A 122591-nucleotide genomic window follows, 5' to 3' on the forward strand; every position below is an offset into this window, starting at 1 on the left:
TTTTCAGTTTCCCCCCCCCTGAGGGATTGCCACCTTATTATGGTCTGGGGGTTTACGTGCCTCAGTGACCTTAAGAGCTAAACCTGCAGGAGCTTAGTCTTAAGGTGGGACACCCAAGTTGGACAGGTCTGAAGGTAGAGGCCTGACAAAGTGCAATCCACTTCTCCAGATTGGGGTTGGATACATAGACCCATTTCTATGAAGAAAGCATCGTTACTATAAGCACAGAAAAAAAAGTGCTGGAGCATGATGTGTACACATGATGCGCCCTTCACAAATTCCTGACTGCCCCCTCATATATGCTGCCTAGAACTGGCCCTGATCTATGAAAGCATTGCTTGCATTGTTTTTGACTGTGTGTGTGTGTGTCATCATTGAAAAACATGGTTGGGAACTTCCACAGGAGTGGTTTTGAATACTTTGCCATATTTGTGTCCGTGGACAGATTTTGTCACTGTGATATTGTTACAATCGTAAATGATGTAGTCATGAAACTACACTTAACTTGACTACAATTTTTGGGGCTCTACCGTAAAAAAACTATTATGGCTGTAACGTCCCGTGACTTAGCAGAAGTAGCAGTAGGCTAGTTATTCCCAGTGGCTAACCATGGTGGCTAACTGCCAACGACGAAAGTAATTCGCCTACAATTGGGCAAATATTACTTTGTCTTTGAAACAGATATATTGAGGGAAAGCTCGAGTTTTTAATTTAGGGCTGTAGAACACATTTAAGGAAAAAGGACCACCTAATAAAATCAAGATCAGATTAAGTGTACACTATATTTAGAATATTTTCTCTGCTTTACCTTGTAGTGGGTGTGACAGCCCTTTCGGATTAGAAACTGAAGCTGTTGTATGCATCTATGCTCTTTTCAAACTCTCCTGACTCCTTCAGTAATTTTACCTCACATTACACAAGAGTTTGACTGGTGATTTAAAATGGTTAGGAACAAGCAAAATCAAACAAAAAAAGAACTGATCGAGGCAGCAGTAAACCAGCAAAACCCATGCTCTGCAAGGTCAAATGAATGTGTTTGTCTATGGAGTCTGGTCGCTTTGAAGATAATGGTTTCAGTTCCCCGTCCGAAAGCTCCATAACGGCAAGGAGATAATAATAAAATATTTAACAAAATCGTGAACACTGAAACTGATTTTTTTTCAAACTAGCCTTTATTTAGGTGTTAGCAACTGAGTCAATTATTAGCTAAATAAGCTTGTGTATCAGTTACTTGAGGCCACTAATTTAGGCTGGCCTCTCATCCCTGGACACAAGACTGGACATCAGCCGTCAAAAATACCAGGTCCTCGATGTTGTGTATAAACCTCTTTTGTAAAACTAGTTGCACATTATAGAGCCATTGACCCCGAGAGGCAACAAAAGTAGTTAAAATGTCCTTGTTGTTTGTTTTTTGAGGCCACACATTAATAGTTTGAGGATGTGACCAACCCATCACTTCGTGGTGTAAAGTTCTGTAGCAGACAACTATTTACTTCTGCATTCAAAAATAAGGTGGATAGTTAAGAAAAAAAATGAAGGCAGAGTTTGAAGATAGGTGTGGTCCGAACAAAGATGGGGTAGGAAGGTAGGGTACAGGAAAAGTTCGGAAGTAGGAGAGGGGGCTATTTGACCCCCCAGCTTTATGCCCCTGGCACGATTTGTTGTTTCACCTGATGTGATAGCATCACAAGTATGTTATTGCATGGTGGTGATTATCCTCCACTGATCCAAACTGTATTTCCTCTTTCAGTTCTGGATGCATCTAAATCAGCATTTTGTTCATTATTCACATTAATGTTTTTGAGAAGTAGAAGTTGTGTCAAACTGTGTACAGCAGGGGTCTGAAAAACTAATTAAAGAATAAACTAGCAAAAGACAGAAGTTATTTATTTCCATATATCTTTATTGTCTGTTATTTCCCATATATTTATATATCTTTATTCTATACAGGTGTATTTCTCAATACAGTCTTTTATTGACATACATAGATCTTACATAAGCTTGAGAGGTACTAGAGAGAGAGAGAGGCAAGAGGGAGTTTACTTTCCTTCATAAGATATTTTGGCAGTTAACAAGACAACAGGAGATCACATTACAGACACACACACACACACATTTGAAGTACGATGTACACACACACTTCACGGCATGCACACACAAAAGGAGCTGAACACCTCTAATCCTTTTTGCACAACCACCCTGCGTGCACCGTCACACTAATCAAGGTGCACACGCACAACACTCGAGCACACACGAGAACTGAATGCACACACACACACACACACTCACACACACACACACTCACATACACATCCATGGAGAGAGGAAACAGGTATTCACAGGATAGATTACACCAATACCAGACTGACTAGTAAATACACAGGTAGATGTACAGTACTCGCCATATTTTAACTCCTGCTCCTACATACACTCTGAAACACACACACAGCCACATGTGCATACACACACACACTTTTTTTTGGTAGAAAGTAAAGAGCAGTAACGCTGATTTTCAGACGATGTCATTGATAATGTTATTAGCTCTGATCCATATTTGGTTTCTATTACTGACAGTTATGCAGTATGACAACAGAGTGCTGGATGTCACTGTGATTAAACAGCACGATGTCATGAAATGTCACATGTAATGTTCGTCATACTGAAGTGTGGGACGTCAAAATGACAGCAATGGTACATTATAAAATAAATACACAGTTTATATTGCAGTTATAGAATGAATACACTTTGATGGTTCTGTCTGTGATCCATTATTTCCACTTGACATTATAACAGTCTTTTTCTGACACACTGACACACACACACACACACACACACACACACACACACACTCATGTCACTACTAGGCAGTGCTTCACAGTGTAGGGAACTCATCGCAAAATCCGTCGCTCGTCCGAGATGCCACCAAATGAACACAGGCTGACAGTCAACACAACAGAACGACAGCTACAATATTGAAACATCTTTAGAAACATGAACAGAACAGATATCATATATTTGGCTTCAGTAACAGATACCTGAATTTTGCTACATATTGGAATGCATAACTTAACAGCATAATGTGAAAATGGGAGACTGAAATGTAACGATCTGGCCTTCTGTGTAGCTTCTCCAGTATATTGTCTGCATGAACAGAGACAGTTTCATACTTTTTATAGTTGTATAAAATATATTTGTTTGTCTATATAACCTGAAGAAAGGTCGGTCACTAAATAACTTAGATGACACCTACAAGAAAACTCCTTCAGTTTAACTGGCATAAAAAAACAAACAAAAAAGCTAAATAAACTACTGCAGCCTGGCTCCGGCTAACGGCACCATTACTTGTAGATGTTGGTGTGATAAAGCTAAAAACAAGTGAAGGAGATGTATGAAAAAGAGGCAAAAACGGTGAAAGGTAGCCCCCTTGTCCTGTAGTTTTGCAGTTTGTCCAGAAGAGGGCGCTCTATATGGTTAGAGAGGCACCTTCTCTTGGTCAGGGTTTGGTCAGACTGCATTGGTAACAATGAAGTCTCTGTGTTGCTCACTGCTGGGCTCTGGAGTGATACTCTTTAACAGACGCTGTGAACGCAGAGAAGGAGACAGACAGGGGAAAATGAGGGACAGAAAAAGAAAAAGAGTGAATTAAACTGATATACACTGGAAACAGGCAAAGGCGTAATGTTAATCAAGGTTACAGTCGATTTAATTTGGTCGCCTCTCAGAAGCAGAACATTTATTTACCATAAAAAGATTAAGTACAGTAAAGTGGAGTGTCTTGCTCCCTCCAAGTGTGTTTTAATCTAAGCTTCTCTGTGCTTTGTTGACAACAAAGAAACAATAACAAACTGTTGTGGTATCTGGTTAGTGTCCCTCTCACCAATGCTATCCAAATCCAAACTGTTCGAACTGATCTTTGAACAGCGGTTATCGTTGATAACGTCTTCACAAACAATGATGTAGCCGAAGCATATTGGCCACCTGCCAGTTCCCCCTCAGGTGACATTGTTACTGTTTTTTAGGACTGTTTCTGGTGGCATTAACACTTAGCATAGCTATCAGCCCAGCCACAACCATGTTAAGAGCTCTGTGCAGGCAATCGATATGTTGAATAATTCTATGTACTGCCACTTTAAGCCACATTTTTATAATAAACTTTTTCGATTTCAGTAGTTTTTAAGTTGTTAAATGTTGTAACTGGGTGAAGTATTTTATTCATCAGGTGTCTGGATCTTAAGTTATCAGAGAAATAAGCATTGGAAAAACACTGCTTTTTAACATAAAACTGCTTTATTCTGTATTTTTACAGGTTGTAATTACTGGATCTGTTTGTTTTGGAGAGCAGGAGACCTCTGCGGATAATTTAGCTTAAGGAATTCTAACTGAAGCTGATTGCAGAAAACATAACTATGTTTTTTTTACATTTTTAAATGACATTCAGTCAGACACCATTTCAAAACTGTGGCAGACTATCCTCAAACACATACGACTTGACTCAGAAACATTACAAATTCGGGAAGAACAAGAATGGTATCCACAGTGAACAAACATTACAGATGACAAACACACAACCCAGGTCTCACTACAAAGAGACGTTTTGACCTCGCTTGGCCTCATCTGTCCCCATGAGTTACATTGAAAAAAACACTCCGTCTTCTTTCACACTCACATACACAAAAACATGTCTCCCTGTGTGTTGACAGTGTGTGTCAGTGTCATTGTGTAGCCTGGCAGCAGTGTCAATACTGGACAACCGCCAGAGACGTCTGTCTACCAGCCTCTTTGATGTCCCCCTACCTTCTGTCAACTCTAACAAAGATAATAATAATTATAATGATGATTATGAGGAAGACATTTCGTATTTGTATGTAATATGTAAGTCACCAGCTCAAAATATAGAACAAAGAGTAAATACACACCTAAATACACAGAGTCATTTTATCAATGATGCTGAATTGGCTACACTTAAGGTTTGCATGCAGGGTGTTCTGATGCTAAAGCGCTGTTGAGGACAAAAGCCTGGCCTGCTTCTGAGCTGCCTACGTGACAGCCTTACACGTGTTGCAGAATGTGATTGATGTGCAATAAGTGTTAGGAGTGTGTCCCCAGGTAATGCCCTACGTGTATGCATGTGCATGTAACATCTATGGAGCCTGGGAGTTGTCATGGCTTTGCTTTAATCTCTGGCCTGAGCCTCCTCCGTGCTCCTTTGATCCTGATCTCCAGACATGTGTTTCACTGCAGAGGGGAGACCCTGACAGTGCATGGAAAAGAAAGAAAGGAGGCAGTCCCTGTTGTTGGAGAGGTGTCAGTAGAAGAACAAAGGTCAGGGGAAGTAAGAAGGAAAGAGGAAGAGGATAAGGGAAACCATCTAGCAGAAAACACTGGAAAACAAAGGAAATGCTGTACCTGTTTGAATGTTCCCTTGGCATTGAGCAAGTGGTAGACCATATAAGTAGGCACACAGATGAATGAAGACACCCCGATGCAGTAGCCCAGGACAGTGGTCCATTGCGGGTAGTGGTAGTGGAACAACCTGACCTCTGGAGGGAAGGCCAGGAAACTGAAGATGATGAACTGCACACAGGAATAAAAGCAGAAGTCAGATATAACAGGGATCAAACATCAGGATATATGTAAAAAAAAAAAAAATAATAATAATTAAAAGCTAAACCTGTAGTATAAATACTGTACACAAGCCTCACCAGAAGAAAGCAGGGGCAGATGGCCACCCAGCAGATCCTCCAGAAACAACCCGGGTAGAAACCAAGCATGAGCTGGATGTCGTTACAAAAACGGTTGGTACCTGGAACCCACACACACAATCACTACAAAGTCCCAAATATCCGGAGAATCTTTATCCCTTTTCTCTCACGTGTCTGCAACTGAAACTACACACGCACACACACTAGACAAAGAGCTGAGGAGATCACAGTATGGTAATAAATCAGTACCACAAGTTCTCAATCTGTGTTTGAAAACAAACGTCAGTGCAGTGTTGTGTTACCTTTTCCGACCAACTTTTGCTGTCATTTACAACTCATCAACACCATCATCACAATCACTCAAACTTGCCATAGAACCAGGAAACAGCGATGACTTCAAGCAGGACCACAGTGATGACTGCAGGCCCTGTAGCGTACTCCTCAAACAGCTTCACCACAAACGCTCCTCCCTGACACACCAGACAAGATGAGAGAGAGAGAGAGAAAGAGAAAGAGAGAGAGAGAGAGAGAGAGATAAAGAGAGGAGAACTTTCTGTAATGTGACTCTTATGCAAGAGGCTTCACCTGACAAGTCTAAGGGAATGATTAGGCAACTTTTAGGGTTTAGGGTTGCTCAAATCTGATTTCAGATAATCGTTAACTGTAATCAATCACATTACTTAAAATACAGCAGCAACATTTAAGATACCTTTGATCAATATGAGCTACTTTATTGCTATATAACTTATATGAATGGGAGTTGGATGTGTGAGAAATATTAGGAATTATATGTGGTCTTGAAATGCAGAACTAGCAGGATGAAAAACAGCTTCTTTCCCTGGGCTGTCAGAACATTCAACACCCACAATATAAATCTTAAAAAATCAGGATACAAAAACTGCATTCTAAATGCCCATTGTGCAATATAACTGATATGTGCAATACACACTATCTACCTCGTCCATACCTTTTGTAGTATTTTCAGTGGTCATTTACTTATTCTTATATTTATTTATGACATCACACATGCTTGTTTTTGTCCTTGTTTTTAAATGTTTTACTCATGTTTGTTTTGTTGTTAAGATTGCTTTAACTATGCACCTTAAGCAGTGGCACTCCCAATTCCGTTGTATAGTTGACTATACAATGATAATAAAGGCTATTTGATTTGATCTGAATTAAAGGGATACCCCCACGTTGATCTCAGCCCATGTTACAGTGATTTTGCGAAGAAAAATGTTTTTCTGGTATACTTCCATGGGAAATAAAGAATTAAAACACTTCAGCGTAAACAATCTTTGCTTTATAGATTACATTGAAGCCTTTGTTTACTTCAACTCAAAGAATTTATTCATCCTCTGTTCACTGCTGAAGTTTTCATCAAGAATTTAAGAATTTAAGGTTTGGGGCGTTGGTATTTCCTTTGTTCCTAAAGTTTTTATTTTATTTTTGTTTTAATTGTTGTTCCTAAAGTTTTTATTTTATTTTGTTTTAATTGTAAATACTTTTTATATTTCTACTTATATTGTAAATTGTTAATACAATATTATATTTTTATTTGTTTATTTGCTAATACCTTTCTTATATTTCTAGTTTATACTGGTGTTTACTGTTTGTGTTGTGGGGCTAATAGAGGAAATCTTAATCTTAATGTTTCTTATTCGTAGCAAATTATCAAAATACACCTCCCACCTGACTGTCCACATGTACATGTGGATAGTCAGGTGGGATACATTATAGAATTATCTGTGATATAAATTTCATCAATAAGTTAAGGTGCCGCTTTTATTATAGGTGCTTCTTTGATAGTAAGTTGTGTGTAATGTGGTTATTTAACTTACATATGTGAGTGTGGAGAGAGCCCCGAGGTAACAGACACACACCAGGCCAAAGACAAACCACTCTCGTCTCTTTGCCAGGAGATGAGGGAACTCATCGAGCATAGCTGTGATGACCCCCTCCAACCCTGCAAACTGCAGAGGAGTCCACCACCGAGGTGAGGGAGACAGAAAAAAGCAGAGAAGAAGTTATCAAAGGATGAAGAATGAAAAAAAAAGATTCAAGGTGGGATGAAAAGAGAAGAAAATTTATCCAAGAAACATGATACCCCCTAGGCTGAGAGATTTAAGAATCTAAATGTTACTAATCAACTGTTTGATCTAATCACTTCACCGGTAGTATCACACTCTTTTAATAATCTCCAGTACTGAAAAACAGCCAAAGATGCCAAAAAAACAAAAAAAGACAAAGAGACAAAAGTTAAGCCATGAGTCCAAGAACAGTGGCACGTTTTTCAGTAATATCCTCAGTCATAAAATGGAGAAGCATAGCAACCCCAATGCTGATTCCACACAGATTATCAGTACATGATAAGAGCCTCGCGGGTCTCTCCAGCTGGCTGCCTCAGAGCAGATAAAGACACGCTTATGGAGACAAGATCGCCACACAACAGTGATATGAAAGTCCTATCATATTGTTTTCGCTGACTGTTATCCAAAATGGAATGAGCAAGGACAAATAATACCCGACACCTTTATGGAGCAATGAGTACAACAGGCAAATACAAGTCAAACAGAACAAGGCATTTGTCTATATAACAAGGCAAATATGAAACCCGAGAGCACACAGGAGACTCACACTGGGCAACAAAATAATCAGGTAGATTACAACAAGGGGAGAGGAACATGTGAAGACAAAGGAAACATCAATTTGAGCATCTTAACTTTTGCACTGAAATAATCAGCAAACTAACCGTGCTGTCCAGACCCAACATAATGATCATGAGGAAGAAGATGATGGCAAAGAAAGTAGCAGCAGGCATGTTTGCTATGGCTTCTGCGTAAATGATGAACAGCAGACTGGGACCTGGAGGAAAGACAGAGAGGCAGGTTAAAAGGGTTCATCTGAATTCATCCTTCACCTGCACTTTCTCCAGAACTACAAATGTGTGGTGCTTCATTCAACATGACATGAAATGAACAGTCATATAATGCCAAAGAGTGCCCTATGTTTTTTTCCTATGATGTGTGACTTAGTAAAGAATGATGCATTTAGGATTGTTTTTCTACCAGCATCCTTGGCTACAGCAGATACATCCTGCTGCCTCATCTCAGCCATGTAGCCCAGCACGGTAAAGATGACAAAGCCAGAGAGAAAGCTAGTCAGACAGTTGACAGAGCTGGTGACCAAAGCGTCCCTGAGATGGAGAAAGGAGAGGTTTGTGGGCTCAGGAACAAAAAAAACTTTGAGAGAAAGCATTTGAGATATATATTTAGACTACTGGAACCTATGAGCAGGCTATTGTTCTACCTGTATAGATGGATGCTGACATATATTTATAAAATGAACATTTCTGATAATTGCATTAGAATATTTAAATGATTTCTGCAGAATTCTACTTTTTGGATTGGTAAGCAGGTTTCACTGGCGTGCGAAATATACAACAAAATGTGTGTTTAACAGAAGTTCTCACTTGTAGCAGTTGTTGTGAAACGGGTTATAGCTGGCAAAGGCGAGGAGCACACCAAACCCTGGACCCAGTGAGAAGAAGATCTGAGCTGCTGCATCAATCCACACCTGAGAGAGTGTTGAACGTTAAACAGTGTATGTTTAAGGTATGGTTCACAGATTGTGGTGTTGTATGAGGTACTTATCCATAGTCAGTGTATTGCCTACAGTGGCTGGTAGTTAGCACACCCCTGGCATGGAGAAGCAGGCAGGAGTACCGACATGGGAGGTAGGCATTGTACAATTGTGGCCGGGTTTTTTAACCATCCACATGCCTGCTTCTACAAACTGGGGGCATGTTGACGGTTTCTACTGTAGGGACAACATTGACTCTGTGCCTCATACAATGCCACTTACCTTTAAGACAAGATTTGCGCAAAAATTTAACACCAACACAAACATTTCAGACCAATAGATCAGAGACAGCCTAGACTGCTCCAATTGACTCACTGTAGTGCTAAGCAGTTTCTCCCAATCAGGTTTAAGATAGAAGACCACGCCCCTCCAGGCCCCTGGCAGAGTGGCCCCACGGACGAGCAACACCAGGAGGACCAGGTAGGGAAAGGTAGCAGTCACCCAAACTACCTAATGCAGAAAAAAGACAAAAACAATTCACTTTCTGTTCACAAACTCTTATGTGTAGTAAGTCATAGCAGCTGATATCCGGTCATACTCAATAATCACTTTCTGACTGCCTTTCTAACCAACTTTTCCTTCCCACGATGATGAATGACCATCCTTTTTCTCTGCCTCTCTGGCTCCATCAATCCATCCATCCATCCACTCTAAACTGACACCCCCATTAGCCATGCAGGCGCCCCTTCGGTTACCTTTCCAGACGTCTTGACTCCTTTCCAGATGCTGAAGTAGACGATGGTGAAGATGAAGAGCAGGCAGAGGGCCAGCTGCCAGCTGACAGAGCCCAGCTGGTGCAGTCCTGGGGAGCGGTGGACCTGCAACACCTGGCGACTGGAAGGAGGGAAAACGAGGCAGTGAGGGATGTTGGCGTTGATGGGTGAGGTCGGAGGGGGTCCAAAGAGGGAGACAAGTCAAGTGCATATAAGAAGATGACATAAGAGGAAATAGAGGGTCATGAATATCAATGAAAAGTGGTGGACAGGGGAAGGAAGAAGGTACAAGGAATGTGGAGAATCATAGGAAGTGAAGATAGGGTGGACAGACGGGAAGTTGGGAGATTTGGTGAGTAGAGGAAAGGGAGAGAGCATAAAGGAAGGAGATGTGATAGAGAAAGGAACAGCAAAATAAAAAAAATGTGAGAAAACAGAAAAGAGGAGAATGATAAAGTTGTGCGGAGGAAAGGGGTTAATAAACCGGACAGAAGGGAAAAATAGAAGGGTATAAACTTTTCAGCAATGAAAGTTTACATAAGGGAGATGATAAGGAGACCAGATAAAAACCATGCTAGAAAGCCTCGATTGACTTTATATCAGTTTAAAGAAGCCAATGTGAAAAAAACATATTGCAGGGCAAAAAAGGAGAAGTCTGAAATGAACAGCGAGGTTACCATCTGGTCACAGGTTAAGCACACAGAGCTCGGACGATAAAACAGAGACGTGATTTATGTTGAAAACAGGAAATTCTGGCGCCAGACTGAGTTGCGGAATTTGTTACTTTAAAACCTGTATTAGGAAAAGTCAACTACGGATAAACGCTGGATCTTTCTCAGCGGAGAGACACAGGCACGGTTGAGTGAGCAGCTGATAAAACTGAGCCAGTATAGACTGTAGAGTCCCAGAGCAGGCGAGGATAAGAAAGACACAGCTCGGGTTTTATGTTACACTAAAATAAATACCAAATTGACTGAGTTGAGAGAGTTAATTACAGTGAAAGCCTCATGCCGAAGATTGTTTAACACTTAGAATATTGTAAATATGAGTTTAAATTTTCCTGTCAGAAATGTTTTTATTAAATAAAAGTTCATATTTGTCTCTGGGTGATTTAAGGAAAAAAAAATTTCAATTCTGCTTCCTCGCTATGTTCTCTCCTCATCTCCTCTTGTCCTCCACCTGCTTCTTTAACTAACGAGCTAGTTCATATTTTTGACAAACTGATTTACAGTGTACTGAGAGCATAATAGTTTGTTGTAATATCTATATGAGCACAATAATCTGTTAGGCAACAGAAGTGAAAAGGGAATCACTATTGGCAACTCATGTTAATAGAAGAGAATTTCATGGATTACTTTATGAATTCAATTTATCACACACACACGCCATGGGCTAAGTGACTCAACACTTGATTATCTGCACATTAATGTTGATATATTCTAAACCATTTAGCTTTCTCTAAAATGAGATATAACTATATATTTTAAACCACATTTATGCAGCTTTGTAATAAAGACATCATCCAGTGATCATCCAGTCATTATCTTAGCTGAAGAATATTTACACCATGTTATCGGGTTAATCTATTTGCTGTCATTTGAGTCTATAGAGCTTCTTAGCTTTGCTCCTCCACCACCACCTCTGTCAAGTCCCTGTTTATGGTTCCCTCAGATGAACTCCAATTGAGTGCTATTTATAGAGCTCTACCCCCATAAATCTAATCAACAGTCAATGCAGAAGTCCATCAGAGAAGTCAATCAAATTAAACCTTTCATTCTTCTGCAATTTGGACTGATTGTACAAATGCTTTGGATTTCATGTGTATCTTTAATTCACTGTCACAGATCAAATAGTATGTGTGAGAGCAGACTTACACAGGAAACAAAACAGGAACAGCTCCCTCTAATTTTTGTTTGTATCCATGATTGGCCTTATTTGGCACCCATTCATTCCTGGGATATGCCAATATTGTTTTATTTGCATTCTTTTCTTACGTTTGTTTTTACAAATAGCTGGCAGTACTTCTACCAAGATAAGTAAAAACACATAGTTTTCAGAGTCCACAAATTGTTTGTCTAATGAAAGGAGACGTATGTTTTAAATTTAAGAAATATACATTTTTAAAAAAGTGAATATGTGCTATGTATCTCATATGAGTTGTGTCATAAATAAAGTAGGAATTAAATTTAACTGAATATCATTGAATTGAGATTATTATATATTATACATTATTATATTAATATATAGATTAATATATGTTTTAGCTGGGGTTTGTTTAATTTTCCTGTAACGTCAGTACTGATGATCGTGTTAACTCTGTTTATTTATTAAAACCATACATCAGTTTCCCTGATGAAGAACTGAAGTTCTTTTCCTTTCAGCTTTTTGTGGTGGCATGCTGATAGACAATTGATCAAGTGATAATTATCATTCGGCCTCCGGTAAATTTGGAGTTGACTTAACTTCCTCTTGATAGAAAATTAAGAGAAAATATGAGATTTTTGTTTAAGAAAATGTTAATGCATGAGGCCTGACATATTATATACTTTGTTCTTGGCATAGTAAATAGCTCCTTTATCACCCTTGTACTGCTAACCAATCCAAGCTGAGATCAGTGATTGTTATTATGAAATTCCGATAGCTTATTCCTGTTATGTCTTCACAACCTGTAATCCGAGTGGATTTTGAAGAGAGGGATGGTGATAAATCTGTCAGTGCCCTTAAACACCTGAACCAACCCTGTAATAGCTCTCTGCAACTCCCTCCTTCACTTGTTGTCTCCCTTCTATGCTAGCTCTCCCCCTACGCCTCTACATCCGACTTACATGCACTTACGTATAGAACTCCTCGGCGGGGGAGGTGGAGGAGTTGGACCACGTCACATTGCTGTCGGTAGACATGTAACGGTTGCAGTTGATTGTGTTCCAGCTATTGCTGCAGGTGGTCCAGGGCAGGGTGGTCCGAAAAGACGATAGTAGATAGTACAAGGCCCAGGCCATGATGGTGTTGTAGTAGAAGGCTATGTAGAGGGCAATGATGCAGATGGCAAAGCCAATCCCTAAATGAGTGGGAAAAATGACGGTTAGCACAAAAATAAGTGAGTGATCATAAACTTCCAGTCAAGGTTTTTATTAACCGTCCTGTTATGTTAGTTTTTCAGGAATAGCAATAACATGTTCAATTATCCAAAAGTGTCAGAAACTAAAAAATCCCAAGAAACATTGTTTATATTTCTTTAATAACTAAGCAATTTACCTCTCAAAGATCATGGTTCGACAAGGATAATTCACTCTTTTTTCATTAAAACTATTTTCTATGTACATTAGAAAGACCTACATATAAGTACAATAGTTTTACATTACATTATTTTTATTTATTTATGTATTTTTCTTTCTATGAAAAAATACTTTTACCTATTTTTCTTAGATTTTTAAACTTTCAAATGGGTCAATTTGACCCGCAACATTAAGGAGGGTTAAGAGAATATTTTGTTTATTATCAGGTACCAGTCAGTCACTCCTTGAAGAGACATCAGTGGTGTTTTCAAGCTAATTCAAGTTACTATTGGCTAAGTGGATGACATTTCCAAACAACAACAACCAACACACTATCACATTTCTGAGCATCTGGCATTTGGCATCGAAATGTGACAATTTCCATAACAGAGAGTCAGTATATCTCATTAGACGAACAAGACGCAAGGGATGCTCTTCAAGGGAACTGTACTGAGGGGAACAAGGAGGTTAAATGAGCTGTCTCTCAGGCTCTGATGGCTTATGGTCTTTTTTTGTTCTTCTGCTGCCAATTTTCCTGCGAGTAAGCGCTGTTCTCTCATGCTTTCTATTCCAAGATATCACTATGAAGTCATTCCTCCATATGTTCTGGTTTCTCTCCACTCTCCCTGTTACCTTTGAAGATGGGGCAGATGTATTTCCAGATGGAGATGCAGCCGCTGCGGTGGAACTGGCCAAGAGCCAGTTCCATGTAGAAGAGAGGGACACCTCCGAACACCGCCATCAACAGGTAGGGCAGCAAAAAGGCACCTGGACAGAGACATAAGGACAGAGGAAAAGTGGGGGTGAGAGAGGGATTTTTAGGGTTGGAAACAAAAATGTGGGGATTAATGTGGAGAGGGTAAAAACAGCGGGGAAAGTGAGAGGAGAATAAATTATGGACGAACAGTAAAAAGTCAATTACACTCCTGAGAATTGTTATGCGTTCACACTCTCTCTGAATAGCTCCCAATATACAAGAACATTAAAAAGCACTCTGTAAAAATCATTAAATATTGCAAGTACCCTATCATTTACATAACCCTAGTCCATTCAAAAACAACAGAGTGTGCTTACCCAGTTTCATATAACTCTCCACTAAATATGAGGAAAAACACAATAAAAGAGTCATCGTGTTTAAATTCTACAATGACAAATTAGGATGACTGCGATGTTGGCTGCTAAGTTAGGAAAATATAAAAGTGATGAAGGGAGAATTAAATGGCCAAACAGAGAGGAAGCGAGCTGACAGCCAGATCTCTGAACTCTCCAACCTATCGTGCAGAGTTCGATAACACATTTCGCTCTCCATCTTTCTTTCTATCTGTTTATCAACTTATTTCTATGTGCATGTGTGCATTTGTATATGCAGGGCGGCCGACGTGTGTGTCTCGTGCCTTTGTGACACCAAAGCAAAGATAAGGGTTGATTGAGCAGCTGCCTGGGAGACAGGTTATTAAGCAAGGAGAAAGAGACTGAAGGCGTTCTCATAAAAACCACAATTAATACTGTTGCCTCTATCAAGTCTCTCCCAGTCGCCATCTCTACCTCGCTCCGTGAGACACACACAGAACACAGGAAATTGCAAAGATTTTATTATTGCAAATTCAATAAAAGTAGAAAAGGGAGGCCCTTGTTTGCCGCTAGGTGAGGATTGTGTTGTAACAGAGAGCAAAAGCAGACCACACAAACATCAGCTTTTGTATCTTAGATTGTGCAAGAAATTAGCTAAATCAAGTGCTATTCATAAACAAGTTTGTTAACTGCAGCATTCCTTAAACAGTAAATCTACACCCTGTTAAATTTAGCTGTTTTTTTTTTTTTTAAAAGAAATGATGGCCTATTAGAGACATACCTCCAACTTTAATGATGTTAAAGGTTACTGGCAGTAAACTGACTTACTTCAGCTGCTACATATATTTTGAAAAATATGCTGCAGTGCAGTTTATACCACTAAAGAGGCTTTTCTTATTTCTAATCCTTGAAATCCCTTTCACTCTATCATAGGATCTCCTGTACGCTGATCTCCACCCCACTCCTTATCTCCCTCTTCCCTTTCAAACATCTTTCGCCCTTCTCACCTCCTCCATTTTGGTAGCAGATGTAGGGGAAGCGCCAGACATTTCCCAGGTCTACAGCGTAGCCAATCACAGAGAGCAAGAAGTCCATCTTCTTGCTCCAGGTTTCTCTGGGCCTCTCTAAGCTGGTTTGTTGGACTACCAGAGTCCTGAGGCCTCCCAGCGGTGCTGACGACCCGGTGCCTCCACCAGGCCCGGAGGCTGTCCCTCCAGAGTAAGCTGCACTCCCCGCTCCCTCTCTGGGGCTCTGAGGGGTGGATGTGGTAAAGCCATTGGACACCTGCTGTCCAGAGCCAGAGTTCAGGCTCTTGGGTCCTCTCTCTGAGAGACCATCAGCCAGCATCAGTTTACCATTTTCCTGCTGTGTCCCCTCCTCTTCTCCCCCCACATCCTCTCTCCCTTTCTCCTTCTCTCCCTCATTCTCCCCTTTGTCCGTTGTCAACATGCTCGTCAGCATCATATCTTTTGTCTCCATTGGGTCGTGTTGATGTTGGTGTTGGTGAGGCGGTTAGGGGTGGAGAGAGGTTCTCAGTGGCGTTGAAGGCAATGTGGCGCTGCTGGCTGATATGGCGCCCATTAGGGGGACAGAGGGGTTAGGAGAGCGACGTACTTGTGCAGTGGCGGTGTTGTGACAAGAAAAAACAAATTGATTTTCTTGGACAGGTAAAGGAGATGGGGAATGGGAGAGGGGAGCTTGACAAAAAAGCGAGAGAGAGTTGGGGCCAGAACAGGGGGTGGTGTGCGGACTGAGATGTGTAAGAGTCTGTTGAGCAAGAAGGAATAAGAGAAGACAGAGGAGGGTATAAGTGAGGAGCAATGTGTTTGAACAGGATGTGGCCAGAAGAAAAGTTACAAGAATCTTGGATCTTCTCCACAAACTGCTCGTCCTCTGAGACACTCAGTGATGGAGCAAACTGCAACACACAGGGAGAAAATCCACAGATAAGTCATAGGAAAAAACGTATTCAGCTTAAAATTATTTTTGAGTGAACCCATGATGTAGAATATTAAAAATAAATCTCAATGTTTGTGTGTAAAGCAAGATGTGAAAAATATTTGAATGTCATAAAAAGGTATGGCAAAAACTGACGGGATTGTACTGGGACACGCTGATTGTCTAAGCTTTTCTCATGTTTCTCATTTCACGCTGTCTCTCAGTTGCATAACCTATTTGGATGCTTATCTGATCTGAGCCGTATAATGGGGGAAATTAGAGAATATACACAGCAGCGCTTTTGTAGGCAGGAATCAAGAGAGAAAACCTTGTATGGCAGAAAACTAAAGTAAAGATGCTAACATGTGATACCGGTAAAGAAGTTGTCTAGTTTTTAGTTGTTACCAACGGCAATAAAATAATTAAGCAACAGATTCAACATCAGTGAAATTTGGAGAGATTTATCTTAGTTATTTTGGGTGTGAGAGGTTAAAAATATTATTGCAACTTATGGTTTGAAAACTAGTATACTACCTTATATTCAATGTGTTTGAGTACAATCAGATTTAGTTGGTATTTTGCCTGCAATTTCTATTTCAGGTGTTTTAGATGACAGACTTTCAAATAAATGGTGTAAGATGAATGCAACATATTTAACTCATTTATTTCTTAAATACATGCTAAATTCAAATTACTTTATATCAGAAATGTAATTAAAACATAAGTGAATATGTAGTTTTTGACTGTTTTGTACATGACGTAAATGAGCCAAAGCAAAGTATTAAGTGGGTTTAAAACATGTTCATACAAATTATTCTACAGCTGCTTCGCAAAAAAAACAAAAAAACTCTAAGGGAGACACTGCAGATGAATATGGTAAAAACCGTGAACAAATAGATATCATAATGAAAGTTGTTTACTTACATTATGGCAACAATTTTTTGTATTAAAAGTTTTCAAAAATGTTATATGCAAATGCAGCATTATCTAACTTTTGGAAAATGTGTATTTTGGTTTTCTTCCCACTGGTCTAAAAGATCAAGTTATGGAAACAAAAAGCCCCGGATCTTAAAAGCTGACCAATGTATAAAAAACTTTTTCTGCCTTGAAAAAGGAGGAAGACGGCTGTGTATGGATAAAAATTTGCCAACAAACTACACATTAAGTACAGTTCAAATTCACACACACTCAACATACAATGCTCTCACATGAGTAATGGCTCAAAGTGAAAGAGGTATTTAAAAGGGGATTTGATTGTTTATGGTGTTAGCTCAATTAGTAATGAATGCCAGAATGTAGGAAGACTCAATTTACATGGAACGCCTTTATCTTAATTAAGAACGAGTGTCCTGCAGTGTTTCACGGCACGACATTGACTGTTCACCAACATCTGACGACCACACAGCAAAGATACAGTCATGTACCTGGACTCTGGGGAGGGAAAGAAACACTGGCTAACCTTCCACTCAACACAAACATTATTCTCATACAAAAACACACTTTAATTTCCTGATGAAAGCAATCATAAGTTCAACAATGATTTAATTTCCATAAAAACTGACTTTCTTATTTTGGTCTGTTTCAGATTTTTTTATGAGCTTAAATTTGAAAAAATTCCACTGGATAGTTAGTAACTTAAAAGAAATATAAAAAATGTAACTAGGTTTTTTTCTTTCTTATCCACTCGACCACACTTTATAAAGCGTTCCTCTATAAAGCGCAAGCTGTATCGGCTGTCACACTGCCTCACAATAGAAGGTCAAGAAAAACAAACAATGATAAATGATAATACTAAATCTGACCTGGATGTGTCGAAACACAACACAAATACACTAGGAATTTACATTTATAATTCAAATAAAGTTCAAAAACAGTTTTTTCTATGTTGCTTTAATCAAAAAACAAACTCTATATAATGATACTGTATTATAAACTTGAAAGTCTACTGATTACCGGATACCAAAAATGATTTGTTTTTCTTATCTTGTAGCGTTCGACAAAGAAGACTTTAATAAAGAAGGGCAAAGTAAGACGATAACATCAAGAAAGATAAAACTGAAAGAACCCATTAAAAAACAACTCAATTAAAACCTAGACACTATTTTGAGCCATTTCTTATCTTTGTGAACTCTATTTAAACTTTGTACAAATCAGCCGCTACGCTGACACTGTGGAAGTAATTACATTAAAATGAACAGGAAAGTAAAAACACCAATAGTATTTTTATCCCAACTTGCATGCATCCCATACATTACCTTAAGAGATGGTAAAAGAGGATAAGTAGTAGAACCTGTGGTGGCTACAAGATACACAAACAGCAGCAGCAGCAGCAGCAACTTCTACTCAAAACTTAAGAATCCTACGGCGTTGCAAAAACTTGCCAGAGAAACAGCGTGCACTAGCACATCAGGACACACTGTTTGCCCATTGAGCTCTCAAACCTCTCTCATTTCTTTCTCTCCCTCTCTCTCGCCCTCCCTTGTTGTCCCTCTCTCCCTGACTCTCTCAACCACACACACACATACACACATGTTGCGTTCAAAGACGCACAGCCAGACACGCAGACTTACGCGGAGATTGATGCATAGATGCATGCGCTCAGACAGAAGATACTAGAGAAACATTATGCAAGCACGGACATGCATGCTTTGAAGCTTGGTTTGATACATACAATTACAAAACAAACAGCAGTAACTTTAGTGCAGCTCTGACACAGTATGATCATCTCTCACTCACACACACACACACACACACACACACACACACACACACACATACACACACAAACACGCACACACACACACACACACACAGGGAAGTCCTACCCATGAGTAGCTGTGTGCCAATGTGGGGCTCTGTGTCAGGGTGCTACTCCATACCATCTGTTTCTCACACACACACAGACACGCACACGCGCACACACACGCACATGCGCGCACACACACTCACACACACACAGACACGCACACGCACGCACACACTGAAGCCCTGCTGGAGTTCTCACACTCCCTCTTTCTCCATTTTACTCCCTAGTTCATTATGCTTTTACATCCCTCTCATCCGTCAATCTTTGATCCCCTCTTTACATTTTTTTGTCTTCGTGCCATCATACACACCTGCTATGGGGAGAGTAGGCTCTTGGTGCTTTGACCCCTGTTACCCAGCATTTGAGTGTAAAATATTTGGTCAAATTATGTTTAAAAAGCAGCAGCTAAAGAAGTAGTCAGATCCTTCACTTCAGTAAAACAATTTTAAAGGTATTCATTGTGCAGTAAAATGTTCCCTGGTTTTGGATTAATATTACCTCTGCATTTTACTGCTCTGTGAAGATGCATTTCCAGCTGATCAAAGAGATTTTTCTCAAGACAAAAAGAAACACTTCACCTCATTTTTTGACTTGAGGAAATGTACTTTCCAACTTAATTCTCTGATAGGAAAATGAGCATAATTTGCAATTTCCAAGCTGATTTTTTATGTTTAAAAATGTTTTACAGATCACTAGTAACAAAACTTAGTTCCTCTCCACTGAACATAACCCACATGCTGAACACTGAGCTTGCTGCTGGTGTTACTGTAAGGTCAAACATGTGAGTCCCTGAATCATCTTGCTTACTGCACTCAGTGCAAGGCTGGTAGTGCTGGGCAGCTCCCAGGTAGCAAATCTTGCCTCTGTTACTATACTCCCCCAGGTTATTGCTGAAATTAAAGAATTTTTGCCTGCTTAAGTAAGGTTTAAATAAGTGTTTTATAGACTGATACAACTCCTCCACTATTCTTTAGTTTTATATAAACTTAAAAAATACAAAAAGAAACTTTGTAAAAACACGCATTTTGACTTCACTTCATACATCATGTGCACAGGCGGGCTTAGAAGTCCAGACAGACACATGCACAAACATGCACACACTTTCTCACACACACCCACCCAAGTTGCATAAACTATATTTGCAATCACACGGTTGAGTTAGAGCAATCCTAAATAGTAATTTATAAAATCCTAAATGAGAAATTAAACTGCATTTCATGCTGGAATTTAAAGTATCCCAATCAAGATCTGTGTATCAGCTCATGAGCATTTGCTTCTGAAATCCCCAAGAATTCCTGAAAGGCACAGGCTCAGGGTATGTTTTTCTACTCTCAAACAACTCCTAAAGCATTGGGCTCTGTGCCAGCTTTTGTAACCTAGCTGTTGTTAAACACAGACCAACACCCTATAGTCTGAGCTGTAGACATCAGGAAAGGGTGAGTGAAAATGATGTGTTGATCAGAGTCGGCTTTAGCAACTCTCAGGGGGTTTCCTGAAAAGTTTCAGACTCGTGACAGTGGTAGGTGAGAATAACAAGACCAAAAGGTCTAGTAAATATACAGTATCTATCGAAAAGATTTCTCTCCATGTCTGTTGATCTGAATTTGACCAAAGACGAGGTTGGATATTATACATTTAAAATTGAATTGTTTTAATTGAGTTTAATTTGAATTTATCAGTGCTCTCTGGTGGACAAATATGTAATGGACACACAGTTTACATCAAACTGTATTTATCACGCATTTCTATACAGCAATTCCTTGTAACCTCTGCCAGGAGTTCATGTTTTTGGCTTGGTTTATCAGTTTTTCACCAGGATTACAGAAAAACTGCTTACATAATTCAAGCTGTTTTATAACCTTAGGATCTGGAAAAAAGGCCCAGGCAGAAAGGGTGGATTAAAAACTTTCTATTCTTTCATGAAGAAGGCTTTTAAGATGGTAAGAAAGTCCATCCTTCAACTGGAGAGCTTGAACTCAAGCCTCTTTGTCAACAACCACCTGCACTGCTAAAACATCTAACGTGTGAGGAAGCACTGGAAAAATTACCTTGTTAGGGCAAGTTCAGGAAAGTATTTCTGATTGGCAACTCCATATCACTGATCAAACAATATGACTGAGTTAACTCATTGCATCATATTTATTCTTTATCCTTGAATAAATTGTAGAACAGGATATTAAATAAAGGAATTAAATTATATAGTTTTTGATGCAAGTATATTTAGTAACGCAAGGTGATCTCAACTAATTATATACAGATAACTGCATTTTAATTCTTCCAATTGATTTCAGTGATTTTTTTTTTGCATTTATGTGACAGATCGACAGATTGGGAGAACACACATGTACATGATGCATGTGCCTTAAAAAGCACTCACACTGACATTGTGTCTCACAAGAAGAGCACAGCAGCTCATTCAATGACACAAACATTTGTTTTGTACTCTTAGACATGCACACATACTGCAGGAGCAACCAAGAGACCAACCTGACAAAATAATTACTGAATTTATGAGATCCTTGTTTTATTCAATATGTTTTCTACTGTGCTCCACAAGTGTGGACTTTAGTTTGTCATGACCACCTGACTTCATGCCAGCTTGAGCCCTGGCTAATTGAAAAATAAACAGTGCAGCCAGACATGGGAGGGGGGAGATGTTTAGTGCCTTAGGTTGCTATTCTGAAAGCCTCTACACTGCTACCACATCTGCACAAACAACACTCAACTAGTCAGTGGAACTTGTAGTACTTTAAGAGGAAACTACTCCCAAGAGAAAAGAAAAACACTTTCGGCTTTTACACGTCCCAGATTGTAGGGTAGCCTGATAAGTGCACATGCAAACACATTTTAAGTGGCAAATTGTCAAGACATGCACAGTAACCTGCCCTGAAGGAGAGATTTGCTTCGATTTGCTGTGCAGCAGTTGCACAAGATGTTGGGGAAATGTGGGACATGTTAATGTGGGCATTATTCAATTACGGTCACTTTGCTTCTGTACAAAATCTGTCTGTTGACCCTGTCATGCACCCAGGACAACTCTGACATACACATCCACAAACAATAGTCATTCTCAGACAGACAGTGATTGCCATTTGCACAGTCATGCCATTGTTCCAGCTAACGGAGAGGCTCAAACACGAGTGGTCTTGCAAGCAAAATACTTCATACAGCTTGCTCAATTTTTACTTATTTAACAGATGCTGCTGCTGTGTCAAAGGTAGGAGTTATTGTGATTTATTATCATTATTTTTGTTGAACTCCTGCAGTCCTGTTCTTGCTCTATCTTACAGACTGTCCTACAGATTCATGAAACACTGCCTTGATTTGTCTAACCCTTTGTCATTTTTTCAAAATTCATTTACCTATAACTTGCAATATTACAGAAACATATTCTGTCCTCCTGGTCAGTACCGAGTCCTCATCTTTCCTTGTCTGTGTTCGAGCTTACAGATGAAACTGTAATCCAAATCATCCAATAAGGTAGTCAGAGCTGAGAGAAAATACACTGAGCTTAATACATCACACACAAACACAATGAAGAAAGCTTTCTGCAGACACATTGCTGTCGATGTCTTCAGTGACACCTTCATCAAAGTCAAATGGTCAGAATTAAAAATGTGTCACTGACAAAAACCCAGAAAGGTAAAAACTTTTTGCGGATTAAAATAAGAATTGGACTGCAGCCAAATTAATTTGACCAGAGCCACTGGACAAAAGGCTTTAAACATTTTTCTCTATAAGCAGATATCTGCTCATGAAAGAAGAATCTGTAGGCTAAGGACAACATTTTGGTATCAGAATTATGTGGCTGTTTATAGTCCAAGTATAATTGATCAATCACGCTGACGCGGGCTTTAGCTACATGCAGGTAAATAGTTTGTATGGAGAGCTAAAAAGTTAGCCGAAATATTACCTCAAATCCCATCAGCTGTCATCTGACAACAATTTCACTCCACGCAGAGAGGCAATCCTCCTATAGATATTGTCTCAACTTCAACTGAAGTACAGTGAAGTTGCTAATCAGACTGTAAACAATGCGCGAGGCACGAAAGAGGAAGTCTTGGCCCAGTTATCTATGTAATGGTCATCCACTGGACATTCACCTGAACCTCAGAAATATTGGCCCTTCAGCCCCAGAGGCTAAATTGTTATCAGACTGATAGCTAATGGATTCGATGATTGGATGCAAGGAGGGAAAAAATGTTCATAGATATATATAGAAATGATGAGTGAAAGAGAAAATGTATATGGTTTTGTGTACCAGTTTTCATGAAAATAATTAGTAGTGGTCAAATACCATTCTATGCTCGCAACGTCAAACTGGGTGTCATAAAGATTAAAAAGAAGGATGTGGGCAACTACAGACATGAGATTCAACGTGATCACAGACCGCCATACTGTAGTATGACTGCCTACCAAAACAATGAGGTGCCAGCACACCTTAGGGGCTTGATGTTTTACTGACGCCTTAATTATCAACATGAAATCTCCCTTGGATGAACCAGCATCCTCCAACATCACTATTGTGACATGCAGCCACTTAAAATAAAGACGACCCAGAGTATCCAAGAACAGATTACAGGAGGAATGACGGCAAGGGGTCAAATACTACAGGAGGACAACCAAAGCATTACATAATACTGTTACAGGAGAACTTCAACTTTAACTTTGTGTCATATCAGTGTGTGTAGTATATGAGAATAAACAGTGTTATGCTTCTCTCCATGTTGGCAGCGACCCAAGCTCGCTGCTTATTTGCCAGCAAAAGTGAATGTATTTCACGTTATTCAGCTGACTGACTGGCAACATGGAGGGAAACCAAGCACTTTAAAGAAAAAAAAAAGTAAACCAATCAATTCAGAGGCTACTCACACAAATATTGTCAGTGCTCATTACAGAACAAAAAAATATTTTTATTCCAACACTTGTATAGACACCACTTGGTTATCAAAATGTCAGAGCATCTATTTACGTAAGACATCACAGTTCTTAAAAAAACAGCATGACATGAAATGGCTTCAGGCGGAACAACAAACAATGACAATGAAAACAGTACACCTTGAGGCAAGAACAAAACATGTTATTGCTCTTTGGTGTCAGATGATGTTGAAATGCAGATGGTGTTAATGGTATTAGCATAAAGCCAAGTGCATTTTTCAAAGGCTAAACTAATGGCTTTACAGTCATGATGTGACCCCTACAGGTGGGAGTAAAGCATCTCTGACATGTTGTAGTGGAAAGATATATTCCAGGACCACCTTGTTAATTATTAGAGATATCATTATTAGGGCACAGGCTATGTGCTAGAAATATTCCCCATAGATCTAAATGAATGCTCGCAGATTTGTGAAAGGACGGAAAAAGTAAATACTGAAGTTTCATTCAACAAATGCCAGAAGCATGGCCTGTGGGTGGTTGAGGGTAACGGCTTATGTTATGTTAATTATTTTGGGATTTCTTAACTGAATGGCTCTATGTCCACATTTTTTTGCACAGTGGGACCTGACCTTAGAAACTCTTTCAGATAATATTAAATAAAACACAAAAAAATAACAGTACACAGTTCTTGCTTGAAAATGAAAAGATAGTCAGTAAAAAGCAAGCTTTCTATTGTTTTCCCTCTCTGAGCCTCTCTCTTAACGTCAGAAAAGGATTAGGGCCACATGTGAAGTCAGAATCTTGATTTTATTCTCAGAATTCTCATTTTGATTTAATTCACATGTGGCCCTAATCCTGTTTTACACTAAACAGAAGGAAATAATCATAGTGCCCATTATATTTTATCTTGCATTGAATACAAAAATAAACTTCAGATGTAATTAAGTTACTGTGTAAAATATGTGCATATTCATGGTCACATTTCAAAGTATATTCAAAGCACAAAATAATTAAATAATAATAATGAAATGGCTAACATGTGGATGTTTCTACTTTCTTTCTTTAATCTCAAAGATTACCAGACCACTTTTGAATGCCTAGAGACATTACAGAAATAATACAGATGATGAATGACAAAAAGAAAATGAATAAAAATAACTCACACTTAAGCTTACACAGAAAAAAATAAATTAAATAAACCCTCACTGGCTAAATTGTGTCACTGGTCCTTGGCTTACACACTTGCACTACATATAATTCACACAAATGGCTATCACTATACATTTGAAGCAGAGATCTGATTGGAGGACTGTGATTGTAAGCGATGAACCTTCTGGTAATAAAATTATGTAATTGTAAAGAGACTGTCAGAAAGGTCTTACCTTGATATTTTTAGCATGACAGCTTGTGTTGTCCATGGAGTGTCTGGTCATCTAGTGTCCAAGACGTCGCCCATCAACGCAGTCTAAACCCAATCACACAAATCACACATGCCTGGGCTTACAGCAGGCCGTATACTGCTCTGCCTGGCTTAAGACGCAAACACACACACTCAAGCATGCATGCACCCACTCACACATGCTCTCTCTCTCTCACACACAGACACACACACAATCACACAATCTCTCTCACACACACACACACACACACACACACACACACGCTGAGCTTTAGAAAAGGATCCCTGCCCCTAATCCAAGACTCCTTGATGCATATTTATAAGAGGGCCAAGGAGGTCTAAGAGGGGAACACTGATACATAAATTATATGACAAAATGTAGAAAACTAGTAAGGTGAAATATTTACATAATGAAATGTGTGTGAGAGAGATTAAATGAGTCCCAGCCTGTCTGAGTCATGGTCTAACTCACCCTAATGAAAGGCACCATGCCAGGTATGGTAGTACAGTCAGGCTACATAGACTTAATTAATTATGTGTATGTGTGTGTGTGAGGAGAGAGATATAAAAGAGGGCAGCATGTGTAGAGGCAGCCACCACATGCAGCGTCATGTGTCCTCTTTCTTTCTGTCTCACCCAAACACACCCACGCACACACACCGTCCAGTCTAACCTTTTTGTTAAAGCCAGTCTGTGTGCGAGTGTTGAACGTCATTCCAATCAGCATCAACTGAAGTACTAGGTTAATCCTCATTGCAACACACACAAATCCACACAGGCACATACACACAGACACACACTGAAAAGGGGGAAAAGTGGAAGAGAATAATGACACCAGGTGTGTGACTAATAGTCCTGTATGGTTCAACTGTGGGTTAATTCCTCCTGTCAAACAAAAACATGGAAACAATCTGAGGACTCAGTTTTGATATAGGCCTAAGGACTTGAAGGCAAAAGTTCAGAAGTTCACAATCCTGCTTTTCCCATACCAGAGTGAAAACATCCACAATAAGTGTTTTGCCTTCCCAGGATGCCTTCAGGAGAATAAAACTGAGGCTGTTGAAACTGTGAGACTATACTATTTAAACATACAATGTACAGACTGCACCTCAAGGGGTTAAATCTGACTCTGACGTTTACACCAGGTTACCTGGTGATTAACCTTTTCCAAATCACTTTTCAAGTCCAAATATAAACAAATATTTACTGTACATATATTAGCCCACAGCATCCTAACTCCTGTCATGACCAACTAACTACTTTTAGATTTTGTGATGCACAATCAAGTTACAACGAATAACACAATCACCTGTGCCCTGACATTACAGAGCCACCACAATAAAAGATTCCATGAAGCTTTTACAGTGAAACACCAGCAGCAGGAAGTGCCTCGCCTCTAATTAGCAGTGATCAGACACAGCCGGTGTATGGCTGTGAAAGAGCATTTTGTCGGTAAAAACGAATAAATAACCCTTCTACCTTAATTTAATCTAACAAAGTTTTTATAGTAAACAATAAAATAAAACAAATGTTTTGATTTAAGTTTTTTTTTTTGTTTGAGCTAAATTGTAGCTATTAGTTATGCTAATTTACTGAACAGTTAGCTCAGGTTAGCTAGCCTGATTGATTATCGTTAATCAAAGGCTCTGGCCTAACTGAAGTTAACCTGACAAAATAAGACCTAATTAAAAGGCCGCACATATTATAAACACAATTGTTTGAGATATTACACCAACCTTAATTAATTTCCCTTGATTTCAGAAGCCTAAATAATTGGCATAAAGTATTCAACTTCTTCACAGCTATTCATTAACGTTACCTGGCAACAGAGCCGTTGAAGCTTTTGCCTCCTCTCTCCTGATTGGCTGTCTGATATGCGCAGTTAAAACAATGAACCAATTAACAAACACATTTTCTGCTGCAAGGGATATGACAGGCGCGCACGAGGGAAAACATTGCAAATACATTATAATTATTGCAATAGAATTACTTGTATATTTTGGACTTGAAAACTTTTATAAAACAGAGTGCTTGCAATGACAATCTAGACATTTTCAGGAAAGACTAACTCTTACAAACAATTACTAAACCATGAAATGAAAGAAAAATCACTCTTCCCCAAAGTTTGACCTAAAGGCCCATAACGCATGTTCATATTTTCTTCTAATTCTAAAAGGTTTCAACCAGGTGAGCTGAGGTGAGGAAATGCTTCCTGAGGATTAGGTTGGACTCCAACAACATGCCAATGGTGTTGTTTTTTCAAATCTGACACATACTTAAATGCAACTAGTGCTTCAAATTCTTTACAGTTACTCTTGGTTGAATAACTAATATAAACCTATCAATCAATCAATCCCCACCTTTTGACCCACACCACAGAGTTCATTTCAAAATGACATATTATAATATGAAATCACCTCCCATTTCCTCTGGAACATTATGAAACCGGGGATTTGCCAGCTAAGATTTACAGCTTTACACGTTCCTCTAAATCAAACCCAGATAAAAGAAAATACCATTCCTCTGAGGGAAGACTTCTAGGAAAGGAATTGTTGGCCATGCTATCAATCAACAGTAAAATCTCACAACATCATCTATCTCGCTTCTGTAGCAAGTACATTTTTCACTGTCAGTAAATTCACATGTAAATTCTGAGTTTGTGTTTGAATCCAACGAGGAGAATGGCACACGTTCATCTCGTGGATGGGATGGGTGGAAGAAAACAGGCAAAAGGTTTTTTTTTAAATCTGAGAAAAGGTAAGAAATAAAAGAATAAAAGCCGATAATGCATGCAAAGAAATTGGAGTGCCAGAAACGGGACAGAAGATGTAATAAAGGTGAGGAAAAGTTGAGAAAAGCAAGTGAAAAGAATGCAGGTTAATGGGTGGGAGGATGTAGGAAGTTAATACAGTAGGCTGTATTGCAGGTTTTTAGGATTACTCTAATGCTGATTTGTCTTAAACACACTGCTAATGTGACAGGAAAGATGTATATCACAAACAATGGGTTAGTGAAAATAAAATAAAATAAAGCCTTTTCACCTCTGAATTACACTTAAATCCACCCAGTTCCTGTCCTGTCCAAGCTCTCCCATCTACCTTACACCCATGACACCGAATTGGAACTTCCTTCTCGTAACAACCACACTGCAGAGGGTTAATAGTAATAACTTGGCTGACAGACCAACTGCTGGGAGGTCAGAAGTCGTCCTTACCTAGACAGGAGTGTTTTAAAGCAGGAAGAGCTGAACCGTCACAGAGGAATGATTAGAGTTTGTGCAGGAAGTGCTCGGATATTTCACCTGGCACGCCAATGTGACCATTCTGTGTAGAATATGAGCGAGTAATGTAGACATAGGACCCTTTCCTGCTTTTAACATTCCTAGATACCGCAATCAGGGGGGATACAGGCAGAAGGTATGAAAACAAATACATGTATGCATGCACGTACACATGCACACCTTTGCTACTTTTCTGGTTTACATTGTGTTGCTACAGAGAGAGGAAGTTATTGGAAGTTTGTGTGTTGTTATTAATTCTCAAAGTGTTTTTTTAAGGACAGTTAATCACTGCTGTTTTTCTCATGTCCAAGAGGTGAAAAGCACAAGTGAAAAACATCAACTTTAAAATAAAACTCCTCACGAGAGTAGAATTAAACAGCAGGGTTGACTGCATTTTACATTATTGTCAGTATAAAACTGGCTGTATGTCCACAGCTCAGATTGCACTTTAACTCTTAAATCCTCTGCCTGTTTGTGACGCTGACTCGTCTCAAAATGAAAAGAGTTTATGATGCAAAAAACCCAAATCACCTTATAAATGCTTAGGCCCAGATTCGGCGCCTTGAAATCATTTACTATCCCATAAAAACAAGAAGACTAAAAAGGTGTGGCAGTGTAACCGTCCACTGTCTGGAAGCAATAAAGACAGACAAAAGACACAAGCAGTCCAGTAAAAAAAGAAAACAAAATCTTTATTATTTTGTCTAGAAGAACAGGCTGTTTTGGAAGGAGGTGTGGGGAAGAGTATTGAAGTAAAAGCAGCCGAGGAGTAGGGCGGAGTCAAACAGACCAGAGGTTGGGGCTAAAACCTGGATTTCTGTAGTTACGCCAGTGCTCCCATTGGGTCCCAGGCAGGAAGTACAATGGGCTCCTGTTGCATCACTTCCAGGACTTCGGGGGGGAGGAACTTCTTGTCTACCACCACTTCGTACACATATTCAGAGAACCAGTCGTCCGTCATAATCAGGTAACCTACAGAGACAGGCAGGAGTGACAACAACATCAGCTGTTTAAGTCAGATGGATTTTTTCAAGCAAACAACTGGGATTACAGAGAAACAAAACTTCAACAAAAAATCAATCATAATCAAGGCAAGCTGTTCGGATCACAATCTGGTGGTTCTATCATCTAAATATGCTTCATGTGGGGTGATGGTAACCTTATATAACCAGTCTAAAGTGACACATGTGATAGCAAATCAGACCTGTACTTGGCACAAATAATTCCACATACATAAACAGGAATTAATCAACCAGTAACTGTGTAGTGTATACAGTCATGGAAAAAATTATTAGACCACCCTTGTTTTCTCCTTGCTTTCTTGTTTATTTAATGCCAGGTACAACTAAAAGGTAAATTTGTTTGGACAAATATAATGACGACAAAAATAGCTTATAAGAGTTTAATTTAAGAGCTGATATCTAGCCATTTTCCATGGTTTTCTTGATAATAATTTTGGGATTGATAAAAAACTATATGACCTATCGAAACATGGATTAATACACCAATACACAAGACTTGTGTCTACTGTTTAAAGTTTAAATGGAGTCTCTAGGTGAAATTATGCCGGAGAAGTAGATTATCAATTATTGTTCTTTTTCGCTCAATTTTTTCTGGCCGTCCCATTCACTTCAATGCAAAATTTTGGGCAGTTTTTCGCGACTTTTGTTGCAAAAAATTTGTATTCCGTATAGAAAAGTGAAAGAACTCCGAGTTGCAGGACTAATAGCGGGACGAAACTGTGTCCGGAAGAGGAAGAAGAAGGAAAAAAAAATCCACAGTGTAACAATAGTGCTCAGTGCCCCATGGCTATATACCAGGGTTTTGACGGATCTGTTGATGAAATTAATTGTGTTAAAAATAGTGTCTCACTGGCTGGTGAAAAATCTTTTTTTTTTTTTTTACAACCTATAAAAGTGGAAAAATCATCTGTAAAGTACAAAAAAAAAAAGGGAAAAATATCTTCCAAAAACAAAATCCAGTAAGTCTGTATTCAACATTTCTAATTCCATGTTCTGATTGTTGACTGAAATGTAAAGCTTTGGGGGAAAAATGTGATTTAGCCACAGGAGACTTTAGTAGTGGTCTAATAGCTGGTCAGTTGGCTGACTCGCAGCACCGTATCCTCAATCAATGATCATTAGCCCTAATGGGGTGACACAGAGGCATCCTCCAAGGTTTCACAGGCCAGGCCTGCTCTTAGAGTCCCTCTCCTCAACTCTACTGGGGCCAGATGCACAAACGATGCATATGCACAAAAATCTTGCATACGCCTTTTCCATACACATACATTTGTATCTGTAAAAGAACATGTGCACCGTTTCATACAATGCTTTTAAAAGTGGTGCTTCTCCAAAAGATTCCCTCGCTCAGATTCTGTGTTGTTTTCCCACCAAAAGAGAGTAGTGAGCCTTTAAACATCTCTTTACTAAAATAGCAGGATTCAAGTAAGTTCAGAGAAAGCCTTAATCAGGACACATTCTTTTAGAGAGAAATGCTCAATTCAAGAAACCCACCATGTCACTAATTAAGCCGATTATCATTACTCCTCTTTCACTGAAAGGGAGGAGTACTGAATGCTGCTCATAACGGTTCAACAGAATGGTCAAACAATATCTGTCTATGCACGCACATTTTAATTGCTGTTAAGTGCTCTTTATCACCAAACTCTATTGTTTCAACAGGCAGAAGGGTGGAGTACCCTCATGGTTCACACTACTCCGCCCTGCAGTGCAGTACGTGTTCAACATTTCTGCTATCACCTCTGCACGCCCACCCTGATAAAACCAAAACAATGTCTGTCTGTCTCTCTCTCCCTCAATGTCTCAATGTGTGTGTGTGTGTGTGTGTGTGTGTGTGTGTGTGTGTGCGCGCAGTCAGACGAGGTCAGCGTATCCGAATTCAGGGTGGTTACGAAAGCCGACCTTGAACTTTCACTGACAGAAGACATGTTAGTATAACCCACTCTCTTTTTGGAAGAAGATGTAGCCCCATGCTGAAATGATTAATTAAAAATGAAAGACGTCTGTGTGTTTGTCTTCTGCTTAGATAACAAAGTCTAAAAGTTATGCGAAACCACAGCAGCACAGATTTGGTACTGAACTAACACATACGGAAAGCTGAATGAGAACTGGCAACCAGATCTTAGAGAGATTTCAAATAACTTGAAGTTATTTTGTTCTTCTTTCTCCCCTCGTCATGTGTTCGGAGTTGAACAAACGAGAGCATCCCTCCTACTGTCAAGTTGACTTATCGAAGACGTCAGGCTAAACCGCAAGAACGTGCCACAGTTCAAAACAATGTATCGGGGTTGGCATGTCTGGGTGTGTGTTGTGTATGTGTGTTCTTCCAAGTACGCAAATCTTAGATGGCTCATTGCCTGGTTCTCACTGTGATATCCGTGTGTGTGTTGATGTGAGCTTCCTGGAACCCGCGTGTTGGGTGGCATGGTGGTGTGTGTGTGTGTGTGTGTGTGTGTGTGTGTGTGTGGATGTTGGGTGTCCTTATTTGTTTTTAGGGATAGGCTGACTGTCCTGTCTCAGAACAGATGGATGTACTGTAAGCCAGAAGAGTGTGAAGCAGCCATCTTGCTTTCCAACTTGAGCAGCGATCTACAGCACTGTCGCTGGACAAAGTGACCATGTTTTGTGAAAAATGGTGATATACACTACCGGTCAAAAGTTTTAGATCACCCCAATTTTTCCAGTTTTTTGAAATTCAAGCAGTTCAAGTCAAATGAACAGCTTGAAAGGGTACAAAGGTAAGTGGTGAACTGCCAGAGGTAAATAAAAAAAGGTAAGGTTAACCAAAACTGAAAGATAATGTACATTTCAGAATTTTACAAGTAGGCCTTTTTCAGGGAACAAGAAATGGGTTAACAACTTAACTCTATGGAGTCTTGGGCTATTTTGTCAATTTTTGAATTCCTTTCATGTCTTTGTAAGTCATTTTGTGTCTTTTTTTGGTCATTTTGTGTCTTTTTTTAGTCCTTTAGTCCAACATAAAATGTGATTTTGAATCTTTTTTTTTTACTTTCAAAACACTATCATGCTCAATAAAGAATTTTAAATGTTGCAAATGTGCATTAATTTCAGAGTACACTGAGACATTAAACTGCATAATTTTCAATTAAATTCTGGAAAAGTTGGTGTTCTAAAACTTTTGACCAGTAGTGTATACATATATATTTATTAAAACACCTTTTCCATACTCTCTAATTAAACAACTGAATGATGAACAAAAACACTAAAGGCCTTTGCACATCAAGTCTGTTTTTTTTTTTTTAGAAACTGTTGCAAGTTTGAGAATAAATTTTACTTCACTTTGCCACAACAAAAATTTTCTCCATTGTCCCAGTTTTCGTAATAGGTTTGATTTTCTGTGGGGTTCTTTGCATTACCGTACATGTAACAGCAACAACATCGCTGTGTGTGAGTTGCTCTAGACATGGTGGACACACAAGTTGGTTAGAACGACACTACATTGTCTCCAGCAGCCTTGATCCTTTAAATTTTTCAAGACTATGTAAATAAAGTAGTTGCAAAGAAATAACTAGAAAATTTCCTCTGGGGCAATTTTGAAAGGGCCAAGGGGGCTACTGCCGGTGTGTGTACACTATGATGAGATTCTTCAGAGATTTCAAACTATGCCCTTTAACCTCAAAATGTGTGTGTGTGTGTGTGTGTGTGTGTAATTAAAATAGCATAAAGTTACTGTGTGTGTGTGTGTGTGTGTGTGTGTGTGTGTGTGTGTGTGTGCGTGTGCGTGTGTGTGCGTGCGTGCGCGTGTGTTTGAAGCATGTGTATGCATGTGTGAGGAGTGTGCGTGTTTCGCGCATGTGTGGAACTGTAATCACATCAAAGATCAAAGGCAATCAGATCAAAGCAATCAACAGAATTAACTGACACCACCTGTTAATGAAAGAGTGACAGCAGCCAGAGGTGGACTGGAATTTCTGGCCTCGAACAGAAAGCATTTTTGGCAAAACCATAATACCTATCATTGATCTGACTTCACTTTGAGCGTCCTGAGGTCTTCCTGAACGTCTACATGTGATTTTTTTTTAAGAAAAATTAAAAAATAGCTTTGTTACAGCGATCTAAAAAAACTGTTCAATCTTCCTTTTTTTCGAAATCTTCCTGCGTTTTTAATATGGGAGCCAATGAGGCTGTTGGTGCGTGTTGGTGGATCATCTCTGCGTCTTACGCCCAAACTATAACTCTGACAGCTTTACCAGAGGATTGTGAGTGAGAAGACAAATTTTCCTACATTTCTATGTATAAATTATTTCTGTAGAGTGGAATTTGCGGCCTGGAGCGCAGTTTTAAGTTTTAAGTGCTGTAGGGACCAGTGCTCGGTGCGATTGCCCCGAGGCCCTAATTACACTTGAAAATAGACCTTCACAAACTGAACAGCTAAAATTGCAAAATAGACCTGGAAATAATCTAGATAGTTCTGCTCGTTTATCAGCAGGTGAAACGGTCTTTCCTCTTGACAATTTCTCAGGATTTAAAAAACAAAGTTTTACTTTCATGGAGTAAGATGATGCTTGACAACTCACTTTTGTCTTGTATTGCACATTTGCAACAAACAGATTCATCAGATTCTGTCTAATGATTTTTTTGAGAAGATGATGGATGGAGTTGCTCTGTCAGGCTGTGTTCAGGCACAGTGGCGCTTTTTTGAGCTAAATGCTAACATAAACATACTAACATGATCATATTCGTAATGATAACATGCTTCGTTAATATGAGTCATTAAGATATATCATCATTAGTGCTGCCCCATCCAATAGTTGTTGGGAAATTTTAATCTGTGGACTGACCAACTGACGGCCATTGGTATCCCTTGAGCCAAAGGCTCAAGTTTAATGTAGATATAAGGACACAAGAACATACAAGTCAATCAAAGGTCAAAAGAAGTGGTTTTCGGATTGTGGTCATCCCTTCTTGTTTGATGTTTCCACATGAAAAAGAAAGCTGGACACTTATGTGATTTAGACTTGGAATAGACGTTGGCTGGGTCTATGATGAGAGCATGAGATGCATTTGTGAAATAATTTTGACACTTAAGGAAATACACATGAGGAAATAAAAAGAGAGCTAGCACAATAGAATAGATGGGGAACAGTCCACCCGCAGAGTTGTGGTTAAACCACAGAAAAGGCATTTTGCATTTCATGTGAAATTAAATGGGTCCTTTAAATGAGGTGAGCGGGACAGATATTTAACTGTGGTTTGGCTGCCTGCAAGACAATGGCAATGGATCAGAAGCACACTGAAAAGTTAATGAAGCTTCTCATACCAAGAATCTGTTATGACCGCTACCAAGGAAATCCTTCCATCCACATTAACATCATCTTCTTGTATTTACTTTACAATGGAATTATGTTTGTAGAAAATCATAGCTTCTCTCTCGCTACGTCAAACTCGTTCTGAGCTCAAACAAAACTCGTGACAAATGTTAAAGAGTCTTCTTCAGGGCTAATGCCCCATCAAATTGAAAAACCTCAGAGCGTGTTGCCAAACATTTGTCTGAAACAGTGTAAAAGTATGAGCTGTGGAGTGAGCAGAGCCATAACAGCGGCTGTGTGAGGGCTTAAAAATGGAGGAAACGGAAAGTTAAACCTCTCATGAGAGATTTATTCTGGGTTCAGAAGAATATGAAAAGGCTTGAAGGAAGATGTTAGGCCTTTACAAGCCTTATGATCACACTTCACTTTCTCCCTCTGCTCCACGGCTATAACCACTCTTACAATTTCTTCTCTGTCATCTTTCCAAAATCATCTTCTTGCCTTTGTTTTTCCTTGTTTCTAAAAAGGCTCTGCTCGTCGCTTCCATTTCTGTTTCAGCTCTCTCCTTTCCCCTGCATGCTTTCCTCTCCTTTTCCTCCACTTGTTACACTTTTTCCCCCCTCAGCTTTTGTCAAACAAACAAAGCCCTCGGATTCCCATGTGAACTCCACTTCTCGAACTTTTGTTCTCAAAAACTTTATTAATTTGGCTGCGGACAAGCTGGGGGCCCTGCCTATCTGCTGCTGTTTATGGAATAAGATACGCGTGAAATACATTTGATTTGACTGAGGGGTTTTCACATGTTTTCCCAACAGTCACTACGGTTTGTGGGTTCAAGCAAATATTGTGAGTATGTGTGCGTCTCTCTCTGTGTATACGCTGCACTGTACGTGTGTGTTGCCAGACGATGCATGACTGACCTGAAATACTCTCCTATAATTTGCAGTGGAATGTGGAGCCCAGAGATGGAGAAGGGAGGCAGAGCGGGTCAGAGGAAGAAACAGAGATGAAAGGATAGAGGCAATAACAACAGTAGACAGTAATGTCTGGGGCAGTGATGTGGACTACCTGCTGTGTTGTGGGGCCTGATGCATAAAGACAAACTGACCTTAGTAACTTAATGACAACATCTTCTCCAGATACATCAAAGTGACCTTTTGGTAGCCAGCCCAAGAGTGTCTTAGTTTGTTAATTTTGAATTTGTGGTTTTAACAACCCCAGCTCCGTTAGCGGACCACTAGAACATCTGGTTCAAAAGTTCACAGGGTCATTTAACAACAACAAGTCTTATGTCAGAGTGGTATCATGGACCCTGTTTACACTTGGTTTTACAATGCATGCGATTGGATCAAAAGTGGACAACGCTAGACACCAAACTGCATAGTGATGCGATCACTCAAACCACTTGCCAAGGAGGTCTGGTACAAGGATGTCGTTGTCATCATCATCATAACCCGTAGCCAAGTGGCCGTAGGTGCACTTTGATGTTTTTTTACCAGTTTGTGTTCCATTTTGATCGATCTTCTGCAGTTTTGTTGCATTATACTGTGTCATGTTTCAATTCCATCCTACAAGGTGATGGAATTTGCTTTTAACCCGGGCCACGACCGATCAGGTATGTGGTTGTCTGGCATAATCATCATAAGTGTTTCAATAGACAAAATAATCTGGTGTCGTCCAGCTTCTCTCAGGATGTGGATGGCCATTGACTCTTTATGAGCTCATCCGCACTTTGACAGGTTTTTTTTTTTTTTTGTCCTGCTGGGTGTCCACCCACACGCCTCATCAAGTTAAACCAGATGGGGTTGACGGTTCAGTCGCAGATAACTCGACAAGCTATGCAAGGTAAAGACGCTTAGTTCCTTGAGGTGTTAATCCACCCGCATATCCACAAGGATGTAACAGGAAATTATGTCGTCAGTGCAGGACTTGACAGTGGTTTTGGTGATAGTATGGATGGAGAAGGAGAATGTGTTGGATTCTGCAGAGAGCTATATCCCATAATTTAATAATTAATTGCCATATCAACAGCAGTTCATTTGGAGTTTTTTTTTTGGATGCCAAACAACAACATGCTGTTCTGCCACTTTTCCTGGGGGTACTCAAGGCGTTCGAACCTGATCAGATGCCCTAACAACCTCAACTGGCTCCCTTCGATGCAAAGCAAATAAGGATTTAATACAAGAGAATTTCAGTGACATAATCAATTTACTGATGCTGGCTTGCCAGCTTTAGTTCACCAACTAGTCCTGTAAGTAGTCACTATGTCACCAAGCCAAAATAAGCCCATTAAACCAAATATTTTGCAAAGACATTTGAAGGAATTTGGCTGTGCTACTTTCTGACCTTAAGGATTATCTCATTCTGTAACTACGTTTATGCAACTTGACCCAGAGGCACTGAGCTCAAAGAACACAATAAGGGCCGCTGTGTCTGTGTGTGAGCCTGTGAGTCTTTATGAAACAGGACACGGCCAATTACAAGTTCATAAAGCAGCAACACTGGGGAACCTCTCAGTCTAATCCTGTTCTTAATTCAATAGACACAAACAGGAAGACGATGATTTATCACGAGACACCGCTTTGTGAGAAAGAGAGATGCTGTATGATTTTGGGACCAGATACAGGTGAAACTAACTGCTGTCGCAGAGAAGTAGCGGGATGAAAATATCAAACAATCAGGTTCAAAAACATTCTGCTGGTAATTCCTTATAGGTTCAATCTAAAGGAAAGAAAAACACCCTCCAGAACTGAATGTACGAATCATTAAATGTGTTCTTACCTTTGTTCCCACGGTCATCTCCCCAGGAGTTTTCCACCCTCCACTTCTCATAGCCTTCTTTCCCATCCTGAAACAGAGAAAGAGAGTAGACGATGGGGAAGATAAGAGCGAGAAGCCGAGACTCGAGGAAAGAAAGTGTCCTAACAGCTGGGGTTACTTACAAGGGGGGAAATTGACATCACTACGAAAAACTGCAGCCGATTAAAGCGGCGTAAACACTGCAGCGAGGCTTTGATGCAATAAACCCTGGGAACCTCTAAATGTGTATATTCCTTCGGGTCTGCTTGTATACGTACTGAATGTTTACATGAGTTTACTGAACAGTCACCCACCTGTGCTGTATGTTCATATGAGCGTACCTTGTCTGTGACAGCAGTGAGGATCATAGCGTGGGTCATGAGAGAGTCTCCATATATCAGTCGCTCTGCTTTAGAGAGGTTCTTCACTGAAACTCCAAACACGAGCTCGTGATTGAACCTACAAACAAACACATGCACACAAATCACATTACACATCCTCTGGTTAAAAAAAACTCAAACTCTGGCCACGATTTCATCTTCATACTGAAGAGAAAAGGTTAAGTTTTGATAGCTTTATGGGTAATTATCCATATTAAATTCCAATAATCCCAAATATATACATGTTTTTTTATTTGTAGGAACAGAGGAAGACATGGGATGACCATAAAAACCCAGAAGCAAAACCCTCATAAGTCAGGGATTTAACAGAAAGCTTTCGATTTCATTCTTTTCTTGAGCATGACTGTAGAAATGAGGCTCCATCAAGCCCCAGCCTCATTCTAATTATAATCTACAGGCACAGAAAATATCTGTCTGTAAGATGAGCTTCAGCAGAGACGGTACCAGACATTCGGCACCACGCTGGTTTGGTTCAGTGAGCAAATTTAACCCTGGCGCCAGCGGCTCAGACACAGATTCTGCTGCACCTGAAGGGCAGAGACTAAAGTGAAGTGGAGAGACTGACACCTCATGTAGGCTGATGAAACCTGCTCTTGTCATTGGACCCTGTAGTCATGGCACAGACTGGACTGTGAAACAACAGTACCAGATAGAAGTGTGCCAATTCACTGGTAAATTGATTTTAGGATTGTTATTTCACAGTTAGGTAAATGTTGGGCTGGCTGCTGTTCAGTTTTCAAGAGTAGTAAAGTTCAGACATAGACTATTAACAAAGTGGATGTAGCTTAGAGTCTGAGATTTATATATTGCAACACCTCTTTCTTGATTGACAGCTTGCAATCGTAGCAAGGCATACCCATCTTTATCCTCTATTTTAGCCTATAGGGACCATAATACACACAATAAATCACAGTATTCAGGAAGATTTAAAACTAGTGCTTGAGACCATAAAGTCATTAGGAAAATGTTCTCATGGAGTCATCCTCTGCAGGCCAGTAGAAAGAATGCAAGTTTAAGGTTCGCTTTTAAACTTTTCAGACCCGGAGACTACATACTTTTTTTAAATACAGTATTCAGTATAGTGATAGTGGCGAAAAACAAACCTGCAACTACTTGCCCAGAAAACACAGCTCTGCTATAAAGTATGAAATCTAAACTGCATTCATATCCCTACATTTGACAAATGCCATGCTTTCAATATCTGAGAGAAACATGGTGTGGGCTTGATTCAGTTATTGCATTGCAAAGAACATCTACATGATGTACTCACACATTCATGTCATTAATGCCCAGCTTGCCGTGGAAATGTTTTCCAACGTCGCAACCAAACCACACCGCCTAAGAAAAAAAACAGCAGCAATTTTGAGATTTATGACAACACCAAAAAGTGTACAAGTGTGTGCACAGCTACGCCTGTTTGGTCCAACCTACCTCTCCGTCCTTGATGGACTCAGCCGCAGCCTTTTTAAGCAGCTGGATGGCCTGGTTGTTGTACAGAGTGCTGCGGCCACCAACCATGTTACCTAGAAACTCAACACTGTACAGCTTCCCGTATGGGTTCTGGGGTCGAGGGTCGTTCACAAGGCAGACCTGAGGATAGAGGGTCACCATAGGAAGTCAGACACAGTACATCTTCCCTTAGGGAGACAGAAACTGCTAAAGTTCTACATGGTAGCAAAATTACATGACCAATCTGTTTGCTTAATGAGTCACATACTTTATCCTGAATGTTGTATAGAGGTTTGACGTGCTCCCTGTAGAACTCCTGGGGGGTGAGGGGTCCCATGCGATGGAAGTTCTTGTCCTTGTCTCTATACTCCCAACAGATGGTCTCAGGAGGGCTGCCTAGACAAACACTGGCCACCCGGAACACCTGCAAAGCACACACAGATTAGATTGGATTAACATTCACAGAAAGAAAATAACTCAACATTAACAAGTGGACATTAAGTATCTCTATTTTAACTGAGCCAGAGACAGATTGTTTTTACTCCTGCAGAGGTGCATGAGTTCAGTTCAATTTAATTTAATCCACTTTATCTATCCCAATTTGTAGAGGCACATAGAGTACAGTACAGTAGTACATAACAGACCATAGGAAAAATTACAACAAACAACAAAAAAATGTAGAAAACGCAGGGTGAGCAGAGGGACAGGGATGTTTGGGAGTTGAGAAGGTGAACAGCCTTGAGGACAGCAAAGCCAACGTCCTAAAGGGAGCTGAACCACTAGGAGTCAAACAGAACAGGGACAGTATTGTACTTGCTTGCCCATGGGAACATTGTTGGAGAGGTTTGTACATCAAATTTAATCAGAGTTTATTGGTGCAGCACTTTTTAAAACTAGCATTTAGAGTGGCTTAAAGCAATAAAATACACAATAACTTTTGAATAATCAAGTCAAGTCAGTTTATTTATATAGCACAGTATAATAACTTGCGGTTTACAAAAGTAATGAGGCCAGCCTAAGAAAAAAAAAGAGGATTCAACTTTTTTTAAAAGGGATAATTTCAATTTACTTTATTCTTAATAAAAAGTTAAGAAAACAAATCAAGCTTAAAATTAAAGAAGAAATAAAAGGAAGCCTTTCAATAAAGATAAGTCTCCACAAGTGATTTAAAAGAAGATGATGTAGGAAGAGTTTGTGAGGTAGTTTGTTGCACAGCCGGGGACTTGAACACCCTGTCCCCTTTAGTCTGTAAGGGCTTTTATAATAGATATAGATATAACTTTATTGTCTGTTCTACACTAAAAAAAAGAAATTGTCTTCATTAAAAATTTTAACACTTACAAACACATTCCCACAAAACAACAGATAAAAAACAGTGCAGCCTCTTTTGTGCTGTTTTACGACAGTTATTGCGGAGGGGATGAATGATTTCTTGTAAACGTTTTTCCGGGCCAATGTAATAAGTAAAATGTGAAAATTAAAGCAAAAAGCAAATGGGTAACCGGTAGGGTTGCACATCTCTCTGTGATAAACCATTCAATTCGCATCTAGATACACAGGTTACGATACAAAAACGATATACTTTTATCACAAACCGATTCAATTTGATACAGAGTAAGAACGATACAATTTGTTTTGATTCTACAGTTAATATTTGTTGTAGATATTTTATAGTGTGTCACTCACAAGTTTTATATTTTATTCATCTTCTGATTCGCCATGGAGTTAAAAAATCTGTTTTATTGTGGGTCTGAACAACAAAAAGACCACAAACATCTCTCTATATTTATAATAATGTAAAGAAAAATCGTTCTTGAAGCTTTTTTTCCTTTCATGATCTGTTATTTACAACATTCAGATTTATTATGGATACCATTAAAGTGAAAAAAAAAAAAAAAAGTAGAGAGTCTGAAAAATAATAATTTAAAAAATATATATAATATAAAGGCATTCCCGTGCACCTGAGCAGGACACAGTTCACAGTATAAATACAGAATGTAGGTTGTTATTCATGTGCAGGTGTTTGTTAAACAGAGAAAACACTTATTATTATTAGTGCTGTTAAAGCCAACTGACAGCTGATCCAGCTGTGATCCACTGCCGCCGTCATTGGAAATGGACGTCACTTCACATGACGCTTCAAAGGATGACTTCTCATGTCTCTAAAAACGTTTTGCAAGCGACACAAGTGAACGGCACAAATGAGGGAAGCGGGGATGCAAAATAAGAGACTTGGGAGAGGCCGGATCTCTCACTTGTTAGCCGAATATCCGGTCGAATCAGTTTATCGTTCACAACCCACAACCCTAGTAACCATTGTAAGGTTAACAAAAATCAAGAAAAGAGTGCTCAATTTTTAATACAGTCCCACTGCATTTTTGGCACAATTTGGAGTCTATAAAAAGAATTTCCTATTTTTAGCCCATTTAACCCATTCGACGCCTAAAACTTCCTGTAAAACCTCTAGGCGATTTTAAAATAAGCCCCTAAAACCTGAAGTTTTTCTGGAAATTCAACAGAAGTTTCAACGCTTCTACTAAATAATAGATTTTTCAGCCTCTGTAGCAGATAGAAATGACATTCAAAAAGTATTTGAGAGCTTATACAAATACTACAAAACGACGTATCCGCTTTCCAGGCTTCAATGGGTTAAAGCCTGTTCCAATAGTCGAACTGTGAGGGAATTCAGCATGAATGATGAGTGTCATTACAACTCAGCATTCATTCTATGCTTGCAATATTCCTCAGATGGTAGTAGCATTTCTAATTAACCTCGTTAGTGTCTCAAAAGTGAGATTAGTGTCAAAGAGCACAAGAAGGTTTTCTGACACTTGGTTTATATTAATTGATAAGGGACCTCGACTGAACTGGACAATATGATGCAGATTGCTCGGACCAATGATAAGGATCTCAGTTTAATTTCAGACCATTTGCTGACATTAATTTTTTAATATCTGCTAGACAATTTTCAGCTCAGATTATTTCATGTGCACTCATCTAACCCCTCCAACCCCATGTCATGTATACACTCATCCATCAGTGTCTGGGACTCTCAACTTTCCCTACATTTCCCCTCTTTTTGCTCTCTACTGTTGTCTTCCCTTCCCTCCATCTTATTTCACATCTCTCCGTTTCCCCATTTGCACCCCCCACCCCCATCCACCCACCCCCCCACTCCATGTGTGTCTTCCTGCGGCGCTGAAGTTCAGACTGAGTTCCTGTGGGCTAAATTGGGTTGTTTGGACTGGGCAGTCTGTCAATCTGGCCCTTCTAGCCTCTGATATAGTTATCTCAGGAATTTGCCCCTTTTGCTTTTCACCTCTCCCATCCTTCGCTCTATTCTCCCAGGACCCAGCAAATGCTTTTCCTAACAAATACGATTAAAACGGGGCTGAGAAATTAGGATGTGGCACAGTCCATTGTTGCTTGTAGATAACAGTGTGTATTATGGCGAGTATTGTTCCAGTTTGTGCGGATAAGTGGTGATACATCACGCTCCCACTACTTCCGCAATGGGTGTGACAGAGGACACATTTCCAATGGATTTTAACACGTTATTTTTATTGACTTCTAGTGCTGATATCGAGGCAAATTAAACTTCTGTCACGCTGAATATAGAGCTGACGGGGTGATTATTTTTGGCTCAGCCTGGAGAAATATAGCAGCCGTGGCAGCAGTTTCCCCATACTCAGTCAACACATATTAAATGCTCCTACATGAAGATGACATTCCTGCTCTCTGGTTAGTCGACTCTGAGCCCACTGTGCCCACTGTTCTTACCTAAAACACCCGGGCATGTTCTCACACAAAGACAAACATGCAAAAATGCATGAAATCAGGCCTGGCTTACACAAACAAACAATCCCCCTCGTCATCACAGAAAAGTCGAAGTACAGACGCACACAAAAATACACACATGCGCAGAGTCAACAAAGTCATCTGTTCAACTCATCTTGTTTAGACTGCCCTGTGGGCAAGACAGCATGCCAAGGTGTCCATCCTACAAGTCTAGTCTGTGTTTGCCCAGATGCCCTCGACATCTTGACCCCCGCACTTTTCTCTTCATTCCTGCTTTATGCCTCTTTCTTCTAATAATAACTCTGTGTTCCCTGGTAACTTTAAACCTTTCCACTCCACATTTTTACAATTTGTCTTTCAGATGCCCTGAGACATACTGTAAGCGTCTCCCTCGATGCTAGTTCAGCCTTGCGCCGACTCATCCTGCCCCAGGAAGGTAAATAAAGTAGGTGTGAGGGTAAGGCTGCTCTGAAAGACAGAACTCAGTCAGACAATAAACAGCCACAGTGACATTCGAGCAGGATCAATATTGAAACACCTGCCTCCTTAATGACAGATATGCATGAGTGACTGAGAAAGAGAAAATGGTGAGAGGGAAACGGCAGAGAGACACTAAAATAATAAAGAGTAACTTAACTAGGAGTGCCTCACCATCACACACTTGAGATTTCAGAACTGGATTTATTGCTGGTAGTGTTCTCCAGATGTAATATCTATAACTTATCAACTTAGCTTCTAAATACCCCTCAAGCTGAAAGTGGTTCTCTCACTTTCTATTTTTTTTTTTGATTGCACCATTCATTTTAGGCAGATTTTGTTAAATAGAATAAAAAAGAATCAGCAGATTTCCAACAATCCTTGAACAAATCACATGTGATAAAGCCCAAAAATGTACTTTTGCTTTCCTCAGCACAACTGGGAAGCCAAAAAAAAACTTGACAAAAAACTTGGTGAAACTTTAACAGAACTGCAGGCCGTTTACACAGAGCAGAGAGGAAAGGACAAGAGAGGTTGGAAGCAGAGATTGTAAATAAATAAATAGTTCAGCATGTGGGCACTTGGAAAAAGTGCTAAGGCAAAGAGTATGAAAACAGTAAGGAATGTTTAGAAATGTGTGTTTCTATAGTTTATATATTTTTTGGGGGGTAAATTTGTAAAAATGTAAAATAAACGATCAAAGAAATTTGACTTGCAATTCTTCAAAGGATTTATAGCATAACTGCATTATACTGCACAAAAGATATTTGAGTTACCCCTTCTTCAACCCATGAGTGTGCTATTTTACTTTTTTATATTGCAATTTGACTGGACCAAAATAACACAAAAAAAACCCCACTATGTAACTGCTTGGGGTTAAGAGGGTAAAACGGGTTGAAATGACTGTTGTAATGTCCAAAGTTTTAATTCAGATGCAGCAGATCCTTTCAGAAAGCACTGGGCGTGTTAAAACGGCAGTTAATGATGAATACTGATCACACTTTCAGTCAGCAAATGTATCAGAGTTGCATTTTCAACACAGAATTTACTAATTATTTGAGCACTAGCCCTCAGGGTACACGTCAAGTTCTTCATTATGGCGTTTCTCATAAACTCGCCTTACGTTTGAACTGTAACTTCAAAAGACCATCTCATTCATAACTTAATATTCTAAACAAAACATTTAAACTGTTTGACGAACCAGCTGTTATAAGGAAGTTTTTCTCCAACTCCTCGTGCTCCAGCAAAAGGTCCACCTCAGGTCAGTCTGTGACATATCGAGTTTGCGTGTCCTGCTGTAAACAATAAGCTCACTGACTGCACGCTATTGGGGCTAACCGCAGATAATGTTTGATAGCATCTGCGCTCCAGTGTTGACTGGCTGGCACCACTCTCCTCTGCATGTTTATTTGTTTTACACGACCCAAACAAACAAATCACCTGAAGTTCGGAGTGTGCCTAACACATACAGTAAGCAGAGCAAACCAATGGGAACAAACCACGATATATTTGGATATACTGTTAACCTTGAGCAAGGCACTCCAGACTTCAGACTTTCCTCTCTCACCTTGACCATCTGTGTGGTCTACAGACTAGGGTTGCAAAATTCAAGGAAACTTTCATGGGAATTAATGGGAATAAATCAGGAATTTACCAAATTGAAGGTTGGCCTTTAACAGGGAATTTGGGAGATTTCATGCAAGTACACTTGAATATCTATGGTATTCATAAATCACATGCACATAGCACACTGCTTACTGCAGGGCTACTGAGTGATCATACAGTTTGTTTAATTACCCCCACTTTCCCATTCCCATAAATTCCCATGGAAAGTTTCCCATTTGGACTATTTCCGAAATCCCCCAGCTGAACTTCCCATTGAAAGTTTCTGGAAGTTTACTGGACATTTTCCACCCCTTTGCGACCATACTACAGACAGAGTAAAACAATGCTTACTGTACTTTCATTCTATGCAGGATGTTAAGTTTGTAGCCACACTGTAAAAACCATCTCAAGCTCTTTGCTCACACACTTTGCTTGTGACAAAATATGTTGCTATAAATTTAGCTCAACTTGTAACCAACTCATCTAACACCTAAATTACTATATTTTCACAGGGAAAGTGTGGCAATAAAGGCATTTTAAAATCAGATGCACCTGCTAAGATCTGGTCTTGGGTGGTGGGGGGCTGGAGCCATCCCAGCAGACTTTGGGTGAGAGGCGGGGTACACACTGGACGGGTGTCCAAGCTATCGCAGGGATGACACATAGAGACACCTCGTTCACACCTAATTTAGGGGAAAACCAATTTAACCCAAACTGCATGTCTTTGACTTGGGGAGAACCCAGAGAGAACCCATGCTGACAAGCAAACTCCAGCCACAATTCAATTTAATGTGAAAATTATGAAGCCAAATAACTTTTACCTTAATAAGGATCTGAAACTGGCCCGAAACCATTTAATGCCAAATTTAAGGCAACACATGCGCCTCATTGCTTCTCCGAGGTAAATTTATAACAATTGTCTAGAAGCTGGACTTGTGAGTGTAAGCAAATGACACCATGCAAACAGTTTGGATAAAAATGAGCGAGGTTTTGATTAAACTTCCATGTTTTGTAAACATGCAACACATGTGGTCAATGTTAAATTCTAACAATGGTGCAAAGACATTCAAGAAATGTGAGCGGACATCTATGGACTGGCAAAGCTATTGTTGCAGCTCCTAACAATGACAAATCCGCAAGAACCCACCCACATCGAACAACAAATCAGCTGAGGCGATAGCCAGCAGCACAGAGCTGCGGCAAGAAAGTTCCGCTGTGATTTGACAGCCGTCTCGTAAATTAGACTTGTCTTAAGAATCACTCTCCGCCAAGACCAGAGCCGCACATGCTGTTTCTGATTCCATGACGCAATGGAGCATGGAAGGGCTGCAGTTGTGGCGTGAGGGATACCATCTGTGTGTGTACTGCTAACTGTACCTGATGTTCAGTTACCAGTGAATGTCCCTTTATGTGTGTGTGTTGCCTACTTGTCTATGCAATTGAGAGTAGAGGAGCAGGGACACACACCAGATACAGCATGAAAGAGAAAGACAGGCTTTGAAACTTAAACTAATCCTCAGTGCTTCAATAATGCAGCGTATGGATACTGTCATCTTAACAGCCTATAAAGACAAATGGTGCATGAGATTAGCCTCCATCTTAGTGTAGGCGCAGCTTAAAATGGGTTAAGCTGTTTTTGTAGGGGTTTAACATAAATGTGATGTGCAATGTGCCAGACCAGTGTTAGCAAAAAGAAGACATTCTTGACACGCAAAAGGATCTATTTAAATCAAGCACACCCTGGGTACAGTAAGTGGAAGCAGAGACGTTGACCCCGGTTGCCTGTCATGGGAGTGTGTGTGGGGCTGGTGTGATGAAGACCAGTGCCACAATCACAGCCGGCACGTAAGGAGGGTTGGACAGCATCACCTACACACACACCAAAGTAGGACTGACACGGCACTCTGAGCCTGAGAAACACATGTGCGCACGTAGATGCAAAATCATGTAGAGGAAACACTAGTTTCCCACTTTTAAGAGTCCAAGAAAACCCACTATGTAAACCTAAAGACACACACTGGAAGATGTGTGCCCTTGACATACCTGTGAGATTACTAAGTTTGTAAATCTAATATATCATATGCAGGATAATGTACAGCAAGTGGGTCACTAAGAAAGTTGTGAAATACGGAAAAGCTGACAAACATATTGTGCATATTGAGCTGACATTTTTTAAAATGATGATTAGTAGCTTTAAAATATCGAGTATAACCTCATCTCTGACATCAGAATGGATCTGTGTTTGAAAATGCAAAATAAAACGTGCCCTACGACAAATTGACAACTGTAAATTTCTACTCGAGTCATTAGAGAATCAAAAGCACGGAAATGTCACGAAAAACCCTTAACTTGTGTTTATTTGATTCACGAGTTGAATAATTGGTACTTGAAAAATAAATGTAAAAATGGGATAACTGGTTTGGATGCAAGATTACATTTTTTGTGGGTGTCCAATCATAAATGATGATTTTCTGAATGATCCTGGTTGAATGTACTTGCGACAATATCCTTGAACATTTTGGCTCGCTTTATGTCAGCCGTTCTTCTGACATGACCGAATCCTCCATCACCAGCAGCCGTGACAGAGTGGTGTTTTGTAAAACAAACCACTTCCAGGTGGACAAACAAACACGCCGACAACCCTCCGCCCCCCAACCCTGACGTGCAGTGGAGTGGGAGCAGTCTTTACAGTTGCACAACATATGTTCGTGTGTGTGCGAGTGTGTGTGTGTGTGTGTGTGTGTGTGTGGTCATGGCTAGGCATCCGAAGAGGCGCAGTGAGATACAAGCGACTGTTTAAACAAGCATCCAGCCAGCAGCACAATGCCACCAAACAGCTGACAACAAAGGCTGCATAACCAGCCCCCTGTTATGTGTGCAATCGTCTCAATGGGAGGCTGATTGACTAACTGGTCACTCATATACATACACACAGGAAGCGCAAGCCTCTTATGCATACACACTGACACAGTGTCAAAGCCACAAAAACACACAATGACTGCATTATACCGCACGCATACAGGGATATAATAGCACGTGTTACGTCTGTTACGTTACACGTTTGTTTACATGCGCATGTTCACCTTTTATTTATGCTTAGGAGGTGAATTTGTGTTCACTGTCCAGTGACAGATGCTCTGTGACAGACTGTTCCATAAACAAGATAGTTATCTCCAACTCTGAGGCATGTGGAGCAGCGTGCAGGTGATCATTTTGTTTAATTTTTACTATATAATCCAAATTCACAATCAATTTACAAATTCTTGTGTGCATTTTAACTGTATGAAATGATATTGTGAGTAGTGTTAAATAATATCCAATAATAATGATAAATTCCGACACATTTAGAACTTGACAGGTGTTGATGAAGGGGATCTTGAGTTCATCTGATAGGGGTGTGGGGCCAATTTTTAATTAAAGGTTACATTAAATTCTGCAGAACATCAAATCATACTACACTGCAGACACGGTTTTTTGAAAATTTGTTTGTGGGGGAAGTGGACTTTAATTTTTCAGGCTTTTGAGGCAAGACAGTAATTGCACCTGCAGTGAATGGGAACAAATGTTTGGTTCTATTGCACCTATTTATAAGAATCCTTTCAGTCTGTACTGCAAGAGTCAGTTCAAATGAAAGTTAAAAATTCTTAATTATAAAAAGAACTGCTTTAGTCTACCCTCTTATTTGGATGGTGTACTGATGACAGTTACCCATCAGATGTCAGAATTGAACAAAGCAATATGTCGCTATTGATGCATCTCTTAAAATGTAGTTACAGTTTTAATCCAAACCTTGAGCCTATCACCCTGCATAATCTCAAGATTAACTCCAACACTGATTACATGCAGGCTTCTGTGAGGTATCACTTCAAACTGGCTAGATGTTGTTGCTCTTTGTTAACTTTTATTTGACAGCCCCCTCTTCTGGTAAAAACGGAGCATTGATAAAGTTAAAGAAGGTGGTGTGCAATTTTTCAATCCATATTTCTTCTTCTACTGCAATGCAATAAAACATCTTGGTCATGAATTAATAAAGTTTATAATGTTTGTAAATTCAATTATACATTTATAACTAAAGTGAAATCTTTGATAGTGTCAACAAAATCTGAGCATTATAGGCATCGTAAAATTAGACTTCATCTGCATGTTTTGTTTTCTTTATGCTTTTTTCCTCTATCAACATATCTCGTAACTTTCTAAACTAATATGTGATGTTGGAACAGGTAAGGAGAGAATCTGTGTCGCTGTTGTCATAATATTAATACCCGAGTCACCCAGTTCTTCATCAATATGTATATAAGCATGCTGTATGCAGCTGTAGGGTCTGTGTTTGTTCATCAGCGACATTCAGTTCTGCTAAATCTGCCCTGTTAGTTCATGTTTCTCTTTGGAAAGAGATACCTCCTGAGCAGGGACTATTGTTGGTGTCTGAAACTATTCTGGAGGAACTAAATTTAGTGAGACAAACGCGGGTTATGTTACAGAGTTCCTCAAAAAGGTTCTCAGTTTCCTGGGAAAGTTCAGCCCAATTCCAATCTGGGCCTTACACCCTCGAGTGAAACTGTGTGTGGAGTCACACTTACGGCTGAATGAAGCGCCCTTCATTAAAGTGTACATTATGAATGCAGAGGCAAGCTTTGATACAAACTCTCTCATCAAGTAATACACACCACTATATATACGTAGGGTCTCTGCTGGTTCCAACAAGTCAAATTTAAGACTTTAAGAGCATAATGAATACAATTTAAGACCCATTTTACATCCATACTGGCAAAAAAGTACAAAAGACATGAAGGAAAATCAGAGGCCCTCTATTGTGAACTAATATTTGTTTAGAACTTTAAATTCTTACTGTTTAATTCTAATTGTTTAAATTCTGACCGGGCTGCACAGGTACTTGGTTCCGTTTCAAGTTATGTTATAGGGTCCTCAAAAATCTAAACATTTAGAAGCGAGACTGAAGCATTTGTTTTCAATAAAAGTAACGTTAATACATTTTAAGACCTTTCAAAATCATATTTAAGACATTTTATGAGATTTTAAGAGAATTTCAGACATTTTAAAGGTCTTAAATTCAAATTATTGGACTTTCGATGTTTTAAGACTTTTAAGACCCCGCGGATACCCTGTATATACTACATAAGTAATAGTGTGGGCAACACAGTAAATAGAGATTAGAAAAAAAATACAAATACATGTATATATGTACAATGTAACTGTTTCACATGAAAGAGCTAAGCAATATATTAGGGAATGTGCAAAGGTTCATGGTTAACAGATAAGCTATAAGCTATAACTTTACAAACAAATTAACTTCTAGAGTAAAGAAGAATAGATTTGATCCTAAATTAAATGTAACCTCCACTTCTGTCACATGTGTACAAAAATAGTCCATCAAATGTTGGTTTGATGTAACGCAACTTATTTCTTATCCTTTGGAAATCATCACATGGAACGAACATGTGTGTTGTTTGTGATGTGCACAAAGAGGTGCTTCACCTGAGAGTAGTGCTGTTTGTAAGCCTGTATCCATGTAGACTGACTGATGTAGACTGGAGGGTTTATTAGCCGCTTCCACTCCCTACTAATTGGTTTCGATTTGCACTTAATGTGGCGGACCCTGCAGACAAACTGCCTTCCTGTGATGGACAGACTCTTCATAATATATTCTACAGGAAACAGTTTGTGTGTGCTCTTTCAGTCTCACCTCCTCAATCATGGTGTCCATAGCATCAGATAGTTCAGCTTTAGTAGCATCACTGGCCACCATGTTCCTCAGTCTTAGGCAGTATTCTCTCAGCTATAATACACAGTGAGACAAAGACAACAGTCAGCAGAGCCTCAGCAATTACGTGACTCACTGGTATGTTAGTTTGGGCCAAAGGAAATTTGTAAACACACCTTATGATTAAGGATGTCATTCATTCTGCGTGAGGCCTCTGAGCTGTGTGACTCTGGAAAGCATTTCTTTGGAATAACGCCATACTTCTCTGAAGACAGCACAGCAGAAAACACATTTTAATACTGCATACTTAATCTGGTCAAAAACCTCTTAGACTACTGAGAAAAAGCACAGTTTATTTTTATTTATTTTTTTCAAATAGCTTTGCAATTGCACTAATTACACAGCATAGTTAATCATTCAGAATTAAATTCTTAATAGTTAATGTGATTTGTATCATGATGAGAACTAACCAATGAGGTTGACCAGCATGTCCCACTGTCCACCATCATTAGTTGGATTGGAGAGCAAGAACTGGACCAGGCGTCCGTCCACCGGCTCCTTCCTCTGTGCCGTCTCCACACAGGCCTGGAGGAAGTAGTAGCAACGCTCAACCTGTAGAAGAGAACACACACAACAGAGAAACGTGGTGACGAAACAGAGAATCTGTGAGGTGCTGTACAATTTTAAAAAGTAGTGACATTACGATATTAAATTCTGAAGTGTAGCTTTGAGATACACCTAAAATGAGGACTTCAGACTTGACCAAGTTTAGACTTCATCCTGTAAAGAGTTCACTTGACTTCAAACATTCAAGAATCAGGGTTTTAAAAGTTTTTTTGAAACAGAAAATAAATAGTGTCAGGCAGGCCTTGCGTGACCTTTGATTATTACACCTAGACTATGTAAAAAATAAAAAATAAAAAAAACAACAGCTTCGAAATGAAAACTTTGTGTCATTATAATGGTCAGCATTCAGAGGCCTGAATGACTTGCTCATAGAAAGATTACTTGACACTTGCTCGCAGACTAAACTCCCACACTTGTGAAAAAGAAGTTAAAAAAACTGCCATAAAAATAGTAATGCTATTTCCCAATTTCACTGACTTAAATCTGTCCTCATGTGCTCATTTTCAGAATATTCACCCTTTAAATGTCAGCTTGTTTACATGTTTTTCATACTAAATGCAGGGGGAATTCTCTCTCAGTCCAATGATTAGCAACAACATTGGTTTGAATGCATTACATTACACACTGCATTGCGCCTTAATACAGCAGCAATAACAAGAAAACAGGAAAATAGCATGTACTTGCCCCATAGGGAAAACATGACAAATGTCTCAATCTAAGAGTTTGAAGCCAGGTCTTTAGATTAAAAGCCTGATTCAGCAGAATACATACATTGTATTATGATGAGATGACTGTGGGATCAAAATGTGTGGTTTAAATGGGTTTCAATGGGAACATTGTGTCCTTAAGAGTCTGAGTGTATTTTTGATATGCAGTTTATTATTAACTTAGCTTCAGTTGAACCTAAAATTATGCCATATACATTAACACAGCTGGGGGGAAAATGGTGTGGCACATGGGTTTACACTGACATTACATATTGATGTAATGTAATAACCTACTGGCTGAGTGGGGGGTAGGATATTCTTAGAGCTCTACATTTACTGTTTCCTTGTTTGGAACTTATACCACAGTCAGTGTTAATCCCTACAGTTGGCACTTGTTCCATATAAAGGTATATTCATGGTGAACAACCAACTGTTTAAACACGTGGGAGAAAAAGGCACAAGGTCATAAAGAGAAAAAGACAGAGATAAAAACATTTAGCGAGGGGTCACTGTGACGTCAGACCTGGAAGAGCACTGACCACAACACACAAAAGGGGGTTTTAGTTGGACAATAACCGTAGAGTAGTAGAATGCTGCATAATAGTACTGCCCCAATGCACATGCGCACACAACACATGGTGTCCTGACTGCAAAACAACAAAAACATCAAACGCAAATAACTCAAAAGGCAAAAATGGAAAATTAAAACACATGAAGAAAAACCCACATTATGATAAAAATTACCATCCATGTACACATACACTGACGATTCACAAATGTTCACTACAATAGCGAATACACAAATAAATTTAAAAAAAGACTATTCAAATATTCTACAGTGGAAAGAGATCAAGTAGAGTACACAGTGCATCTCTCAGCTCATGAAGAGTGAGAAGCCACACTGCGGAAGAGAGAACAGATGTGTGGTTCTATGTCTTACCTTGTCCCAGAAAAAGAGATAGGACTGACTAAACTCAAACTCCTCTATGTTAAACTTCTTCATGAAAGGAAGTCGCATGACGTTGAGGCACGAGAAGATCCAACATCTCCCTGGTGATAAAGAGACAGAAGTATGCAGGTCATTGAGGGCAGTACAGTAGTACGATACAGTGCTACAGTAGTAGTAAGAGTTCCTAGAGCTAAGTCTGATTTGGTGGTTTTCTAATTTTGTAAGAGCTAACAAATGCATGTGGAAGTCCTCCAAAGCTTACCAGATTGACGTAGGAGTTGGATGGAGCTATCTGGACACAGTTTCATGTCTCAGTTGGTATATTTCATACCACGCTGAACTAGATTAAAACTTACGGCTGTCTGAGAGGATCAATTTATTTTCATCAGTTTACAAAACATGCAGCATGGCATGGAGTTTCTTCAGGATGCTCAAAGTGCATCAGTCTCTAGACTCGGAGACATTTAATCTATTTTTGAGACTAGACTAACTTTTGCAGCCATCACAGCATCCACTAACACGTCATGAGTAGCTCAAGCTGACCAGAGTCCACATAGCAAAACAAGATTTCAGCCAGAAAGCAGCAGATTTAAACACATCTTGTAGTGCCAGATTTAAGTGTGAGCTGCAGAGGATAATGAAAACTGGGGGAAAAAACTAATGCTATAAGTGAGAAATTTATATTCCAGTTGGCAACTGATTTGAATAATCAATGCAAGGGAGCATCCAACTTTATGCAAAACCAGTACACAAAATTGCACAATATATCAACAGTCAATGTAGTGCATGCATGTCCATCATGCCTTCATCATGACTTCAGTCGAGAAATAATAATAAATAAATAAAAACAACATATGTACAATTTTACAAAAGCTTTTCAGATGTCTATGTTTCATTAAAATGCAGACTTGCTAGGGCACAGGCATGTGAAAATCTCTATATTGCTATATTACATAATGTCCTACCTGAGTTTTTCTGGTTGGTGATGGGCTTGCCCTCTGTAGGGATAGAGTGCTGAAAGATGTGCACAGTATCCTGGACCGTCTGCCGGTGCAGACAAACCTCCAACGGGTCGATGCAGGTGGACACATTCTGGGCCAACAGGTAGCGTGGCTCGGCCCGCAGCCGCTTAAGGAAGGTAGCTACCTTCTCCTGACTCAGACCTGGAGGAGCAAGACGGGGAGGTACAGAAGGAAGAATGAAGAGAAAAATAAAAGACAGAAAGATGGAATGAAATAATTAATGATAACATAAGGAAGTCTAAAAAGTCAAGCACAGATAATGTTAACATGTAACAGGAAGACTGACAGTAAGACAGACGGTTGTAACTACGAAGAGGAATGTCCTACCGTCCCAATTCCCATGACTCATCTGTGCACTTTAGGCATACATACTTCCCTGTTAAGATCTGATTTATGAGCACTCACACACTCAGATGTCAAAACAATGCCTGGAAAATAGCAGATCAATAGTTGTAAACTAACAGCACATCATTTATTGAATACCAAAGCTGCCTGGTGCATCCCTTTTTCCGACATTTGTACAAAGATTATTGTGGAGAATAGTCTAAGGTGGATATTGAGCACAATTATGAGGAGGGTTCTGATACAGAATTGGCAGAGGGCGAAAACACAGGGCAAAGCCAAACAAGGAAGTAATCAAGAATACTTTGGTAGTGCTATAAGTGGCCCGAGGGAGTTGAGGCGGGGGATCAGAGCTTGCTGCCTGGTATCACTCATCTGGCTTCGTCTGTGAGAGGCACACACTGGAAAGCTTGCCTCGTCCCGCTGGACAGGGGAAGGAAGGTGCACGCATACTTTGACAGAACAAACTGCTACTGATGTGTGGTCTGTAATTCCATGAAATAATAGTGCAGAGCAATTAAACATCGAGAGGGACATTGCCTAGTCATGCATGCTGCCTAGAGTTCGACCCCTCTCTCTCAGCTGCATTCTGTTATTTTCCATTGACACAAATGCACTGACCACCGCAGATTAGAACAGTGTCAAACTTCATTAACTGTCACAGCAATGTTATCAGGAAAAAGGCAGAACCAAGCCTACGGCAGAGAATATTTCGGGTGGAGGCCTGCATGGGGTCCCGTACATAACACTGTTTTGCTTGTGGCGCAATGGTAGAATTTTTTGACACTGATGAGTAGAGATAGATAACAAAGGGGAAATAGTAAGATATACATCTTCAAACTGTAACAGAGTATTAGCCCACTGCTTGAAACTGACAGCAGAGACACAACATAAGAACCCTTAACTAAAGTGTGAGTTAGTGAGTTAGGTTGTTCTGACTGTTATTCAACAAGTGGAGGCATGAATGCTGAGGACATACATCACAGTGCTTTTCTATGGAGAGGGGCCAAGCAAAGGCAACCAGGGTGACTTGCAAATTTACACATCAGTGGTTATACAACTGGGTTTATATTAGCTAATCAATTACTTATGCCCAACTGCAGTTGGCATGAAGCCTAACAGTGGAGGCTCAGCGGACATCCAAAGTAGCACACAAAATCACAGTTCAATTATCAGTATATAGTACAACACTATTAAATAATAACATTTATTTTAACTTACAAATTGGAAGACAAAACGCTCTATAGAAGACAACAGCTAGTTAGTCAAGTCTTTAAAATGGTCACATGACCAAAGCCAAAACTTCTGGTTACCTAACAAGTGTAATGAAACGTGACGTTAACATGTGAAATCGAAACAATCCAACTCAATGGACTTGGCTGGCTAAAGGTTAACTTACAGCATTGGACATTTTGTTCATAATTAATTGTTAGAATATATTTGAAATGCTGTATTGTAGGTGAAACTGTTCTTCTTCTCACAAACTAAAATGAATCACCGCCACTTTAAATACTTTGACAGCTTCTGGTATTTCCAGCTCCATTCTTGACTAGCTAGCTACACGAGCTAACATCCCCGGCTCTTGAAGCTGACACCACTTTTTAACCAGCAAGTTAAGGTGTGTTAGCTGCCCGTGTCTCCAGCTTGGATGTCTGTCCCTTGCTGACGGTGTATCGGCATGTACTGACAAACCTAGATAAGTAAAGGACGGCCACGGCTCGCTAGCAGGCTGGCATGCTACCGCAGTGAATGCTAACTTAGCCAGTTAGCTCCTCAGCTGTCATAGCTGTCAGATACAGACTGAGCTCAGCCCGCCGGCGACACCAGCCACCGGCACAAAAACAGGGGGAAGTGGCTCTCAACTTACCAGTTTCCATATTTCCGTGGAGCTTAGGGAGCGTTGTGTGTTTTCCTGAAAAGTCACCGGCTCTTTGTTTATCTCATCCACCGACAGTCATCAGTGTGATTACAGGGTGCGCTCGGTTATGACTCGCGGCCGGTCCTGACGTGGCGGATGGGCGGAGTCCGCCGGGTGGACAAGTGACAAAGAGCAAATACCTACATTTATTGATCTAATCCTTAATATTCATACTCATTTAACTTAATTTTATTTAATATTCAGTGTACAAGTCCAACACAACATTTGTTCTTTGTTTTTTGTTTTTTTAAATTAAGATTAATTTTAAAACCCACTTTTATTTACTGTTTTTTACTCAGCATGAGACTCACTCTGTTTTAGTTGTTTTTATGTTCTCTGTTTTTATTGTTGGTCTGTCCTGCCATGTACAGCACTTTGTATCATCTATGGCTGTTTTAAAGGGCTCTATAAATGAAGTTGATTTGATTTGATTTCACAAAAAATATGAGCGTTTTTCTGTAACAAAAAGTAATATAACCTCACAACAGAAAGAAAAAACATGTATATTTGTTATTTCCTGAAATTATGCAAATGTGTCATTTTTGCTTCTAGAAATTGACCTCGCCTCAAGCCTATGAACTAAAGTTCAATAGTAGTAAATGTAAAATGCTTTTGTAATTTATTTTTTTTAAACCTTCAGCCTCTCTAGCTGTTTCATTAATAGCATTGAGTCCTGCTGTGAAAGTTATTAATTAAAATATAATAATTAAAATTAATTATAAATAATGTTACCTGACAAAAAAAGTTATATTTAGCATTGTTGTTCAGAATATACCACTGTTTTACTTCCTCTGTTTGATGAATCACGTGACTCAAAAGGCAAGGAGCAATTATAAACGAGTGCGCCCAAAGTCAAACATAACAGAACAATTGCGTATTAAACGTCCGGTTATTGTTAACAAAGTAAAACCACGCTTTGCAACTGTTTGTAAGTTGCCCTAATTCATAGTTCCAGTCCCTTTCATCATTTACGTTGGAAGCAGACGAAGCTGAAGATCTCTTGGTGTTCAAGTATGAACATGATGATGATTACACCAAGCAAAACCTTTTGGAAAACAAGTTAATTTACATGTTTTTCTCTTTAAAAAATGACAAGAAGCTTTTATTTTGAAGGTTAACTTTCTGCTGAATATCTACACAGAGTGTAGAAAGTAAAAAAATGCCTATGTTGTAACCATAGACTGTATAAAATAATAAATAAAATACGTTGTAATAGTATACTTGTAAATCTGCTTTAAGGAGGTATATTATCATAGTTTCAGGCTTATTTTTTTTTTTTAAAAAGAGTCATTATAAAAATAAAAAAACATTGTTTTTCTCATACTCTGTCAGAATATACCTGTAAACACCATTTGTCTGTAATGCACCAACATGCCAATCAAAGAAATTAATACTTTCGATATTACTTTCGACTATAACTTTCTGTTCCTTGAAACTGGCCCCTTTCCTGTATAATGGTTTATATTCCCTTTTATGAGGTCATTTCTTTCCTGTGGTTTAGTATGTCGGCCTTGTTCAGTGTGTGTGTGTGTGTGTGTGTGTGTGTATGTGTGAAAGGGGGGTTGACGGGTGACTTCCTTCCTTTACCTCCCTCTGGACAAAAGCAGCAGCAGCAACAGCAGTTCAGGAAAGCATGTCAAATTATTGTGAAGAGGAAAAGTGAGAGAAATAGCGAGCTGATGGACTACCAGCAACTGACAACAATTTAAATAAGCAGTTTTCCAACAAAGAATTCATGCATTTTATACAGTCTTCCACACAAGTCTTGACTTGTCTTGATCTGTAAAGAGGAACTAAAACCAACTTGTAATGAACATTGACCAACACTGTTACAGTCAAACATGTGTCACCATCTCCTGAGGGCCATCAGCTGTCTCTGCCTTCTTCAGACTGGTAAGTCACAAGTTAAAGTTATTTAAATTATTATCATAAACCGGGAAAATCTCCTCCATAAATTGTGTTGTATTTGAGGAACTAACACGACACAGTCTTGTATTTGTAATCACCACTGTTGCAATAGGTTGTGAATTACAGTGTGTAAGATCTTTTAAAATAAGTTGCTATTGTAACTTATTGTTGTTAATGGATGTTTTTACTGTTTCTCTACAATTTATATATAGTTTTTGCAAATACAAGCTGTGGCGATTGCAGTCATGCTCAAGTGTGTCGTATTTATTCTATGAAATAAAGGCTTCATTTACAAATATTTTTATACATTTTTCTAAATCATGTTCATTTTGTTTTCGGTCTCTTGTTTTCATTTTCTCTGATAATTTTTCTTACTTTCTCTTTCATAATGTGTCTTTTTTGTGTGTGTTTTTTTTTGTCTCTTTGTAGCCGTTTGTTGTTGCTTTGTCGGTAATCCATCCACCATTAAGCCCAATACATATGATGGTATTCTGCGCATCTGGTCATAATGATGTTTTTCAAATGTTCAAACTCTTAATGGTCACAAACTGTCCTGCGATGATTCAGTTAAATTGCTTCATCAAAACTGTCTTTGTAGTTTCTTGTTGCACTATAATGAGGAAAAGAGACTTCCATTTTTCAGGTCTGATCCTTGCTGAAGAATGCATGCAGGTTGTTCTGGCAGAACGTAAGACAGAGAATGTCCCAGTAGGGGGCAGTCTGTCTCTGTCCTGTGTGGTCAGGCACTGTGGAGGAAACTGGACGGGAAACTGGATGCGGACAAATTCAACAGACAAAACGTTCAGTGAGAGGCACCATTTGACCAGAGTGAAGCTCTCAGCCAACCAAACTAAACTCGTTTTAAATTTAATGAGTGTTACTCTACAAGACAAAGGTTCTTATGGATGCAGTGTTAAATGGATTCCTGGTGACACTGAGATGGGAAATTTGAAGTATGTGAATGTCACTGCAGGTATGTAGAATTAATATCACCATTGCCATCCATATATAACATCTACACTAATTTTCAGTAAAACAGAACAATCTCATTGTGTTATTTACAGCTGTCTCCTCTCAGAGGAGTTTATGGCACAGGGTGCTGGTCTGTGCCGGCGCTTCTCTTTGTCTTCTCGTCATTCTGGGATTGGCTCGTTGTCTGAGTTCAGAGGTCAAGCCTCAGCCACTTCCTAGGGCGCTGTCCTCCCATTCAGCTGTGTACAGAGACCAACCACACCTGGCCCCACAGCCTCCACCTCGATGTCCTGTACCCCAGAAACGTGGTTCTTCCTCTCACAAAGGTATCACATACAGTCATGGAAAAAATTATTAGATCAATCTTGTTTCCTTCAATTTCTTGTTCATTTTCATTCCTGGTACAACTAAAGGTACATTTGTGTGGACAAATATAATGATAACAACAAAAATAGCTCATAAGAGTTTAATTTAAGAGCTGATATCTGGACATTAAAATGAACAAGAAATTGAAGAAAACAAGGGTGGTCTAATCATTTTTTCCATGACTATATTCTCACTAATAACAACCTCCTGCAGCATTGTCAGAACCGCTCTATTCACTACATTATTTTTCTTTTTGCATTTTCCAGCCGCCTCCAAGTCCCGACAGAAGACTGAGGTAGGTGAATGTCCTGTTTCAACACAGGAAGGATGCCCTTTGCAGTGCCCTTAACATTGTTTGTTTCCTGCCTAGCCATGGATATGTCTGCAGTCCATGCATATATATGTTTTTGTGTGCGCTAAACAATTTTTCTCAATCAAATGTTGCAGGTGGTGTATGCAGACATTTCCCAGGATGCACTGAGACAACAGAAAGCCACCAAACCGCCTGACCAGTCCACTGTGTACTCATCCCTCAAATTTGTCTGACAGGTGAAAAAAATGTCTGCTGATGGTCAGTTATGTATTATTTGGCTTGAAAAACTTTTGAAAATCATAAAAACAACACAAGATACAAAATAATTCAGCAGGGTAATTTGTGTCTCTGCAGCTCTATGGGCTGTCCTGATTACACACTCATGTGGAAGTAATGACTGTTTTTAGTGCCAAAAACCCTTCATGTGCAGGTAGAATAATAGACAGCAAGTGGAGCAGATAATGAGGAGATATTGCAGCAACCAGCTGAACCACCCTGAGGTGCTGCAGAGAGAAAAGACTGTTTTGAAATGTGACCATGGACAAGCAACACATTAAATGCAGCCTGACCATTTAAAAAAAAATGTAAAATGTACTTTGTCTGTAATATCTATCTGATGTGTTTATGTGAATAAAATATTAAAGTATGAACAAGGGTTGTGTAAGTTTTTAAAAATGACGTACCGCATAAATGACACAAAATACAACATTTTATTTTAGAATAAATTCTCAATGGCACGTTACATAACCAAATATACATATACATGTTTAGACATCTTTTAAATTAATATATTTCCTTTAATCATTTTTACCTTATTATTTAGCGTACTCTGCAGTTACATTTTTACATGACATCAATGCAAAAGAAGTTATCATTTGAATAAATTAAGCATATTAACGGAGGAAAGGCTGCAGGGCGTTTAGGCAATACCTGCTACAAACTAAATGACATCTGAACTTCCCGTTTTTTGTGTGATTCTGTCCCTGCGTCCCTCGCTTGAGGTAAGTTACTTCTCAAGGAACTTAACAGCTTCCTTGCAAGTTCAAAAGTCACCTGAACTACAAAGTCAGTATTTGTAATTTGAGTGAACTGACACTTTAAACCCTCTGGGATTTGAGCTTCACGTGACAGAACTTCACACACGTTCAAGCCATCCAGGAATGGTTCTCTCCACAGTACTTCGACATTCTTCCAAAGACCGTCCAGTTTGGTTGTTTGGTCACATAGCAAACACGTCTGTGTGTCTTTAAGCTTTTTTCTACTCTCAGTTTGCCCTGCTAAATCTAGTTTGTGCAGCTCCAGGCTAAGGTTAGGGTATAGTTGAGGACTAGAGTAGACCTATTGTCCCGTTGTGCTTGTAAGCAACTGGTTTTTGCAATTTACTTCTAAGAGACCTGTTGATAACAACTAACAAAGCGTCAAATCAAAAATACAAAAAAGTTCAAAGTTCACATTCAAGGTGTTTTTGTGTGTGGTTCAAAGGATTACAGAAGTCCTGAGAGGCCAGTGAGAGAAAAGGATTCAGGTCCATTGTCTCAACTAAATTGTTTTGTCTTCTGCGTTTATGACTTAAAAACAGATGAAAAAAGTATTTTCCAGGATCAGGGGTCGGCTGGGCACATTTTAGGGGTAGCAAATATACTGAGCCCGCTACAGTCTCTGAAAGTCTCAAGTTGCCCCCCATTGCCTCCCCGTAGAACTTCCCTTGTCCAGGATCTCTAATCTTTCTAAATGAATCTGTGATGAAGGCAAAATCTCTCAAAATCTAGAAATGTACTCTAATCTGTGCTGATCAAAAAACGTTAACGACAGATTAGTGCAGCAGTCGAAACAACAGACTGTGGGTAGTAACATGGGTAGTTATGAAAATATAAATGTATTTCGGACCAAAAAGTCGACCAGATTGGATAAACTGGACCTCTGCCAATGCAAAGTGACCGTTTTTGATGGAATGTTATTGATTACTGGATTACTATGAGTCTTCAAAGGTATGTTGCGTCATTTCTGTAATTTGTTATTGGTCTCAGAGGCGTTGATAAATTTGGCTGTTGTGGTTGTATCTTAAAATGTTAAAATGTGGTTTTAATGAATAGAATCACAAAAGTCTTAGCTTTTCAATGATCTGTAGCATGAATATCAACTGAAACACAGTGGTTTTGTACGCAAGCGTAAGATTGAAATAAAAGTGTAAAACGCCCTTTAGCGTGATATAGGAACGCTAACAGGTTAAAATACATTTGAAAAAAATTTAAATAAACTGATAAAAATTTAAACTCAGATGGAAGAAAATGTCAATGCTTTAAGTTCTATTTACAACATGGGGTGGCTGCAGACGTCAGCCTCTTGTGGCTGAAATGAGTATTACAACAAAATGAGCCTGGCAAACAATAATGTTAATGCCAGGCTAAACTTTTCCCCACATCGGTTTCACAGATGAATAAAGAAAAGAGGAACTTTAATTCTTGTAAAACCCCTTTACACCTGTTCTCGAGTCAAAAAGACATGAGACCAAAAAATTGAGATCAGGCTTATCAGACAAATATGCCTCTCAGGACTTTTATAAAAGATTAATTTAACCTGAAGCATTTTTTCAAGTCATCTTCATGAGCTCACATGCTGGGAAACTTTAAACCCGGGAGACTTACCGGTTCAAAAGTTCCACCGAACAGAGACACAGATACACAAAACTAGCAAGCTTCAATGGGAGGTATCAGAAGGTGAAATGTTTTCAGTAAGTGCAACGTCTATTTTCAGCAAATGTGGGTGTTGATCGGCTACCCACAACTGTGCTATAACCAGATACAGAAGATTCCTGTCCTCTCACATAGTGAGAGAGAGAGAGAGAGAGAGAGAGAGAGAGAGAGAGAGAGAGAGAGAGAGAGAGAGAGAGAGAGAGAGAGAGAGAGAGAGAGAGAGAGAGAGAGAGAGAGAGGATCCATGGTGAAAAGGGCTTTTTGATAGATTGTAAGGCGCAGCTTTGGCTAAAATAAGCTTATGGCAAAATGTGTTGGCAGTGTCCTCTACTTTGCCCTGTGTGAGCTAATTTCCACTAACCAATCACTTAAGTTCAGGGATATGAAGATACCCTTACAGGTACAGAAATGTTCTTATATTATGGGGCCATTACTGTAGCAGAAATATTTGCAAATTGTGCAAATAATTATGTAACTCAAGCCATGTGTGCATGATCACATTTGTAAATGTGTGAAAGAATCTCTAAATGAATTCTGGGATTTGTGAATGTGTACTGAAATCTGCAAATAGGCATTCATTATCCATGTGTGAATCTAGATTTGCGTGTATTGAGATTTTTGAATCTTTAGACACATTTGTGAATGCAATAAAGGACCAAGTGTGTTAACATAAAAAAAACAAAAAAAAACACCAGACAAAACAAAGTCGACTCACTGAGTCTACATTATTTTTAAGTAATGATGTAACTTTTCGATCGAAATGTTTTCTTGAAAATAAACAATCCTGAGCCTATTTCAGTGTGCACACTTTGTTTTGTCTTTTCAATTTGTAAATGCGTAAATGCTTTTTGAAGTTCTGTGAATGCAGAGATCTGTGAATGTGTAACTGTAACCTTTTTTTTTTTTACACATTTACAAATCTGATTATGGACACATAGATTCTGAGTACACATTCGCAGTATCCTGTACATATTCACAAATGTAACTATGCATTCTGAGATACATTAACACATTTACAAATCTCATTTCACACACAGATTTCAATACAATTACACAACTCTCTGCACACATTTCACAAATAATTCTGCTACGATAATGTCCCCGTATCATATGAATCCACTGAGTTTCAGCAGTGTGGTGTTTATAGTGCAGTAGACACAATGCAGCAGGTTACGAAAGCATCTTGAAAATCGAAGGTGTTCACTAAGAAAGCATTTAATTGAGACTTCCAGTGTGAGGTGCCTAGTCTATTTTGTTGTTTCTGTGCATGTGAGAGTTTGTCTGTGTGTCTACATACTTTTTTTAGGCAAAAGAGGAACTGTTGCCAGACGTACCATTCGAGGGCAAAAGGCAAAAAGGGAACATCCTGATGTCTTATGTCCTGATGTCGACCAAAGAGTAACAGTTCAGTCGTGTTACCACTTTTCTAGATCACCGTGTCTCCCTATTAAACTAGATGCTTGAGAAGCTGAGACGGAGTCTAGCTCGGCCTACACTCACAGTATTACAGCCATGCTAGGACTTTCATGTGATGTGAACAATTAACAACTGAGATGCAGCAACTTGTAACATCAGCAAAGTATTGACTAATTTCTGTAACCTAAGGCTGGTTAAAAAGAACAGGTCAGCTGCTTCTCCTCGCTGTACACTCACAGTATTGTCAGTTTGTTTATAGTGTGTGGGGACTCGGTTGGTGCGGTTGGTAATCTTGTCAGATTATCCTTGGCGTAGGGAAGTGGTTCTACAGTGATGTTGTGGTTGTTGTTTTGATTTTTTTTTTTCATTTTCTCTTTGCAGCTCCATCAGCCCACACCGTCCCTTTGTTGTGCAAGTCTGATGTTTCCACTCCACAAAGCTACTCGGACTGAAAAGAGAGGAGAGCGAACAGAAAGGCCAGTTAGAGGAGAGAGTTTGCTGACTGCATGCATCTTTCAATCTGGGTTTTATTACCCAATACCAGCTTGTCTGTTTTAATGACATAACAGCAGTGGTAGTATTCAGTATTCAGTATTCAAGTATTCAGATCCTTTACTTAAGTAAAAGTACTTCTACCACCAATTCTTGGAGTAGAATTACTCCACTCCAAGTAAAAGTCCTGCATTTAAAACTTAAGCAAAAGTACAAAAGTATCAGCATCAAAATGTACTTAAAGCATCAAAAGTAAAAGTAATCTATCTGCAGAATGGACCCACTCAGATTGATTCATATATTCTAAATATATTATTATATTATTTGTATTGATGCATAAATGTAAACAGCATTTTACTTCTTTCCTGGTAGGGCTAATTTTAACTTTTTAATATACTTTTATGTGGTTTAATTTATAAACATGCATATTCACTTTAAATTGATCATGTTTTTTATGTTAATCTCAACCTGAAAACTAACTAAAGCTGGCAGATAAATGTAGTGGAGTAAGAAGTGCAATACTTGCCTCTAAAATGTAGTGAAGTAGAAGTATAAAGTTACAAATGTGGAAATACTCAAGTAAAGACCATGTACCACAAAATTGTACTTAAGTACAGTACTTAAGTAAATGTACTTAGTTACATTCCACCTCTGGATAACAGTGATTCAGAGTTAATGAGATGTCAATGATGACAATGAGAAAAAACACACCAGGGGAATTTTACTTATTGCCCGCTAAATTGCGCTAAATTATGGAAGCCAAGAGAGGCAAGGATAATCATCCTAAACTGCTTCATTTTTTTGCCCCTTTGTATAAAAAAAATGTGAGAAAAAAAGTTTGCCAGAATCTTTTTTCCAAGTTTCATCATTTATCTATATGGGAAAACAGGTGAAAAAAGGTTTTAGCAGGTGATTTTCTTTCTTGTGTTTGTTGTAATGCTCATTTTGGGCACAAGAGGTCAAACTCCACCATTACCCCATGTTTTAAATAGGACTAAAAGTGTTCATGTTTTCCTTTCTAGTCAAAAGAAAGACATCAGCAAAGTTACAAAGTTTCATCTTAAAAAAGTTATTACCTGGAATTTTTTGATATGACTTTAATTACATGCTTATTTTTTTCAACAGCACCGTGTAACAAGATACTTGCTTTACAACAGTGGTGGAAAAAGTATCCTGGCCCTTTACTTAAGTAAATGTACTAATACCACACCAGCAAAAGCAATATGTCCCCACTCAGATTATTTTATATATTCCAAATATATTATTAAATGATAAATATTGGTGCATTTATGAAAGTAGCATTTTAACGTTGTAAAGATAGGGCTCATTTTAACTTATTAATATACTGTTATGAGGTTTAATAAAAAAAAAAGTATATTTACTTTAAATTGATCATGTTTTTATATGTTAAATCTCGACCTGAAAAGTAACTAAAGCTCTCAGCTAAATGTAGTGGAGTAAAAAGTACAAATTTTGATTCAAAATGTAGTAAAGTAGAAGTATAAAGTTACATTAAAATGGAAATACTCAAATACTGAGTACAAGTACCTCAAAATTATACTTAAGTACAGAACTTGAGTAAATGTACTTAGTTACATTTCACCACTGCTTTACAATAATATTTATTTAAATATGCTGACCAGGCAGGCATTACAGGACTTACAGTTGTGGATGAGTGGCTCATTTTGTCAAAGCGGAACTTCAAGTTTGACCTTGGTGACGTCTTACTTTTCACATCTGCAGAAATACGGAAGAAGGAAACAGAAAACCAGGAAGGAAATGCTCATTAAGGAAACTGTCATCTCTAGTATCTCATTTTGTTGAAATGCTGGATGTGAATACTCTCTGTGTGTATGTCTACCTGTTGGACTGCGGCACATGATGACAGGCGTACCTGATCCCTGGCTGTCGACGCTGAGGGAAGGACTAAAGGCAGAGGAGCACGCTATGGAGGGATGGCTGGCCTGGGGAACGGAGAGCAGAAAGACACTTAACATGCAAGAAAATATGGAGGAAGAAACAAAAAACTGGGAAGGGATATTTTGCGGAAAATGTCCTATTATCAAGTTAGAGCCACTGAATGTTTGGCAGTAGGTAGGGGATACTGGGGATTATTGTAAATTATTTTATTTAAGCACTGTTTGTTCCACCAGGTCACTTTACTGGTTTATTTGCATTGTCTCTGTTTACATCCGACCACATTAGGCTTATATTAGGCCTTCTGTATTTTTCTATATTATATATGATACGTCATATATATATTATTCATTGATGTTCATACTATTACATGCAACAAACCTATTTTGAGCTAATTCACATGCTAAAATATATTTACTCCAATGTGCAATATCTGTAAAAATGCAATGTACTTTCAGGAAACAAACACACAATATATATATTAATAATAAATGCCAAATAGCAAACATGTATGTATAGAATGTGTATATAATGTATGTATATGTCTTATTTTTTATATTATTTATTCTGTCTTCTATACCTATGTGTCTGTATCTTGAGCTGCTGTGGCTACATCTCGAATTATATTACAAAATAATTAATTAATTTAAAATACAAGGAGTAAGTTAAACAATAATATATTTTTATATCACTTAAGAATGACTATATCCCACAAAAATAAATTGTGAACTTTCTTTAAGAATATGTGTATATCTTGATATTTTTGTAGTATATCTATATTCATAAGTGTCAACACTATATACACACAAAAGTAATACCTATCTCCACCCCTGTCAGCCATTGTTTAGCTGCATGGTTCAAAATGAGATAAAAGATAGATACAATATACCTCACCTTTATTTAAGAGACTGCTCTAGATTCTAATACAAGTTACACAACTTCAACAGTATCATCATTAACCCTCCTGTTAACCCTCGTTTTTTCAGGAACAGCAATAACTCGGGGGATGTTTAATTATCCAAAAGTATCAGAAACTAGAAAATCTAAATAAACATTGTTTATATTTAATTAGTAACTCCATTACTAACCTTTTCAATCAATATTTAGTGCAATGATGTTATTAACCTCTCACAGATAATGGTTCAACGAGGATAATTCACTTGTTTTTCATAATAAATGCATGTTAAAACTTTTTTTTGTACATTGGAAAGTCCTATATATAAAATACAATGGTTTTACATGACATTGATTTTTTATTTTACATTTTTAATTTTTTCCTATTATGAAAAAAAAATACTTTTAACTATTTTTTTTTTTTAAGTTTGAGATGTGTCGATTTGACCCTTAACATAAGAGGAGGGTTAAAAGAAAAATAAACGTTTCAGGTTTGCAGAGATCAATATGACAGAAAGCCATTATAAGTTGTATTAAAGCCATACTGTAGTTCAGTTTTGAAAATACTTTTTATTTTCATTCTTGTGAAACTACAACCAGCATGTGGTTAGCTAAGCTTTGCATAAAGACTTGCTGGAAAGCTTAAAACTTGCCTGGCTAAAGTACAAAGAAGAAAAAAGTTTACAACTTGTCATCTAACTCTCAACAAGAAAGTGAATAATGTGAAAACACTAAGCTTTCCAATTAAAACAGTCAAAAAGTAAAGAAGAGAAGGTCTTCATCTAATAATGACAATTTTAACAGTCCACTGTGCATCTGTGCACACATTCCCATCCAGTTAAATGGTGCGAGTGGGAATGATTTGACAGCATTTCTCACACAGAACAAGCAGTTTCATCTGATACACAGAAAGCAAGAGAAGCTGTAATCATTATAATCAATGTGCTGCAGTTCAACACTCTCTATGAGACCGTTCTTGGTAATTACAGACTATTTCACCCATTAAAGCCTTGACGCTCTCGACAACCCTCACACTCCTTTAGGAATGTGTGCTCTCTCTGCTCCAAACCCAAACACTCAATTTCCTCTCTTTTCTCTTGTAAAGTCAAGCTCAAAACTCACTGTCTCCAGTTCTTCCAGAGCTTCTGTTTCTCCCGTGGTGCTGCTGAAGCTGCTGGTGCTGGATGAGGAACGAGAGATGTTGGGTCTGCCACCGCTGCTGCTGCACTCTTTCAGCTTGACAAATGGCCTGTCGAGGAAAACAGAGAAGCTGAACATGAGAGGAAATCAGACCAGTGATAGAAGACCAACCTTACCCAGTTTGTCTTCAGCCATCTCCCTTTATGGAATTTAAAGGAGCTGATATCCAGGAGTTCTGGTCAGTGGTGGAAAAAGCATTCAGATCCTTTACTTCAGTAAAAGTACTAACACCACACTGTGAAATGACTCCACTACAGTAAAAGTCCTGCATTCAAAACTTACTGAAGTAAAAGTACAAAAGTATTAGCATCAAAATGTACTTAAAGTATCAAAAGTAAAAGTTATCCTTCTGCAGAATGGACCCACTCAGATTGATTTATATATTCTCAATATACTGTCACGTTATTTGTATTGATGCTTTTATGTTAGCAGTGTTTTAAGTTTAAGTTAAGCTCATTTAATTACTTAAAGTACTGTTATAAGATTTCATTTAAAAAAAAGTCTTCACATTTACATCACATTTATCATTTATTTCATGTTAAATCTTGATCTGTAAACTAACTAAAGCTGTCAGCTAAATGTAGTGGAGTAAAAAGTACAATATTTGCCTCTAAATGTAGTGGAATAGAACTATAAAGTTACATAAAATGAAAATACTCAAGTAACGTACAAGTGCCTCAAAATTGTACTTAACCCTTTATCAGGCGAAGAACTATATTTGGTAACTTCAGGTAATATTTCCAGAAAAAAGTTGCAAATTTACTAGATTAAAGTGGCAAATCTACAAGAAAAAAAGTTGCAGATTTAAGAGATTTAAAGTGGGGAAAAGCAACTTTTTTCTCCCAGATTCACCACTTTAAATCTCATAAATCTAGGCATTTTTTTCTCGTAGATTTGCCACTTTAATCTTGTAAACTTTTTCCTCAAAATATTATTTTCATATGGTTTTTTTTACACACTCTGGCAGTATGTAATATGCTCCAATATTCTCTAGGGTTGAAATTTGGAATTTGCAGTGTGCCCTATTAAGGGTTAAGTACAGAACTTGCGTAAATGTACTTAGTTACATTACACTACTGGTTCTGGTCTTACCTCTCTTTGTTGGGGCAGATTTCTGGTGAGCTGGGATTGGATGATGTCTCTGACCTCACTTCTTGGGACAGCGGGCAGATCTCTGCAAGCTTTTGGTCGCTGAAGACAAAGAAAAAAACACATTAACGACAACACCAATGGGATCATTTCCTGAACTCTCTGTATAAAAACAACATAAACAGTGCCAGTCTGTGGTGAAAAGGTGGAATGTAACCAAGTACATTAACTTGTACTTTTACTTTCCTTGAGCATTTCCACATTTGTTACTTTATACTTCTACTTCACTACATTTTAGAGGCAAATATTATACTTTTTACTCCACTACAGCTTTAGTTACTTTTCAGGTAGAGATTTAACATAAAAAAAACATGACCAATTTAAAGTGATTACGCATGTTTATAAATTAAACCACATAAAATTATATTAACTAGTTAAAATGAGCCCTATATTGACAGGAGTAAAGTGCATTAAAAATAATAATCTAAAAATATATTTACAACATATAAAACAATCTGAGTGGGTCCATTCTGCATAACGAGTACTTTTACTTTTGATACTTCAAGTACATTTTGATGCTGATACTTTTATAGTTTTACTGAAGTAAGTTTTGAATGCAGGACTTTTTCTTGTAGTGGAGTAATTTCACAGTGTGGTATTAGTACTTTTACCTAAGTAAATGACAGTAAAATCCTAAATCACCAACCTGCGTGTGTGTTTGTCAGTCGGGGATTCTGTGCTGGAGTGGAGACGAGGGAAGAGGCCTGAGCGCCGTTTCACTGGACTCTTCAAAGGAGACTTGGCTGACAACACAGGAGGCTGAAGATCACAGATTATACAATTAGAATTAAAAAATAGGTTCTTAATGACTCATTTAGACAAAATAATAGCCCCTCAAAAATTACAGTAGTTATAATATTTCATTGGTTGCCATAGATGATTTCCCTTTGCATAATGTATAAGAGCTCTGTCATTAAATTAACGACATGACATCATCTTACAGTTAATATAATTGTACCTCACTTTAAAAAAGTTGCTCTGATGTCATTATAGGACAAAAATGTCCATGTGTAAATAAAAACTGACATAAATATTATTATACTTTCCTACCAGCATCAGTCCTCCCATCACTACCAAATAGTCAGTTATATTCAGAATTTTAACCCTTTAAATGCGGGTTTGTTTGTTTCACTGTTGCTTTACAAAGAAAATACAATAGTTTTACTGACATTGATTTTTTAAAAATTACTTTTTAAATGGTTTGCTTTTTATGAAAAAATACTTTTAACTTTTTTTTTTATTTTTTTTTTTTAAATGGGTCAATTTGATCTGCCACATAAAAAGAGGGTTAAAGAAAAAAACACACCAATATTTTGTTACTTTTTGAAATAAAAAGGGGATTTTCTTACAGTCAGGGATATATGATATTGATGATATGATGATATGATTATCAGCAACATTGATCTTGGTGCATTTTAAGTTTTTGTGGAGAGTCAGATTAAAAAAAAGAAAAAAATTCCACTTGCAACAGTATGAGAAAAAAAAGTTCCCTTCCTAAAACTGCCAAAATGATAGAAAATATTAGATCCAAACGTGTCCTATGGCAAACTTTTTTAACTCAGCACAAGTTATCCTTGCTTCATCTGCTTCCATTCTTAGAGACCATCCATCTTTCCCCACCCTTCTACCCTCTTACTCACAGTGAAGGTGCTCTTTGTGCACTCGCTGGTGCTCTGTGGCAGCCCTCCTCCACTCACGCTGGCCGGGACCCCGCCTCCTACCCCGGGGCTCCTGTGACGGTGAGAGCCCACCATAGTCTCCATGGAGTGGCTCCTGACACGCATGGCTCTCTAGAGGAGGGAGATGAAACAGAGAATGAGTGGATTAAGGGGAGGAGGAGACAGAAGAGAGGAAGGGGAGGAAGCAGATGGGTAACGGAAAAGTCAGTGACAGGGAAAGAGTACAGAGAAGGACGGAGAGGGAATATTTAAATGGGGCATTAACTTTAATGCATGTGTCAACATTTAGGTTCATAGATGCTGTTGCACAATGCAACCACCAGGGGGGGCAGTTATCCAAGAGTGAAGCCAAGTGTGTTGTAGTGGATGAATGAACATATGTTGCACTAATCCTAATTATTCTTATGACTTCATATCGATTAATTCATAATAAATTCCAGCCAGTAAAATTGAAATAAAAACAAATAAAACAGTAATATATAATTTGAATGTTTTATCTCCTTTAATTTGCTCTACTGCAGATACAGCATGATTTTCCTTGAAAGCATAAACACAAACAATATCATATAATATAAAGTTTATTAATTATGTGATGATCCTCTGTTGAATTTACAGTAATGCAGACAGGTAATAGACAGTCACTGCCAAGACGGCAATGACAGCTGCACCCCCTGGGACTGACTGCAGGAAGTGCAAAGTAGCTGTCCGTAATGCCTGTGAAGAAGAAGAGCCAGATTATAACATTAGTCACACATTCATCTCTCTCTCTCTCTCTCTCTCTCTCTCTCTCTCTCTCTCTCTCTCTCTCTCTCTCTCTCTCTCTCTCTCTCTCTCTCTCTCTCTCTCTCTCTCTCTCACTCTCACACACACACACACACACACACACACACACACACACAGATGGAAATACACATTTTAATAGTTCCATTAGCATCAATTAGCCTTTACTTGAGGACAAAAGACTGTGAAGAGACAGTTACTGATGAGACAGACAGCAAATAAAAGAAAAAGGAAGACAAGAATTAGGAAACACAAAGAGAAACATTTTTTCACAGATACATAAACACAGCAGTGTGTAGATTAATTTTAACACACATATGAATGCCTGTATAGCCACACACACTCGGCGTATAAGGTCAAAATCTTTGAGCATGGAGAGAAGCAACAATGCGACCGCTGGTTTAGAATCCCAAGTCATCTTGCAGACCTGTGACATTTAGTTGACCTACAGCAAGAAAAGACCCACACTCCTGTGCTGTAATGATTGTAATTAAATAAATGTCACAGAGAAGATTACACGGTGTCATATACTTTTGTCCAGGTTCATGTTCACCTTGAAGGACTCGAGTAGACCCCCGTGTCCCCCGTTCTCCAGCTTGTCCTCCTCTCCTGCCTGGCCCAGACCCAGCGTGGCCTGACTCTGTCTGTGCAGCTCGTCGTGAAGGTTATCCAGCAGCGCAGCCCGCGTTCGCCCCTGGAGTCAGTTCACACATGTAGGAAAACATCGGGATGGCGGTTATGGTGATGATTATGCATAAAGCCGAGCTGTGATTGAATTCATGCTGTGTGGTGTCTGAGTGTGGTAGTGCGGACGTGTGTCACCTCTAGTTTGGCGAATTTGTCAGATTTGTAGCAGGCATTTTCAGCATTGATCAGCTTTGTCAGCAGGAAGTCTCGAAACTCTGGACCCTGGAGAGAAAGAGAGAGTGAGACAGTTAGATGATGAGCCAGAAGGGTGGAGGGCAATGATGCAGAGAGAAAAAGGTGACCTATAATCTGCACCTAACGATACTTTTGCAGCACTGCAGCCGTGTTTCCAGTAAAGTCGAATCGAAATTTTGAAATGTTGCAATAAAGAAAATGCGAATTAGGGATGTTTCCATCAACTGGTTTATAGCTAAAAAAACAAAGCTGCATAAACATACTTTGGTCAGAAGATGGCAGTGTCATGTATTGCTGTAGCCGTATCTTGAGATTGAGAGAGATTGTGCAAGAAAGAAAACAGTAGAGGAAAAGAGATTGAGCAAAAGAGAAAATAATAAATAAATAATAAAAAAAGAGGTTGCTAATCGGACAACTTTGGCCACCCAGGACAGAAAATATGTCTTCAGGAATTATTTTCAATTGGACAACTTAACTTTTCTTTCATGTCAGTCCATAAACAGCTAATAAGTCATGTGAGTTAAATGTTCGTTACGTCAGAAGCGATTCCATCTCCCATTTAACACACTAACTATTTAAAAATAGACATAAAAACACCTCAGACAAGTACAAACATTTGTATGTGCATTTTCGGAAAGCTTTATCGAATTTTGGTCTTTCAATCAAGCTTTTCTAATGTGAATCTTCGTCAAAATTCATTGATGGAAACACGGCAACTGTCTCTGATCAAGAGGATCATCCTCACTGATTCAAATCCTCACTTTTTCCCCACATGCTGGAAATCAGGTTACAATAATCTTGAAGAATCTTGAATCCAGTTTGTCTTTACAATGCAGCTTCCATTTTGTGACCTGTTTTTTTTTTTTTTTTTTGCTTTATTATATGTTTTTATATGTTTTTATGTATGTCACATTATTTTATGGTTTATTTTATCTGTTTTATATATAATGTTAATGCAATGTTTAGTGTATGTATATTGTATATTTCTGTCATGTATGATTTTTACATTAAGCACATTGAGAAATCTGACTTGACTTTGACTTGATAGAACAGTCGTCATGGCTACTGCTAAAATGCACTTCGGTTTAAGTAAGAACAGTTTAAATATGTATCTGTAGTTGAAGAAGTAATCAGATCATTTTGCTTTTTGTTAATGTTAAATCTTCATTTGAAAAGTACCGGTAAATTGTAGCTACAGCTCTTACATACATCAAGTTGGGTAAAAAGTAACATATTTTAAATGGATATAAGTATACATACTGTATTTTCAGAGGTTTTGTCTTAAGCTTCAGCTTTCTTTTTTCTCGAGTCTAAATCAAAAAGTCCAAAGTTGAGTCTTCTTTAACATATGAACAGTTACTATACTTACGGAAGAGGATTGGGGCCAGGGAGGAGAAAATAATAATGAGGAGGATTTTTTCATTATGTACTTCGAGAAAAAAGTTGAAATGATGAATTTAAAGTAAACATTTTGTGTTCGGTATATTCACATTGTTTTCAGAGAAACAGCGTCTATCCCAACAGTTTGGTAGACTGCAAGCTACAACCTGATTTTCATCAAGTCATAAAATGAGCAATAATTACAATATTTAAGGGTGTAGTAGTACTAAAACCCCCCTATAAATAAACAAGCTATTCTTGGTACTAGGCTACCATAACTATTGTTTTGGGGAGAACCTGCTTTCATGTAATTTATGTGAATTTTTTAGACATATATTTTATTATATTATATATTATATACGTATTTTCTCAAGATTGGATTTCAACTTTTTTTCTCAACATTGTATTTCAACTTTATTCTCAAACTTAATAAGGATTTATTTTTTTCTCCTATCTGGCCCTAATCCTCTTCAGTACTATACTACATCTAAAAAGACATTGAATGCTTTTTAAAATTTCTAATAGAATCATTATTCTGTCATTTCTGAGCCAAATTGAAGCTATTTTTCTCTTAAAAACAGCATAGTCCAAGAGATAATCCAAAGTTAATCCAAGTGAAATCTCAAGTAATTACACGCATCTTGTTTTTAATTTAAGCCTTAGATTCATACCTCAAGTCTTTTAGTTTTTTCTGCTTATTGTTCACAGCTCTTTCTCTCACCTTCCTAAAGACGGCGGGGTTTGGGAGAGGAGGTCCAAAAGGAGGCACATCCTCCCTCGCTGTAACAGACACCTGTTGATATAAAACAAATAACGGTAACACTTCATTAGCATGTATTCCAGGAGGGCTCGAGTTTCGCTCTGGGGGGATGAAACAACAACTTGAGAATGGCTCATCATGGCAAGTGATGGAAGACTCATTGTGTACTTTGTTGTGTTTAGGCAGTTATTCATGTGGGCACAATTTTTGCATAGTACCCAGCTGACAGGGACCACTGGCAGTTCCAAACACTTTACAGTTATTACAGAGCACTCTAGAGTAGGAGCTGAGTCATCTCGTCTCAGCACACAGGCCTGTCTCGTACCTTGTATGTTGTGTGCTCTGTGCAGGGGTTCTCCACCTGCACCAGCACGTAAGCATGCAGGAAATTAGAAGCGATCATGTCAGGAACAAACGGTGTGGGCCCTTCCTGGAAGACTGCGGCCACGATGTCATTTCCTATGTGTCTTTTTCTCTGGAGCTACAGAAGCAGAAGGGGGGGGGGATTCATAATATTATAAATTGGTCAAAACAGATTAGATTTTATGGTTGTGTTGCTCAGAGGGCACTTTAAAAACATAATTTACGAGTCTTCTATGACATATAAACCGCTGGGATTTATCTGTCTTTACGGATGGTTTTATTGGCTTCACATCAAATAACTTGCATAACATTTGATTTAACATTCAGCCACAGCTTGCATAATGGCAATTTAGCAACAACATAACACATTGTCAATAACCACATCTGAGCGGTTTAATATTGATATTTTTGAGCCAAATGATCCTACTTTGCAGCTAAATCCATTGAGCCTTCAGTGTAACCATTATAAAGCCTGTATCAAAGTATTGTACCTGTTGGATGTCTCCCTCGGTAAAGGGAAGCTTGGTTGACACATGGAACATAATCTCTCTCCGTCTGAAGACAGTGTAGACAGATTCAGACCCTGTCTGTCCGTGGGATACATCCAGCCCACCGCGGAACCTGTCACATTATCAAAGCATGTGTCACGTTCTCTGTAGGCCTCCGGTAATAAGATAAAATGATATTTAATGTATTTTAAATGTCAGTTTCCCTACATTTTTGCTAAACTAACTCCAAGGCCACCCAAAAGTGCTGCAGAGTTTGCCGTCATGTGTCAGGTACAATTTAAAGGCTCCCTAACAGTAAGGGAGTAAAAGACTGCAAGACAATACAGTATACAAAAGCTTTGATTACCTGTCCATGTTGCACTTTCTTTTCTCAGATCTGTTTTGCTAAGCAGTTTATCCAGGCTGCACGCTGAGGCCGAAACAGCAGGACAAATTGCTCCAAGGTTACAGTAATTAAATGCCGCCATTCTGCTCTATTGCAATGCACTTTAATAGCATCCTTCTTTTGATCCTTGTGGACCCTTTTCTCTGGTCTCTGGTTATTTTGATGTTATTAAATCCTGACTTCTTTTTTCCTGTTTTAATGGATTCTCAGACTTTCTTTTTTCTTTTTTCAATTTGCATTTTACTCCTACTCTTACCCTTTAAAATCCTGAAGTTCAATGTTGTCGCCCAGGATACTGAGAAACTCCTTAAAAGCTGGCGTCTCCTCGTTGTTCCCAAACAACTCTTCCTCTGATGTCTGAGGGGACGACGAAAGAAAACAGTGTGAGAGATACAAGACAGAAACAGTGTATGTAAGTATGTGTTAGATCAAGCAGTGTACATAACTTAAAGGTGCAAGGTGTAAAATATGACCAGCTTTTAGTTTAAAATGTAAAAAAAATAATAATAATAAAATAGCATTATCAACAGAATGTGAGGAAATAACAAAGTAACAAAGTAATTCTCAGAGAGAATGAAGAAAAAGACGAATGTTAACCCTTTACAGTACAACAGCTAGTAGCTTGGCACATAAAACTAAAACTCAAATTAAGCCCTACACCTGAACTGAGATTCTGCTTTTAGGAGACTGCTGGAATGGAGTTAGATTTTCTGAAGAAAATGAATCAATTCCATCAGAGATTACTCATGAGGCAAGCAAGCTGTGATTCAAGCTAGGCTCAGTTGCATAAACCTGCTCTACCCAGTAACTTTTCTCGCCAGTGCCCGATTTCCTGTCAACAGGCTGGAAGACCTCAGATTGCAGAATACCAACTACCACATGGATAGCTGCATTATACTGACATCAGAGACCTGGCTGCACAAAAACATCCCTGACGTAGCTGTGTTGCTAGCAGGCAGACCCTGCACCCCCGGCTCCACATTGCATCAACCTGTGCTTCCTCTCTGCTGGGCTGTTGTTCTCTGAGCGCTCAGCCTGGTGAGTCTCTACCAGAATGGAGCAAAGACTGTTTGGGGACAGTCTCTCTATTGCCAAATATCAGTTCAGGTGTAGGCCCTAATCTTAGTTTAGGAAGTCATTTTATACATTTTTGTGGACAATGCAGGTTTATTGCATGTCTAACTGTTAATTTAGTAAATCACGAAATTAAGGTGAAACACTGCCTTTTATTGTTTTGGAGCACGTGGTCAAGAATTATACATTGCCCCTTTAAATGGAGTACACACACAAGATCAATATGATGGCTCACCTGTCCAAACTTCTGGTAGATGACTCCAAATTTGAAGGTGTTGTTCACTTCGTGTTCATCATAAGCCACTACCAACTGGGATCCCTGTACACACACAAAAACAACTACTGACTCATTGGTCATTTATTCCTCTCCACTTGTTACATACTTTCTCCTTGCTGTGGTAGTTAGGAAAACATGTTTTCCTGTTCTCCAACATGTCCCCAGGGCAGGTTTATTGGGCCTCGTGTTATGTAAGGTTGACATGCGTCAAACTGTCACGGCCCCCCAGCGAAGGCGGCAAACTCGTCACTGCCTCTTGCAGACTGAGACACAGATGGTTTTCTTTTTTCCTTTCCTGAGGCACAGGCTGAAAGCATGCTCCATCACACTCCTCCGCGTGGCTCACAGGAAGAGAAACAGATCCATCGTGTCGTTTCGGATGTTGTTACCCTCCTGTTTCATCAATCATTTCTGAATAATATACTTACGGAACAGGGCAGATGTCAGAGAGGTAGGGGGTTTATGAAGATGAAATGTGATAAGTTACGTGCAGTTTTTATGGTTAAAAGGCCGTAAAAAGAGAGTTGGAATGAAAGCTTAATAAAGGGCGTAAGGAGAGGTGGCTGACAAAAAAAATTAAACACTGCATCATTTGATGTTAAAAAGATGACCAAGGTCTTAAGTAAAGGGCATGAAATATTAATAGATGTGCAGAATATATAAAAAGTTACTGATGAAGGTATAAAGTTGTGGAAGATATTATTGAATGTAGCGTTGGCAGCCCTACAGTGCCCTCTTGTCACGCCACAGAAGCAGGACAGAGGCCGGAGAAGGTAACTCACGTCAGCTTGAATGAATACATTTATAACTAGATGAGCTGACGTCAGACCGGTCATAATGAAGCTGCAATGCAGGAGGTGAGGGTAAACTCACCCGAGGGTACAGGACCGGGTTGAACTTCAGCCCCGTGGCATCATCACACAGAAGCTGAAAGAAAAAGAGTCTCTTTGTTTAACTGATGTCATATAACTAACATAAATACATCACAGTAAGATACAAAAGGTTATTTAATGATGTTGACTTTATGCATAAACGCTTAGTTTCACAGTTAAATTATAATCTCAAAGATCTCTTTTCTGTTCTATTTGGTGGTGATAAGCTGTAATTGCACTTTAATTTCACATGTCTTTATAAGTTTCATTACCTATTGCCATCGGTCCTATCTTTAATGGTTCTGTCATAGAGAACGTATACTTGCAACTTTATTTTTCCTGGTTATGTCCCCACAGACACCTAGTTGGTAGTACTGCCAATGTAACAGCTGTCACATTGATTTAGCAAAGATTTATTTAAATGGAATTATAACACACTTTATTTAAACTTGTATGGCACTAAGGTTTCCCTCATTTACAGTGACGACGAGTACATTTAACAAACTGTTTAAAATTACCAAAACTAAAAACAGTTGCAGGAAAGTCCACAATCAAGCTATGAAATAGAAAAAAACGTTATGCCCGTATTATTCCTCATTGTAAGATGAAGATCATTCCAGGTTGTGGGGGCATTGAAACAAAAGGTTGACTTCCCAAGTTCTGTCTGCACATGGGGAACTGTGAGAGTTAACCAATTATTTGATCGTGTCAAATACTGTCCATGATTCCAATCAAGAAGTACTTTTCTGGTAATGGCCTTAAAGAAAAACAGGTACGAATGTTTCTTTCGCCTGTTTGCCAGAGAAGACCAGCCTTCATCAGATAAGATATAACATCTATCATATAAGATTGACATTATTATTTTAAACTATATTTTTCTCAACTTATTGCCATTTAAAAAGTATTACAATTATTTGCTCAATGTTTATCCTTGGTTTATCATCACATTGGATCACATTTGCTTACAGAATGTTATACCTCTCTTCTCCTGACCCAGACCATTGGACCACATGTCAGGGTAAAAATGTGTAAAAAAGTGTAAAATCTAGCCTCAGAGATTACTATTGAAAGAGTAAAGATGACATAGAGACAGACAACCATTCACACTCTCATTCACTCGTACGGGCAATACAGAGTCACAAATTAAACCAAAGCTGCATGTCGTTGGGACTGCGGGATGAATGACAGGCATTACCTATTGAATCTTTTATTGTAACAAATAACAATAGCCTGGGTAAGTTTATGACATTTGGCTTCATTTTTTAAGCTATATTTACAGAGAGAAATATAAGAGAAAGTGAAAATTCCAACTTTATTTGTTTGCCTTATTTTTTCACTTGTAATAACCACTGCTGTTTATTTTGATTTTGTTCTGTTTCCTCTACTTCATTGATTAACGGTGTAGTTTTGTCTTGTGTTGTATTGTGTGTTGGAATAATGAGTGCTGTTGTCAAATGATTTAATTATAAGATCAAAAGGCAGCTGAAAAAATGTCCCCTTTCCTCAAGCTACCTGCTTCAGTTAAGAGCCAGCCTCTACACACCATATCTGGCTCTTCAGCTGCCATTATGTTTAGATGATGCTCCATATACACGGAGAGTGGAGAGAGTACAAGGCAAATGTTTTTAAACCTTGCGCACTGTATCTTACCTTGGCAATTTGTGGTACACTGGGCAGCTGGTTGATGCCGGCTAAAGAGATCCTGTCATGGACTGTTTTGATCCTCGACCTGTAACAGAAGAAGAAAAGGAGCTGTGTTGCTCAAATTTGATCAATCAACAAGATTTCTTACTTTTGTTACACCTCGTTTCTATGCAATTAGGTAATATTAGGGAAAAAAAAGCTTTGATCGTGATCAGTTAACAGAGAAAAGGAGACAGCAGGTAGTGATAGGCTGATTGAAATACAATGAAGTCATACTGGCATTATTACTGATATTATCACTGTCAACTGTCAAAGAGGAGATTAGCGATCACCTGGCGACTTTCCCCTCTGTGGCGCCCACAATGGCTAATCAAAAAAACATAGCATCACTTCATTGTTTTTTTCTGTTGATGAAAATGTCACCAGCTGCGATAATAGCAGGGAAGCTGTCCCCTACAGCATCACAAATCTGTTCAGAGTTAATCATGACAATGAGCATACAGAGCTGCAACAAAAGGGAAACAGGAGGGAGGAGTAAGACCTAAATATGTCCCCAGGGAGAGAGGCAGTGTCCAGGTAGACCTGCTTTTTTTCAGCCACATAAGCAGTTGTGGATGTCAATGTCCCTCAGTTAGTCTGTTAGTTAGTTGGTCCGACACTTTTGTCCAAACTGAAATTTCTCAACAACTACTGGACAGATTGCCATAAAAGTCTGTGAGAGGCATTTGTGGTCCCCAGAGGATAATTCCCCTGTCTTCAGTAATCCTCTGACTTTTATAATAGCACAGTAATAGTGGTTTTGATTGCATGGATTTCCATAACATTTGGTGAAGTCATTTATATTCCCTGCATAATATACATAATGTATAATCCCTTTGATGGTCCTCTATCTTTCTTTTAATCTAGCACCACCTTTAGGTTTCTGTTTCCACTGAGAGCACATGCAGCAGCTTCTCACTTTCCAACCTAGTAATGTATAATAAAAAATAAAATGTATTCTGTGTGTAGCATGCTATTGTCTGCAACAGTCTTTGCTTACAGTTTTTAAATTGTTTTTATTTAAAGATAAACATTAATCTTTTAAATAAAAACAATTTCAAAACTGTAAGCAAAGACTAGAAAGGTAGATGCGTATCGCACTAAAAAGGCATGCACGCCTCATGATTATATGCCTGATTGAGTTTTGTGGCTATGTTTATGTGTATGGGCAGTTTATAATGACATTTTTTTTGTATGTTTTCACAGTTTTACAAAATATATAATCCACACTAAAAGCCCTAAAATCTACTCTGGTGTCCTTGGTCTTTATTGATGGATGAAATGTTGGCTATCTGCTAAGCTATCCTTCAAAGCAAGAGCAGAATAAGTGTACAACATAGTTTTTTTTAAATCTGGGTTGTGTGAATTGAAAAAAAAATATGACAGCTGGGTTATTTTTGCAGGTTGAGTTGTGTTGTACCATGCACTGGAAATGTGGCCTTAGATGGTGATAAACAACAAACCTGCATCTTATCATGCTGATATTAGCAATTAGCTCACAGCACCACTGTGCCCAAGCTCTGTACAACCTTACAGAGGCCCTAGCATGGATGCAAACTCCTTGTCTTGTTATTATCATTGGTATAATAGACAACTAGTGCTATACTTGTGCTGACAGTACATTTTCTCATTGTACCTGAGCATGATGCGTAGGAACTCCTGTCCCTCAGCCTCCTCGTGTTTCAGAGACATGATGAGGTTGCCTATGCTGCTGCCAGAGCAGTAATAGTTCATGTGTTCCTGGATGAAAAGAGGTTGTGTGAGAGAAAGATATTTTAGGTCAAACACAATAACAGTCCTCCCTGCTAAGTACATGGTCAAACTGACATTAACACACACAAACACTCACCTTGCCTAGGAAGTGTTTGCGGTAAGCGCGGGCAGTGCTGTTACACTCCAGGCGGTAGCTGTGCCCCCCACCAGGGCTCATGCCCTCTCCTCCGTCCTCCTCCTCACAGAAACTGGACTCTGAAGAGGATGGGGTCCCTGCTGGTGCCTCCACATCCTCGATCCAGTAACCCCCGAACTGTGGCAGGATTACCTGGGGGTATGGACCACCTTTCTCCAGGACCTGTGACAGAAGGGCAGGGGGGAGGCAGTGAGATGATAAAAGCAGAAACATGATCAAATATAATTGCTCTGGGGCAAGTTAAGCTTGCAAAGCATGTCAAAAAATGTTTGTCAGAAACACTCCTAGCTAGTAGTTACACATGAGAGGGGTGTAAATGTGTGATCTAAGTGTGTTATGTGAGGGAGAAATGACTCACATCTTCTATCCGTGGGTAGGGGATATAGTCATCCTGTGAAATAGAGGACAAACACTGTTAAAGGGGTTACTTTTAACATAAGTGAACTTCACTGACTTTCACCACAATGATGTAGCTGCGATCACAGTCACAAACACGGCAACAACAAAAAAGGTAACACAACTTATAATGCCAAATGGACTCTTCTGGGATGATGCAACAGCCTGAAATGCACAGTCATCAGCAAACATCAGTGAGGGCGTGTCACCCCTTGATGATGTCAGAGCTGTTTTGATTCAGTAGCCCCTGGGGTTAAGAGCTGTTATGAGCCTGTAGTCGCTTGGCAGTCGGCTAGTGTAGCACAGCTCCGGTGTATGACCTCTAAATACTGCTGAGGCCCGTCTGCACCTCTGAGGGCGCAGTGCTACGGACAGCCAGTCATTTATATTCTGCAGCAGCAGGAGTCAGGATACTGGCAGTCCAGAGAGGATCAATTGACAGTTGGAGTTCATTCAACTTATAATCAATCCGATCAGGAGGCTATTGATTTTGTACTTTAAAAGCCCTGAGAAAAAATTCAAAAAGGCGATCACAGGGGGGTTGAGAATCCCTCACAGGCCGACAGAAGAGACAAGAACAACCACAGAGCGGAAATCAAAAGACATGATGAAGCAGCGGTGAAGAAAGACATGCAGAGACATAATGAGATAAGATGTGTACAAGTGTGTGTCTGGTCACACCTTCCATCTTTTGGGCTCTTCAGCTTTAGGGACCTAATTAGTGTCCGTACGCAGCATGAGGACGGAAAAGCACAAGGGTCAAAAAGCAAGTTTGGGTTATTTTTGTGCAATTTAAAAACTGTCCTGGAACGTGGACATCTCGTTCTCAGACCTCATTGTCTCTCTTGCCAGATGACAACTGAGTGAGTCATACATGCTAATTCACTTTTCTGCACACACACACACACACACACACACACACACACACACACACACACAGGTAATACAGACTTAGTCATCCTCTCTCCCTGAATCCAGCTTTCAGGCAAAATTTTCTTTCCTCATTTGTTACTGCCTTTTTTTTTTCGGAGGGGGGGGGGGAATCAGTAAGGAATCAGGCAGTGTTTTGTATATATATATATATATATATGTATATATATATGCAGATATGAAAAGCCAGTGTGGTAGACACTGAGTAAATTGGCCAATTATGGTTCAGGCCCAGTGGAACAGCTTGTCTACCTGACTGAGCACAGAAGTGATGAAATGAACACATGTGGGGAATCAGAGCACCGAACATACACAACACTCACTTATTTTGCCACCAATCATACCAAGAATTCATTTAAATAGTTGGAGTACCACCCCCCCTCCACATAATTCTCAGTCTGGCCCGTAGTGGTGTGTGCCTGTCTGAGTGCATATTGATGGAGCAGCTGTTACAGTCATAAGGGAGTCATTGTCAACAATATGAGACTGATCACAAAGAGGCTCTGAAGGGGCTTTAATTATCAGTCATAGACGGGGAGACAAAGATGAAGAGAAGACAAAGGGGGGAGAAGGAGAGGTGAAGTTAGAAGAGGAAGAAGAAAGCAGGGGGAAATAAAGAGTTTGGGATCAAAAAGGTGACCTTCATCAGCACCGTCCAGATTACAGTATTGAAGCACTCTTTGAACACTGAGTTCCACATGTGGAGTTGGAGGTGGCAGAGCTCAAGAGAGCAAGTCGATGCAAGCCGAGGGTCAGGAAAGATGGATGAGATGCACAGCTTCTGTGTGTGTGTTTGTGTGTGTGTGTGTGTGTGTGTGTGTGTGTGTGTGAGAGAGAGACTCTTCGATCATCGGGCTGCATTGACTGACTGTCATCAACCAGTCACATTTTCAAAATAACTCTACTCATCCTGTCCTTCTGTATCTCCCCAAGCAGCAACATTTTTACCTTTCTCCTTCTGTGTTATACAGATAAAGACCGGATTCAAAATTAAAGCATATGGTTGGCTTTATTCTGGATTTTTGGTGATAAATAACATTAACCTACTGAAGATGAAAATCCATCTTGTTTTATATTTTAAAACAGAAGTTTCCTAAATCAGCTGGGCCATGTAGTTTTTGGCAAACTTTACTCAAATGGGGTGAATGTGTACTTGCTGGGAACTATTTTCAGCTGCAGGTTAATAAAATCTGGTGTTGTGGTGAGTATTTGCAGCAGCAGGACAGTTTACATGGGACTGCCTAAAAATAAACTATCGTGCCCTTTTCTCACTAAAATAGAAGCAGTCTCTGTTTGTAGCCTATATGTACAATTTGCACGTATGTCTTTCTTTCTCAACAACCGCCCTCCAGATTGACTTCACATTTTTCAGGTGAGGAACCAAGGAAGTGCGAGCTCTTAAGAACTACAAGAGATCTACAGTGCATTACGTTCACACTGTGTGGTGTATAGGGCCCTATAGCCCTATTAACTGTTACATCGCCAAACGACATGCTGGGCACAGCTTGCTCTCAATCGCCGGTGAGACTAGACAAGTTAAACTGTTGCAAATGTAAACATTACAAGCATTAGCGATGTAACTTTTGATCTTAAATAGCTAACTATTTGCAAATGAAGCACGCATGCAAGAGAATGCAACTATTTCAACATGGTCTCACAGGAATCCGTGAAATAGCCACGGATTTGCTTAACTCAAAATCCGTGGAATAGCCACGGAATAACTCGGATTTCGCTACAATGCAAGTTAATGACAGTCATATCCCGTGGCTATTCCAACATACAAAGTGATTATTTACATTCACTGAGTGAATATTTAGAAAATAAAACATATATTTCTCGCTAGAAATGTGATCAAAATCCATTTTTATGCAGAAACTAAGTCAAAATATTGGGTTTTTTTTTCACAGAAAATGAGAGAACTGTCCGCCATGTTTTTGTTCTGACCGCCGGGACCTTAAAAGTCACGTGACTTGGAACAAACCAATAGCCAAGGGATATGACTGTCATTAACTTGCATTGTAGCGAAATCCGTGTCAGTTTCACGGAAATTTGAGTTATTCCATGGCTATTCCACGGATTTTGAGTTAAGCAAATCCGTGGCTATTTCACGGATTCCTGTGAGACCAGGCTCACTATTTCATGGCAGGTCACAAGGCAGCGCAGTGTCGAGTGTGATGTTATTTGGATGAGCAGTTCTCGAAGAAAGCTGCAAGCAACAATAGGCCACCAGCCCGTTCCGAACAGGCATGTTTTGAATGAGCCCTGCACTAATTCATCCTCAGGGAACATTACATCCAGTACAACAGTGTGATTGATCTGTTTTTAATAGTTTTGGACAACAATGGGAGTCAATAGAGCTCAATAGTGGGGCTCCAGAATTTGTATTATTGGCCGTACTGTCTGATTAGCTGCATAAGGGTCATCCTATTCTCAATTTATGAACATTTCCATTGACTAGACCTGGAGGACTGCCTCATTCACACAGTTTGTTGATTCCATTGCTGCCATAACCCCTTATCTACCACCACAAAAAGCTGCAAAAAAGCACTTTCATATTCGTATCTTCCCTATTTTGCTGTGCCTTTCGCATTCCTCCTCAAACCTTCTTCATCCTCCTTCTCTTCCTTTTTATATCCCCATCCATCCTCAGACTATTCAAAGCCTGGGCCCTTAGGGGCCTGAGGAGGGTACAAAGAAGTACCATACAGAGAAAAATACTTTTTTTTTTTTTTCTAAATCAATGAATTGAATAAATTCCATACAAAGAAGGAGAAAATAGAGAGTCCAGATCTTTGCAGTGCTAGTCTTCTCTGCCCTCAGCATGCCCATTATCCAATCTGAGGAACAGACTGAGCACAGCAGGCTGACCTACACTGATTGAATCATCAATGTCTGTCTCATCCGTGTATATGTTAAATCTGGCTGTGATCAGGGAATAAGAGAGGACAGACACCATCTAACAGTATCTTAAGTTTTACTCAGTCTCCAAACATGCTACACTGCAACTTTTTCTAAAAAAACTGAGGAAATATGGATGATCAAAATAAAGAATAGATGCAAGGAACTAAAGTGTATTTACAGGAAAGGAAAGGAAAAATGAGAATTTCATACCTGCATTCTCTCCAACATATCGAAGAACTCTGCAGACTGAAACAGAAACAGGAAGATTAGACAACCTATAAAAAAAGGGTGTAACACTGTTAAAGTTCGAGTTTCAGAGCACAATGTACTGACACCAAACACACATTTCATCAGAAAAACAGCAGAGGCATCGCCCTTTAGTTGACTCTAATTTACACTTTAAACAAGTGTTTCAACACTCAGAGCAAAACCAAACTGTCTGAATTCAAAGATCTTACATCGGTAACATCAGTGTCAACGGCAGCAGATATAACTAACTGTGTTCGACTCTCACAGTATAAACTGAGCTGTGTCGATAGGGCAGGGCACAGAGAAGACTTGCAGTCCCTCACACCCACATGCACACACACTGATAACGACCACTTCCTCACACAAACACATGCATCCTTGAGTGGCTTCACACGTCCCTGTCCCCGGGGCGTCCACTTTGACACATAAACAAGCTGTGAGGGTGATAATGGCCTACATGCTTTGTGTCTTTGTGCTCGGATTTTTGCACATGTGTAAATGCAATGTGTGCAGGCTGTACGAGTGTACGAGTGTACGCACATGTACACGCTCACACACAGAAGATGTCTATTCATGGTCCCAGATTTAACTCTCTGTTTAAAAAAAAAAAGCCAGGTTTAAAGGTACAATATGTAATTTCTGCTGCTAGGGGTCTCTCAATCAAGAGACAGACTTGATGATGTTCTGAAGTCGGTGAAAATATAACTGACGAGACTAGTTAATGTTTTATTCAAGTTACGTTTAGCCACGTTTATTAACGTTATGTCATTTCATAATGAAACATAATGCTAACTCGCAAATTTAGCATTAGCTGAATCTCTTGCCCATACAGCTACTGTAGCTAATGTAATGTGGCAAATTTAATAGTGGTGTAGCTGAGGGCTGTTATCCCTGGTCAAAACAATCATACTAAAAATGACTCTATCAGTGCGTTGAATATTGTCTTAATGTTATAACATTGGCCTTTAGCTTGGTGGCTAGCTTTAGCCACTTGTCATAGTAGCACATAGTGTTGCAAAATGAATGCAATTAATTAAAATGATGCTACGTGGCAGAATAAAAGGCAGTATTAAGAATAATTCTGACATTCAGTCAGAAATTTTTTTTAAAAAGTTTAAAAAATTTTAAAGTTTCAGTTTAAAAAATTGCATATCTTGAATTCATATTGTATTCAATAAAATGTAGGTTGAAAATGATTAACAAGCCATGGCATCAAGTTTTTCAAAGCATCCCAATTGACAGAGCATCTAGAAAAAATTAAACATATTACTGTTACCTTGATGAAATGACAGATTTGCTCTATTTTTTTTTTTTACGTTTTTGGAAACATTTGGGATAATGTAACTCAACAACATATAGGCTATGACACAACTTTGGTCATTTTTAGACATTTTAATGCAGAAATATTACACATCTGACTATAAAAGGGAGAAATTCACTAAAGCATTGCTGGTAAAGAACCCATGACAGCAGTGCTATGCTTCCTGTTTAAATCGCTACAACACAGTACACTGCAGCTAGATCATATTGTAAATGAATGAGGATAAAAATACTACTTGAGAGGACTTTGACTGTCAATACCGCACACTAAGATGCACTATTGAACTTACAATACACCATTCTTGGAGCTGCATAATCATTAGCATCATAAAATACAAAGCATGATGAACCAGGAAATAAACTCCTTACCAATGAACTGCTCTTTAAACCAGGAAAAGTCTGGAAAAGTGTTTTACAGCTGTTTGAATGCCGGTAACATTGTAAATGACTGAATAAAGCTCCTAAACTGGTAGCCTGCACTTATCATTACCACTCCCACTGCAGATAGAACACACACACACACACACACACACACACACACCTTATCAAGGAGTTAATATTAACTAGTTAGAGTCAGCGCCAGACCAACAATAAGCACAGCTGTTTATTTCTGTAAGATAACAACTTTGGCAGTCTACGTGTACTCTCCGCATGTGTGCGTGTGTCTGGTATAAGGGGATCATACGAGGGCGACAAGATGAAGGAAGGAGATGTAATAAAAAGCAGATTTTGCAACCTGAGCTTCTCATTCTCTGAATCTATTGAGACGTAAGCAGCACGTCGTCACAGACTGTTGACCGTGGCAGTTTAAAAGACGCACTGATGCAGTCTGTCCTGGCACTATTTGAGTGGGATCCTGCAGCGCTGACAATGTGTTCAATCATCATCTGCATCCCCTGCAGTGACCAGACGAGCAAGGACAAGAGACACCTATCTGTCTTTCTGCTTCACTGTCAATCTAAAACAGGACCTGGATGTCTGTATTGCCCTTTTTTGTGTCCTTGCACTTTGTTCTGTCTCTTTTATCTAACTGTCTCCCCATGCTAATTTGTCCTCTTTCTTCTCCTAACGCTTCATATCTTTTCTTTTTCCTTTTTCCTTTCTTCTTTTCCCTCTTTTTCCTACTTCCTATCTTTTTGTGTGTGTTTTTTTTTTGCTTCTGAGTGTCATTCTCTCTCTCTCTCGCCCAGCAACAACATCTGCATCTCTTATCTCCCATGGCAACCCGCTGGGGCGATCACAGACCACAGGCAGATTAGATCGGCTGCCTGCCTGACTGACAGACTCGCTGGCTGCTAGAATTCACACATATTCATGTAAAGTCATGAGCGCAATCCTCCGCACATTAACACAAATAGACACAAAACCACAGACAGGGACAGTGGGCCTCCATTCATCATGTTATCGTCGGGATTAAAGGAATATTACAGTTAATTTGATGAAAAACACTAACTGAAAGCTTGGGGAAATAAATTAAATGAGAAACAGCTACATTTGCAAGGTGGTGGTTCTACTACGAGTTCATTTCTTTCTGTCATTAATTGATTATTTCTTTCTCAAAAAGGTCAAATTTTGAAATGCCAAAAAATGCTAGAAATAGGTCTATTATAGTATCTTACATAGTATATTATTATAGTATCTGAAACATGTAGTTTGTCGAAAAAAATGATGAAAAAACACTATATTATGGGATGTCCAAAAATGACTGTAATGAATAATAATAATAATAATGAATAATAATATAATAAATAAATATGTCGATTTTTGTTAAAAATTGTCAAATTTTAAAATGCCTTAAAATTCTAGAAATTGCCCAATTATAGTCTGTTGATACATATCAGTGCATAATATGGCCAGAAATTACAACAAAAAAAACCCCACCATATAATGGGCGGTCCAAAAATGACATTCCCATTAGTCTAACTGAGGCCAACAGGTATCATGCTCCTACAATCAACCCTTTATAACCGATGTCATAAATAACATGTGGGCCCATGTTGGCAACAGAAGTGACGTTTTTCCCCAGCCATCCAAATGAGTAAACAAGCTTTAAAAATTGAATTAAAACTGTAACCAGCATCAAAAAGTCTGGTTGCTGCATGTCATCTGATGACTTTCAGCTGAATGCATTCATGTTTGCTTGTAGTATCTGACAATGGTTGGCACTGGTAATAAATCAGGCTGTTGTCATGAACAGTTCGTAGTTACTCCCATGAAAGGAGTGCACTGGATCTCAAAGCTGTCCAACAAAAGTGTGTCTGTCGTGTAGCTTACAGAACGTGGAAGCATTATGGGAGAGCAGTGGGGAGGTGAATGGCACAAGCCAAGGACTTTGAACCAGGAGGCCGGTGTTCGTGTCCTGTTGGAAACTTCTTTATTCATGTTTCATGTCACAGACCTATCTGCTCCCACCTGTTCTGTACAGTAGTTGTTTTAACGCGATGACCCATTAAACCGAAACACCGTTGATGACAGATAGTAAACATGTTGACTACCACTAGCCTGGGTACACCCATGCTGCCTTGCGCGCTCAATTTTGTTTCAAACTGCAAGGTGGCATGGTGTCCATGGCCGATTCTTAGCCCTGCTTTTGGTATCCAATCACAGAACGGGGAGGGACAGCAAGATGGTGACGCCTACTATTCGACAGACAGAAGCTTGTAGTTTGCTTACGGATCCAACATGGCTGCAGCAGATGCAAAGCTCTCTTTTGATCTAGCTGTAGACAGTGTTCTAGATAGTTTAGAGCAAAAGTTTATTTTAAAAGAAGAACAACGTTTGGCTTTACACTCCTTTATCACCAACCAAAAAAAAAATCTTCCTCAATGCTTCCTTGTCGAATTTCGTTCGCTCTACATACATCATCTGGTATGATTGATACAATTGGCTAAGAGCTACGTACAGACGCTTATGATAGACAATAAATGGCTCTGGATGATCGTAGACCATGCCTCCTCTACAGAAAAAAATGAATAGGTGGTCTCCAGACTATATCTCATTTGTGATATAGTCTGGCGTTAGCCAGGCTAGACTACCACTGGACTGAGGACACAATCAAAAATCTTTCTATATGGAGTGCAAACTTGAAAACTCCCTAAACTCAAAACTCTGAGTGTATGTCATGGGATACGTGTTTTAATCCGGCCACTTGTTAATGTATTCTGCTCAGTCTCTAATAGCACACAGATCAGGGAGTCAGTCACCAATTTGTTAAGGTTGCATCTTTGGTGGTTAATGGATTAGCATATCTTGACAAGCTATTGCACTTCACTCCACTTCTGTTGTCAAACAGTGTGTACTCTTATGTACGTCATCATTGCTGTAAAACTGTAAAAGGGTCTATATCCAGCAGCTACAAGTTGAAAGTTCTGTTTAAGTCAGTTTTGTTCAAAATACCAGGATCGGTCAAAGTCAGCATTGTCCTAGCATGAGCGGACTCCTGCCCACAACACAACTCCTTCTCTGGGTGAAAAAGGTGACGGGTGGATGAAGGGATGAGCCTGAGCTGGCAGCTCTGGCTGCTGCAGCTATCAGATGTACAGTAAGACACAAACACCCTTATAGCATCCTTACAGCACCGCTCTGTCAGATACCTGGAACACTTGCTGACACCTGTATTTGATGCATCAGTCAATACTGTTTGGCTTGGTCCCTGAGTTACGAAATACTGCTGTATAAAAGCTTCACATGTGGGAGTAAATCTGCTATAAATACGACACAAAACTGAAGAAGTTTCAGAGAGGCGGTGCTTGTTCCTCTGCCAGCTCAGCACACTCTGGTTAACTTCACTAGACTCTTATGTTGTATTTACACAGTAATCAGCATGTCGCTGCTAAGCAGTGAACTGGTGAATGGAGGAAAACATTTACAGAGGTAATTGTTCAAATGTGAGTAAGTTGCTACTAAAGTAAACCTAAACCACTCACTTTGATCTGCAAACATATCATATTGTCCTCAGTAACAGAGAGACTGAATCAAAATACAGACTTACCTTTAGCTATAGCTGCTAAAACATCAGAGCTGTCTGATGTCTTTCCTTTTATATTCTTACCTCCCTCTCTACATTTGCTTTCAGCCTTTTAACGCCTAAAGCTTAAACAGGGAAATCAAGTCACGCAGCAAACAGTCTTTTGTGAGAACAGAACAGGTTATTCCAGTGTGTGTGTGTGTGTGTGCGTGTGCATGTGTGTGTGTGTGTGTGTGTGTGTGTGTGTGTTTGAATAGACACACACAAACACACAGGAACACGCAGCAGGTCAGCCATGTGGGCCTGTCTCAGTTTTGTTTTGCTGTGTCAGCAGCAGTGTCTTTGAAGGCTGACAGTTGTGTGAGTCACTACAAAGTGTAAAGTAGCAGAATGAAATGGTTGGCGATAGCTTTGCACATGAACCACCACACTAATGTAGATACCATATGTAAAAAACAATAAAAATATATGTTGATCTGATTATATTAAAAGTACTGAAGCTATAAAAAAAGAGATCAAAAATCCGATTTTCAACTGAAGGCAGGACAGATATAATAATAATAATGTCAATAATTAGTAAAAAAAAAATGCAAATAAAATTGCAATACAAATACAAATGTATGCATTACATTATCTGAATAACTGAATTAATTGAGGCATGGGCTGATTTTGCCCCACCACCTCTCCTACATTTGACCTTTTTTTTGTTGTTCTCTTGTGTCTCTTTGCAGCTGTTTTGTTTTCTTTGTAGTTATTATTTGTTTCAATGAGGTCATTTTGTCTTCCTTGTTGGTATGTATCTTTATGAATGACATTTTCCAGGTGAAGGCCAGGGGTGCTCTTAGGCCTGCACCCAGTCACTAATCCATTCATGCTGTGAGAACTTGTCCTTAAACCCATTTATTCCCTAACCCTGATCTAACCCCTTCTACTACTTTATGTTTACCCACCATGATACCTGGCCTCTAACCTCAACACCTTTCCTAACCACTGAAAACCCATCTTGAAAAAACTAAATGTTGTCAAATACAGTTTCAGTGCAAAGCAGCTCCAGTACTGTGCTGCAGTACGTGTGGCCTCCTAGGAGACTCGTCTTTATGGCCACCGTTTTAGTTGAGCAATACCAATAACTATGCTGCGTAGCTGTGACATGTAGTCCGTGCTGTCAGATGTGAATGTTTTTGTATTTATGAGGAGTGCAGTATTTTATAGCACATAAATTGCATATCAGAGGAGTAGATTTGTATCCGTGTTGTTAGCAAATTTTACAGTGTTTTCATTGCATGAGTCTGCACAAAAACATTTTTTGGAACATGTGCTTACCAATCTAACAATCAGGATAAATGTTTTTTTGAAACGCCATTCCTTAAATGTCAGACAACTGCACATCACCATGTGTGGTTTGTTCAACGTTGATTGCAGCCAAAGTTGTATCGTCTCTTGATGGATTTGATGTGGATTGTGATTACAGAAAATGATACGCTCCATAACTGCACCAGTGTGACATCGATGATGAATATCTGACCATTAGACCACTCTAGCTCACAGAAAAATTGTGGGTTGACGATTGATAATTACCAGAATTCAGCCACACATTGAGAGGAAAATCGATGTCTTCTGGCAAGAGTTATATATCCCTCTCGTACGTTTCCAACTTGGGCCTGACCATATTTTCAGTCAGTCATAGTTTTTTACCATGAGCAAACTCTGTTCCCCTCCTCCTCTCTGTTCTTTCTCCCTGTGTGATGTCTTCAGCAGATTCAATAATGACAGCTTAGTTCAAGGTGACATGCTGCAGAAAGTGGCTCTCTCTTGCAGGAGCCATCATCTATTTCCTGTATATCACCCTGCTAATCTGCCTCCCTGCAAAATGTACCCTCACATTTTATCAAGCTGGAGGAAAAATTCTTCAGCTGTAGAAAACAAGTGCAATGCTGTGTGAGTAATGAAAACATCAAAACCTTAAAGTCTCATGTAAATAGTAAAAGGCTTCTTTATATGTGCAGCAGTAAACTATGAATCAGTGGGACAACAGCTGAAAAAAAGGTGATCCTCTACAGTCTGATGGATTTAATATGTGTTCATATTCAGCTTGGTTTTGCTCTGATATTTTTTTCAATTTGCCGAGTCACAGCTTTGGCCAAAGTTTTTTTTGATGATACCGTTTGACAGAACTTCACAATCTGTGGTAAGAATAGCAACTGAGCATAAAGCTTCCTACATTTTCATGTAGTTGATAAACTTTTGTTGACAATAGGAAACCCAATCCAAAAGACACATGGGCTAGTTGTTCACAAAGGATGGATTTCGGCCTCTGATAGCACCGTGAATTGCGCATCACCTCTGGCAGCTATCTGCCGTGTCTTGGGGTCTGACTCACCAAACCTATTGTGCTGAATCTGATGACCGCAAATATTCCCATAAAGCTTTGCAGCTAAGTCATATTCCCATAGTCTGAATGCAATGATCAATGTGGCAAAGTATAAATGTTGCCTGTGCACCATGAACACAGCACCACAATGGTAGAGAGAAAACTTTAACTTACTTTAACCCTTATGCCCTCCTCAAATTAACTACCCTCTTGTGACCCATGCACACAAAAACTTCTATTCAATTACCATATATCAATATATTTCCTGCTTTTTCCCCATAAATCTCTTGAAGAACTTCAGACTTGTTTTCAAAACTACCAAACATTCAATCATTTTCGTAATTTTAACCCTTTATATGCCAGTTTATATATTTTTCATTATTCCATAATTTCTTCCAAAAACAAAACAGATCTTTGGGAACTGGATTGTTTTTGCAATGGGACTCATTTAATGGTCCAATTGGCAAAATGATGTCACCATGTTTACATGTTTACACGTTTGCATGCTGTCTGAGCTGTGTTTTTAGATATTCTGAAAAATGCAAAGTGATTTTTCTGCTTATTAAAATGTTGCTACAATAAACAGCAAGCGGGGTAAATAATGTCATGTATTATTAAAAAAATGATAAATGTTGATAAGATAAGATAAGCCTTTATTAGTCTCACAGTGGGGAAATTTTCATTGTTACAGCAGCAAAGGGGATAATGCAATAACAAGAGGTATTGGTAATAAATGCAAGATAATAATAAGTAATGAAAAAAAAAGGAAAAGGCAATAAACAGTGGAAAAGCAATTTAACAGTGGCATAAAGCCACACCGTAACCCTTGCTTGTAGTGTTGTAATATGTATCATGTTGTTAACATTAACTTGCCATGACACTGCAGTTTGTCACTGTCGGCACTACTTTGCTTACTAAAAGGATTTCTCAATGAGAAGAATCAGAATCAATAGATATTCTAATAGACGTAAAGGTCTAAAGGGCAAAACATGCCAATGAAAAACTCAATACCCATCTAAAACTGTGTGTTTACATGTGTGTGTGTGTGTGTGTGTGTGTGTGTGTGTTTCCTACCTTCATGCTGGGCGGTGCAGTGCGGGGTGGTGAGGGGGGACATTCTCCCAGAGGGACGTTGGAAATGTTCAGCAGCTCCTGTTTCCTGCAGAGAAGGGGACAAAATGAGGAGTAAACAAGAGTGATTGATGTCCACGCAACTGAAATGTTCCAAATTTTATAAAAGGTCACCCGAACTCATTTGCGTCTGCAGTGCACTTTCACAGTAATTAGATTAGGCTGATGCACTGCCCTTCCCTTATTTAAGTGTGTGGATAAAGGACATCTAAGACCACTATTTCCCCTCTGATTATCCCTCAACTTATTCATGGCTTGCTGTGCACTCGCCATTAGCTTAACTGCAAAGGACGGCTCATTTTCGAGAAGTTTATTTCCCCTGTATTGAATGTCTTCCTGTTGTCTTAACTGGGAGTGGATACCAGGCAAAGTGGCAAAAGAAGGAAACTTTGAGGAAGGTTTCAGAATATTACCATTAGCTTATACAGGTACAGAATGTAATAAAAATTCCATGAAAGGAACTAAAACTAACAATAGTTTTAGTTTTTTTCATGGAATTTAGTTAGTAGTAAATAATGATTTATCCTGCTTACAAGATTTGTCAGGGAAAAACAAAACAAATTGTTTACTTATAACTAAAAACACAGAAAAGACATTGCATACATAGATTTTATAAAGAAGTGGACATGGTCATTGTGATATTGTCAGCCATTGGTTTGTGGACAACCATCTTGGCTTTTTAGAACCAAAGCATGCACACAAAAGATCGTCCAGCTGGGAGGACACTATGATGCTAATGATAGCAGCTAACGATAGCTAGCTACCTTGGTTAGCAAGATGTATCCATAAGTCAAAGTGGACAGCAACCTGTCGCAATAATTACAATACTTATTCATTAAGCTCAGTAAAAGAAAACAAGGCCACATCACGTCTTTTTTTTATGTGCATAAGAATTTCAACAACATTTTAGCCAACATGATTTCACAAAAATATTTCCCAACCATTGTTTTTTCACAGTTCCAAAGCCAAATCAAAAGGAAAAAACTATACCGACACCCATTTTAAAACTATGTAATGAAACTATTACAGTATCATATATCAATGGTACTAGATGTCATCTAAATTGACAAAAATATTATTTATTGCAATTATTTCCATATTGTCCAAAAATGTGGCTGTCGTGACTGGCCTGACAGCAGGAAGTCTTTTAATATAACTGACATTTTTAGGTGAGCAAAATGTTTCAAATAACTTTCATGACCTGAAAACACAAAAGTTTTGAGATGAAAACCGTGATAGCCAATGCAAAGTAGCCATGCAATAAAGCATACCCTTTTGGGTATTGTCTATTTTACTCAAAAATGGACCATATTTTGTAAAATGAACATTAACCTGTATTAAAGAAGACATGAAACTGGTGATTGAGACCATAAACTAATCCGTAAGTTACTAAACAGTACAATTATGTTGTAAGTTATCATGTATATTTGATTTAAGGTTTCAAAGTGAGCCAGAGGGCCTGTGGGAAATATGCAGTGAAGTATCACATGGCTCTGTGCTGTTTTCTAATGCTCTCTGGAGTCCCAGAGGCTGTCAATGAGACTTTAAGAGAAGTCCTTTGGGGCTTAAAGCCTCCTCTCTCTCCTCTTTTATGCTTCTCCTCTGTACTCAGAAGCATGAGTGCACATTAATGACCCCACATGTGAATGGTGGATCGTCACCAGGAGGCAGCCAGAAGATTAACTTAACCCTAGAAACCTGCTATCTATATTTTGTTAAAATTCATTGGTTTTTGACTACAATAACTTCAGATATGATGCTTGTGATGGTGAAGGACACCTGAATATATGATAAGAAGGTTTCCAAAAACGTAAAGAGAAAAAAAACTACAGATGTGCTTAACCCCCTCTTACCCTGTTTGGGAGCACCAGAAAGCACTTAAAACCACATTTTCTTTCTGCCCCTTGATCTACCAAACTACTCCAGTAAAGCTTGTTCAGCCTTAACTCACAGAAATGCGTGAAATAACTAAGACCTCTGAACAACACTTGATACATGGTGGGGGGCACATAATGTGTTCAAAAATATGTGCCAGCAGCACGGAAATAATGGTAATGGAAAGTCAATTAGGATCCCTTGCTGTGGCGGACACAAAAATTCTCAGGTTCGACAGAAATACGCTTCAATCAAAGTGTGTGTGGGGATGGATGGAAGGGTCACTGGACAAGAAACCAAAAGTCAACTGACTTATTCTAACTTTTCAATTTTGATTTAAGATAAGATAAGATAGTTAAGATCTTTTCCTAAACATAACCAAGTCGTTTTGTTGCCTAAGCCTAAATTGTTTCCATGTTGGCAGCATGTCGTTTTGCAGTGTTAAAAGGTTGTGGTCTGTTAGAGTGAATTGGTAGTCATACATTACTTATATCTTAATATTGACTTGATATATCTGGTCAAATTCTTATGTTGATACCAACAAACAGAACCTACACCAGTTTTTTTATGTCATGTAATTCCATTACATGCTTGTACAAAGCATGTAATGGACAAAACAACACATTGCATACACATCTCGGCTCTGGAATTAAAACCAAAAGCTGTATTTCTACCAGTATAGAAGGCTGAAAATAAACACTTTAGATTCAGTGAATACAAGAACAAGATGGAAAGCTCCATTGAGTGCTTATATGAAATGAATATGCCTTCTTTGTCATTTCATTAGCTGGAACCACAATAACTTGTTCTCCATTCACTCGTGTAGCTGTGTCAAGTGGTTGTGAGCGGTAAAATCACACAGCTTAAAAATTTGAAACAGGCAGCAACATTGCTGTGGTAGAGGCCATGAGAGGTGCCAAAAACTGTTTCTATCCCTTTTACTTTCCTTGGAGTCCGTGTCATAGCCTCTTATTTTCTACCTGAGGCGAAGAAACCCAAACAAAAGGGGGGAAAGTTGAGGCCAAAGCACACCAGAGTCTCATTAAGTCACTACAGGCCAAACCCAAATTCCTACCCTAGCCCTATTCATCCCACTGTACAGAGGAAAAGTCTACTGGCCAGCTCTTTCCACAGGTTCAGCTTTCACACAATGCACCACTGTGTCCCCCTGTGTATGTAACACTGCAGTATGTTAGCTCAAAGTAGCCAAGGGTGGACAATGTTTGAATGGGCATCATAAGCCAAGACAGACTGGGAGAGTTTAGAAAGCTGAAAAAATCTCAGTTTTAGCTGGACATTGTTCATTGTTCTTTGTCTTTGTTCTCCTCAGCCCAAGGTAAGGAGGACACCGAGTGTTTTCCACCACTGACCTGTGAAAAGGAAAAGCTTGTTAAGACCCCTGTCCCTGGGGTGGATCCCTGCTGCGTGTCTCTACAGCTGCCCAGTATGGGCACGAGGATGACACCTACGTATATTTCTGTCCTTCACACACAAAGAGAGATGCTGTTTGCACAAGGAAATTGTGTGTCTGAGAGAGACAGAGAGGGAAAGACGAGGAGGTGCTGTCCTTGCAGAGTGGACAGTCTCTGTGGTGATGAAGCAACAGCTACGTCACTGCTACCGACTCCCACCCGAGGAGGGAGGGAGAGCATATACTGGGACAGCAGAAGGGAGGAAGCAAAGAAACAATTTAGGAAGAACAAGTCATGGAGAGAGTGAGTCAGAAGAGGGAACTGTAGAAAGAGGGCTAGATGTGCAATCAAGGCTCCTTGAATAAGGTGCTCTGCATAGCTAGACCTGAGGAACTATGTTCAGCATCGTATGATTTACCTCCAATGCCAATTTAGACTGTCAGTGCAGGAAGTAGTGTGTCATTGTATGCCACAAGGTTGAAAGTAAGACTGTGAATGGGAGTGCAGCACAGTAGACTTTCATACATGCTTTTAAAAGAAGATGCATGATTTTTCGATAATAAAGCAGATCTCTGGGCTAGGGCTGGGCAAGTCATTGACATGGAACCAACGTGCCCATGACGATGATTTCAATGATTGCATCCATGGAGGAGAACTCAAACTCAGAGCCATCTGAGTTTGAGCCATCTCATGTCCGACGTTTGGACACATTCTGGCTTGCACTCTATGTACTCTTGCATTAGAAGAAATATGCCAGCTTTAATAATTGATCATGTTTACAGTAGAGACCATGTCAGTGAACTATGAGGGCAAAAAAACCCAACAAAATAATAATTTTGAGATAAAATGTTCGATTAATCGTGATATTGATTTGAGTTCGTATCACCCAGCCCTACTAGGGGTTTTATAAAAAAAAGCTTGATCCAGAGTCAGAACTTAACATGGAGAGGCAGCGTTCAGTTTTTAGGCAACACATATCTGGAAAAAGCTCCCCGAAATCTGCAGATCTGCTGCAACTCTCAACTCTTTTAAATCAAGATTGAAGACTTTTCTGTCTATTGTATCTACTTGTTCCCCCCCCATCCCCCCCCCCCCCCCCCCCCCCCCCCCCCCCCAATTAACCGTAACCATGCACTTCACTTTACCTTAATTAATGTTTTAGATGCCAAACACTGATCATACCATCACCATAGTTTATTTGTTGCCACAGTTTTTTCTTTAGGATTTAACTTACAGTGTCCAGAGGTTATAAAAATAACACGGTTGCTTGGTGAGGTAAGGACAAAAAGGCAGGGGAAGGGTGGCTGACAGTGGTGCCAATGGCCGCACAGAAAGTGGAGACAGATACACAGAGTCACAGTGTCAACACTGACGACTGGTTACCAGAAGACTGGTAATAATGTTGAACAGTTAGCTGTGGTTCTCAAGAATGACTCTGTGATATTCATTTCAGCTCTGCCTTAATGGATAACTGGGGGATTTTGATTAGATATATTTTTTAGCACTTCTGTTCTGTTGATACCTTCAATGTTGGCTCGGAGAACAGAAACACCTGGGCTGTGAAATGGAATCACAAGGTCAAATTGCATCCTGGCTGTCTCTGAGCTGGTACAAACAATGTGTGGCAGACATTTCTCAGCGAGAGAAAGTGCAGCAGCGGTTGCCACACAATTACATTATTTTAATACACAGTAAATACTGGCTGCTGGGAGCATACGGCAGCTGTGTTGGTTTGTGTGACTCTCTGTGGCCAGGCGCTCTGCCAGCAATAGTGAAGTCACCTCTGAAAAATTCATTCAACCACAACAATAAACACGCTTTGTAGAGGGTTTAAGGAAAGTAGCTGTTATTGGATGATTTACACTGACTGAATTAATAAAGTGTAACTTAACTTAAAGCTGTCAACTCATGCTAAGATTTAGTGGTTATAAATCTGCTGGGCAGAAATAGGGCAGATCCTGCTCCACATTCACATCCAAACTAGTACAAGATGTACCTTTCTTGTGCACCATGTCTATAATCCTACTTGCATTTGGCTGCTGCTAATAATCGTTGATTCAACAGTAATTACATCTACACAGTCATCATGTTTATCTAATGATGCCTGTAATCTGCGTGTGTTTGTGTGTATGTCTGTGTGTGAGAGAGAGAGACAGATATTGGGAGAGATTGTAATACATCACTGTTATTCCATGTATTGATTACACCCTTGAGATAAGATTAGGACAGCAGGACAGCAGGCTGGAACACAGAGAGGCAAAGAGTGTGTGTGAGTGAGAGAGAGAGAGAGAGAGAGAGTGAGAGAGAGAGAGAGAGAATAAAAGGGGAACAACATCTACTCGCATCCTCACATGATGGACTGATCACAGGAAGAGGAGATAGAGGGATGAAAACAGGAAATCAGAGTGATAGAGGGCGCAGAGAGGATAAAAATAAAGAATGGAGGAAAGAGACAGAAAGATTAAGGAGAGGGTGAACTGTGGGTCTCGGATATGAAGCCTCTCCCGGGGGGCTTACTGCGCACTGCTGTTTCCAGTTGGGCTTAATATTTGTGATGAAACTTGATAAGCAGCCTGATCCTCATACCAATTGGCCAATTATACAACTGATGGTTTCTCTAATGGAGCTAATACAACAGTAATTGGAGGAAGACGAGGGTTGTGCAGAGATGGAGACTAGTGAGGGCAGGGAACGACCCGCTGTGGAGGGTGGGACCCATCAACCCTGACGTATATCAAAGCAGACTGATATATATATATATCACGTGACACAGTGACATTTTCTGCTGTAACATTACATATCAGACATGATAGTCGCAGCACTTTAAGGGGTTGATAAGAGGAGGCATAAAGGAGAGGTGATGCCTGCTGATTAATATAACTGACGTTAATTAAGCTAAGAGAGTGTGAACATATAAGTATTCTGTTAATGAATGGGGCTGAAGATTGACTCTTAAGTTTTAATTTAGATTTGGAAGCATGAACAATTACCTGCCCAAACTGTCCATCTTTCCATTGATTCATTTAACATTATTGAGGCCCATATTATGTTTGAAATAACTTTTTAGTCATGTTAATGGCATGTCAGTTGGTTGACTACTTTGATCCAGTCTGACTTTTTCCTACTTGGGACACCCCTCTCAGTCAGACTGAAATGAGAGGCGTGTTTCTGATGATACGCTCCACTTCCTTTCTTATTACCCGAGCGTTGGGCGCACAAATAACGATTGCCCCATGTTTTCCGTCTTGCCGGCTCCAACGGTTCACACTGATCCAGCCTCTGTTCAGAATGCCCGGATCACCCATCGCGCCTCTGGTATGTTCAGATTGAAGGCGAAATGTCACTGAGGTGTAAATATGAACAGCAGCATCACATAATACAGCACTGTGTTGACCAGGTCACTTTACTGGTTTATTTGCACTATCTCTGTTTACATCCAACCACATTAGGCTTATATTAAGCCTTCTGTATTTTTTCTATATTATATATATGTCATATACCACTTACACTATACTGTGTATATCGCTGCTTATATTCATACCACTACATGTAACAACTTATTTAACCTATTTAACATGCTGGAATATAATTTCTCCAAAATATGCAATATCTGTAAAAATGCAATGTACTCTCAGGAAAACAAACAAAAACAAAAAATATATATTTATAATAAAATGGAAAATAGCAGAAATGTCTGTCTGTCTGTCTGTCTGTCTGTCTAATATGAAATGGCAGTCTGAAAGGGGATATTTCCTGCCCCCTCCCTTTTTTTCTTTTACCTCTCCATTCTCTCTCTCTCTGTTTACTAACAGGAACCACTGGGGGCTCAGTGCATGAAGACACTCAGACTCTCAACCCCCCTGGTCCACTGAATCATCATCACTCTACCATCTATCTGTCCATGAACCCGATGTCTCCCACATCCCTTCATTGCCTCATCTTTCCATCCCCCTTCACTCCTCATCCTTTAATCCAGGACCTCGATCCTCCCCTCCTACATCATCTCATCTCTCCACTCTCAACTTGCATTAAACTTTGCATCAAACTTTTCTGAACTCAAATCTGTATCAGTGTGGTCATCGTTAATGAATATAAGTTCCTTGGAATAATTTTACCGAGTCTATTTTTTATTTACTCTTCCAATTTGAAGGGTATTTTTGAACAGACACATCAATATCAAGAGAAAGTGTTTCACTAGTGCATATGGGCTAAACAAAATGTAGATTCTGCTTACTTTAAATGCTATACAATAAAAAAAATGTTCCTAATAAAATCGATAAAGCAAAAAACAAACAAAAAAATTAAGAAAAACGAATTAAGAAAAGAACAATAATATGGCTAGCCTGGGACTTGAATATGACAGGCTTATAAAATAAAAGATTACAGAATTCCCTGTGCACAGCCAGTATTACCGATCAGGTGAATCCGGGCAAAGCCTTTGTCTTGTTATTTGAGCAAAACTATGACTAAAGATAAGCTGTTACATTATAAGGTACATCACATCTCTTAATGCCTTTAGGCGGCAATTTAAATTATCACTTTGTCTTCCTGCCCTTCCTCCATGTCCTTCTGTACGATCAGCTTTCTATCAGTCTGTCCTTGTTGCAGAATTTGCTACATATATAGAGGTAAGAACTGAATGTATGAGTCAGTCAGCTGCTCAACAGGAGAGTACAGGCATCTCAGATATGCGTAGATATGCGGAGGGGTCAGGAGAGCAATAATTAGGAGGCAACTGCACTCTAAGTCACCGGCTGTTTCCTGTGGGAACGCCAGGCCTCGCCCTCTCTCTCCTGCTGTGATATGAATAGATAGAAAGATGACAGCAGACAGGAGATAAGACTGTCCAGCCAGACAACCTGAAACACTCATTATCAATAAGAGGAAGAGGAACAGACAGACAGACGGGTGGTGATGAGGAGGAGGGGAGCAGCATGGCTCTGGGAGAGACATCACTGCTTTTGTAAATTAATAAATGAACTTACACAAAGAATAATTAGTCCTTTAACTACAGAGCTGGCAAGTAGAAATAAGAGGAAGTCATTTTAATTCAGCTGTGCTGCTAGAGTACAGGAAAGTAAATAGATGTGTAAATAGATTGTGAATAGGATTTGTTGCAAGCACAAAACACACTTCACACCCTATTTTACTTTAAGAAAAAAACAACACACTAGCACAAAACACTTATCACAATCACAACTTCTTTATGTGATAGGCTGAAACCCATGATAACAAGCACACACACTTGCAAACACACAAGCAGAGAGACCTTCAAGTGGCTTGTGTGTCATTCTTGCAACTCCAACACACATGAAGAGTGTGTTGTTGTTCCTGACTCAGTACCACAGTTAATGCATTTTTTAATGAAGTGGTATTCAGTTTTTAATTTCAGAAGATTTTCTGTTTCAATTCCAGTTGATTAAGTGTGCGGACGGGCTTTGGTATTTTTACAGCCAATATTTATTCCTACCTCACATTTATTCTATTATTTTTATTAGGGTTTTTCTTAAGACAATTCACTCACAATTTCAATTTTTTTGTGAAATTCTCATCTTTTGATTGTAATTGACTTGATTGGCAGTTGAATCTTGAAGAAAATTTATCCAAAGAATCTTTCTTTTTTTGTACTGTAAGCATGCAGAAACACAAGCTGTTCGTGTCTTGTCTGACAACATAACAATGCTATATGAAACAATGTAGCTTAACTTCTGGTGCCAAGTTTTTACCTCACCAACATATTAACTTCTGGAAATGACGTGCATTTATTTAACTTTTTTGTTTTACAACACCTAACCAATGTTCTTTTTTGAACCAGCATAAACATACTTTGGTCTTTCATGTCAGCTCAGACACAGCTGATCAGTCATGTAAGTTAAATGTTCACTACATCATAACTTATTCAAAAAAAATTGTTTCCATCTCCCGTTTAGTACACAAAAACTACCTCAAACAGGCATAAAAACTTTAAGCTGCATTTTCAAAAGTTTAATAAATAAAATGTGTGTTTCAATTAAGCATTTCTAATGGGAATCTTCAAAATGGGCATAGAAATTTGTTGATGAATATATGACTGTTTCACAACATTCATGACATGTTTAAAACAGATATATGAGTAGTGGAGACAGAGATGGCAAATTAAAGTTATTCCAGTGTGTGCTTAAGTCAGTGCCCCACTTGGGCCACCACAGACAAAAAAAAGTGTAGACATACAACTGCTCTCCTCTCCTCTCCCAATTATTTCTGTAATTAATCCAAGTGTTAGACTAAACCTACACCAGTGAAGGTCTCGCCCTCTCCAGGCGCACACAGTCCCACCCAAGGAAAGTATGAGTGTCATTTTGTCCCTCCCAAAAAAAAAAACAAGGTTAATTATACTGCAGTAAGGTTGTCACCATGGATGATACTCTGCTGGTTCACTTTAACATTTCACATAGCAGCCACCAATACTGCATCCAATTTATTGACTTAAACACTGACTTAAAAGATCCCAAACAGGCGAAATGACCAGCTTCTTACACACACACACACACACACACACACACACACACACACACACACAGTGTATATTTGACACTAGACACAAACAAAAGGAAAATACAAGCTAGTAAAAGGTTACATACTGCAGCTTTTGTCTTACCTCTGAAATGTCAGAGTTGTTTTATGTCTAGCTGCACAAATTGTCCCAAGGGACCCTGATAGACATTTACCTGCCCAGCAGCAGGGAGACGCTGATAAAGACCGCAGGCTGAATCATGTCTGTGTCTTTGTCTGCGGTTGTTCTTTAAGCTGCAGTTAATCACACTTTATTTGGATAGCTTGGCAGGGCTGCTACTCAATTTACTATTAGCCGACTATAATGCATTAGTAGGTGTATATATAAGGAGCCTTTTGATCTGGTAAGCACATGAATAACAGCTCAATCTGAATAGCAAATAAAAAACACCTCATTGAAAGACATTTCATTATGTTTGGGTTCAGCAGAGAGAAGGTGTCATGTAAATTCTCTTTTCAATTACTTTCTGTTTTCACAATTTCTATGGGCACATGCACGACCCCTGGATGTAATTAACAGATGTCCAGAAAATGTGTGTGCATCTTCTGTCCTGAAGAGTGTGTTATTATCTCCAATAGTGGTTAGCCAGGGATCATGCTTTTAGCCGTGTGTGTATCTGTCTGTCTGCAGCTAGTCTTGCACACCACTGGACCAATCAGCTGTATACTTTCTCTATATGCTCAAGGCTCTCTTGTGGTTGTGGTGATTTACACTTTTTGAAAAAACTATTTTGATTGACTGTTTTATATCATCATTGACTGCTGATTCTTCATTCCTCTTCAGTGGCCAGTAAGGGCTGCAAGTGTTCAACAAGTGCTTCACGAGCAAAAGGTTTTCAGTGTATCTGTATCAGTCATCTGGGCCAAAAACAAGTCTTACCCATTGTCTGTTGAAGGCCACCTGTGGCCTTTGCTGAGGCTCAAAAGCTGACATCTATAGAAAAGTTTGGTCTCATTTTTAAACGGAGCATCTGTAGATTAATGCCATATCTGATAGGTCGTTTCTGCAGGCAGCAAAATATGACCTATATTTACATTTTAGACAAATGGCGGAATTTACACTCGGGGCAGGTGTGAGGGGTGGAGGACGGGTTGAACAAATGTTGGATGTGTCCCAAGTAAAAAATGTGATTTGAACATCAGTGAACTTCCGTGCATCACGTTTTGTGCATTACGTTTTTAGTATATCACTTCCGGTGGTCACATCACCCTCGTAACTACTTCACTTCCGGCATTTACGTACATTTATTTACTCTTTAAACTGTTTTTTATAATGCCTCACCAGGCAGGGTTTTTTTTAACCCTAAACCTAGGTCAGTGGTTTTGTAGCCTAAATCAACAGAATCTGGAGTCTTTTTTTCACAACGGTGAACCGTACGTGTTTGTAGAATGACGTGTGCATTATTTTTAGAATTGTCCGATCTGTACCATGATCAGCGAAACGCTTATATGTGTCGTTATGGGTGGTACTGACAGTCTATTCTGTTGTTTAGGTTGGTAATCCTGTTGATATATACCTGTTGTGGATTTGCCCTCTACAGAGTGCACTTTTCTCATTTCATTCTGAAAGCAGAACTATGCAGCATTTTCAACAGTTAAGAAATCATTGTGATGGTAAAATTACCTGTTTTGGCACAAATTTCGGCCTTGGCTTGGAAACAAGGGATGGACTTGGCTGGCTATCGTGCTAGCTCGAAAGCGAACATGTTTGTTTTCAGTAGCAGCTGGATTGTGGACTGCATTGAGTTGTTGCTATCTACGTGGCGAACTTTGCAGACTACTGAGGTTATGTATTCGTTCACTGTATGTCTCTTATAAGGGACAAATTCAGAATTGCATTTCACTTTGGGCCTTACGGTGCTACATAGAAACCTATGCTAAAAACTCAGACCCTAGATGTTACTCTGCCAGCTCCGTTGACAACAAATGCATATAGGACAGTGCTGGAAAGGGGAAGGGGTGCCACAAGTGAGTTTTCTTATGACAGTGTTGTGAAATATACACTCCAAAACTATTACAGTGGTAAGAAGCAAGGATTTAAATATGAATTTGTGAGAGTGATTTGATTAAAAACATGATTTTAGCCAGCAGACGTTTTGGTCCTTTGGCACAGCACTGCATTGCAGAGAAACATAGTGGCCTGGCATCACCCTTTTCTTGGTCATATCACAGGCCAATGCCATAAATCCTATCTAATCCTATTCATTTTCTGGGAGCCACTTCCTCTTTATCATTGTCCAATCTCACCCAGTCACTGGGAAGGAAAGAAATAAGGTGAAATGCCTGTCAGATGACGTTGAATACTTCTCATCCAAACCAACTCCACCACTTCAGACCAGCTGATAACCACACTAGAGCAGAAAGGTCCTGAAGAAAAGGAGGAAGATATGAAGACAGAGAGGGAGAGGCGCAGAATGAATGTCAGACGGATCACTGAAAGAGAGAAGGCCGCAGAGCGAGGTAAGAAAAGAGAGAGAGAGAGAGAGAGAGAGAGAATAAATGAATCTCTGCAGACTAACAATAGCACTCTGAATCCCCTGAGCAGAGCTGGGTAAATAGGACCGGCTTGGGTGCGTCTCTGGACACTTGTTAGAGACAATACCATCTCATCCATTACACCACAAGACAAGACTGACTGTCGTGCACACACATATTTGTACAAACAGACATGGTAGTTCAGATGTGTGCATGTTTGTGTATGTGTTAGAGACTCTACGAGTGGTCCCCCGCAGCTGCCAATCACAAAAGGAGTGAAACACACAAGAGGAACAAGAGGGACTTTAAAAGAGGGAGTAATTGAGGGTAGAGAGGAAAAACAGGAGGAGACGGGGGGATGGAAATACGAGTGAGTCAGTGAATAAAAAGCGGTTGTGTTAAAGAGCCGGAGGAGGAGGGTTCTAGCGTGAGAAGGGAAGGGACCGAGCAAGGAAAAACTGTGTAAGGTGGTCAAGATGAACTACACTTTCTGTTCTCTGTGAGAACAACTGTTCAGAAGTTTGCATAAGCTTTACACACACAAAAATCAGATAAATGATTACCTATAAAGTAATCATTTATCCCATATACAAATAAATACTTATTTTTTTAATTTATGCAGAATAATAACAAACACAAACAAAGTGTGAAGTGCAGGAAGGGAATCTCACAAGTTGCATAATTGACTATTTGCTCTCCACAAAGCAACCGTTACTACATGCAACAGGTCTGTCAAGTCAAGTGTGTGCTTTTATTTACCTTTCCCAATTTAAAAACACAAGAGCTAAGTAAGTAGAAAGCTGCAGACATTAGCATGCCTGGCAAACCCTGCTTCTTCCAACATTAAATGGTAAATGAACTGCACTTGTAGATTAGGTTAGATTAGATAATACATTATTGATCCCACAATGGGGAAATTCAATTGTCACAGCAACAAAAACAGAAGCAAAAGGTGTGAATATAAAATACAAGGGGAAAAAAGTAGTAGTTCGAATGAAAAACATGAATACAGCGTAGCACTTTTCTAGTCATAGCAACATTTAAAGCCCATTTACAGTAAAAATCATCACACACATGTTCATATACTGGCCACCTACCACCCTCAGTCATAAACATGAACCCCGATGAAACTTGCCCAAGGATACTTCGACAGCAAACCGTAGCCGTGGTCATGATTGAACTACCAACATTCCGGTCAGTGGGTAAGTGCTCTACCATTCGAACCACAGACTCGCTAAGGAGTGTTTCATTAGAATTGATCAGAATGAGAGTTTCACGGCCACATACGGTTCGCGGTTATAAAAAAGGTTTGGTTGCACTTTCTGTGAATTTTGACCACAAAACCACTGACCTAACTTCCTGGTCAGGCGTTCAGCTGCCAGAAGTTAAAGATTAAAGCTTTCTTCATTGTCACTGCATGAGGCATACAATGAAATTCTGGCACAGCCTGAAAGTTTAGGTGACGTGTTACATTAGTTACGTAAAACAAGGTGATTCACAAACCGTAAGCCACATAAGTTACGTTAAAAGTAATTTACATCCACCTCCCCTCCCTCCTGCCCCTTGTGTGATATCCACCACTTAAACTCTGAATCACGGAGGTCAGTCTAAATCATAATGTGAATTGTATACTGCTGCATGTACAAACGCCTTATATTGACGTTTTTGAGGGGAGACCAGTCTGGAAACAAGGGATGGACTTGTTGCAGATATTGATTGGCGTTAGAGTAGTCAAAAGCGCTCGATGTGCATTGAAATCAAAGACCATTCTTTCAAATTTAAGAATTTTAAGTTGTAATTCTGCCACCACTGACAGGGGTAGCAACAGAAGCCAATGTCCAGCCAAAATGCCAAATGCTGTTTATCTGTTCTTTGTGTCAGTTTTACCTTGCCTATTTGTTTTCTAATTAGAGTGAATCAATGCACAGTCACACAACAGAAGTCAGATCTACTAGCTGCTCTGTACTGTGTGCATGGGTGTGTGTCATTTCCCTCTTCTGGCCCGCTGCCTCGCTGGCTAAAGTGGCGCGGCTGACTCTGTGTGTCAGGGAAATGGGTTTTAGCTGCGACCAGCTGCTAGCGTAATTTATTCTCTCAGTTGTTCGGCCCCAAACATTTCAAGAACCACATGACCACTGCAGGACACAGTTGCAAAGAGCCTGACGGGATGGCATCTGAGATGCTCTAATCCTGAGCTGGTCAGTTTAACAAAGAGCTTTATAGTTAATGTGCATGCTGTTTTAAAAAGTATAGACATTTTCGAAAAACCTTCCATGCTCTTGAAAGGCGACAGCACTTAATTTGTGACCGTTTAAATTCCTGTTGTTATACCCTGCAGATACTTCACAATATCTCCTTATTAAGGACCCTCAAACAGAAAGACCACTGACGAGTGTGTGATGAGATTTTCTCTTCAGGGACCAAAACAGTTGAGATACTTGCATAACTGTCAAATCAAATCAATCTGTCTTCTCTAAAGGGAAATATGATATGCATGCAGGATTAAAAACAGCAAAACAAAACAAATCAGACAACTGGGACAATCACACAAAACTGTGAGACCATAACAAGTGATTAAAAACAACTATGAGAGAGAAAAAAAGACTGAAATCATAACAGATTTTAGGTTGATAAATATGTGGAAAATGAAATATCTCAGTGAAAAAAGAGGCCAAGAGGTCAGCTACTGTGCATGTGGTTTTAGATGTTCAAAATATCAATAGTCATCCATACAAGGACAATATTTCTCCTTCTAGCAGTGACCCAAAGGCTCAAACTCTCCATGCAAGACAATCTATGGGCCTGCTTGCAGTAAATATCCCTTTGAGCAGGGTCTGACTCACCCTTACTACTGTCTCTTCCCACATTAACAAGCCTGTTCTCTCTGTCTGTGTAAAGATTTCCATGTCAGACAACAGTAAAAAGATAAAGCTGCTTCTATAAAAACATTAAAAGAGTTTCTTTTCCTCAGGATGAAAAGACGCTGCTTCACTTTTTTGAGAACCTCAATTGATTTTAAAACACAGTTTCTTGTCCCGAACTGTGCCAAAATAGTTGGAGCTTGATTTCCTGCCCCTTAATAACAGTTGTTTAAGCAGCAGAGGACGACTTTCTAAAATCAATACCCATGTCCTTAGTCTTTGCTACATTTAGCAGGATGAAGGACTTGTCACACCATGACTTAGAGTCCTCCTCCACAGGCCGGCGATCTTATTCCACCCCGTCCGTGTAGGCTGACTAACAACCGAATCATCAGCACATTTTATTATGTGTCTGTTCCCATCTTTACTTTGACAGGTGTTCTTATAAATAAAATAAAGGAGGTGAGGAAGACCTTGTGCAGATCCAAAGAGGGATTTGATTTAAAAGGAGACTGTAGCTCAGATTAAAGAGAGAGTAGTTATATGCACCTAAAACTAAGATTAAACACCCCAAAACAAGTTCACAACTATTTAATACGTATGGGTCAACTTGGTACTGACTTGTTAATCACACGGAAATCACACCCTATTTTACATTAAATGGTGCCATCATTTACAAAATGAACATCATGCTGTATGAAGAAGAATTGAAACTTGTGAGTGAGACATAAATTCACTAAGAAAATGTTTACTGAGGTAACAAATCAATCAAGATGTAGGGCCATTTTTTCGTAGATTTCTAATAGAGGCCCCACGATACGATTTTATCGCAATACTTGAGTCACGATACAATATTATTGGGATTTTAAGCATTTTGCAATATGGTGAGTATTGCAATACAATATATTACGATTTAACTGTTTAACCGCATTTTGTGTCCACAAAATTACATTAAATTTAAAAAAAAATGTCAAATAAGAGAAAATTCTCAGTCTAATCTAATTGTCTTTTTATTTCTCCACAATGAGAGTCAAACCCACAGACTGACCAACAAAGTATTCAGTCAAACTGAACTGAACTGATGAAACATAAAAAAAGCCTAACTTTGCAGGGTTATTTTGACAACTTCCCGACATGACACACATGGTGCCTATAGATTAGATCTTCTACTTTCATATAATACCAGTATATCCCTAAAAGTGAGCCTGCTATGGCCTTCAGAAAAAGTACATACACATATCTGAAATAAGCCTGTTGTGGTAAAGTTATTCACATACATACTCTATACTGTGTGGGAGAGTCAGAAGAAAGACATTTTTTTATATACTTAAGTAATCTTCCACCAAAAAGGCTGGAATTCAGAGGTGTTTCCCTTTAAAAAGCTTGCCTTGAGTCTTTCATAGCTGAAAAATAAAACCCAAATGACCGTGAAAAGTACATAAAAAGCTCACAAAGAAGTACAAAAAACTGGGCATCCACAAATGAAAACGCCCTTGAAAGAACTGAATTATAGATGAAACTTTTTTTTTTAAAGGACCGTAAATTGTTATGGCATGAGGACCACTGACAAGAACAAGACCAAAACACAATAAACATCCTTATAAATGCTTTACTTAATATTAAATAACATTGCTGCAGTACCAATTACCGTGAATCTGCTGTGAATCCACCTGTAACAACCTTTTCCCTAGAAAGCCTTTGAGCAAATAGAATTGATTTGGGTTCTTATTATGAAGCATCTGCTTGGCCTCTGTAGTTATAGTCACTCTAGTAATGAAGCTTAATTTACAGACGAGGTTAGCAGTTCACCTCTACATCTGGACATTTTTCTGCCCTTGTTTGTCAGTAAGTCTTACACAGTGAACCACTTTATGTGTTTTTTGTGAGCCTCAAAACTCTAATTTATAGTGAAGGTCAAGCCTTTTCCTGTGCCATTACTGTCCAGCTTCCCATTATCAGTTAGCGTAGCACGGGGCCAGTGCATGGAAATGCAAATTAAATATTGCAATTTGCAGTGCAACAGATGGATGATTTGTTACAAATGGCATTTTATCGAACCTTAATTGTGTCTCATGGCAACTCAAAATGCATGTAACATAGCATGCCATCTTGTAAGATGGTACGTTATGACAACTGTGATATTAAAAGCTTTTAATCTTAAAGGGGGACGACACAGTGTGAACAGGAAGCCCCATGCTGTGTTTATAGATTAGGTCTCAAAAACACTCTGGCATCATAAATGAGTCTGTCTCCTCTTAAACACACTCTCACACACTCTTATCCACCGACTGCACCACATCACCACAAACCGACAGGGAAATGTAACCATAACCGCTAAGGCACTTGTATAAGCACCACCTAAACACAACTCATGCATACAAAGCTACACAGATCTCATACACAAGACCACATTCACACAGAGACAGACATACAAAACGGGTCTGCAGCTGAAGATAAATGGGCTGTGGTGGGCATTAATGCATGGAGGGTAATATAAACATTGAGATACAAGCAGCAGACCTCATGCGGTTCAAATTAATGGAGGGCAAATATACATTATGGCTCTATCAGTGCAGAGATAAAGAGTGAGAGGAATACACAGAAGATGCAGGCAAGGAGTGAGATTGCATGCCTGTATGCATGTGTACTTGTGTGTGTTGGGTTTGTGAGAAGGCAGAGAATTACATTTTCACAAATTCTCTGCTGCAAAGTCAGGTGGTGTAAAATCCTTATAAAACACTTTTTCTAGCAGTCTATGCAAAGTGTTCCCTATTATTATGTTGTTGTCGGTCTGTAATTCACTTTTCCTTGTATTCATTGTTGGAATAAGTCTGACATGAAATATCTTGCCAGAATGGATGGCCCATAGTTGAGTGAAATATGAGTGGTGAAAGTCTGAAAGGACTGCAATCATGCACATAACAACTACCACTTGGAACAAGACACTATAACATGTTCTGCAATTGTGGCGGATTCATTATGCGACACAGCCACAGCAATAGAAATTACAACAGCAGAATATTGTTGTAGCAGTGCCTTGGGCAATTGCTGCTGTCCAGACATGATTGTGTTGTACAGTTGTCAATTCACATGAGCAATACACTCAGGATCTAAATCATAAATCAGATTGCAAACATGTAGGGGAAAAAAGCAGCAACAAAAAAAGTCCTCCTGTCAAAGAGTGTGTATTTATGAGCATGTTTGTGTGTATCTGAGTGACAGTACAGTAGTTTCGCATTCACAGATGATTATAGCCTCCAGGCACGGCTGGATTAATCTACTAGAGGGCCTTGGGGCAAATATGAAGCGTTGGGGCCCAATGACCACCACGTCCTGGCACTCATCATGTTGCTGCCAAGGACATATTTTGCCCGGAGCCACAGGAAACAACCACCTGGCTACAGGTTTGCTGTGTGCCAATTAATATAATTAAAGATTTATCAGGGATATTTAAACCGCTTTGTTGAATACTTGATTCTCATGGGTCAATTACAGCATTCTACAGTCTGTAGACCCTGGAGGATCACATTCAGTCATAGCAATCTGCAGAAAGTCTTTCAGTTACTCCATCAGAGAACACCATGGCAGATTTTATATTGTGGAGAGCATAAAACTTTCAATGCATGGTTAATGGATGAAGTGTCTCCAGTAAAGAAAATAAATGGAGAACAAGAAAACAATGCAGAAGAAGCAAGACAGGTTAAAAAGCCATGACAGAAAAATCGACAAAACTGTGAACAATAGAACAGAACACAGTGGGCTATTACAGTGTTTAAAGACTTTTTAAATGAGAAAATGTCAACAGACCTTAATAATTAGTGTTACTGGGAGAACACCTCCATCAGATGCTGTGGTCATTTAATGTGTCATTTAAAAATGAGAAGGTATGTTGCCAAGTCTAACAATCTAAAAGACTAATTTTGCAATGTTGACCCACTCACCGTACATTGATCCTTACATGTACACAATGTAAGCAAACTAGCAACTAAAACAATAAAAGTTTGGTTCCTTCTACAAACCAAGAGTTCAGGATTAGGCAATATGAAATGCCGTTTCAATTGACGGCTGTTTCAGAGGTGCATATGTCTGAACTAAAGCACTATTAATCAAATCACCACAAAACAGCTGTCACACAATAAAAGTGCAGCTTTTCACGGCCCCAGGAGGTCTGGGGCGGTTGCCCGATTTGCGTGGTTGCTAATCCAACCTCACCTCCAGGGGTTAATTTTACACTATCTGAAACTAAATAACACACACTCTCCCTAACACACACACACACACACACACACACACACACACACACACACACACACACATAAACAACCAGAGGTCAGATATACTTATCAGCATTTGCAAAGTGAGTTACAGTCTATTTGGATGTAGCCTATTTTGGTACCAGGCTATTAGAATAGAGTAGCAAAGTGCATTTAGTGCTGCATATCAGATGTTCACACACACACACACACACACGCACGCACCTCACCCAGGCCACACTGTTTATATCCTTCACCATTATAACACTAATCTTAGAACCCATGGCAATATTTCTGGGGTTCTGGTGAAGGCAGTGGACATCTGGATAACTGATATCCAGGCTAATATTTATTTTTTCGTGCACCAGTTATTGTTTACAGTCCAATTAGCTACTTGAGACGTGAAGAGAGACAACGTCTATGACAGGATTAGCCAGTTTAGCTATTAAGCTAAGCTAATAAAAAGCAAAATCGTTGTCATTTTGGAGCTAATGGGTTTCAAGATTGCATTTCCGTTTCTTTATCTTTTCCAATGGACTGTCAACCAAAGCCTGCTCAAACCTGACTGGTCCATGCTTCTTTGACTGCAAATGGAAACCAGATTGCTTCTCAAAATTTAAAAATGTTGTCCCATTGCCTACAGATTCTACATTCATATCCAGAAACTGTTCATAGACATCACAATAACACAGTAAACTCAGTCTGCAACCTTCTGTATAGGTTCCACTTTAACTGTATGTTCATGGCTGCAAATGTGAGCTTGACCAAAACAGGTCTACCCGGGGGGAGGCTTAGTGGGGCGAAGTGTTGGCAGTCTTGTTCCAAATCCCTGCCAACGGACACACTGTTTGTTACCAGGTGGGATATTCCCAGGGGTCATATTGACTGCACTTGTCGAAAGGTACTATTAGCAGTAAGATGATCTGGACGCAACACAGCATGCACTGAAAATCCCCTTACCGCTGCATTTAGAGTGACAATTTCTGTAGATATAATGCAGCTACATTTTTCTTGAAAATACAATCTGCCATTCCTTTCATCATACAACTCTGCCTGAAGGTCACTAAGAGATTGAGCAACACTGTGTTGTTGCTTTCTTCGTAGCCTTTATAGTCCACTATAAATTGATTCAAAAGTCTGCTTGAATCCAATATTGACAGCTGCTGTTTACAGCAGGGTTGTGGGCAGTAAAACACTGAATTATTTTCTCTGCTGTAGTTTGCAGCTCACCTATTGAACTCTCAGCCAGTTCACTAGCCTACAAATCTGTATTCACACTGGGCTTGTGCTAAAGGAAACATTTTCAGGATTACAGGCATCTACAAGTGTCCATTGATGCATGTGTGTAGAGAAAAAAAACTGTTAAGAACCGGACACAGAAAGACCCAAATAGGTAAGTGGATAACCTTTGCACTGGACCTTTTCATTCACTACATCTCTCTCTTTCACCACTTTTCATTCTTTCTTTTTTCCATGCTCCTTTCTCTCCACAGCCCAGCTTTACTTATGTCCTCTCAGACCCTGTTGTTGCTCTTCAAAAGCACTCAGAACACACCTATATTCACTTCAATAGCTTTCTCTTTCTGTCCCATCTGTCATTGACAATGATTAAGATACACAAAAGATACACACACCGACAAAGACAGGCACTGTCTAATAAAAAGGACTTGTTATAAAACTGCAGATGCAAACTCATTGGACTGTAAAGAGCACAAAGTGCCCCACGCCTCTGGAATAACAAAGACATTTCAACCTAATAAAGTTTTCTTTACAAGCCCAGCTCAACACTGCACTGCAGACTCTCTGCTTGTCCCTACACTGAGCATTATCTACCCAGCATGCCTGCCTCATCAGACGACACAACGAGACAAAACTTCACCCACCCTTCCCTCTCCTCCTTCTCTCTCTCCTTCTCCTTGGCTTTGCGAGACTTGTGCAGGAGTCCGATCAGGATCACAGCAGCCCTAATGCCAGCCTTTTTGTTGTGGAACCGTCCTGAGGAACCAGTCTGAGACATGCTGGACGTCTCTGCCGGTGCCAGGAGGGGTTCAGGTGACAGACGGTCCAAGGTCAGGCCAGCCCCAGGGTCCCTGGGCTGCTTGGTCGTGGCTTTTCGAGCTTCCAGGGTGAACTGTGGATGTCACAATATTGGTTCTGTTGGCTGTCTGTTTTGGAGACAGCTGGCAAGTTTGTACCAAACCAAGTACCTGTTTGATTTCCTGCCCTGGATAGTCTGTTCAGAGTCTGGACCAGTAATCCAAAAGTTAACAATTCTGGGGCCACCCGTTGTGGCAGGTTGTCAGATCCGATTAAATCTCTACTGATCTTGGTCTGAGATCTGTGAGCATTTCTTGTAATCCCAGAGGTCCAGAGTGGCACTGTAGCACTGACTCCAGCTCAAGGTGAACTTCTATCTGCATTCCCTGCTCCTGCAGTGAATCTGTGCATCGTAGCTCCACAACACATCATGGTCCCAGACGACAGGATGGAGAGTTGTGCTACTGACAGCCTCGCAGACACACACACACTGTGGCACTGCATCTCTCAGTCTACCTACCTCTACCTTCCCACCTCTTCCTGCTCCTCTAACATGCTCTGTTTCTTCTCCCTCTGTGTCTGCTGCTGCTGCTCTGCTCCCTCCTTCCTGACTGCTGAGCCCCGCCCTCCTCTGTCTGATAGGCTGAGTCTGTATAAACCCTGCCTCCACCTCCTCCTCTACTGTATGCCTCCCTCTATCCCTCCCTGCCCTTGTTTCTACCTTGTTAATAATTTTATATTAATCTCCCTGACCTTGTTCTATCTATGCTTGATTTTATGATTTCATTTCTAGGCACATGCATGCTCTCCTACCCACCCCGTCTCTCTCTCTCTCTCTCTCTCTCTCTCTCTCTCTCTCTCTCACACACACACACACACACACTCACACACACACACACACACACTCAGTCCCTCTGTGTGAAATCTCAATTCAAACAGGCTTATCAGCCTATTGCCTGCTGTGCTGTTGCCAAGGACATTGGAATTGAAATGTAACCTCACAAAAAGGAGATTAAATGACACAACATGAAACAAATACAATTTTAACAAATGTTACATGCTCTCCTTTGTGCACAGACACACAGGGAAATGCATGACACATTTTTTTCACACTGCATTTGGTGTTCATTGTCTGCTGTTATCTTGTCGTGCCACATCTTTTCTCCAATTTACCTGTATCTACTCTCCTCCCAACTAATAAACTGTCTGCATGCTTCTCAGTTTTTTCACATACAGTATATAGAGTCTGCTAAGCTAGTGTTGCTCTCATTGCATCTTCCTCTTCAGTTACAGATCGGTAAACAGAGCTAAAGTAGTCATATTGTCTGAATATATTGATCTAACATGTTTGTTTCATCTTGGGCCACCTGTTCTTCTTGAGTGAGCTAACCAACTGAGTGACTGACTCACTAGCTGCATGAATTCTAGTCGCATTAGTTTGCATTATTTAATTTTTCTACATATTATCTTAAGGCATTCTCTTCCGAACAAAGCTAACTCATCATGATTTGGTTCATTTCCCACCTATGAACAGAGCCAGTCTAGCCATTTTCTGCTGATTTCCAGGCTTTCCAAGCTAACTGTTATTGTTCCAGCTTCGTAGAGTGGTATCGTGTCATTTTATTTCCCAAAATGTCAAACCATCACACATGTTTTAAAGTGTGTAAATGTACTCTGCTATGGTTAATATTTTGTTTCCTATCATTTTCCCACATTAAAAGCAAAAAATCAAAACAAAACAATAAAACTCTGAAAAGTGGCTGACAGCATATCTGCCAATTATCCCTAATTCTGGATCTGGCTTCCAACCTGCCCACCCACCGCTGACCGAGCTTGGTTGGCTGGTGAAAGAGCAGAGTGTCACAAGATGGCTAGTGTCTTTTTACTGACTCAGATCACTGACTCTCGGACGGTAAGTTAAACAAATCTTTTATTTAAAAAAAAAAGTTGTTAATTTTAACTTGTGTGGCACCCACAGCCCTTTGGCTGGCTGAGCTGCCTGTCAAGTGAAAAAGGAACGAGAGACTCAAACTTGACGATGCATAGCTGATGAAAATGAATGAATCACTCAATGAGACTACTCATCACTCCCCAGTCATATATAAGATTAGTATCATCAGAAAGATAAGGCTCTGCTGAACACGTTGATGTAGGTTTCATGTATTTAGTAAAAAATAAAATAAAAATCTCATCAAAATGGCAGGTTAGAAAACTGTCTTTTTCTGTTTCTGGTCCCAGTTAACATTCTCTATGGGCCAGTTGGCTGAAGTTGCTGTCACATTGAGGCTCATTGAGCCAAATCTATACATCCGATTGATTCCAGAGTAGGATGTCCGCGAAGAGCACAAATATATCTACAATCTGCCCTAGAAATAATTTATAAAGAGTGAAAGTTGTTGGAAGAATTTCAGAAAATTTCCTAGCCTCTCTCCACTGTAACTGTGATGTCATGCACTCTAGCTCTAAACATTCAGTCCAACCCATTATAAACTCTGAAAGGCTCTGACAAAATCACAAAACTTAAACTGTGATTTCATTAAAACAGTGCTATGATTGAAATGCCCATTTGGTCCAATATAGTCTGGAGCTTTGTGACCCGTTTTAAATAATGTTTTATACGTTAAAGTATAGCAAACTGGCAAAGTAAATGAAAACGTTCATGAACAACACACCACTAATGCATACCTGCACCAAAATCAAGAACTAACTAGTGATTGTGATCTGCTGTGATGATAGTGGGTTTTAGGGAACATCAACAAAAGAAATAACTGTTTTTACCGGAAGGGATCTGTAAGTGTAGTATGAGAAACACACATATCCCTTTAAACATATTGCCACAGCGTTTTCAGTGCAAAAAAATAAATATGACTACTTTAACACCTTTATGAACCATTAGAAGAGTAATGGAGCTCTGATTTGTTACCTTTCAATCGTCTCATTAAACAGCTTTACGGTCTGGCCTTTCTGCATTGGTTTACTCATTTCTCTATAATGGGGTCATGTTTGAAAAAGGTTTTGATATTTCCTCATCCATAAAACATTCCCCACATAAAACTTACACTTTCACTTCAAGCTGCAAATAGAAATGTGAATCACGAGACTCTCACGTGGCAGCAGAGATAAAACTCTGCAGACACACAAGGACACAGACATAAAACTACACAAGCAACATAAAAGGCTTAGACAGCAGAAAAACACACAGTGAATCACGCTGCACATCTGGTACAGTTCATCTGAGTGGCAGTAGTGACAATAGCAAAGGGGACAATGTTGCTCTGTAGCTGATCGGACTCGTTGTGCAGAGGATAATCAGAGAAATGCATCATTTAAGACAAAAGACAAAGACATCTGAGTAGATGAGATGACAGCAGCCAGGGAATAGATTAAGCCGGGAAAACAGCAGCAACAAACACAATTAAGTGGAAAGTCCCATTTCTCTCCTCATGCACTGCTCTTCCTGTGTGCCATCAGAGCCATAGCAACCGGACAGCTGCCAGAGGATCTGCCCAGAGGACCCCCAAGGCTGAATCCCCTCGACACCCATGCAAGAAAAGGCTTGGTAGATTTTTAGTTACTGCTCTTCTGTGAAATTTGCCTCCAGAAACTGAAGTTTGTGATTTTCGATCATGGCTCCCTCACCTGAGGATTTTCCCAACTTCTGTGTTGAGGCAACTGGACTTTCAAATGTCTTCTATGGACTGTAAAAAACATATACATGCACACACACACACACACACTTGCCCATTTCACTAGGGTCCTATTGTGCGTCATCAAGGGGGGAAACGAAATGAGACACCTATCTATTCACTATGAAACACACAAACACTGCTCACTCTCTTTCAGCCCCGTCCCCTTGTTCTCTCACTCTCTTACTCACACACACCCACAGGTGTGACACTGTTCCTGTGAGATACTCAGAGGTACCAGTACACCTGAGCAACTGATAAACATGTTAAGTTCAGTGTAGTTTACACATCGTGTACCAGTGGGTGGAGGTATATTAATGAGACTCAGTGTATGTACAGGCACTCACTGATGAAACTTATTTGAGCAAGGCATGAATCATCTGTTCTCCTTTTCAATTTTAAACAGAACATCTCATGTTCTTCCAACGACCTTCAGATAATATATTATTTGGATTTTCCATGCTTTACTTATTCAGGTACTTGTTCAATTAAACTCTCTGTAAATTTAATTTCCTTGCATGAAAGTCGACATAGTGTTTCAAAGGCTTCTCCACATTACTTGAAATCACAGACTTCACAAACCAAGTGGACACACTGTGAAAGGGTCAAAACACAGACAACACCCAAAAACAAGTTCATGTCAATCACCACGTAGCCCTGAAGCATTAGCTACTTTTTTATGTATTTTAGTTTTAATAGGACCATCATTTTGGAATTGAACATTGTGCGGTATTGAAAAAAAACTTGAAACAAGCAATTGAGATATTAAACTCATAATGAAGCACTTGATCTATTACTGAGGTAATAAATCAAGTGAAAAGTAGGGTCATTTTCTCATAGACTTCTATACAGCTGTACTTCATTTAGCAACCACAAGTTTGGCCATTGGAAAGAATGCAAAAGCACTTCCACACTGGCTTCACTTTTCACTCCTGGAGGTCTCCTCTTGCTTAAAAACAATTCTGGGGGAGAAGTTGCCCTATTTAAAAAAAAAAATCACTTGCAATGTTGTTGTTTTTTTAAAAATGGTAATCGGAAATATTCTCCTTTTGTTTTAATTTTCAGCAATCAGTCAATCGACCATGAAACAAAATGGCATGTTGGTTTTGAACCAAGTAAAAATCAATGGTTGAACAGTCGTGTTTCAAATGTAAATGTATGCATGTACACACACACACACACACTCACAAACACACACACACACACACACACACACACACACACACACACACACACATACAAGCACACGCACACACACACGCACACACACACACGCTCTATTATGCGTGCCTCAGTGGTGCCAAGCAGCCTTTCCTGTCACTTCACAGCTTCTCAAGTGTCTCCCAAACAAACAGATGCCAGTCTACTAACGTCACATCTCTTTGCTGCTCATTCTATAATAGGACACACACACACACACACACACACACACACACACACACTACATGCTGAATGATATATATTTAATTTCCTCATAGTAGATAAAAATA

The 122591-nt window shown here is 39.3% G+C and overlaps 4 protein-coding genes across 10 annotated transcripts; 1 reads left to right on the forward strand and 3 right to left on the reverse strand.

The window, feature by feature from the left end:
- Positions 1-1888: 1888 nt before the first annotated feature.
- Positions 1889-26606, reverse strand: slc6a4a (solute carrier family 6 member 4a). Of its 4 annotated transcripts, XM_059331035.1 has the most exons (15): positions 25897-26606; positions 25408-25490; positions 15411-16321; positions 13966-14100; positions 12893-13115; positions 10040-10178; positions 9660-9794; positions 9175-9278; positions 8771-8898; positions 8455-8567; positions 7544-7675; positions 6073-6172; positions 5703-5803; positions 5407-5574; positions 1889-3579 (listed from the first exon to the last, which is right to left on the reverse strand). In XM_059331035.1, exons 3-15 carry the CDS (start codon positions 15880-15882, stop codon positions 3505-3507), a joined length of 2025 nt encoding a protein of 674 aa, XP_059187018.1. In that variant the 5' UTR covers positions 15883-16321; positions 25408-25490; positions 25897-26606; the 3' UTR covers positions 1889-3504. The 4 variants fall into 4 exon arrangements, with proteins under 4 accessions (XP_059187018.1, XP_059187019.1, XP_059187020.1 ...); XM_059331036.1 differs by lacking the exons at positions 25408-25490; positions 25897-26606 and adding an exon at positions 18597-18811; XM_059331037.1 differs by lacking the exons at positions 25408-25490; positions 25897-26606 and adding an exon at positions 17656-18572.
- A 2764-nt stretch (positions 26607-29370) lies between these two features.
- Positions 29371-56886, reverse strand: blmh (bleomycin hydrolase). Its single transcript, XM_059332072.1, has 12 exons — positions 56762-56886; positions 54496-54693; positions 53522-53631; positions 51718-51859; positions 51424-51512; positions 51230-51322; positions 39914-40069; positions 39628-39786; positions 39467-39534; positions 38137-38254; positions 37778-37844; positions 29371-29676 (listed from the first exon to the last, which is right to left on the reverse strand). Exons 1-12 carry the CDS (start codon positions 56769-56771, stop codon positions 29528-29530), a joined length of 1359 nt encoding a protein of 452 aa, XP_059188055.1. The 5' UTR covers positions 56772-56886; the 3' UTR covers positions 29371-29527.
- A 1514-nt stretch (positions 56887-58400) lies between these two features.
- si:dkey-52l18.4 (uncharacterized protein LOC560708 homolog) lies at positions 58401-61024 on the forward strand. 2 transcript variants are annotated; one of them, XM_059330863.1, is made up of 5 exons: positions 58401-58705; positions 59364-59693; positions 59785-60018; positions 60325-60353; positions 60506-61024. In XM_059330863.1, the coding sequence occupies exons 1-5, from the start codon at positions 58654-58656 to the stop codon at positions 60602-60604; spliced, it is 744 nt and encodes a 247-aa protein (XP_059186846.1). In that variant the 5' UTR covers positions 58401-58653; the 3' UTR covers positions 60605-61024. The 2 variants fall into 2 exon arrangements, with proteins under 2 accessions (XP_059186846.1, XP_059186845.1); XM_059330862.1 differs by lacking the exon at positions 58401-58705 and having other exon boundaries at positions 58734-59693.
- Positions 61025-61432: 408 nt separating this feature from the next.
- On the reverse strand, positions 61433-117924 carry rap1gap2a (RAP1 GTPase activating protein 2a). 3 transcript variants are annotated; one of them, XM_059330861.1, is made up of 23 exons: positions 117262-117924; positions 95894-95978; positions 87123-87158; positions 83763-83795; positions 83044-83076; positions 82626-82847; positions 82413-82516; positions 80744-80822; positions 79095-79148; positions 78180-78263; positions 77127-77227; positions 76468-76597; positions 75939-76094; positions 75575-75646; positions 73414-73500; positions 73145-73285; positions 71773-71922; positions 70779-70891; positions 70076-70174; positions 68906-69032; positions 66834-66936; positions 66636-66709; positions 61433-64928 (listed from the first exon to the last, which is right to left on the reverse strand). In XM_059330861.1, the coding sequence occupies exons 1-23, from the start codon at positions 117393-117395 to the stop codon at positions 64920-64922; spliced, it is 2226 nt and encodes a 741-aa protein (XP_059186844.1). In that variant the 5' UTR covers positions 117396-117924; the 3' UTR covers positions 61433-64919. The 3 variants fall into 3 exon arrangements, with proteins under 3 accessions (XP_059186844.1, XP_059186842.1, XP_059186843.1); XM_059330859.1 differs by having other exon boundaries at positions 61433-66709; XM_059330860.1 differs by lacking the exon at positions 83763-83795 and having other exon boundaries at positions 61433-66709.
- Between the last annotated feature and the right edge of the window lie 4667 nt (positions 117925-122591).

Source organism: Centropristis striata, chromosome 4 (assembly GCF_030273125.1).
Source record: "Centropristis striata isolate RG_2023a ecotype Rhode Island chromosome 4, C.striata_1.0, whole genome shotgun sequence".
NCBI classification, from domain to species: domain Eukaryota; kingdom Metazoa; phylum Chordata; class Actinopteri; order Perciformes; family Serranidae; genus Centropristis; species Centropristis striata.

What these genes read in the sequence shown, in the direction of transcription:
- blmh (XM_059332072.1), bottom strand. An exon ending in ATGACATCCTTAATCATAAG is followed by an intron (nt 51,323 to 51,423) that starts GTGTGTTTACAA and finishes TGTGTATTATAG; the next exon opens with CTGAGAGAATACTGCCTAAG. An exon ending in TGGACACCATGATTGAGGAG is followed by an intron (nt 40,070 to 51,229) that starts GTGAGACTGAAA and finishes TGTGCTTTGCAG; the next exon opens with GTGTTCCGGGTGGCCAGTGT.
- rap1gap2a (XM_059330859.1), bottom strand. Translation starts at nt 117,395, where the DNA reads ATGTCTCAGACTGGTTCCTCAGGACGGTTCCACAACAAAAAGGCTGGC. An exon ending in ATATGTTGGAGAGAATGCAG is followed by an intron (nt 83,796 to 87,122) that starts GTATGAAATTCT and finishes GACACTAATTAG; the next exon opens with GTCCCTAAAGCTGAAGAGCC. An exon ending in GAACTTCAGGATTTTAAAGG is followed by an intron (nt 76,598 to 77,126) that starts GTAAGAGTAGGA and finishes ATAATGTGACAG; the next exon opens with GTTCCGCGGTGGGCTGGATG.
- si:dkey-52l18.4 (XM_059330862.1), top strand. Translation starts at nt 59,201, where the DNA reads ATGATGGTATTCTGCGCATCTGGTCATAATGATGTTTTTCAAATGTTC. An exon ending in GTATGTGAATGTCACTGCAG is followed by an intron (nt 59,694 to 59,784) that starts GTATGTAGAATT and finishes TGTTATTTACAG; the next exon opens with CTGTCTCCTCTCAGAGGAGT. An exon ending in TGGTTCTTCCTCTCACAAAG is followed by an intron (nt 60,019 to 60,324) that starts GTATCACATACA and finishes TGCATTTTCCAG; the next exon opens with CCGCCTCCAAGTCCCGACAG.
- slc6a4a (XM_059331035.1), bottom strand. Translation starts at nt 15,882, where the DNA reads ATGGAGACAAAAGATATGATGCTGACGAGCATGTTGACAACGGACAAA. An exon ending in TGTTGGGTCTGGACAGCACG is followed by an intron (nt 7,676 to 8,454) that starts GTTAGTTTGCTG and finishes ACTCCTCTGCAG; the next exon opens with TTTGCAGGGTTGGAGGGGGT. An exon ending in CGCTGTTTCCTGGTTCTATG is followed by an intron (nt 5,804 to 6,072) that starts GCAAGTTTGAGT and finishes TGTGGGTTCCAG; the next exon opens with GTACCAACCGTTTTTGTAAC.